At 42.2% G+C, this 114,910-nt stretch overlaps 1 protein-coding gene and 1 non-coding gene across 2 annotated transcripts; both read left to right on the top strand.

The window, feature by feature from the left end:
* The first annotated feature begins 4,377 nt into the window (after positions 1 to 4,377).
* On the top strand, positions 4,378 to 90,134 carry SRPX (sushi repeat containing protein X-linked). The gene is made up of 10 exons (XM_058658756.1): positions 4,378 to 4,483; positions 59,041 to 59,100; positions 64,263 to 64,454; positions 67,014 to 67,190; positions 76,823 to 76,949; positions 79,721 to 79,842; positions 80,528 to 80,707; positions 82,794 to 82,927; positions 85,837 to 85,958; positions 89,605 to 90,134. Exons 1-10 carry the CDS (start codon positions 4,378 to 4,380, stop codon positions 89,786 to 89,788), a joined length of 1,404 nt encoding a protein of 467 aa, XP_058514739.1. The 3' UTR covers positions 89,789 to 90,134.
* Positions 25,521 to 25,624, top strand: LOC118760597 (small nucleolar RNA U13). The gene has a single exon (XR_004996874.2). It is a non-coding gene; the product is annotated as a small nucleolar RNA U13 (small nucleolar RNA).
* Positions 90,135 to 114,910: the final 24,776 nt, after the last annotated feature.

Here is a 114,910-nt window from a genome sequence, read left to right on the forward strand (position 1 = left end):
CCATGTTGACTTGGGGCTACCCTAATACTCCTGCTAAGAGAGATTGTGCATCGTGCTGCTCCTCCAGCTGGCCTTGTGCCAGAGCCCTGTTGGTGCCATCAGAAGGTGTGGGGGAGGAAGCACAAGCTTACAATGAAATCTTACTCTCTTAATTCATCTGCATCTTTGGGTTGTGACCTCTGCAGTGCTTTCTGGATTTATTTTTTCTTTTATGTAGTGAGAGAGAAATATTCCTCAATGGGGAATAAGGCTCAGTAAACTGATTCTCCTTGTAAAAGCTCCTTTTGGATACTGCAAGCCTGAGAGTAGTTCAAATAATTGATCTTTCCCTCCTTAAACCAAAGCAGGGAGGTTCTTTCTTGGGTCTTCATCATGAAGAAAACCTGGTGGGGTACCTTGAGCTAGGGCCCACTAGAGTGTGGAGGATCCCCGTAAGGACTTCAACTTCTACGAGTCTTCTCACTGTTCTGTTAGACCACACTCAGCTCACAGCAGTTTTTCTAACTTTCCATTCAAGCGCCTGGTTCCCACCTGTGTTCTACTCTAGCTAAGCAAATTTCTGCTGCGACTCTTTGAGCTTGCCTGTCTTTCCAGATGCAGATCGTACCAATTTACCCTGCTACTCGATTCTCTGCTGGGTTCATGACAAGTCATGGAGTTTTCACTTGTGCCCAGCTCTTTCTTGTTGTAAAGGTAAGAACATGGCTTCCAAGAACGCAGCACCTGAAATGAAAAGCCGTTAATTTTGTTTATCTCTGCATTCTTATATTTCTTGAACTTCCTTATGACCTCTTATTCCTATTTTAGACAAAGCTTTTTCGTTTATCTTCTGCTGGAAAAAAAAATCCCGAAGAGATTATTTTAAAATCTCTCTCTTTTTAATAGTTTATTGGCGTAAGAGGCTGGTTTTCCTATGACTGTTTAGAGTAGAACTGTTCCCTTTCCCTTATGCTGCAGATTTTTCAACTGCTCCAATTTGTGTTTCATTCTGAGTATTTACCTTAGAAAGAGGAAAAATATCTTTAAGTCAAGGGTTTATAAACAGATATTATTTTTGGACTGTCCTTAGCTTCTTTGGTCTTGAACTTGAGAATTCTCACTTTAAACCTCTCAGGGCAACATTTGTAATGCACAACAGTGAGCACAAGCACCCCCTATCTTATACTACTCATCTGGCATTTATATAGCATGAGTCTGTTAGCCTCAAGCCAAATCCCCTTGTGCTTCTATTCTTCAGTTCCTGCAAAGTTTTATGTAGTCTGTAAGCCATTCAGGTGCATTATGTCAAAGACGTAACTATATTTGTAGCTGGGCTACTCAAAGTGTGGTCCCTGGACTAGTACTACTCTTGGAACTATTTGGTGCTGGTCCACAATGAGCTCAGGCCGATAGGGAGCATAATATTTCAGAAACTTGTCCAGAAATTTTATAGAATAAATGTATGTACAATCTAATGACAAAATCTGGGTTTACACTTTGGATGTCCTTGACTCACTTTCCATGATTTTTACAAAATTAAGGATCCAAGATGGATTGGAAATTCTAAAAAAATTAGTCCCTTGCACAGATAGTTTGTGATATACAGCCCTAAAATACCTCACTCCTCAGTGTCTCCTTGACTTTGACTTTACAGGCAAATCCATTTCTCAAGGACTAGTGAGCTGCAAACCATCCCCTTAAACTTCTATCCCTTTACTGTAAAAGAACAAGAAAAGAAAAGAACTGGTTTGAGAGAGTGGAAAAATGAGAAGGTCTGGAAATATGGGAAGGACACACGAAGGAAATTTTCCAAGAAGATCCCTCTCCTGTGTTGTGGGCTAAGGAGTTGATTAGTACTGTTAAGCTGAGCAGCTATAGGAAATGCACTTGCGGCTAAAAGCACCTGGTTTAATTGGACTCATCTGCATCCTATTGTTTGGTTAAAGGGCTTGGGGGGAAAGAGTATAAAAGGAGTAATAAAGAGAGGTTTCGGGGAGACTTCCACCATCACTGGTCTCCTGTCGGTGCTTCATCCTCAGACCCTCTCTGTGTCCACGTTACTGGCTCTGCTGGCCGGAGCACTCCTGCAGCCAAGGGGTTACTCTTTTAAGGCTTCCGACCAACACCCAGTTGCTGACTACAGGTATGTTTGGAACATTTTTCTTGCCCTCCTGTCATCAAGTCTTATGCCAGAAATGTCTTTTTCTAGTTCATTAACAGTAACATCAGGCAGGGAAAGAATGAGATCACAGCTGACTTACTAGTTTGCAGATTGACTGATTATTCACCAAGACACTGTGGATGAGCTGAGAACCTTTTCCACCCACCTTCCGTCTACCTCCATCCTTTCTATCTGAGAGATGCTTGGAAGAAGTAAATGAAAGCATAGTTTATCTGTGGTAGCAAAGAAACTCATAACAGCTAACATTTTTTGTGATTGAGCTGAAATCAGGTGATAGGAGAGCTCAGATGTTCCTTTTCAACCTGCCCATACCCTTGCTGTTGGTCTGGGTGAGGAAAGGAAGCCTGTGGCATAGGCTAACTTGCACCTGGAAGGTAAGGTCTACGTGAACCCTTGCTCAGGGGCCTAGAAAAGAGTTCTTAACTGGTGTGTGTATGTGGGGCATTCCTCTCCCTGGGGGACAAGTGACAAGGTCTAGAGACTTTTTTCTTTGGCTGTCTCCACTGGAGAGTGAGGAATTACTCCTGGTTCCTCCTGATGCATACAGGTTAGGGATACTGCCAAACAAAAAAACAAAAAGCCCCTTCCCAATGATGAATTATGCAGCCCCGCTGATTGACAAACTCCCATGTAGAATTTATCCCGTTTTAAAACTTGTACCACTGACCAAGGTGGAACAAAAATATGTATTTGGTCAAACTCTTGGTCACATCCCTAAAGATTCTGATTTCACTGGGCTGGTTTAGCGGCTGAAGTTGGCATTTTCATGAAGCTGGTGAGCTGTGTACGGACAGGATTAAGAACTATTTCCTGGAGAGACTGGTCTGATGGCAGCCACAGAAGAACCTGACTGATTCCATTTTCTTGTGGCTCAGAAATCGTTAAAGGGTGATTGGCTCCCTGAAGTGGGAGCAGCAGTGGAAAACTCGGAGTTGGAGAGGCATCCTCCAAAGCACCTGAGAGCTTAGGAAGGGCAGGGCAAGCCTAGGGCTTTTGTGACCACTGGAAAGTATCCTACCTCCTGGATAAACCAATCCCGAAGTCACCTGGATGTGTGCTACTAGGGCCATTAACCTAGCTCATAGTCCACACTCTGACAAAGAATAAGGTGCTCTTGGTCAGTGGCCCTGGCTCCTGCCAGTCACAGTGCTTCCACTTGTCTCTTCTTCCCTGGGACAGCAAAAAGTTGAGGCCTGCCTTACTGATTGACCAAAAAACAAAACAAAACAAAACATGAGAGAGTTTCTCAACTGCCTCAAAGAAAGCAGTTGTTTCCTGTGGGCAGCCTGGAGACCCTCACAATGATGTGAGGCTTCAGGAATGCCAAGTCCTAGCGTGCAGGTTCCAGCTGCACATGCTGTTCTATGGGTAGCTGGAACAGCCCAGGACAGAGGGAATCTGCAGAAACCTTACAGCTGGATCCTGTGGCTGTGAAATGGAGTGTGCTGTGCTTAGGCGCTCTCCCACCTGCTAAGCCTCAAGAGAGGCTCAACATCAAGCCCACCCCGCCCTCGCCACCATCCTGCAACACAGTAGCCATCCACCCCCTCACCCCCTGCAGTACTTGGTTCTACCGTTTGCAAGAGAAGCAAGCGAAAACCTTGGCGGGTGGACTCTGGCGCAGGCACACCTAAATTCGAAGACCTGCTTGGTCCATCACAGACAACCTGGGCACACTTCTAAGCATTGATTTCTGTTGGTGGAATGGGAATAGTAATTGGTAACTTGGGACGTGGTAGTGAGGCTGAAACCAGGAAATGTGGTTCTAGCATTCCAGCAGTGCTGGACACGTCTGAATCCCTTCGATAGTCCCCAGATGGCTTCGTGGGGGGGCGGGGGGCAATCTACAAATCGGTGGACGCACCAGTGTGTGTATTTGGATTGTGGAGGCATTCAAATGTTGCAGAGAAACATATTGTGGGATATTACCGGTTTGCTGGGGAACGTTCCCGGCTGGGGCAACTCGGTTTCCAGAAGAAACCCCGGCACTGGTGGGTGGGAGCCTCAAAGTGCGCCCTGTTCCGGGGGAGGCGGAGAGAGGAGGGCAGGCTCCGGGCGGGAGGACTGGAGGGGGAGAGGCGAGAGGAGGAGTTTTTGCAGCCCTGCCCTCACCGGCTTTTCGAGCAGCCCCTGGGGCTCCCTGCTCTCCTTGGTCTCCACCCGCCCCCGAGAAGTGCGCTGCGTTGCTCCGGAGCCCCGAGAAGCGCCAGCTCGCTATGGGGAGACCCGCACTGTGGCCTGCCCTGAGGCTGCCGCCGCCGCCACCACTGCTGCTGCTGCTCCTGCTGCTGCTGCGCGCCCCTCCGAGTTGCTGCTTCCCAGGTAGGAGCCCAAAGCAGGGCTGCAAACCTCGACTGGACCCTGCGCTCCAGACCCAGGCAGGCTTGAGGGCGCCCTTTGTTGGCTCCCAACTCGTCTTTTACAACCGGAGGGAAACAATGACGTGGAACAGGCTGGCGTCTGGGCACGTGCGGAAGACAGCTCACTGTCCCAGGGCCAGGCGGGCGTCCTGGTGGCGCCAGGAGCCCGAGCACCCTTTGCAGGATTCCAGACTTCCAGTCGAATCCATGCCGGCCTAGGAGGCTAGGGAGAGAAATGTTGGACATGAACTAGTTTCTTAACAAGCGGAGTGTTGCCTGGGGAGGTGGCAATTTGTCCTGGAAGGCGCCCTTACCCCCTCCCTGCCACTCGAAGTCCCAGGCCACCCCTTGAGGTGCAGGGCACCAGCCAAGGTAAAGTGATTCTGGGGACAGCACGGGCGGGGCCTCCTTCCCATTTCCCCCACCCCCCTGCTGAGAATTCCCAGAAAGTTTGGCGAGAGCTGCCAGATGAGAGTGGTGACATGTGGCATGCACTTGGTTAGCTCTAGGGCAAGAGGGAGACGCTCCACTGAGCAGGGGTGGGGAGCGGAGGGTGAGATGGGGGATCTATGCTGCTACTTACCGTTCGACGGCGTGATCTATGGCACTGACGGGGATCCAAGCATTTATGGGGGGAGGTCTCATGGTGCGGGCAGAATCCAATTTGAAAATGGCATTTGAAAATGTCCAGCTAACTTCTTCCTGGAGGCTTATGTTAGGCCAGAGCTTCAGGGGAGCAGGGCAATGTGCCATGCACCCCGTGTGCTTGTAATGGGGAGGAAATCCATGGGTGCGATTTAATTCAGTGTTAATGGGTGATGTGGACTATAAGGAGTCCAAATATTTGGCTTTGCGTTCAGCAACATCATGAGCTGTTTAAACCTGGGATCTGAGAAAGCAACTTTCAAGTTCTTGCAGGAGGGCTGGTGTGTGTGTGTGTGTGTGTGTGTGGCGCGTGTGTGGGTGGGATAGAGGGGACAGGAAATTCCCAGATAGCTTGCTTAGGAGATGCCTGCTGGAAATGCTCAGCTGAACGAATGGCTAGAATATTTGTGTAAACAAATCAACAGAAACAGTTGTGTTTTGAGCTGGCTCTTGTGAGTTTTGAGCTGGAGGAACGGTTTCAGCGAGGAGACGTTATCCTCAGTACCGGGCAACTGGCATTCCCATGGTGTGTGCTCACAGCCCCCACTGCCAGCCACTCTAGCAGGAGTTAGGTTGAAAGGAAGCAAGAGGAGGAAAAGGAAGTCTTGAAGCAGACAAGATGCTCCTTCATGAGAGCGAGGGCAACAGCTGAAAGACGAGAGGCAGCTTTTCAATCCAACAGAGAGGTGTCTGTGTGCAGGCGTCCTGGCATCTCGGCTGCCCGAGTCCCTTCAGCAGGAAAAACCTGCTGAACTCCATCCTGTCTCCTGCCCTGCTTCTGCCTCTCCTTTCTCAAAGTTTCCACTTTTCTAAGGTAGAACCTGCTGCCAGGGCCCAGCCACCCGCAGAATCATGGCCTTGCCAGTTCGGGTCCTCGCTAGTTTGCTTCCCCCAGGTTGTTCTGACTCCTGGCCACTATTGACTCCTAAGCTGGCTCTGTTTCGACCTCAGATGAACTAGGGCTGATTGTAGTGACTGGAGAAGCTCTCCTTTTGAGCGATACCTGCATCTTCCAATAGCCTCAGGAAGTGTGTTCCACTGAGCACTGTCAAATCCAGAGGAGGGGGGTTTCAGTCCAAGCCAGCACTTTCAGGTGACTGTGGAAGGAAAGTCTCTCGGCCCATGGGTCTGAAGGCAAATCATACCCAGTGTGTTCATTCTCAGCACCGGGAGGCAGATTTTAAAGGCCATTTCAGAGGCACTTTCTTTGGAAGTAGAAATGATGAAGGTAAGAGGCTTGCAGTTGCACTTTGTTCTGCTAGCGTGCTGTATCAGAGTGGCATTTCAAATCTCAGCTATTCCACTTCTGATACAGCTTCCTGCAATGTGCTGTGGAAAGCAGCTCAAGATGTCCCAAGTCCTTAAACCCCTTCCACACACATGGGAGACATAGCGAAGCTCTTGGCTTCAACCTGGCCCGTCCCCAGTCATGACAGCCATTTGGCAAGTGAATTGGCAAATGGAATCTATCACTTTCTCCTTCTCTGTGTTTTTCAGATATATAAATCTTTTAATTTTTTTAAAGAGCCCTTGAATCTGGAACATTTGAAAGAATAAGGGAACTTGGGACCTCATCAGCATCTCCATTTTCTATATAAGCTCGAATAAGCATCTTATAGCAACAGGAAATGTGTCAGCATGAGAGTAAATCAATCCCATCCCCACTTTGCCACTCCTAGATCGCTGGAGTCCTTCCCTCTTCGAATTGGATACAGCTTTGCTGGCCCTCGGATAGATTCTTTGCAGCCTAGCAAAAAATGCAATTTCTAGAAAGCCATATGAAGTAGATGGGAAATTTATAGCAAACTTGTCCATGTTTAATTGTGTGGATGTTTCTAAAGGGTACAAGTTTTGATTCTGCTGTTAAAAGAATTCCTGAAGCCTATCCACACCGGTTTTCTTCTGCCAACAAGGCTGAGAATGGAGCATGGGTGTGATGGCCACTAAGGAAAGCCTCATGAATCTTTCTATATGTGGGGGAAACTAGTACAGCAGTAGTTTTCATCAGTCAAGGTCTGTGAAAGCCAAACAAGATCACATCAACCGTAGAAGGGTTCTGGAATGCCACACTTGCAGATAAGTATTAGGAACTGAACACCTGGCTCAGGGTATACAATTAACTTCTCACCTGAAGCAGGCTAGAAATTCCTATTTGGACTTAAAACATATAATCAGCTGACAAAATCACTGCAACACAAAAAAAAGGAGATACGCTGGAGAGAGCAGAGCATTTGTGTCTGGCATTTGCTTCATCCATGACACTCCCAGTGCAGTGTCACTGATCTCAGACTTGCGCACTGAATGAGACGAGACCATGATGGAGGCACTACCTTAATAGTTCTCACCTTATCAGTGCTCCTCGCACAAACGCAGGTGTAGCCCTTCTCTGTCACATTATCACGATAGCATTCTCACTTGGAGTCCCTCATTCCAATTCCTTATTCTTTCTCTGGTCTTCTCAATTGATTCATTTTATATCCTCTTAGTTACACCACTCCTCTACTCATAACCTTAGAGCAACAGTTCCCTGTTCTCTCTTAAGTAGAAAGTTCTCAATTATTTTCAGGGTGTTACACTTTGCTTCCAGGTTAGTTGGGCCAGCCTTTCTTTACTGTTTCATAAAATCCAGCCAAAATAGACTACCTGTACTTAAACAATTTGAGTCACATTTTCCTCCTTGGCAGGTTCTTCTTGCACTTGGAATGCCTCCCCACATCACCAGCCACTTGTCTCTCCAAATTCTGCTGCTCATCTAGTGACAACCCCACTTTGATGAAATCTTTTCTCCTTCAAATGGGAAGCCTTATCTCTAACCACAGCTCTGCACAGCTTTCATGTTGTGTTTATTCCATGTGCCATATATTATAATTCTTGTTCACTGCTTGGATTTTGAGCCGTTGAGGGCAGAAGTCATGCTATGTCTGATTTGTTTCCCATGGAGCCTAGCAGAGTACCTTGTGCCATGCAAGTGTTTAACTGACCAGTTCCCTATAATGACAGTGATGGGTCATGTGACAGGGAAGGAGCTGAGTGAAACACGTGCACAGATCAGTACGGTTTTGTAACACCATGAATCTACGTACGTGGAAATGATGTCTAGCTGGCTGCAGAGGTTGCTTGTAAATGCATGAGCACCCTCCATTTAAGCAATAATCTCCCCTGTAGGATACGATGAGAGACTGCAGTCACAAGCTGTAGTTTGCACTTGTTTTTACTGGCTACTTGGCTCTGGGTCCTTCCTCAGGAGTCAAATGGTTTCTTCAATAAATGCAAATATGCATGCTACATCCATTCCCTTTGCAGAGAACACAACTAAAATTTGTACTTGAAAGTGAAGGGAGAGTTTTAAAAGAAGGTTTACTTTTGCCAGGCTATAGTATAGCATACTGAAGGATAAGCTATTTCTAGGGAGTTTTGAAAAAAGTCATGGAAAACGTGTATTTTGAAAAACAATGAGAAATAGATTTCAATTTTTCTATCCAAATACTTTGATTTCTTTTTCTCACATGCTTAAGTACTCTTATGTGCTTGGGGTAAAAGAATGAAGAAGGAATGTAATTATTTTTAAAGATTTATGTTGGGGCCTGGCACAGTGGCCTAGTAGCTAAAGTCCTCGCCTTGCACACACGGGGATCCCATATGGGTGCTGGTTCTAATCCTGGCAGCCTCGCTTCCCATCCAGCTCCCTGCTTGTGGCCTGGGAAAGCAGTAGAGGACTGCTCAAAGCCTTGGGATCCTGCATCCATGTGGGAGACCTGGAATAGGCTCCGGGCTCCTGGCTTCAGATCGGCTCAACTCTGGCCATTGCGGCCACTTGAAGTGAGTCATCGGACGGAAGATCTTCCTCTTTGTCTCTCCTCCTCTGTATATATGCCTTTCAAATAAAAATAAATTTTTGAAGAATGCAGAAATTAAATCTACATAAAAAATTTATGTTGAAGGGAGAGAGAGTGGGGGAGAGAGAGAATGTTCTATTTTCTGGTCCACTGCCCTAACAGCCACAATGGCCGAGGTTGTTCCAGGAGCCAGTAATTCCATCCAGTTTTCTCTTGTGAGTGGCAGGGACCCAAATACCTGGGCCATCCTCTGCTGCTTTCCTGGTTACACTAGCAAGGGACTGAGTCAGAAGTGAAACAGTGAGAATTCTAACCAGTGCCCTGACATCACAAGCAGTAGGTTCATCCACAACACCTAAACTCTGGTCTCAAAGTATGTAATTCTTTCTCTCTAGTCGGTTTAGGGCTTATGGGGGAAATAGACACAGAGCTATCTCAGTTGGCAAGTATTATAAAACAGATGGGTCAACGATGCCTGGGAGCACAGGGAGGAACCAGGACACTGAGCCTGGATGTTGAATAATGATGCTCAGAAATGATAATATTGCAAGGGTGATGCTAAATGTCCAAGGAAAACTGAAGGTGGAGAATCTGTGGGCTTTTCCAGGAACATTCTGGAAGAAAATGAAAGTCTATGGGAGTGTCCTTTTTCTGGGCAGAAGCTCCTATCAATTTAAAACCACTTCTCCCCGCATCATCTTCATGAATTTGGTGAGAAAGTAAGCACTTAATAGACACAAAAATCAACGTACAAAGCAAGACGAGATCAGCACAGGCAAGCTTTGAACCAGTATGCAGCTGGGCTCTCCATTTCTAGTCAGCTGAAAGTTTCTCAGTTCAGCTTATTTAAAAAGCAGAAGCAAATGTGTCATCATAGATGATGCTTCCCTTCGGGCTGGGCAGACAATTTGTCACACCATCCACATCACACATTGTCTGGGATCTTTGAGAATCTTTAGCCACCATTTGTAGATGAGTTATTTGACTGAAATAATCATGGCAGGGTGTCAAACTATTCTATTTTAAATATTTTTGTAGAATTTAACAAGCATTTCAAAGGTAATACTTCCCAAAGAAAAACTCAGGATACCAAAGTGAGGGAATTTGCAGTTCTCAGAACAAGAGATCCATTTGGACAGGCAACAAATCAGGGCATAGTTAATTGCTGAGGCAGCTGTTGGCTATCAAATCATCCCAGGACTCCACTGGAAGAGATTTAGAAATTTTAAGCACTTCTGGCAGCAGGATTTTCAGATAAATATTTAAGGAAAAAATCTGTGCAAGAGAAGTTATTAGTAGCACTGCTAAGCTCCTAACTTTGCCAGCTGATAATTGGTTGCACCTGGATGCTACAAGTATATGGTATACTCTGGCCTCAAACCTCTGGAGCACTCATTCCCGAACTGAATGATTCACTCACCCGTAATCCTTAGCTCATACTGGATGCCTCTGTGTGCATTGTTCTCCAAGGGGAAGATAAATGGATCTGGACATAATGACTTGGATTGTCCCATAGATTTGGGGTTGTAAATTGCGTAGACTTGTTTTAAAACTTTTGTATGAGTAATAGTCAGACCCAAACATACAGTTTGGAAAAAGACTTTTTATCTTATCCTTGAAATATCATTGCCATGATGGTTTTGTGATGCAGCGGCCTAAGCTGCTCTTGCACACCTTCATTCTGTATTGGAATGCTGGCTGTTCCACTTCCAATCTAGCTTCTCGCTAATGATCCGACAGGCAGCAGATGAGCATGCACGTGCTTGGGCTTCTGCCACCCATGCAGGACATCCGGATGGAGTTCTGGGCTCCTGATTTCAGCCTGGCCTAGCCCTGACTATTGCAGGCATTTGAAAAAGGAATCCTTGTATGAAAGAACTCTCCCTCTCCTGTCACTCCTTTTTTAAAGATTGTTTTACTATTTTCCATGAAACAATTTTGTAGGTATAAGGATTCCCTCATTTCTCCACCTTTTTTCATCTATTCAGCTTTTATATTATTACAGCAGTATGGTCTTCCAGCAACTGTTGCAAGCTCAATATTCTGTTACCCATGTACACCATGGTGTTACAGGTATAGACAAAGGCAGAAAATGTAGCATTGTATTGAGGCACTCCGCCTTTCAAATAGATGAAAAGAAGTAAACATTCTTAAAAAGGACTGGGGGCAGGCCAGGTCAGGCCAGGCTACAGCATCCAAAGGCAAAGGTCATGACAGGTGAGGGACAATGCCAAGCTGGGTCAGACCAACCATGGTTTGCGCAAGTTCTATGGCTGGGAACAGGCCTGGTTGGGGAGCTAAGGAGACGCCCTGGCTGGGTTGTGGTTCTCGCTGGTGAGTGCTGGGGCCGGAGTGGGAGCTGAGTTCTGGACTGGATATGCCTGCAGTGTCCCTCAGCACAAGTGTGGACTGGGGCTGGGCATGCTGGAATGGGCTAGACTCCAGCACCAACTGATGCTGGTGAGGACCATGATAGGTGTAAGATAGGCTAGACTAGATTTTTGCCCTTGCTGAACCAGGTGTGAGCTGTGTCTGCGTTTGGACCAGGCTGGGCTGGGCTGTAAGCCCCAGCAATAAAAACCAGAATGGGTTGAAGGCTATTCAGGAAAGACCACTGTTCCTGCTAGGACAAGAGGTACACTTAGCAGGGCTGGCCCACGGACCCATTGGTATGTGCGAGATCTGGCATTGGGAGAGGTTCTGATGGAGGAGCTTGGGAAACTTCTCTGTCAGGACACAGTCCCTGAAGGTGAGCATTAAGTACCATGATAGGGAGCAGCCCAGACCAGGTCCTGGAACAGTATTCAGCAACATTCATTTGGCATAGGTCAGGGACAAACCAAGCAGGGCCAGTTCAAATCACCCACCGGCAAATCCAAGCACTAGAATGGAGTGTGGGTTGGGCCAGGTTCAGTCATGACACATACCAGTACACATGTGGGCTGGGACTGGGTGCCAGCTGGGCTGGGCTAGGCTGTAGCCCCCACCAGCGTGAGCTAGAATTGGGGGTGGACTGGGCCTGGCCAGGCTACAACACCCACTGGCAAATGCCGAGGTGAGGTGGGCCATGCCAGACTGGGCTGCAGCAACCAACCAGCACACGTGAGACCCAGGGGAAGGGGCAAAACCAGTAGGGGGGCTGCATGGGGCTCCCATGCTGGACCACCACTTCAGATAGAGAGTGTGAGTTGGGATGGGGACAGACCAGACCGGGCAGGGCTGCAACACCTGTTAGTATCATGTGCGCTAGATCAAGGAAAAGCTAGGCTGGGCTGACTGTTCTTTCTGGTGCAAGCATAAGTCATAGTAACTGTGGGTTGATTGAGCTTTGCCCAGTATCAGCTACCAGATGCTGGCACTGGGGATTAATTCTGTCAAGTCAAACTGCAGAACCACTTGGATAGTGCATGTATGCTCCAGATGTAAGCCCATTAGGGAAACAGTGGGCACCTCCCTCTTGGGTTGCCACTCTAACTAGTGAGCATGAGAACCAGGACTAGGGACAGGAATGGCTACTCAGAGAATGGCCCTCACTGGCAGGTGTATGGGCTGGATACTAAGTTGGTTGTATTGAACTAGACTTCAATGCCCATTGACATATATGAGAGCTGAATGGGATGTGGGACAGACTGGACCAGTCTGCAGTACATACTGGCAAGCATGGGAGACAGGGCAGGGAGCAGGCCTGGTGGGGATTACTGTGGGTTGCTCTGACTAGGCTGCAGCTTTCACCAGATTGCGTGAGGGCTGAGGTGTGTGGTGAGCAGGATCAGGCTGGGCTCCAACACCCATTGGTTTGTGTAGAAGACAGGGCTGGAGGCAGAACTGACCCAGCAATTGCAACCACCAGCATATACATAGGCTGCATGGGGTGATGGACTGTGCCAGACTCTGTACTGGCAAGCACACACAAGACTCAGTTTTGGGATCACTTCAGATGAAGTTTCTTTGGGGATTTTACCCCAATTGAACTGCTGGACTCAGTACCCCAACCATGAAGAGAATGGCAGGTTCTGTGGTCTGACCATGGAGTGCATGTGTCAAATCTGAGCCTCTTCAGTGGCTCAGATGGAGCAGTGGACAGCATGTCCGGGTGCACATGGAAGACATGGCAGTACATTGGAGCCTGTAGAGGACACTTGGTACAATGACAGAGGACAGAACAAATTGATCAATTACCCAAGCCAAGTGTTAGCAGTGAAAAATCTGGGCAAGTAGAGACACTAATGTGGACTATGTCAGCCAGTGGATTCTGGAGAGATTTCATCATGCTTGGAATGGTGAGATTGGCAGTAATTCAGAACTGTTGAACTATCAAAACCACTTCAGCAGTACCCTCACAGCATGCCCCACATCGGGGACCCTGGGATGGTTGGGAGGCTGGGTGGGGCTTCTCCTTTTGTCTTCTCCCTTCCCCTAGATACAGAAAGGGAAAACCAGAATGTGGAAACAATGGTCTTACCCACTTTCTGTAGCCCCTGACCCTTTGCGTTCTAATCAACTATGTAAAGATCATCAAAATAATAACAATAAAATAGCTATACAGTACTATATTTTCCTACAGTGTGATAGATGTGACTTGGCTGTTGGCAATGCCATCCAGTTGTACTTATTGAGTGGCTCTTCAAAATTGGTTATCAAAAGATGGCCTAACAGAAAACCCTGCTCTGTCACTTACTGTGTGGGTGGCTTAGCTGAATGTCCTGGCCAGTTGCAGGGGTCCTAGAATGTTCCACAGCCGTGGTTAAGTTAGGGTCACAGAAGGAGAATTCAGCCAAGATTAGACAGATGCATTGTGGAGTGGGGAGGAAGCGGTGGTGTGACCACATGCCCCACCTTTTTAGAATCTGCCCAAGAATGCCTGTTCCTTATAGAAACACCAACAGATACTGACTCAGCTTTTCAGGCCAAGACTCCAATTCCTTTCAATACCCAATGTTGAAATTCTGATTCATTTAGACTTTTTTTCCTTCTATTTTTTATTTTATGATACAGTTCCATAGGACCTGGGATTTCCCCTACCCCCTCCCCAAATCCCCTACCCCAAACAGAGTTCCCCTGTGTAATTACAACAACATAGTTCCTCATAAACAGTCCTAAATCCATTATTGCTGGCATGGACAATGGCAGAGTCCAGCATTCCATTGTCAAGACACATCCAACAGTTTCACTGGAGTCAATCCTTGACCCAGAAGTAAAGATGCGCAGTGCACCCTATACTCATAGCTGGACATGTCAGTGTCCATTACAAAGACACTATAAATCCCCCCAGTGAAAAGCATTTGCTCAATGTATTCCTCAGTTAACTCAAGTTGGCAAAGGCATTTGCTCCTTTGCAGGAGATTCTTTAGCAATATCCATTGTGCCTTTGTCTCTTCTTTTGCTCTTGGTCATTGTGCTTCTGGTTAGCAGATTTTTCTCCTCAGGGTCTGTTTCTCAGCTGTGTTACCCACCATTCTCCAATTCAGTTTTCTTTTTTCTTTTTTTTTTTTTTTTAAGATTTATTTTATTTTCATTACAAAGTCAGATATACTGAGAGGAGGAGAGATAGAGAGGAAGTGGAGCTGCTGGGATTAGAACCAGCAGCCATATGGGATCAAGGCGAGGACCTTAGCCACTAGGCCACGCTGCCGAGCCCTCCAATTCAGTTTTCTTATTGTGGTTGGTACACGTCTCTTTTCAGTCACTTGTGCCGTTCCCTCCCGAGAGTTTCAGATCTGGGCTCTTATGTTAGACTTCCATCATGATCTCCACAGCCTCGGTTCCTGGCTCAGCACTCTACCTCCTGTGATCCTGTGCTTTTGTTGCACCATTGTCTGTACAATGTTTCTCCTACTCCCAGTTGGCACAGTTCCCACGATTAGCTATTTAGGACACCTGGTGTCTCCCTAGATTGTTGACAGTGTTGATCTTGCTCGTACCTGCTGGCCATTAGGTCTGAGGGCCACATGGACCTGTTTGGAGTTGTAAGATGCCAAAGTCAGTATTAATTTCAATGTGGGACCAATGCAATGCACTGAGCTCAGTGAATTCGGTACCAGCTCAGTGTGGGTGCAGCTCACTGTTGTCCCTCAAACCCTTTGTCACACTGTACAAAATGGCACTTGATGTGCCACTACTGGAGTTCTTGACCTGCTGACTGTTAGATCTGGGGGCTACCTGGACCCATTTTGGGTGGAACCTGTAGGATGCCACATTGCTGCAATTCAGTGACCCCAAAATGAGTTTGCTCCCAGATTAGTGCTTGCACAGTCCTGTCCCAGAGCGCCTCTCTACACAAGGTGTTTCCTGATTCCATTTGGCTGGGGTTGTGCTGTGAAATCCACCCTGTTCCCACACTACCTGTTTGGGATCTGCTGCTCTATCTCTGCTCCTGATCAAATCAAACAATGCAGCAGGACGGGCAATTTCTTGTCTGGGTTCACCTACTGAGCTCCCGGTAAACTCCCCTTCCCACCTGGTTCCAGGTGGAGTTCCGAACACCGGTGCAGTACAGATCACCACTGGCTGAGTGCTGCTGGACTTTCTGGTCACTGCAACACCACCCCATTGTTTTCCATTGCTTTTCTGTGTCGTTCCGACTCCAGGCACCCCTCTGCCATTGGTGTGTTCTCTCCTATCACCTGGAATATGCCCTCTTTGCTTCACCCTTGCTAATGTTTCTCCATCTGTTTAAATGCCTCACCCTACATCTCTATTTAGATTTCAACTCAACTTTCCAAGGGATAGGATCATATCATATCTCTATTAGCTATTCATGGATCCAGTGCCACAGCCACAGGAGCAGATGTAAGATCTTGTTCATTTTTCTATCCTTGTGATCTAGCAGAGGACTGAGAGGCAGTCTGCGGGTCTAGGTACTGATAGCTTCCTGAACGCTTGCCTCTAGCCAGTCTTGTGCCACTGGCTGTCTATCTCTAGCTCGGGCTCTCTCTGGATTCTCTCAGGAGTTTCTCTCATCCATTTTGCTGCCTGGACCATCTAATTCATGCAGCTGCAAAACTTGGATTAGGTAGACCCCCAGAATAATCACTGCCTGCTTTTCAGGGAATAGCCTGTGAGGCTTAGCAAGTTGAAGGGATTTATCTGGGGTCACACAGAAGTTAAAAGCAGTGCTGGAAGTGGAACTCACTCTACTGACTCTGGAATTCCCTGCACTGTATCACAAGCATGTATAGAATTTAGTTTTTGAGTGGTTACCATATGTTAGGCACCATGCCGGGCAGTACTGAGAAGCAGGCATGGGTGAACTGCATGAGGGCACTCGTCAAGTCCTTGGGCAGGATTTTGCTTAGCATTGCCATCTGTGGTGCTTGGCTTCCGTCCAGAATCATATGTGGGGGCTGTTTGCATGCTCCTCAGGAGTCCTAAGACACTGCTGCCACACTGCCAGTTCTGGTCCACCGTGGAAGATGCTGGGGTCCCAAATCTGTCCTTTCTACATCCCTCTGCATCTTTCCATTCTTTACCTGATTTGTGATGACATCTTTAACACATTTATTGAGGTATAATTCATATATCATACAACCTATCCATTTAAACTGTAAATTCAGTATTCATAGTATGTTCATCATCACAATCTTACAATATTTGCATTATTCCCCCAAAACATCCCATGTCCCTTAGCCATCACTCCCCATTCTCCCATCTACAATCCTAGGCAACCTCTAGCTTTCTTATTTTTCATTGCTTCTCAGCCTTTTGGCTAAGATTAAATGTAGTTTTCTTCTTTCTGTCTATAGGTTTTCATATTCTTGGCAATGCGCATGAATAAAATGGCTATACACGTAAAGTATAATACTTTTTCTTTTGTGTGTGGCTTCTTTCACTTTACAAGGTTTATGTGTAGCACATGTCATGTGATTCTTTTATATGGACACGCGCTGTCCCATTGTATGGTTATAGCACATTTTATCTGCTCATCTGTGGGCATTTGTATTTTGTTCACACTTTATGTCTGTTAGGGACAATGCAGCAGAGAGCATTTGTACATGTTTTTTTTTTCTGAAGATATATTATTTCTCTTGAATAGATACCTAGGAATGGAGCTGTTGGGTTGTATGGTAACTCTGTATTAAATCATTTGTAGTGCTACCAGAATATTTTCCAAAGTGACTGCACCCTTTTACTTGCCCACTAGCAGTATGTGCTGTTTACAACCTTTCTGCACCCACTTGTCTTTTTCATTAGGTGAAATCATATTATCACAGCACATTAACAACTTCTACTCAAGGGCTCAGTGGCAAAGCTGTGTCCGTTCTGCCAAGCATGGTAAGATACTAGCAAGGGTCAGCCAGTGGTGTCTTCCACCCTGGCACTGCTCACTGCAGGACCACTACAAGCATAAAAATCACCTTTAGGTGAATTAGGAAAAAGTATGCTGTCTGGGTACATGTAGTTCCCTGGCCTGGGGCTTGGTCACAGGACAGATTGGGGGCTGGTTAGGGAAAGTATAGAAGGAGGACTCAACCACTAGAGTGATGGGAGCCCACTTACTGTTTTGATGGGTATGACAGCGGGTGCTGCGGTACAGGAATCTTGCTGGTGAACAATATACGCAGCCCTGGATGTCAGCTCTAAATGGTAGAGAAGTGTAGGTCTCATATTCTTACAAAGCCCATGATTATTTAAAAGGAGAACAAAACAAAGTTGTGTTTGCATGTCAGCAGTATCCTTGCACCCTCAAGTTACCCGACATCAAGACAGAAATACGAAAGTTTGGATCCCAACCAAGACCAGCGAAATAGGCATCTTGATTTTTAACAAGAGCCTTTTAGGAGATTCTTAAACATGGTGAAATTTGAGAAGCATGGGTCTGATGACTGAGTCCTATCCTTTGACAAGACAGTGGCTTGCCTGTTTGTGACTGCCACATAGTGACTCACTGTCCTTCCCCCTTTCTTTCCATCACTGAATCCTCTGAATTCCTTCTCTAAGTCCTGGGCATTCCTGAGATAAGCATGTACAGTCTTTAGCTTTCTGCTCCCTTTTCTAACTCAAAACCAGACTCAACACTTTGAGGACCCTAAACTTAATCTCCTTCTAAGTCCTTCTAAGTCTTTCTGCCAGGAGTACAGTCCTTGCCAGGTCTAACCTTTACCAACAGCAAGCACATGCACAGTTCCGTGGCAACGTGGGCTCTGCATGGTTAGTTCCTCATGGGAGGTTGGTGTTGTGGCACAACCTGCAGTGTTGGTATCCCATGTCAGAGTTTCCTAAAGTGCCACCTGCTGTGTGTGTGCTTGAACTTCCTGCTAATGCACCTGAAAAGCAGTGGAAGAGACCAGGATGGAGTCCCAGGCTCCTGACTTTGGCCTGGCCCATACGTGTCCTCTGTGATCATTAATGGATTGAAGCAGTAGATGGAAGATCTCTTTCTATGTCTCCCTTCTGTCACTCTACCTTTCAAATAAATGTTTTTCTTTTAAAAAAAAAGATGTACCTTGTGTTCCAGCTTCTTATAGAATGCAGCCTGGTTTGGTAAAGGTTGCTCTGTCTCTCCAGCAAGACCTTGTTTTGGGGCTGAGAATTCCCAGAATTGACCAATCCCTAAGACATGGGAACTGCATATCTCTGTGCTACTGGAAATCAGTGCTACTAGAATTAAGGGTACAAAGAGGACCCCTAGGAGGATAGGTGAGTAAAACTGGTAGAAAAGCTCAGCTGAGCACACCCAGTCTCCCACAGTAAGTCCCCCCAATCTACAAACTGGGTAAGTCAGGAAGACCAACCTGTTCACAGCATTTAAAGGGGATCCTGTCGCCTTTTCAACGAGTTGTCTGGTTAAGTGGTTTACAGTGATATATGGGCAGGCTGAAGATTAAATAGGAAACTTCCTGGCCCCAGCTCTGAGTCTTGCGATGTGGTGGTTCTAGGGTAAGGACTAGTAGTATAGGGCAGGAGTTATTCTACATACTAAGTGTAAGCAAGCCAAGTGGACCCATTGCATGTTTTTTTTATTGATGGATCTAATGATGAATATAACTTTTTTTCAATGATTGAGAAAATAAAAAAAATTATGACACATGCAAATGATATAACATTCAAATTTAATGTCACTAGGTAGCAGTCATGTTCATCTGGGTATTGCCTATGTCTATTTGATGATACAGTGACAGAACTGAGTGGTTTTGACAGAGCAAAGCTGGAAAACTGTCCTTTAGGAATAAAGCTTATCAGCCCATATCCAGGTCTTCTCATTCAACATGTGGTTCAAGGACCTGCCTCCTCTGGGAGCTTTATAGAAATGTACATATCCTTAAATGCCATCTCAGACTTATGAAGTCAAAATGAACCTTTTTAATAGGAGTCTGTCTGTTCAGGACTGCTTGCAGCCTGCATGAGTCTCAACTCAGAATTCATTGTGAAAGTCTAGGTTAGCATACTGTAACTACTATTGTATATTGTGATGTTAATTTCTCTGATATATAGCTGGATATCTCATTCTTAAAATTTGAGTCTTGGTAACCACTGAGTATTTTAGACTCTGTAGAAACCACATCTCTCTTTTATTGTCACCAACTCTTGTCTAAGATCCAACTTCCCAATCCAAGATTGGAGGTGGATTGGCCTTTGCTACTTGCTGACAGACTTCCTTGGTATTGCCAGGATTTCTGGGTGACAGGCTTAGATGGCTCCAGATCTGATGCCCTGCCAAGATTCTGCTATGTACTCTGCTCCACAGCTTTCTCTAATCCCAACCCGAACCCTAATCTTAACCCCTTCCTGGAAGTACTGCTTCCTACGAGGTTCACAGATGTCCAATGAGCAGCAGGGTATGTTAAAGTTGGGGAATGACAGTGCTGTAGTTTATCTGCTCTGATACCCGATTGCCACTATGGAGGTGTTGAGGGTGGGCTCTTAAAGAGATGATCTGGTCATTAAGGGGAACCAATGCCTTTCTTACGAGAGTGAATTCTTGCTTTTGTTGGACTCTTACTTTTTAAGAGAATGGGTTATGTTCTATTTTATGCTTTTTGCTTATTTATCTGATAGGCAGAGCATCAGACAGGAAGAGACAGAGAGACAGATCTGGGCCAAGCTAGAAACCAGGAACTCCGCCATCCTGGTCTCCCACCTGAGTGGCAGAGGGCCAAATTCTTGGGCCATCTTCCCCTGAAGCTGGAAGAGAATGGAGCAGCCATGGCTTGAGCTGGCATTCTGATATGGGATACTGCCCTTGCAAGTGACAGCTTGACCTGCTCACCAGGATGCTGCCTTAGAGTGGGTTATTAGAGCAAAGCTACCCCTCTTATCCTGTCCTATTGGATATTCCCACTTGCCCTTCCCTTCCTTGTCATGAGTTGAAACAGTGAGGCCTTGAGCAGGTGTGGCCATCCAATCTTGGACTGCCCAACCTCTAGAAATCAGCCAAAATGAATTTTTTTTCATAAATTACCCAGTTTCAGGTTTTTGTTGACAGGAAGAGAAAATGGACAATGGCCCTGAATTAACTGTCTATTGTGGGACTGCAGGGTTCTGAGTGTGCTTAGGGACCATGTTACCCTCAGAGAAAATGGACACAGGGAATAGCAACATCTCAGAGTCTTAGAGTGAGCGATCCTCAGAGCAGCAGCAGGCTAGCAACACCTGGGAACTTATTTGATGCCTAAGTTTTTTTAAGATTTATTTTTATTACAAAGTCAGATATACAGAGAGGAGGAGAGAGGAAGATCATCCATCCGATGATTCACTTCCCAAGTGAGCGCAACGGGCTGGTGCTGTGCCGATCCGAAGCCAGGAACCAGGAACCTCCTCCGGGTCTCCCACATGGGTGCAGGATCCCAAAGCTTTGGGCTGTCCTGCTCTGCTTTCCCAGGCCACAAGCAGGGAGCTGGATGGGAAGTGGAGCTGCCGGGATTAGAACCGGCGAGGACTTTGGCTGCTAGGCCACGCTGCCGGGCCCTTGATGCCTAAGTTCTCAGGCCTCACCCAAGAGCTGGATCAGGAGCTCAGGTTGGGAGAAGTTGAGCCCAGCAGTCTGTTTGAATAGACTCTCCCAGGAATCCTGATGCATGCTCAAGTGTGAGAACCACCAGTGTGGATGTTTCCAAATTATCTTCTCAAAGCATCTCATTAATCCGATGTTTCACATTTGTACATCTGTTGTTTTTAGTAAGAGTTCTGCTTTTGGTTTCAGGACAGGACATTTGGGAACATGACATTGAATTTCCTGAAGCATTTACTTGTGGCAGTGACCACGGCAGGCTTGGTGGGAAGGAGAAAAATTTCAAAAACTTTAGATAGCATCATCTGTCCCACATCTGTCCCCCTAAGCAGTTATATGCATGCTTGGTGGGAAGACGTTGCCTCAAGTTGAATGCCACCAGCTTTTGGCTGTTGCAAACATGTGTTCCTTCAAACATGTTTTTGTGTAGTAGAATGTGAAGAAAGCTGGGAACAGCATGGGAAATATTTTGCCTCCTCTGTATACTGATTTCTTTCAGAATTCTCCTTTATTCTTCTGGGAAAAATCTTCATGCAAGTCCCAAGCCCCTATTTATTGGCCAGCCAAGTCCCGATGGCTTGGGCCTGTGTACTACCTGGCAGTGCGGGACCCTTGTGTTCCTGGAAGACGTCAGATTGGAGGATGCGCTGTATGTGTGACAATGACATCCTGTGCCCTCACTGAGTGCTTTTTTATAATTTGCTCTCAGTTTGGAATCTCATTTGGAAGCCCTAGTTACACTTGGGTTTGCAAGTGAGGCGAGGATACTTCCTCCATAGGTTGGCTGCTGAGAACAGATGGGAGTGAGGGATGGTAGAGCCAACCTGACCTGGAGTTTTCAGGAAAAAAATATAAGATGACTGACAAATTCCATTTCCCTTAGAAATGTTAATTGATATATGTTTATACTTATTTCTGGGGTACATTGCTATAATTTAATGTGTGTGCAATGTGTAATGATTAGGTCATGGTAACAAGTGCTTCCAGCCCCTTGAATATCGTTTATCTTGTTGGGATCCTGCAAAATCTTATCAAATTATTTTGGAATAATTATTTCCTTTGGGGGGCCAGAAGGTAGAATTATTTTTTTAAGATTTATTTATTTTTATTGCAAATACAGAGAAGGAGAGGCAGGGAGGTACATCTTTCATCTGATGATTCACTCCCCAAGTGGCTGCAACAGCTGGAGCTGAGTTGATCCGAAGCCAGGAGATGGGAACTTCTTCTGGGTCTCCCACATGGGTGCAGAAACCCAAGGCTTTGGGCCATCCTCCACTGCTTTCCTAGGCCACTAGCAGGGAGCTGCATGGGAAGTGGGGCCACCAGGATTAGAACTGGTGCCCATATGGGATCTTGGCACGTTCAAGGCGAGGTCTTTAGCCACTAGGCTGCTGTGCCAGGCCCCAGAATTCTTTTTTTTTTTTTTAAGATTTATTTTGTTTTTATTAGAAAGTCAGATATACAGACAGGAGGAGAAACAGAGAGGAAGATCTTCCATCTGATGATTCACTCCCCAACAGATCCGAAGCCAGGAGCTCGGAGCCTCTTCCGGGTCTCCCATGTGGGAGCAGGATTCCAAGGCTTTGGGCCATCCACAACTGCTTTCCCAGACCAAAGCAGGGAGCCAGATGGAAAGTAGGGCTGCTGGGATTAGAACTGGCACCTATATGGGATCCCTGCACATGCAAGGTGAGGACTTTAGCCACTAGGCTACCATGCTGGGCCCGAAAGGTAGACTTGTTATGTTGTACTTCACTTCTCTTGGCCCGGTGGTCTGAACTAACATGGAAGATTCTCTCTCCCCCTCACTCTCATAAAAATACAAACAATAAATACACAAAGTTTAAAAATGTAAATTAGCATTCTGATTTTGTCTGAGAGCTCATGTCTGTCAGGCCTCTTCTCAGAGATCACTTGTTCTACGGCCATCCCATTTTCCTAAAAGGAGCCCAACTTAAAATGGACATTTAAGAATAGCCTTCATGATGGAAGAGGTTACATTAGGGTGATATCTGGATGCAGAGAGGGAGTTAGGGTCCCAGGTAGAATGCAGCTCCCCGTGGTCCAGAGCGGGGACCCGCAGCAGTTACCTGGTAGGCAGCACCCGCTGTCTCTCCCTTCCAGTCCTTGACTGTGCTTCCTGGAATCTCTTCCCAAAGGAACTATTTGTACTTTGCCTTAGAGGCTGAACTGGGAGCACCTAACCAGACAGTGACTAAGCTGGAATGTAAGCCAGAATTTTGGTTTCTAATCCAAAATGCTTCCTACCGCTGAATCAGTCTGCTGAATATAGCCAGCTAGGTCAATGGCTGGGCTGTTGGGGAGATTTCTATGATTGAAACTCGGCGATTGTTTCACTTACCTTTTGCAGTGTAAGTAACCATTACGGAACTTACAATTAAAACCAGCAGCAACTGTGTATTTGCTCACGATTCTGCGGTTTGGGACCGGCTCAGGGTGACAGCTCATCTGTGCTTCACATAGTATTGACTCATGTTGCTCGTCTGGGGCTGGACTCAAGATGGCCCCAGTCCTGCGTGTGGCACTTCATCCTGGATGAATGGATTGACAGGTGCCTGGGCCTCTATGTCTTTGCAGTCGCCCATTGTTTAGGTCATCTCTAGTTTTCCATGTTGCAGTTTCCTCCAGCAGGGAAAGTTGATTGTTTTTAAAGCTTTACTTATTTTTATTTGAAAAGCAGAGTTTACAGAGAGGAGAGAAACATAGATTTCTTTACATGCAATTAGCTTCCCAGTGGATGAAATTCAAAACTGCCAGGACACCGAAGGCTTGGACGCAGAACTGTCACAGCAGCACTCGGCCCTGTTGTGCCAGTTAAAACAGATCACAAGGCAGGCCCACATGTGGACTTGTAAGGATAGCATTTGGATTTCAACTTTTTAAATATTTATTTTATTTTTATTTGAAAGTCAGATTAATAAAGAGAAAGAGAAGCAGAGAAAAAGACCTTCCTTCCTCTGGTTCACTCCCCAAATGGCTGCAACAGAGCTGAGCTGATCCGAAGCCAGGAACCAGGAACCTCTTACGGGTCTCCCACGCGGGTGCAGGGTCCCAAAGCTTTGGGCCATCCTCAACTGCTTTCCCAGGCCACAAGCAGGGAGCTGGATGGGAAGCGGGGCTGCTGGCATTACAACCGGCGCCCATACAAGATGCTGGCGCATGGAAGGGAAGGACTTTACCACTAGGCTACCGCACTGTGCCCAGACTCCACCTCTTAATCAGAGGAATGCCATGCATGTGCCAAATAGAAGGAATGCTTGACAGCTGACTTTGGAAGTCAACCACTACAGAGCTTATTTGAGTGGGCATTTGAGGGAAATGGCTTTAATTTTCTAGGAATTTAACTGGGTGTATTTTCATTAAATGCTAGACCCTAGCTTTGCTGTTCAAGTCTATTAGGCTATTTAGCAACAGAATTTGGCATGTTTAGGTTTACTGAGAGTCTGTAGAACTGAATAAATCTGTAGCTCCTGGAAAGTCTGAGGTTCATTTCTGAAAACATACTGGTATTAGCACTGCCTCCCTGTCTTCAAAAAGACAGTTTGAAGAGAATGAAGGCAGGCCACAGGCGGAGAACATATTTGCAAGTGAATATCTGATAAAGCACTTTTGTCCAGAACATATAGAGAACTCTCTAAATCCAATAACAGCAGAACAAGCAACTCAACTTTCAAAATAGGCAAAATATTTTTTTAAAGATTTGCTTATTTTTGTTTTAAAAGGCAGGTTCTCAGAGAAGGAGAGATGGAGACAAGGGCTTCCGTCTGCTGGTTCACTCCCTAAATGGTCGCGATGGCCGGAGCTGAGCTGATCTGAAGCCAGGCACCAGGAGTTTCTTCTAGGCCTCCTAATGGGTGCAGGGCCCCAAGGACTTAAGTCATTTTCCACAGCTTTCCCAGGCCATAAGCAGGGAGGTGGATGAGAAGTGGAGCAGCTGGGACACAAACTGGTTCCCATATGGGATGCTGGCACCAGAGTAGAGGATTAGCTTATTGAGCCACTGATGCTGGCCCCATAAATGGGCAAAATATTTGGACAAATAAGATAAATATGAGGATGTTCAACAGCATTCTCCATCTGTTAACTAATGAACTCAGCCAACTTCTGCTTGCATCTGCTAAATGTAAACAAAACCACCTGCTCTCCTAGCAAAGTGATTTATAATATACATTGCAAATATAGACATTATATAACTTCCCCAAACAACTTGCATGTATTTCTGCTCCTTGTAGTGGGCTGCCTAGCTATTTCCTCTGTGCCTCTCTCCTATGTGATACACCCACAGACTGCTAGCCATGACCATTAAGTAACCACTGGCCACTAACAATTTGAAGCAGATCATTTACTGTAAGCTTCAGTGGCCGTGGGTGTCTGCCACGATGTTTTCCTAAGCTAGTCTGGTTTGTAGGGCTTCCTACAAAATCACTCACTGCTTCCTTGTTCTGTCCGCAAGTGTCCTACTGTCCTTTCATTTCAAAGAACTTGCATCATTTGAGATTCATAACAAAGGACACCAGTGTTCCACAGTACTGTGAATATACAAGAGGTTCATCCTTTTGTGGTTCATAAGCATGATGATTGGGTTTACACATATCTGTGTGACATGTGCCTCCCTTCAACCTTGTTATGATGTCAGCACATTACCCATCTGACATGGAAAAAATATAGAAGAGGTTTATTTCAACATTCATTATTTTTCCAAGCTCATTCACCATCAGTGGTGAAATCTGAACTATATTATTGTGTATTATCATATTATTTTCCCCTACGACCTCATTTTAAATGTAGTGATGCATGCTTAATAAGAACCCTGATTATGTGAACAAAATATTTTCTTCTAGTTTCTAAATTTGGGAAAAGAGGCTTGAATGAGCAGCTTCAATATCTCAATTTCCATTTCTGGGAATACCAAAGGCCTCTCTTCATGCATTCAACATTCCTGAAATGCCTAGAGAAGTGAGAAGAACATTCAGGGACTTTAAAAAGCAGCTTTGTATTTGAGGTGTATTTGGTAAAAAAAAAAATAAAAAAATAAAAAAAACCCCTCCACTGAATGACCTTTGTATCTACCCTTTTTTTTGCAGACGACAATTGGTAGTTTTTGTGTGCAGATGTGATTCTGGGTCCTTTAATTCATTGATCCAGATCCCATCCCTTCACAAATACCAGCACCGTCTTGATTACTGTGGCTTTGCAATGTGTCTTAACATTGGGTAATGTGATACTTTCAACTGGTTCTTTTCCAAAAATATTTTGGCAATTAAATATAAATCTAAGCACGGGATGAGCATCCAGTGTAGTGATCAAGGAACTGCCTGGGACAGCCATATCCCATCCTGGACTGCCTGCATTGGAGTCGTCTTTCCGCTTCCATCTGTCTTCCTGCTAATTCGCAGCCTGGGAAGCAGCAGGTGATGATGAGGCTGGGTACTTGCCACTCACAAGAAAAGGTTGAGTTTGGGGCTCCTGGCTGTTGTGCGCGTTTTGGAAAGTGAATCAATCTCTCTCTCTCTCTCTCTCTCTCTCTCTCTCTCTCTCTCTCTCTCTCCCTCTCTCCCTCCTCCTTTGTTAACTCCTTCAACTTAAACAATAGATCTTTAAAAAATCTTGATAATCTGAAGATAATACAACATCTATTACTTAAGTCTATTATAATAGACCTCTATTTAGATCTTATTTGATGTTTATCAGCATTTTGTAGTTTTCAGTATGTTGATACAGTGTATGCTTTGTTAGCTTTAAAAATATTTCATTTTCTAATGATATTGTGAATACTTTTTTGAAAATTTCTCTCTCGGGCTTGGCAGCGTGGCCTAGTGGCTAAGGTCCTCGCCTTGATCCCATGTGGCCGCTGGTTCTAATCCCGAGAGCTCCACTTCCTCTCTGTTTCTCCTCCTCTCAGTATATCTGACTTTGTAATAAAAATAAATCTTTAAAAAAAAAAAAAGAAAGAAAATTTCTCTCTCATGGCTCATTGTTACAATGTAGAAATATAACTAATTTTTGTATTTTGATATCTTGTTAATATTAGGTGTTTTGAGAATTTTTAAAAAGTAGGTAAGCAGAGTTACAGAGGACAGAAAGATCTTCTATCTACTGGTTCACTCCCCAATTGGCCGTTCTGAAGCCAGGAGCAAGGGGCTTCCTCCGGCTCTCATATGTGAGTGTAGGGCCCTAAAGACTTAGGCCGGCGTCCTCTGTTCTCCTGGATCATAGATAGGGAGCTGGATTGTAAGTGGAGCAGCCTGGATTTGAACTGCTGCCTATATGGAATGGCAGTGTTGCAGGTAGAGGCTTAGGTTGCAAGACCACCACATTGGCCCCCATTTTGAGGAATTTTTATGGAATTTTTATATTTCACCTATGAATAAGAGCACATTTCTTCCTTTCAACTTGGCTGATATTCAGCCCTGAGTAGGTGTAGTGAGAGTGGAGCTCACTGTGTTGGTCCCAGTCTTAGAGGGAAAGCACTTCAGTCTTCTCCATCAAGTGTGATGTTCATTTTATGCCTTCTCTGAATCCCTTTGGTCAAGTTGAGGAAGTTCTCATCCTAGTTTGCTTCATGAATGTTGAATTTTTTCAAATGCACTTTATTTTTAAAACATTGATTCATTTAAAAAAATTTGAATGGCAAATTTACATGAAAGTAGGAGGGAAAAAAAGATGTTCCATCCAGTGGTTCACTCCCCAGACTGTTGGAGCTGCAACAGTCAGAGCTGAGCTGATTTGAAGGTTGGAACCAGGGCCTTCTCCAGTTCTTCCACGTGAGTGCAGGGTCCCAAGGACATAGGCCATGCTCTGCTGTCTTCCCAGATCATAAGCAGGAAGCTAGATTGGAAGTGGAACAGGTGGGATATGAACCAGCGCCCATGTGGGATGCTGGCACTATAGACAGAAGATTAACTCACAAGATATGACACTGGCCCCACAAATCCATTTTCTTTACAAAAGGATACAATTAGTTGTTCTTTAAGTTGTTAAAATGCTGGATTACATTGATTGTTTTTTAAAATATTAAGCCAGCTTTATAGTCACAGAATCAACTGTTTGGTGTTATATTCTTTTTATGTATTGTTTCATTAATATTGTCTTGAGGGCTTTTATATCTGTTCATGACAAATATTGTTCAGGAGTTTTATTTTCATGTAATACCTTTGATTTGTCATCAGAGTAAGACTGATTTTACAAAGTGAGTTGAAAAATCATCTCTCCACTTGTAGTGCATAGAAGAGAATTTGGGGGATTGGTGTTCTTTTTTTTTTTCTTTTTTGTTTTTGAAATGCACAAATTTACTGAGAAATGTTTTAACTGCAGAAACACTGAAATTGAAAGTGAACACTAATACCTGTATGGGCATTTAAAAATTTTTTTTTGTTACAATTCAGTTATTTCTTACTGGAAATGTTGGTGTATTTTCAATAAAATCCCCCGGGCCTTGAAATTTCTTTTTAGGAAGATTATCTATTTCATCTTTGGTGAGTTTTGGTAGTGATTTTTTTGAAAAATGACTTCTCTCTGCTTTTTTTCTTTTTGTCAGTCTTGCTATATTTGTTAATGATATGACTACTTTAAAGCATCAGCTTTTGGTTTGGTACATAGTTCTTTCATGTGTTCTCTGTGTTGATTCACTGATTTCCTGATTTTACCTTTCTTACTCCATTCTGCTTGCTTTGGCTTCATCTGAGTCGTCTTTAGTTTCTTAAAGTGGAATCTGAGAAAGTTTCCAGGGTTTTCCATATTTCTGATATGAGCACCTGATGCTGTAAGTTTTCCCTTGGATACAGCTTTAGCCTCATCCTGTCGCCTTCTTTCACCTCTCCTTCTTGACTGATACTGACTTGAACAGTGGATCACTGGGTCATAAGAGAATGGAGAACACAAATATAAAAGAAAACTATGGGATTTTCTCCATTTCATTTCAAACATTGCAATTCCCTTTCCCATTCCTGGAATTGGAGTCTAGTTCAGGGAGTACAGGAAGAAAAGTGGGAAAGTCACAATTCAGTATTATTTCAAATTTAATTATCCTCTTAACTCTGTATACAAATGTTCTCCTTTCAGTGTCCTCAAATAGCTGTCCAGTGCTTTGTTCAGTTTTGCTGAGCTATATTTGGCAGCAAAGATGGAATGGCATGTGATTCCTCTATCTTACCCAGAACTGGAATATTAGAACTTTTGTTTTTTTCTTTCTCTATTTTCTTTCTTTGCTTTATTCCTTCTTCTTAACTGTAGTGGCAAATATATTGTTAAATCTTGACAAAACGTTTGACTTACCTTTGTTGCTAATGGTAAGAAACCTTTTGCTTAAGATTTCATAAATATTGCAAGTTATAGAAATGGTCAGAATGCTGGTTGGTGGAAAGCAACTCCTGATTTCTAAAGATAATCTAGTAAGACGAGAGAAGGGAAATCACAATCTAAATTAGAGAATAGTGCCCCATAGTCCCTTTGAAAGGATGATACTGTACCTGTTATATTTGTTCACTTAATTAAGCCCAGTCCTTTTTCATGCGTTTTAAGTAATTCCACTAAAGCAATATTAATGGGGCCTGACACAATGGCTCAATTGTTAAATCCTCATTTTGCAAGCACTGGGATCTCACGGGCGCTGGTTTGGGTCCCAGCTATTCCACTTCCCATCCAGCTCCCTGCTTGTGGCCTGGGAAAGCAGTGGAAGATGGCCCAAAGCCTTAGGATTCTGCACCCACATTGGAGACCTGGAAGAAGCTCCTGTCTCTTGGCTTTGTATCAGCTCAGTTCCAGCCATTGTGGTCATTCAGGCAGTGAACAGATGATAAAGACTCCGTCTCCTTCTCTCCGTAGATCTGATATGCCTTTCCAACAAAGGTAAAAAAATCTCTTTTTGAAAAGAAATATTAATAATAAAAGGAACATAACCATGGAGAATGATAATGCATCAGATGCTATCTACTCTTGCTTTATGAGTTGGCTCATCTGAACAGTGAATGGACAATCCTCCCTGAGAAATAGAATTGTGGTATTGATAGAGACTTGGTAAAAGCTGATCTTTCATACGCATAGGGATACTGCTTAGCTTCTCAGCTAATTGCTCTTATTTTGACCTGTTGTGTCATAAAACAGTAAAATATCTTAAGGGAAATCATAGACTTTTATCCATATGGGAGCAACTAAGAGGGAGTGTATAGTATTTTCCCTGTGCATTCAGGTGACTGCACTTTCTACAGCTGACCCATGTACCACTAGAGTCATGAGAGCTTGCCCCAGCTCAGGTCTTGGCCTCAGCCTCCTACTCCATGCAAGCAATATTAAATCACAGTTTAACTAGCCTCATGTCCTTATTTTGAGCAGACATCTGAAATTGACTTCAGCTTCATTTCAGTAATAGCTGAGGCTTGGAAAACAGCATGTTTGTTAACATCTAAGTTCTGTTCCAAGCCTCCACAAATCAAATACCCAGTTTACTCAGCTCTTCTGAACTAACAGTGCTGACATAAATTCATGGGCTGATAAAATCCATCAGGAATATGAATTACAATTGAAGTTAAAATGGAGTCATACTGCTTTCAGTTAGACCTTGCAACCCTGGTATCTGAGACTTTACCCTTTCTCAAACCACTCTGTCTTTTTTTTTTTTTCAGTCCCATCTCCCTCCTCATCTATACTCTTTGCTCACATTCTGGAAATCAAGTCTTTCTGTCCAATCTATTTCTTGCATATTTTTTTCTTTATTATTGGAAAGCCGGATATACAGAGAGGAGAGACAGAGAGGAAGATCATCCATCCGATGATTCACTCCCCAAGTGAGCCGCAACGGGCCAGTGCGCACCGATCCGAAGCTGGGAACCAGGAACCTCTTCCTCTGGGTCTCCCACGCGGGTGCAGTGTCCCAATGCATTGGGCCGTCCTCGACTGCTTTCCCAGGCCCCAAGCAGGGAGCTGGATGGGAAGTGGAGCTGCCAGGATTAGAACCGGTGCCCATATGGGATCCTGGCACGTTCAAGACGAGGACTTTAGCCACTAGGCCACGCTGCCGAGCCCTATTTCTTGCATATTAAATGCCAAAATCGTCAAGAGAATACACCAGTTACATGTTTAAATAGGCAGAAAGGAAGACTGCTGGGAGTTGGTGCTGCTGGCCAAGGTCATGACTAGTTAGCAGCAGAGCTATGTGAAGATCCTTACCACCACAGTGTGATCTTACTCCCAGGCTTCTAGCAGGTCTCCGTGGTATTACCAAATTCTCACCTCGGAAGATCCTACACTGAGTTTTCAATCTACTCACAATTGTCAGTACTGCAGAAGCAAGTGAAACCAACCAACCAATCAACAACGACTAAAAACCCCTCATGATGTTAGAAGTTGGGGTATTGGTAGGAATGTGGTAATTTTTTTTTGTTCCAAGTACATGAATATGTTCGGTTTGTAACAATTCATTAAACTGTATGCCTCTTTAAAACAAATCCAAGCATTTATAAAATGAATACGAAAGAAGAGAAACTTTAGTGATGGACATACTGGGAAAAATGCCTAACAGGAGACCAGTAGCTTGTGTCACAATCCCTGATTTTTGCTTGGGCCTCAGGACTTAATGTTTTACTAATGCCATCAATTATGCAACAAGTCACCACTCTATCTTCCATCTTAAAAATTAATTTTCTTCTTAAGCCCTTTTATTCTTCTCTCCCGGGTGCTTTTGTTTCCTGGTGCCTCCATAATGTTGGTACCCTCAGTTTTGCAAAGTCCTTAAAAAGAGGTCTTTGCCACAGCCCAGAATTCACCAGAGTGATAATCGTGGAGTGATATCGGCTCTCATTCTGGAGTGTGGGCCTGTTTAATATTTGCTGTGTCTCTAACAATCCAGGGCACATCTGGATTCATAGTGGGCCTTTCATCTGCGCTTCAAGGCCCCCACTATATGTGTGATAAAGTCTAATATGTTTTCTAAATGGCAGCTCTGAAACCTTTTGTTTTCCTCTCTTTTACATTGGATTGGAGACCCATGAAAGTAGTATTCTCTAAGGCTTCTTTGCCCTGTCTCTCACTTTTATAGCTGGGCACAGCCCAAGTTCATACTTGACAGTGAACTGAAAGCCATAAATCCTTCCCTCCTCTGTGGGTGAGGAAGAAATGACTGTGTTCATCACTTTGCCTTTTGATTATTTCTCTTATTTCCAGAGTCTTGTTTCATTGCCCTTCCATTTCTCTGTCCTTGTTCCTCAAAGATTGCATTTCCATGGCATAAAAATTAATCTAGGGACTGTGTGCCAGCCATTATTTGGGATTTTAATTTCACAGAACCATATTTTAACCTTGGAAAAGGCCGTAGAACTCCACCCTAGTCCCCAGTGCAGTAATCTTGCCCCGCATCCCCCACCCCCAGCTTGCCTCTCTTGCCAGCATTCTCTAGCCTTGTGGGAACACACCCAGGTTTAGTAAACTTTGATGGTGTCTCAAGGCAGTTTTGGATTTCTAGAAAAATCCTGCTTCACATCCGGCTGAAAACAGCTCTGTTTAGCTTCCAGCCATTGTCCCTGTTTCTCAATTTTGGTCTCTTTCTACAAGCAGTCTTCACCAAGTTCATGGAGGAATGGATATTGGGTGTAGCAATTAAAAGGCCCCTTAGGATACCTGTATCCCGTGTTTGCACACTTGAGGTAAAGTCTTGACTCCACTTGCAATTCCAGCTTCCTGCTGATGCGCACTTCGGAGGCAGCAGGTGACAGCTCATGTATTGCGGTTCCTGCGTCCAGATTGATTTCCTGGACACTCCTGGCTTCAGTTGGACTCGACTCCAGCTGCTGTGGGCATTTGGGGGAGTGAACCAGTGGATGAAAGATCTCTTTCAGAGAATAAAATTTTTAAAGTTATGGAAGATTAGTATTATGAAAAATACACACGTTAAAGAAATCAGACATTCTATATGCTTTAGATATAGTTTCTTCAGACTATAAATCTAGTTTCCTTACTATTGTGCAATTCTTTAACAGTTTGTGTATTTGTTATGAAAGTTAGATCATATTGATCACCTTCTGGTTTTCTTTCTAGCATCTTCCAGTTTGTCCTCCTCACAGTATGGCTCCAAGTACTGCCCTAAATGACTTGATGTACTCCTGGGTGGTTGGTTTAATCTGCGATAGACCAGAATCTGAGGCTCAGCCTCTGTTCTCTCACAGGCCACTGTTGCTGTCTCTTTGTTAGAAGCTACTGCACCTGCTGATTCACAATGTGAGCTGCTCTCTGACAAGTGCGCCAGGGCGAGTCTCCCCATGCTGTGTGTACAGCTTAGTGTGGGAAGAGAGATACAAGTCCTCATGTTTATAATTTCTATTCAATTTCTCCTTGGAGATTTCAAACCAGCTACTTCCAATGATTAATTCATTTGTCATTTGTGCCTTTTTGTAGCCAGTACGCTAATGCCTTGTGTCACATCCCCTCTGCCCACTTCTACGTTCATGTGATACTGAGCTGGACAGCTTCTCTCCCAAGATGGTCACATATCTCAGATGCTTTGCCATCAGGTTTTCTCCCATGTGGTGGGAGTTGGCATGGCAGGATAATCTGTCAATTTTTTACTTCTCCAGCTCTGGGGCCAGCTCTGACCCAAAAACGGCAGGAGTCAGTGGATAAATACCTCTGCTTCAGTGTTTCTGGACTCTAGGCAAATATTCCTCAGCCGACTTCAATGCCTTCTCTTCTTTCTTTTCTTACTTTGCTTCATTGAATTATCTACTGATGGATGACCTACACCCAAGTTCTTGTCTTAGGATCTGCTTTTGTCAGAACACATCTTAGGGGGCCCTACCTTTGTTATCTTCAGCAATGGAATCATCTTAATTCTCCTTCACTCCTAGTACTACACAAAAAGCAACAGAACACCTCCTGAGATGGTGTCACCTCTTAGTGGGTTGTGGGTCTCATTTAGTGGGTCATGCTTGGCTTGTTTTCAAAGTAAACATAAAATGGAATGGGAGACATGAGAGACCATCACGCCTTAAGTATTCTGTAAAACTTATTTTCCAATCATATAACTGTACATATGTGCTGCGTTGCCAGATAAAGCTTGCTATTTTACTATTGTTTGTGATATTAAAAAGTTGAAACGTTACCGTTTCTTGCAAATACACTTAAGAAATCAAGATATTTTCCACAGAACTTAACGTAACCTGGATGTACCATATGGGAGGTGTTCTCTCAAGTAAACCAAAGAATGGAGATTACTTTGATCTGACCTGTCCTTTTTGAACCAATGTGGATTCTAAATTATCACCTTTCTAAAAAAATTCTGTTAATTTTTGGCAATAATACGTTTCACAATAAAGCTTATGTTAGAATTCTTTATTTTCATATCGTCAGTTTCCACATTGCATGGTTTCAGCAGTTTGAAAACTGCCTGTAGTTTTTTTAAATTTTTTATACATTTTATTATTCTTATTATTTTATAGTACAGTTTCAAATTCCCTTATCCCTCCCCAGTTCCCTCCCCCCCCAGTTCCTCTATATCATTACTAACATATAGTTCTTCATACTCAGTCATATGTCCATCATTGCGGGCCTAGACAATGGCAGAGAGTCCAGAATCCTATTGTCAAGATACAGTAAACAGTTTCATTGTAAGTCCATCTTTGTCTGGAAGTAGAAATGCATACCACACTACATCCTCACATCTGAATGTTAGTCTCCATTTCACAGCTACTGTCCATCCCCTTAAATGAAAAGTCATAATACAAAATCAACAATAGAAAGAAAAGAGGAAATTTACAATGCCCTGAAGTTAAATGACATGTTACTAGATATGGCAGTCTCCATTACACAACTACTGTACATCCCCTTAAATGAAAAGTCATGATACAAAATCAACAAATAGAAATTTACAATGCCTGAAGTTAAATGACATGTTACTAGATATGACAGTCTCCATTACACAGCTACTCTACATCCCCTTAAATGAAGAGCCACAAAACAAAATCAACAGGAAGAAAAAAGAAATTTACAACACCAAGAAGTTAAATAACATGCTATTAAATGACTAATGTGTAGCTGAAGAAATGAAAATCAAGAACCTTCTTGAAGAAAATGATGCTGTCGTATGATCTACGAGTCATTGAATGATTTAATTCGAAGGAAGTGTAACATATAAAGGAAAGCCAATTAAGCTCACAGGAGACCTCACACAGGAAACTCTACAGGCAAGAAGAGAATGGAGTGACATATTCCAGATTCTAAAAGAAAAAAATTGTCGGCTCAGGATAACATATCCAGCAAAGCTTTCTTTTGTCTTTGAAAATGAAATAAAATTCTTCCACAGTAAAGAAAAGCTAAAAGAATTTGCCTCTTCCAAACCTGCCCTACAAATGATACTTCAAGATGTTCTCTTGGCAGAGAGGAGGAATAGCACCTACCAAAACCAAAGGCAGATGGGAAGAACATCCCAGTAAAATGACAACAGAAGACTAAACCAATGAACAACTCACTGCTAAAATGACAGGACCAACATAACACCCATGTATATTAAACTCTGAATGTAAATGGCTTAAGCTTAATCAAACATCATAGAGTAGTACACTTGATTAAAAAACGAAACCCATCTGCTTATTGTCTGGAGGAGACACACTTCAACAAAGATTAGCGGAAACTATATCACATGGGTTTTGTTATTCTGTTAGTTTCATCTCTTCAAAACACTTCCTTCGGATTAAATCATTCAATGCCTGTAGTTTTGACACTGTTTTCTCATCTTTATTTAGTTATACTTTGGTTTTCATTTTGTTTGAAAGATGGACAGAAAGAGAGATAAGTATCTTTTATTTTTTATTCACTCTCTAGATGTACACAACAGCCAAGGCTAGGCCAAGCTGAGAGCAGGACCCCGGAACTCAATCCCAGTCTTCCATGTGGGTGGCAGAAGTCCAACTATTTGAGCCAGCACCTGATGCCTTTCACGGTACCCATTGTCGGGAAGCTGGAATCAGGAGTGGATTTAAGACACGCAGACAGGAATGCTAGTATGAGATGTGGCATTCCCAAGCAGCATCTACATGGTGTACCAAATACCCACTCCATGGTTTCCCTTCATTTTCAAGTAATAGTGAATAAAAGACTCCTTTCTTGCAGTCAGTCCCCAAGATTGCTAGCCTGTGGGTCCAAAAACTGGAGCTGAGCAAGCTGGGTTCACCCTGCTCTTGAGTTTCAAGCTCTCCTTCCTAGAGCACAGCTTTTTCTGTCATTAACACAAGAAAACTTTTAGGTGGAATTTAAGGCAGAAATTCAGACTGTCCTAGAGTTAAATGTTCTGAGCAGTTGGAGTAAGCTGGATATCTGTTCTAAACTGAGCTTTCCCTGGGACATTTGCAGTCCTGGAGGCTGGTACCTGTAGCACATTATCTCCCATGAGCTTTTTCAGACCTAAGACTCCTTTATTGGCAAAAACATGCCTTGCAGTTGGAGGCCCCAATGGCCATTCTTAAGAACTTGTAGGATAAACAGGTTCTTAATAATTGTGAGCAAATGAGAAATAGATCTAACAAACTCTTTGCTCCAGAGACATGTTCTGGTTTAGTTTATTTTTTAAATTAAACACTGAGTAGAAAAAAAGGAATATTTGTATAATACAGATAAGGTTCAAAGAACTACATCTCTTCACTTACTAATTGGTTTAATAAGACCATTACCAAAAATAGAATGAGTATTTCATTTGAATGTTGTTCTCCTAGATTCTAAGACTTTCCCTGCCTCTTTAGAGGTAATCACTATACTAAGCCTTCTGTCTCCCATTGCTCTGTCTTCATAGTGTTGCTCAATCTGGTTTTACTTTGAACAAATTACTTATGCATTTCTTTTGACTTTCATGTAAAGGGACTCATACTGAATGTGCTCTTGTATAACTTTCTTTTTTTTCACTCATTGCGAGTCTTGCAGTTTGTTCAAAATATTATGTGTGATTGTGGATTGTTCATCCAAATCATTCAAATATCCCAGAATTTATTGGTGCATTTAAGTTGCTGGCAGTTCTTAAGATACAATATTTTGAGGAAGATTCTTGTCCATTTCCCTGGAACAATGTGCAGAAATTTCACTAACACAGTTACAGATAAAATTGATAGATCAAAGTTCATGTGTATCTTTGGCTTTGCTTAATATCAAATTGTTTTCTAAAAGAGAATATGCCAATTCAAATTTCTATCAACCATGCGTAATTCTGTTGCTCAACAGCCTTGTCAACACTTGATAGTTTTTAAGATTTTTTTAAAAGCGTTTCAAATCTAATGGATGTAAAATGGCATCATGGTGGTTTTAATTAGTATTCATGGGATTTTAGTAATAATAGAATAGCAATAATATTATGCTTAAGAATTCTCTTTCTTTTTTTCCACTCAGGGTACAAAAGAACTTTTCTTTGTAGTCCTCATGATGACTTATTTTGAGTTCACTTCTGATCTACTGTGGGTGTGGGCTGTTTCTGTACTGTCGTTCTGGGAGCGGCAAGAGGCAGCACAAGGGTTTCTATAAAGCTGCTGCCCTTGAGTGGTCCTTGGGGTTTGTCTTCTATACGTAACCTAAATCTCCCCAGTCTCTAGAAATTAAGTCTTCGCGGGCCCGGTGGTGTGGCCTAGCGGCTAAAGTCCTCCCCTCGAACACCCCGGGATCCCATATGGGCGCCGGTTCTAATCCCGGCAGCTCTACTTCCCATCCAGCTCCCTGCTTGTGGCCTGGGAAAGCAGGTGAGGACGGCCCAATGCATTGGGACCCTGCACCCGCGTGGGAGACCCGGAGGAGGTTCCAGGTTCCCTGCTTCAGATCGGTGCGCACTGGCCCGTTGCGGCTCACTTGGGGAGTGAATCATTGGATGGAAGATCTTCCTCTCTGTCTCTCCTCCTCTGTGTATATCTGGCTGTAATAAAATGAATAAATCTTTAAAAAAAAAAATTAAGTCTTCGTTTTGGCACTTGGCTACCGGAGGAAAGGCGAGCCTTCATGTCTGCTTACCTGAGCAGTGTTCACTTTGCCATAGGTTTTGGCCTTTAAATTTGCAAGAAAGTAAGGAATATTCAAAGTGAAAAAGTCTTTTGTTGCTGTTCCTTTGTTTTAATCTTTTTTTTTTTTAAAGATTTATTTTATTTTTATTACAAAGTCAGATATACTGAGAGGAGGAGAGACAGAGAGGAAGTGGAGCTGCCGGGATTAGAACCAGCAGCCATATGGGATCAAGGCAAGGACCTTAGCCACTGGGCCACGCCGCCAAGCCCTGTTTTAATCTTTTAAAGAAATTCCATCTAGAAATATTAGTTGATTTTTTTTTTATGTGAGCACCTGCAATTAAATCCTCAAAATTTGACTTTGAAATTGATTCCTTTGTTAACCTATAGTTAGTTTAAATGCATATCATGGAATTGGGCCAGAACAATCTGATGACTGGATGAGTTGACAGGCACGTATAATTGCTCAAAATTCCCTCCTCAGATTCATAAGCCAGAAAATTCTTAGTTGAGATGCCTGGCTCATCACTTGAGATTTTACAATATAACAAAGTTTGTCACTTGCTATGTTCACCAAAACAGGAGTGGGGAAACCTGCCTTGGATGTTTCCAATTTGTTGCCTACTTCTATTTTTATGTTTATATTTATTTATATTTTATATTGTATGTTTCTATTTTTATATTTATATATTTACATTTTATATTTTAAATATTTAAAAAAATTTTTTGTTGGAAAGGTACAGAGAAAGAAAAATAGAGATCTTCCATCTGCTGGTTCACTCCTCTAATAGCCACAAGGGCCACAGCTGAGCCGATCTGAAGCAGAGAGCCAGGAGCTTCTTCCAGATCTCCCACCCGGGCACAGGGCCCAAGGACATAAGCCAATCTCTACTACTTCCCCAAACCACAAGCAGGAGCTGGATTGGAAGTGAAGCATCTGGGACATGAATAAGTGCCCACACAGCATGTCAGCACTGCAGGCAGAGGACTAGGTTGCTATGCCACAGCTCCAGCCCCAACCTGCTTCAATTTTTCAGTTGCAATTGTTCTGCATGTCATCAAAAACAAGGAAGTTCTAAGTAACATCATAACTTGTATTATATTTTTAAAATATTCAGGCATTAAATTTTCTGGTGCATCCTTAGCAATGAAGATTTCATACCAAGTGTAATTGTTGTGTAAAATTTAGATATAAAATGACAACACTAAGAAAACCATTCTCAGATCCAGATAACACAATTAGTGACCTTTTTGTAACGGATGCAAAATAATGTGCTTACCTTTTCTCTTTCTTTTTAAAAAGATTTATTATATACTTTTTTAAATTGGAAAGTCAGATTTACAGAGAGAAGGAGAGACAGGAAGATCTTCCATCGGATGTTTCACTTCCCAAGTGGCTGCAGCAGCCGGAGCTGTGGCAATCTGAAGCCAGGAGCCCAGAGCCGCCTCCGGGTCTCATGAGGGTGCAGGGTCCCAAGACTTTGGGCCATACTCAACTGCTTTCCCAGTCCACAAGCAGGGAGCTGGATGGGAAGCAGGGCTGCTGGGATTAGAACTTGCGCACATAGGAGATGCTGGCACATGCAAGGCGAGGATTTTAGCCACTAGGCTACCGAGCTGGGCCCACGTTCCCCCCTTCTTTTGTGGTAGATTTCATATAAATATATTGATGAAAGTAATTTATATAAATCACCCAGGTATGAGCCTTAGGTAGTGTATGTTTACCAAATAGTATAAAGGATCTTTGAAAAGCTCATGGGAAATAAGTATTTTGAAGAAACTATATATAAATTTCACAATTTTACAGCAAGATAAGCATTAATTTTTTTGTTTCAAGATGTGTTTTATTTATTTGAAAAAGTCACATAGAGGGAAAATAAAGAAAAAGCTCTTTCTTTCACTGGCTCATTCCAAATGGCCACAAGAGTCGAGGTTGAGTCAAGCTGAAGCCAGAAGCCTGGAACTGCTTGTGGGTCATCACCTGCCATTTTCCCAGGCATGTTAACAAAGAGATGGATTGGAAGTGGAGCAGCCAGGACTTTTAACAGAATATGGGGTGCTATCATTGAAAGTAGCAGCTTAATTTGTTGTATCATATTGGCCTCTAAACTTACTTAATTCCCTGAAGGTTTTGAAGCCCCCTACTCCTGTACAAGTAGAAAATTCATGTCTTCCTTGACCAACAAGGCTGAAAAAGGTGTGCTGCACAAAACTGCTCCTGTGTAGTGAAAGACTATGGTAATAGCTGCTGTTTTGGTTCATTGGCCTTTTATTTGACTGTTTCCTTTTTACCCCGAACCCGCACCTGCTCACTAGGTGGCTGGGAAATTGCTTTGAAAGACATGTCTTTGAATTCCCTTAAAGACATATGCTACATTTTTCATTGGCCCACCTGTTTCTCAGAACTGACCATATCATAGAAAATGGAGACTTCTACACCCCTAGAGTTCCCTCCCTGTGAACAGCTTTGCCTTCACTCTGAAGCTGTCCGATGACTTAAGGTGCTGCAGGAAGCACCAAGGGACCTCCTCACTGCTCCCTTGTCCCGTGAGGGATGGAGTGGCAAGGGCCAGTGTGCCTGCAGCCTCTGTTGTTGACCAGTTGCAACATCCTTGAGAGCAGGCGAAGAGGAAAATGGCAATCTGTTTACATCTGAAATTTCTGAGCTTCAAATTCTTGGTTCATCAGACTCTAAAAGAATCCATGACACACAAATTAATCCCTGTGTCGTATTAGCCTCTTTGTCAGGCTCTAGGCCAGCACATAGACTGATAGTAGTGGGCACAGAATGGACCAGAAGGTAGCAGACATGAGAGGGCATACATGGGCACCAAGTCATTCCCAGGTAGAGTTGGACTATGTTACAGCCTAAAGCAACTCTTGGGTACTTTCCGGGGGATCTGATCACCACTGATGTGATTTCCAAGGGAAATCTCATTTCAAGTTACAGGCAAAGGCTTTGCAAATGCACCATTGGTATACAGTCATCTGTAGGTATGAGGGCACCTGAATCTTTAATCCCCTTTTACCAGTGCCCCGATGTCCTGACAGTATTACACTTCAGCTTCTGCCCTTCACTGTGCCTCTCTGAGCAGAACACTGCATGTGGTGTTGAATAATGACCAGAAGCCTCTTGGTTCAATAGATTATCCATTCTTGCCAGTCCTGCTGCTTGAAGTTTTTCTCTTGAGGATTAGGAGTTCTGCAGAGTGAGAAGACAGCCATTTTGGGGATGTTGTGCATAATTAGTTAAGACATTCTGTAACTATCAGGATGGATACATGCCTTAGTTGATACATGTAACACAAACCACTCTGATTGTCCAGTTGCAATCCTTAGTTACATTGTATAATGTTATTTTCAAATTCTGAATTGCTAATTGAAGAAGGAAGCATATTTTACACTTAACATCATGATTTTCAGCTCCATTGACTTTACTGTAAATGTTTCATTCTGAGTAATATTAATACTCCATTGTATATACCTGCACCATTTTTTATCGCTTCAATCATTGTTGGATATCTAGATTGATTCCATGTCTTTGCTATTGTTTAAAAATGCTGCAATAAACACAGGGGTGCAAGTATTTCTCACAAGCTGAGTTCATTTTGTTTGGATATACACCCAGAAGTGGGATAATTGGTTGTTTGGTACATCTGTTTTTTGTTTTTTTGAGAAACCTCCATGCAGTTGTCCATAATGGCTGTGCTAATTTGCATTCATGTCGACAATGCATTAGGATTCTAGTTTCTCAAAATATTTGCCAGTATTTGTTATTTTGGTCATTTGGATAATAGCCAGACACACAAGGGCAAATACTGCCTGTTTTCTGTCACAAGTGGAAGTGCTTATATTTGATGTGAACACAAAAAGATCACCAGAGGCTTGGAAGAGCATGGGAGTTGGTTGTGGATTTCACACTGTGTGCCAGAATGAAGTGAGCTGAAAATAATGGTTCCTACTGTTCCATAGGAGAGTAGAGTAACTATTGACTGCAACCCAGGAAACAGAAGGGCTAATTTTTCATATGATTTTTTTAAAAGATTTATTTTTATTACAAAGTCAGATATACAGAGAGGAGGAGAGACAGAGAGGAAGACCCTTTCCAATGATTCACTCCCCAAGTGAGCCACAACGGCCGGTGCGTGCTGATCTGAAGCAGGGAACCTGGAACCTCTTCCGGGTCTCCCACATGGGTGCAGGGTCCCAATGCATTGGGTCGTCCTCGACTGCTTTCCCAGGCCACAAGCAGGGAGCTGGATGGGAAGTGGAGCTGCTGGGATTAGAACCGGCGCCCATATGGGATCCCGGGGCGTTCAAGCCGAGGACTTTAGCCGCTAGGCCACTGCGCTGGGCCCTTTCATATGATTTTTTAATGTTATATGTGCTGGAATACTACAGTATATGAGGCTGGCATTGTGGTGTAGCAAGTAATGCAATGGCTTGTGATGCTGGCATCCAATTAGGAACTTGTTCCTGTCCTAGCTGCTCTGTTTCCAGTCCAGCTCCCTGACAGTGGCCTGGGAAAGATGGCCTAGAGCTTGGGCTCCTGTCACTTATGTGGGAGACCCAGAAGAAGCTCCTGGTCCCTGGGGGAGTGAACCAGCAGATTGAAGATCTCTCTCTCTCAAACTGATTTTGAAGTAAATAAGTCTTTTCATAAAATGAATATTGCTGTGTATGCCATAAAATGCGCAGGCATTTTATGTTAATTAAAATTTTTAACATATATTAAGAAGAGGATGGCATTGTAGTGCGGCAGGTTAAGCCTTCACCGTAAGTGCATCTGTATCCGTATGCCTGCATCCCGTGTCGAGATCCAGTTTGAATGTCAGCTGTTCTACTTCTGATCCAGCTGCATGCTAACGTGCTTGAGAAGGCAGCGGTCAATGGCCCAAGGACTTTGCTCTTGCTACCCAGGCTGGAGAGTCCAGGCTCCTGCCTTCAACCTGGCCCAGCTCCAGCCTTTGTAGCCCTTTGGGGAGTGAACCAACAGATGCCAGAATCAGGATCTTACGCATGGCTGGCATGGGCCCAGGTACTTCAACCATCATCTGCTATTTTTTTCAGGCCACTAATCAGCTGCGTCAGAAGTGGAACAGCTGGGATAAAAATCAGTGCTCATATGGGGACACCTATGTCCCAGGTGATGGCTTAACCCATTGTGCAACTCTAAGCTCAATACTTTTAAAAAATTAATACAAATATTTTTAACAGTATAATCCAGAACACACACATACATGAATGCTACATATCATCAGACTAAGATTCCATCAGTTATCAGTCACCATTAATTTAGATATTACTAAAAAAGAAACTGAGGTCAATTAAACTATGCCATTTTGCTGATAAGTCAGCCTGAGTTCAGAGAACAAACATTTTAAAAAATGCGGTTATAATTTATGAAATATGGTATAGGTATATGTGTTATATAACTGAAGTAAAAGTTTCATGGAGCAATATGAACATTGCTATGTAAAAGATCAGTGCATTAATAAACTATGTGCAGTGTATTTTTAGCATTTTTCCTATTCCAATTAAATGTGTTTTATTAAAAAGAAAGTTGATCCTGCTAAATTTATGGAACAACTCATTAATGTGTTTTAAATCAGTTAGTTTTGAAATAGGGTATTAGTGGTGGTGCACTGAGACTGATTTCTTATCCCAAACCAGATGTCCTGCCATATGTTTTAAGCATTCACTTGATTAAAATGGGAATGGATGGTCTACTATTCAAGTCAGAACTCCTAACAGCACAGGCTAGGAAAAGGATCTTGAACTAGCTTCTGGAAAGGCAGTGGGTGGAGGTTATTGTTTTATGGCAAGGGTACACTACTGGAGCCGAGGAGTACTGAAATCAAGAATCCAAGTACTGGGTGATCTCTCTTTCTCTCTGTTTTTCAGTTTTGTTTCTGCTTTTCTCTGATTATTTCACCCTCCCAGATTGGCATTCTCTCTGAGACTTAACCTTTGCCATTGGCAACTCAACAGTTCACATTTTCCTTACATTACCACAAGGGAAAAAAAAAATCCTCCTAAGGATCTGATTTTCCCAGCTGGGTTCATGTGATCATTCCTGTGGCCAGGGAGAGGATAAACTCATTCATTCCCCAAGTGGGTGACATGGGGAATAATGCAGTTCTCTAAAAGGAGGCATACTGTTTCTCTGGGCCCATTATACTTTGAAAATGGCGACATCGGTGCTGGTGTTGTGGCACAGTGGGTTTTAGGCCACTACTTACATTGCTTTCATCACACATGGGCACCAGTTCATGTCCTGTTTGCTCTGTTTCAGATCTAGCTCCCTGCTAATGCGCCTGGTAGCACAATGGAAGATGACCTAAGTACTTACACCTGTGCCATCCATGTAGGAGACCCAAAAGAAGTTCCTGGTTCTTGGCTTCAGCCTGGCCCAGGCTTGCCTGTTGTGGCCATTTGGGGGTATGAACAAGTGGATAGAAGGTCTCTCTCTCTCCCTCTCTCTATCTGTTACTTTGCCTTAGATAAAGATAAATAAATCCTTAAAACAAAAATGAGTGCAGTAGCACTGGGCACTGTGTGCTGGAGTTCAGCCTCCCTCAACATTTGCTGCGCAAGACCTGCAGATTATCCTTGTAAAAACCAGAATTGCCCTCAGTTTAGTTCTAGCTTATTTCCCCCCCCCCCCACAGCTTGACTCTCCTGGTGAAGTTAACAGTACCTGATGTAGGTAATGCTGTGACAGTCACTTCAGAAACACTGAATGCAAAATGGAAGCTTTCAAGTAGAGAAGTTACTCAAAGTCGTCTACTTCCCACCACAAGCAGAGCTGGCTAAAGAAATCCTCCCATGGAAGACTTCAAGTAAAGTACAAGTTTGCAACCTTGAGTGCTGGTATTCTGTTCTCTGTCGGGAAACTAGAAAATGTTCCGGAAGGGAGAAACCTTAGGTTTCAGCTGGCCAGACCTTATGGACACTCTCATGATATTTCAGGGCTATTTTTCTAGAAGTATCTTCTTTTTTTTTTTTTTTCAAAGTATCTTCTGTTTCTCCCCACCATTTAATCTAGTGGATTGAAATATAAATATTCTTCAGCTGTCAATTAAAGGCTCGCTGCCTAACATTCTCAGGAAACGCTGCAGTGCTTTCATTCTATTTTCTTAGTACCTCTCTTCCCTGAATACGGTTATTCTCAGTTTTGCCATGATGTGCCAGAATTTTATAAATTACACTACTGGTTTGCTGCCAAAGACCATATCCCAGTCACAGCTTTATTTGGGCAGCTTTTCTGAACCATAAATACAGTATTTGTTTCTGTAAGTACAGCCTTCTCTGAGGCAGTTGGGTGTCTCATTTTGTTGCTGGTGGAACAGCTTTAGAAGATCAGTAAGGCAGTAGGTAGCATCTCGGAGGAAGACCCTTTCTGGAGGCCTCTTTGTGAGCATGAGCGGGTATCTGTTAGCTTCCCTAGGGCAATAAGAAAAGGAATTTCCAAAGATATTCCCCAAAGGGTTTAATATCTAGCTGGAAAGACAGAGCCTACACACATCTGGCAGTTACTTCTGAAAATCTAAATAGGAGGCCAATGCTGACTCAACAAGGGTAACCGAGAATATTAATGACATGGAATTTAAAGTAATGATTTTAAAAGACAAACAAGCAGGTGGGCTTTGAAATAGATTTTTTATTTTTTTATTTTTTTAAATTATTTATTATTTTTACTTCATTAATTACATTGTATTATGTGACACAGTTACATAGGTAATGGTTAGCACTCTGGATGCTGAAATAGATTTTTTAAATGAGGAATTCCAATTTTTTTGCTGACATACAATGAGGCCACACAAAATTGATACAATGCAAAATACCTTTATAAACATATTTGATCAGATTTATAGCATTTTGTGCATGTTAGAGGCTATGTCAGAAGATGAAAATTGCATGCCTAATTTTTAGTATTAGTATATGCACACAATAACAAACAAAGGTACCTGTTAGGTCTTCCATGAATTTATTGCAAAAATAGTGCAAACTACTGAAATCTAGTAAGTTATGAAAACAAACTCAAAAAAACCAGCTAAGCTTAAACACAATAGTTACCCAGCCTCACAGTGTTTAGCTTGCTTCATCAGTTTGTCATGTTCATCAAGATCATTTCCCAAGTACCCGTGTAGGGCAAGTGTAAAGAACAGGAGGGATGTCCCACTGGCATATATTTGGCATGGGTCAGGGGCAGACCAGGCTGAATCAGTTCATGTCTGCCAGGGTCCGTGCAGTAGGTGTGAATGACACAAAGGTGTGAAGAGAACAGCTCCCTGCATGGCAGGGCCCAGGGAGCTTCCAGCTGTTTGGCAGGGCCCGGCGGATTTCTCTCTGACCACCTTGATGCAGTCTCACCACCCTTTTGCATGGACACTCAAGCACCCCACTAAGAATCCTGTAATCTATTGAGGCATTGTTTGCCCCTGTGAGATGGCTTTGGCAAGTAATATCAGCTTGAGAGTTAATGTTACTGATAATGTCTTGGTGAGTGGGCCTTTAACTGCACACAGGAGTACAATCAAGCCCATGCTGTTTCCAGACACCTTATTGTGTACCTACCCATTGCCATAAAATCTGGCCCGGACATTTAGCATGCTTTCTGGGAAATGGCTTGATAAGAATTTTACAAACTAATAGAAATGATGGGAGTATGGGTTAAGACTGTCAGGACAAAAAATATAGCTACTGGGACCCTAAAAGCTATCTTGTTACTGGGACCCTAAAAGTTATTTTGTTACTGTGACCCTAAAGGCTATCCTGTTACTGGGACCCTAAAGGCTATCCTGCTAAGGCAAAAAATATAGTTACTGTGACCTTAAGGGTTAGCCTGTCCTTGCAACTCTTTAGAACATAGAAACTGTAGTTGCTTTAGCTGCTTTCATAATTTCTAACTAGAGGAAATATAGGCTGATTTCACTAACATCACAAAGATATACTTTTGATTATTGTTTGATCACTTATGAGGTTGTAGAACCTGCAGTTGTAGAGGAACTTAATGTTTGAAACCTTTTGTCTTAGATCTTTGTTTTTTCTCTTTTGATGTATTTCTCCCATTAAGTGATGGATAAGTTGTAGAATAAGAATTGTAGTAAGAGTGTATTACTGAATAAGATGTGTTGCCTACTGAGAAATTCTTGGCTGCAGTGTTGGAATGGATAATGCCCTGTCTTGAGGTGAAACAATTTGTAGAATTATCTTTGGAAACACTTACTTGTCCATTGTAGAATTGAAACTTAAATGGAGTAAACTTAGCTCATTGCTAATTACAATTCTTTCTGCCGCTATAACTCTTGCTTTACTTGTTCAGTTAACAAACTGTGTGAGCTTGCTGACCTAATGGCCTTTAGTGCCAATGGCCCGTAATCCCCATAGACCAAGACCCCAGACTTACTAACCCATACATAATTCAAGGTAGGGGCCTGGTTGTCACAGGTGGCGCCAAGGTTAGAGCCCAGACCTGAGGAGAGCGGATGAAGACTGGCAAACCAAGATAAGCAAGGAATGTGGGACCCTTCCTCAATCATTTCTCAAGAAGTTGTAAATTGTGCCCCCCTGAAGCTATGTCAAAATGCCCCTAAAAGAAAACCTTGTACGGCTTCTGTATAAATAAAGCGGACAGCTTTCTCGCAAGGTCCACAATCATCAAGGAATCCTAGTGGTCCGTCTCTCCTTTCTTTCTCTCTTCTTCTTTCTACGCCTATCTCACGCACCCTTCTCGAGCTCCGAACTCTCGGCTGGAGCTGGACTCCGGCACATGTCATACACTGGTAAATCCGAACACCAGAACAGAGTGTGGGTCGAGCCGGGACTGGTCACGACAAAACCAGTGCACATTATGGAACGCTTGGGTGAGGTTGCCTGTACTGGATATGAATGCAGCACCCAACCAGCACACGTGAGATCCAGGAAGGGAGGGGCAGAGCCAGCAGGGGGATTAAGGGGGTGGTTCCCTTGCTGGACAGCTACTCCCACTGGAGAGCTTGGGCTGGGATGGGGACAGACCAGACTAAGCAAGGCTGCAACACCTGTGTGCTGCACGTGGACTATATCAGGGAAAAGCCAGGCTAGGCGGATTATTCCTGCTGGTGCAAGCATAAATTAGAGTGGGTGAGGGATGTTTGAGCTTAGCCACAGCATCAACTGGCAGAAGCTGGCACTGGGGACTAATTCTGTCAAGTCAAATCACAGAACCACCCAAAGAGTGCATAAACCGGGACTGAGAGAGACCTGGGAGGGAAATAGTGGATTCCCCCCCCTCTTGGGTCACTACTCCCGCGGGAAGGCATGAAAACTTAGACGGGGGCTGGGGTGGCTAGACAGAGAGGCACTCAACAACATCTGTGAGGGCTGGAGAGTTGAGTTGGTTAGATAGAACTAAGCTTTAATACCCACTGACAAGTACAAGAGCCAAATAGGATGTGGGACAGACTGGACTAGTCTGCTATACATACTGGTAAACCAGGGTAGGGCGCGGGCCTGGTGGGGGTTATTGTGGGTCACCCTGACTAGGCTGCAGCTCTCACTGGTTGATGCAAGGGCCGAGTGTGTACTGGGCAGAGCCAGGCTGGACTGCAACACCCATTGGTTCCAGTGCAAGTCGGGACTGAAAACAGAACCAACCCAGCAATTGCAACCACCAGCTGATCGGGGTGACGGACTGTGCCGGGCCCTGTGCTTGCTAGAACATACAAGAATCTGGTCTGGGAATACCTCAAAGCTTCTTTGGAGATCTCCCCAATTGAACTGCTGGACTCAGAACCCTAGCCAAGAAAAGACAGAGGACAGAGCAAGTCAATGAACCACCTCAGCTATATGTTGGCAGCGAAATACTGGGCAAATGAAGACTCTATGATGGACTGTGTCAATCAGTGGACGACCTCATCGAGTGAAACTGGCAGCGATTCATAACTGGAGAACTATTAACACCACTTGAGCAAGGATCTCAGAGCATGCCCCACATCCGGGACTTAGGGTGGGTGGGAAACTGGGTGGGGTTTCTCTGTCAATATCCCCCTTTACCTCAGATACATGATGGAAACAATATGGACATAATACTATTACCCACTTCCCTATACCCCTTGAACCTTTTTTATTTACCATAATTAACTATGTAAAAATTGTCAACAAAAATACAATAAAAAAAAAGAAAAAAAAAACAGGAGGGATGGAGGACAGGGACAAGGACTGAGCGGAGAGGAAAGGCTTTTAGGTCTGAGGACCAAAGCAAGTATGTCAGGTTATAAAATTGCATAGAACTAGGTCAAAAGAATTCAATCCTTATTTTTTTGGTGTGACTGAGATTCATTTCCTAATTTGAACTGAGAATGCTGCCTTCTTCAGGTTTACATGTTACTCACTGAATGATACTGACTTCATGAGATCACACTGAGTACCTAAAAGAGGCAAAGGATATGAATGACTCTGACGAGTTTTAAAGTGATGCACCATGCTAATTACTTGTTAGCTGGAAAAAGATGTGGGTACAATAATTTGGATGTGGTTTTTCCAGAAGGGGTTGTTTGTCAGAAGCTGAGTTCCCAAAGTGGTGGTGTTGGGAGATTGGTATTTGAGAGAGAACCCAGTGAGAGGACCCTGGGAACACTGTCCTTATAGGGGATGAAGGGATCTCTCCTAAGATCCTCATTCTTCCAAGAGCGAATTGTTACAAAAGAATAAGTCTTCTTCCTTCTCATGTTCTAGCTTCTTGTCTTGCCATTTGCCATTTCTCTGTCATAGTTCTGCAATGCTACCATGTGCCATGTGGTGATAGAGTCAAGGGAAGCCCTAACCAGAGCCAGCATCTTTTTGCTTGGACTTTCAGCTTTCAAAACAGGGCTCAATAAACCTCTGTTACTTATAAAGTATACAACTTCAGGCATTTCATTATAGTATAAGAAAATGGACTAATACAGAGGGCAAGTTGATTTGACTATAGTTTTTCCAAAGATTAAAGATAAACTTGTCCAAAGGGAAAATAATTTGAAAACCTATATCATTCCCTGTTACACCATCACCCCACTTTACAGATGAGCAAGCTCAGACACACAGGAAAGAGAAATGGCTTCCCACTCAAGATCCTATAATTGCTGGTGGAGATGGACATCTAATTCTGGTGCTGTTCAAAATGTAAGAAAGGATGGCTATGAGAAGTTGAGGAAACTCAATACCTGTTTGGTGTTTCATGGGACATATTTGTGTCCTGGACAAATCAGAAAAGCAGACTACTATCACTAAACCCAGACCTTTTTTTAGATCTTCAAATGTCTTCAACTTGAAGAAACAAGGTGAACTAAAAAAAACACTTTACCTTTTCTTTGCATTTTTCAAGATTTTTATTCTTCTTGGAAAGGCAGATTTACAGAGAGAAGACGAGACAAAGATAAAAATCTTTCATCCACTGGTTCACTTTCCCAAGTAGTTGCAGTTGCCATAGCTAAGCTGATCTGAAGCCAGGAGACGGGTGCTTCTTCTGGGTTTCCCTGGCAGGTACAGGGTCCCAAGGCTTTGGGTCATCCTTCACTGATTTCCCAGGCCACAAGCAGGGATCTGGATGTGATGTGGACCAGCCGGGACACAAACTGGAACCAATATGGGTTCCCTGTGGTTCAAAAGCATGAATTTAGTCACTGAGCCATTGCACTGGGCCCAATTTTAGCTTTTCAAAGTGGTCTCAATCACTGTCATTCTTTTGACCAAGACTCACAGGAAGAACTATACTTTATTGGGAGCCACTGGTATAAGTGAGGGGCTTGGGATGATTATTGAGAAAAAAGGTAGATATGGGGAGCTGAGTTTCCAAGTTTAGCTTTCTGCTAATGCACACCTCAGGTGGAAGTGGTGATGACTGAAATGCTTGGATCCCTGTCGTCCATACGGGAGAGGAGATGGAGTGCTGGGCTCCTGACATTGGCCTATCCCAGCTCCTGCTGTTGAGTATTTGGGGAGAGAAACAGTGTATGGAAGGTTTCTCTCTCTCTCCTCTCTCCCTCTCCCATCTCTCACAATAAATAAATGAATGATCATTAATAGAGGTATGGCATCCCTTTGTATACATTCTGTTTATTAGAAGCAAGTTAGTGGGTCTATTTCACATTCAAAGTGAGGAGTTCCACAAGGATGTAAATTGGTATACAAAAATAATTGGGGACCATTTTAGAGACTGCATAGCACAGTCTACCATCCAATCATCACAGTCCACACAATTCATAACCCTTTTATATTCAAAATTCCTTTGCATCCCTGAAAGTCTCATTATAGTGGATTCCAGAATCTCATTAAAAGAGGTCCATGTGGGGCCCAGCATGGTACTTGACAGCTAAAATTCTTGTCTTGCATATGCCTGGATCCCACATGGGTGCCAGTTCTAATCCTGGCAGCCCCAATTCCCGTCCAGCTCCCTGCTAGTGGCCTGGGAAGACAGTCAAGGATGGCCAAAGACCTTGGTATCCTGCACCTGAGTGGAAGACCTGGAAGAGGATCCTGGCTCTGGATTGGCACATCTCCCGCTGTTGCAGCCACTTGGGGAGTGAATCAATGGACAGAAGATCTTCTTCTCTGTCTCTCCTCTTGCCTGTATATCTGACTTTTGTATAAAAATAAAAAAGAGGTCCATGTGAAGATGAGGCTCCTCCACATGTAGGTTCACAAAATTGAAGACAAATTATCTACACAAACACACACGCAGACACATACATTTCTACCTTATGTTGGGCTAGGCATCTGCATTATAAGGTAGAGTTGTATATATGCGTTATGTGTTTGTGTGACATGAAGGAACCACTGGTCCGTAGAGATTCTGAAATCCAACTGGTCACAATTTGATTGGTGTTAGTTCAGGTTTGAGAGTCTGGAAAGTATTCTCTGTGGCTCTCCTCTCTGCTTTCTAGGCTCTTGATTCTATGCTCAGATTTCCTGACAGAAGTATTGACATTTAGGTGCCTCTCTTTATTCTGCAATGTCTCAGTTCTGCCCAGTCAAGTTAATGATACTGCTGCATACATCACTATTTTAAGACATGTATAGATCTGTGACTCTTCTTGGATTCATTGCATTAAACAAAGCCACACCCACAAATTTAATCAATTCTACTGTTCTATACTGCTGGATTAATAGGCTTTTGCTTAGAAAGATATATTTTAAAGAGAGGAAGAGACAGAGATAGAATATTCCACCCATCTTTTAGTTTATTATCCATGTGGCCGCAATGGCTGGGACTGGGCCAGGCTAAAGCCAGGAACTTCATCCTGGTCTCTCTTGTGGATGGTAGTGGCCCCAATAGTTGAGCCATCTTCCACTGCCTTTCTCAGGCTATTATCATGGAACTGGATCAGAAGTGGAACAGCCAGAGTATGAACTGGTACGCATTTGGGATGCTAGCACTGCAGGTGGTGGCTTCATCTTCTATGCCCCAGTGCCAGTCCCCAGATTGACAGGACCTTGAGACGCACCCTTAATCTCTTCAAATGGCATTTTGTATGGCTGGAAATATTTTGAGGCACTATCTTGATTTAACAGAGATTTGCTTGCTTTTATCTTTATTTTTAAGATTTTATTTATTTTTATTGGAAAGTCAGAAATACAAAGGAGGAGAGATGGAGAGGAAGATCTTCCATCTGTTGATTCACTCCCCAAGTGACTTTAACAGCCAGAGCTGAGCTGATCCGAAGCCAGGAGCCAGGAACTTCTTCCAGGTCTCCCACACGGGTACAGGGTCCCAAGGCTTTGGGCCGTCCTCGACTGCTTTCCCGGGCCACAAGCAGGGAGCTGGATGGAAAGTGGAGCTGCCAGGATTAGAACCAATGCCCATATGGGATCCCAGAGCGTTCAAGGCGAGAAATTTAGCCACTAGGCCACTGCGCTGGGCCCTTGCCTTTATCTTTAAATCATGTTTTCCTGGCAATGCCCGCGATTTTGTCTTTGTTCAGAAGGTAGTAAAATGTCTTTTTCACTTTGCTACAGCTGCAGTATAATCCTGTTGGTAAATCATGTGCTAGCATCAAATCATTTGGGTCCCTATGACTTTTAAGAATACAAAATACAGTTTTTTGTAAGATTTGTTTTCTGCTTATTTGAAAGGGAGTAGAAAGAGAGGTGAGGTATCTTCCATCTGCTGGCTCACTTCCAAAATGCCCACAACAGCCAGGGCTGGGCCAGGCTGAAACCAGGAGTCTGGAGCTACAAATGGGTTTCCCCTGTGAGTGGCATCCTTGCCTGCTTTACCAAGAATATTAGCAGGAATCTGGGTTAGAAGCAGTGCAACAGGGACTCAAATCAGCACTCTGATATGGGATGCTAGCATTGCAGGTGGCAGCCTTGTTCAATCTGCCACAATGTAGGCTCCCAAATACCTTTTTTCAAAATTTCAAATTGCTACAGTATTGTCACAGACAAAATTTAGATATTGAACCTGTACAGATTAGGACAAAACCATCACAGGCTGGGCCTGGTGCAGTAGCACAGAAGGCTAGTTCTTTGCCCTATGATTGTCAGTGTCTCATGTGGGCACTGGTTCGTGTACTTGCTGCTCCACTTCCTATCCAGGTCCTCTGCTAATGATCTGGGAAAGCAGCAGAGTATGGCCCAAGTCCTTGGGAACCTGCCCCCACGTGGAAGACCCAGTTGAAGCTCCTGACTTCCAATTGGATCAGCTCTAGCTGTTATGGCCGTTTAATGAATGAATCAGCAGATGGGAGGTTTTTCTGTCTCTCCTTCTTTTGCAAAATCTTTCAAATAAAAATAAATACATCTTTTTTAAAAAGTCTGACTGACCTAGGAATCTAACACACAGTTGTTTAGAAACACAGCCCATTACAAACACATACTTTTGCCCTGAAATTTATTATTAAATATGGTGATTTGTGATAAAATTGCATTTGTGTTTAGAAAAATAATGAGAGGACAAACAAAACTTTCTGAAAAATATTAATGCAGAAATATCTTCAAAATAACTAAAAATTAAACCCAACCATCTTGGTTGAAAAGAGAACTAGCAAATTTGCCGATTGGGGTCATATATTACAATCAATAAAGAGATTTATAGTTTTAGCAAATTGGCTAAGTTTTCCATTAGTTGCAAAATGCTCTCCCCCTGCCCTAACTTATAATGAGAAATATTGTGGGATGGTGGAAGGAACTCTCTAATAGCCTTGCAAAATCTAGATTCACAGTGGAATTTCAGTACATATCACAGATATTATTCAGGAGTTACTTTGTTACCTCAGTGGTCTTTTAGAATGAATTGATGGGATTCAGCAGGCCAGAAAGATGTTTCTTCTGAATCTGGAGAGAGGAGTTGCTTATTGCTTTTTAGATGTGTGCATTGTAAGATGCTTCTTCAAAGAAAGCAGAAGTATAATTGGGATTGGGATTGGCTCCAGGTATGGCTGAGGGACAGAATTCTAAATGGCTCTGCGTTTCTGATTTCTGAGCCAACATAGAATTTGTATTTGTGTGGAAGACTCACCAAAGCATTCTTCCCAAAGAGTGATAATCTGAACCACATGCAGGCTGATTAATGGTTTGTTACAACAAAATTTCGATTAGTAGAATCCTAAAGGGACTGTCTGTTGTAAATAACGAGTTTACTAAGAGACCTCCCCTCCTCATTCTCTATAGTCTTATTATTATTTTTTTTGTTTGAAAGCTTTAGAAAACATTCCCTTTTGCTGCTTTAGTAAGTATAGTCTACTGAACTTAAACAAGTCTGTCTTTGATCTTTCTGCATTGTTGAGCATGTCTATTTTGTAGACTTGTCATAGTTTTTTTAGAAGCTGATGTAGAAGTTTTGAATATAAACAGGGAATTCCCTTGGAGTCCCAGCTAATACCTATTTATTTTCTTTCACTTCTTTATATTTCCTATCCATACTAGACAAGAGTGAGTTCATGAACTTGTACATCCATTTATGTATTCAGCTGCAAGTAACACGCAATTCTACTTACCAAAGGATATTTATTGTTGATCTAACAGGAGGGAAGATGCCTAAGGCTGATTTACACTGGTTAGGACATCGAAGACTTGAGGTTCTTTTACTCTGTTAACTCCACTGATTTGGCTGAAAAGTTTTATTCTTGAGATACCTTACTTTATGTATGGGTAAAAATTGCTGCAGCTTCAGCCATCCTGACTTGATAGCCTGAAGTGGCAAGTGTGAAAAAAAAAAAAAAAAAAAAACAAAGTCTTCTTGTACTTTTTCTGAAGGGGAAAGAATCTTTCCCTGAAGTCCACTCCCTCAAAATCAGATTGTTTTTTTGTCCTTATCATTGCCCAATACTGAGTTGCATGTCTATCTCTGGAATAGTTATTGGCAGAAGGAAATGAATGCTTTACTTAGAATCATTACGGCTCACCCTCTAGGGAGGAATATGTTACTGATGAACACAATCTGCTGATCTTTCAGTAAGAAGAAAGAGAAGGTGGATGCCAGACAAGCAATCAACAGCTTCGGCCACACAGATTTTCTTTAGTTTGCTTTTTTAGGACCAAGTCTCCCATGGAAGCCTGGTGATTGCAATGTTTTCCTATCAGTGATCCCAAAACTTACTATCTCATTTGTTTGAAAATGCAGGAGCAGAAGACAGTAAAACATAAAGTAGAAAGGGTATCATGGATGAGTTGGGCAGACTAGACATGAATCCTTGATTTGCCACTTACTAACTTCTTTACCCTGGCCAGACAGTGTAAGACTTTTGAGGCTTGGCATCCCTACTTGCAGATCTAAGATAATACTATTCACTTGCCATGGTTATTATGTAGATTAAATGAGATATTGCATAGAAATTGCCTCATAGTACCTATCATAGGCATCCAATGTGTGTTTTCCTTCCTTGCTTTTGTGGATTCAATAGCTCAGAAACTATCCTGCATTTAACTGAGGAGGTATCCCAATTAGGACATAGAATCAAATTTAGCCTTTAGTAGTTTTTTTTTCCTCTCTTCTTCTATCCATATAAAAGGATCCTTTTGCCATCTTCAAGAAACTTGTGAATAAGTGGAAGTGTGCACTCTGTCAGGATAATGTCAAATTAATAAAAGTGCTAAGACCATACACTCATTTCTAATTGGGCTGCTTAAATATCTGTCAGCATTTAATGTAGGAAACAGAATTCTGTCTTGGTATTTAAACAAAATGAATTTGATTTAAGAAATAAGATGTAAGAGCAGAAGGCCTGGAACAATGCAAAACAGAAAGTCTGTGTTAAGGTTAAATGACACCGCGTTTTCAATCCAGAAACTACTCCTAACACCTAGATTAGAAAAACTATTCATGTTATGACTACAGTGTTGCCGACATCACTTCCTCTCTATCCCACAAATCTGTTAAGGGGGCAGTAGTTATGGTAGCCCACTGTTGCCAACGTTGACATGCACTGACACCCACTTCCTGCATACACAACTGTGGAAAAAATGATTCCTTGGCTTTCATTTTCTAAATTTCTGCAGTAAGTACATTACAACAGAGGGATTAGGCTAGAAATTGTGCTTTTCAAGCTTTCAGTGTCTCAAACAGAGAAGCAAGCATATGGAAGATTCTGGAAATGAATATCATGAGGCTATGGTTAGCATAGCTCCTTCATACATATTTACACATATGATACTTTATTCTATGAAGAATCTAGGATAGAAAGCTTCTCATTTTATCTTTTTTTTCCTGAAAAATTAGTTTTTGTTTGAAAGGAAAATTTTACAGAGAGAGTAGAAGATACAGAGAAAAGGACCTTCCAGCTGCTGCTTCACTCCCCATATGGCTGCAATGGCAGAATCTGAGCTGATCTAAAACCAGGAGTCAGCAGCCAAGAGCTTCCTCTAGGTCTCCCACATAGGTGCAGAGGTCCAAGGACTTGGGCCATCCTCCACTGCTTTCCTAGGTCATCAGCATGGAGGTAGTTTAGAAATGGAGCAGCCAGGGCATGAACCAGTACCCAAATGGGAAGCTGACACTGCAGATGGAGGATTAGTTTGCTAATCTACTGCACCACCCTCCCTCCATCATATTTTCTTAAAATATCTTTTTGGGGTTTCCTTGTCTAACCTTTGGACAGTAGACCATATAAGTTGAACACTTTCTAATGCATACATAACAAAATGTCTTCCCTTAAAGACTGAAAGTCTAGTTTAGCTAGAATGTTATGCACAGGCACCAAGACATGAGTATTCTTGATAGCAGAGAGTGGACAGTGAACACTTGTGGACAGTGAAGCTGACACATTTGGGGGCGATGAGGTGGCTGGGGCTTGGGGCTGCCTTGCTCAGCATTCACAAGCCCACTGAGAACCATGACTGTTGGCTTGTTGGTCACTTTGTTTGATGTAGAAGTGGTCAGTCACACCCACAGGCCATCTTTGACCATGAGAAATACACTTTCAAGACAGCCCAAGGCAATTGCTTGTGCTTCCCCAGGATCTGCAGCAATGTCTGTCTGCTAACCTAGCCCAGGAGCCTAGTGTGGGGAATTACAGGCTCCCGAGGAGAGAAGCAACCTGTACTAAATAGCTTGGGATTTGTGCATTGATTACTGTTTATTCAAAGCGCATTTTCATGCTCATAGTGTCTCAGAGCCACTTGAAATGTTTTTCTAATAAAACCAGTTTTGAAGTGGATGATACTTCAAACAATTAACACATATTTATACTTTTCCTATTTTTTTTGAGGATTCCTCCCCCTCAGCTGTAGGAAGACTAGAGACAAGATGCTAGAGGCTGTGCCAATTGTCATCTGTGCATCTTGGAATGAAATGAGTAATCATTCATAATAACCATATATACTAACAAAGCAGATGACAGTTGAGGGGAAAAGATGTGTTTTAAGATGCATGTAAGTGTGTGATTATGTGCTATGTATATGTATTGAGGGGGAAGGGAGTTTTCCACTCCTGTGTCTGGTTCTTTTGCGTTTATATTTAATTCAGATGATTGAAGAGTCAGATACAGTTGTATTGTTTCCTTATAATAGACCCCCCAGAAATAGAATGCTGAACGTAAGGGACTTGAACATAGCCTTTGATTCAGGTTGTTGCATTGTTCAATTTTTGGCATGGAATAATGACTCATTTGTAATTTTGCACAGGTTTGGATAGCCAGAGACCAAGTGAAGAACTCTGTAACAGGGAAGAACAGACTTGGGCTTCTCTGGTGGGGGTTGGGGTCTTTTCCAAATGGACACAACACAGCCACAGCACAACCCCGCTTTCAACTTCTCTATCTCTCACCCAGAACACCAGTGCAGTGGAAACTGAGACCATCACTTTTCAGCTAATTCTGCATGGGGATTTGAATAATATCACATTGCAGAGTGTCCTTGTGTGTCATGGCTGCAGGTACCTGTAAATCAATGTGTGATCAAGGTAGTGCCAACTCGGGGATTAGGGACCAGACTATGAAGCTACGAGGCAAATCTGAGACCTGATGCTGTTTCAAAGTTTAAGGATCTGCTGATCTGTGGAATTCAAGATTTAATATTTTAAAAACAATTCAACTTCAACTTCCAAATACATTTAAAGAGGATATACAAAGTTTCTCTCTTAACGTGATTTTTAAGGGTATGAGGACTTATCTTAAAAATTCATTTTAGCCAGGACTTGATGAGATTTTTTTTAAAATCCACATTCAGATCTCTAGAATATCTGTTTCAACATTCAGGTCCTACAAATTCAAGCAGTTTTGCATTACTTTATTGATTAACCCTAAGACATTTCCTCCACGCAAATCCATTTTGCAAGATGAGCCAGTTTTCAGGTGCCATAAACACTTTCTGTGTCTGAGTCATATACATTTTACTGTGTTTACTGTTTATAGATTTTGGCATCTTGATCTCAGAGTGAAGTTGACTCTCTTTTCCCTATTCCCAAATTTCACGTGGCTTATGGTCATTCCAAAGCAGTCTGAGGCTCATTTTGATTGACTCTGGCAACCTCAGCCCAGCCAGGTTCACTCTGAGAGGTCCCCCATCCTTTCAAGAATGGGCATAGAAGCTTTTGCTCTTGGTTCTGCATTCTCATTGCGCCTCTTGCATGTACTATGCCAAACCAATGCTTTGAAGTACGCATCCCTATAATGTGGCTTTTCTTGCTGCAGTTTCTGTTTTGTTTTTATTGTAGGATCGGGAGACTCGCCGTTAGAAGATGATGAAGCCGGATATCCCCACACTAGATACAAAGGTGAATGCTTTGCTTACGTGCTAACAGGGACTTGCTAATGCCGGGAGAACTGTCTTTTTCACTCTATGGAGCAGACTATAATAAAGTGACCACACAACGCATTTGATTTCTAGCTGTCCATCAAAGAAAACATTTTAAAATAAATATACATATGCTCCCATTCAAAACAAAAAAGAAACAAAAAGAAAATCAAATAAAAGAGAAAGCATTTGGAAATCTCTGAAGTGCTATCCTTCAGCACCCCAATGGTCATTTTATTCTCATAAGTTTCTTTGCTGCCCTTACTTATGCAAAGGCAAGCTGTAGCAGATGAAGTGAAAATCAAGCTATGAGTTCTGCCTGATTCATACATTACAGCCACAGTTGTCCAGAGTGAACAGTCTAAGGCCACATCTGGACCAGAGCTGCTAATGTGCTGAGATGAACGGAGGATGAGAAAACTTGATTTTCATAAGCTTATTTCATCGTACTCTATCTGAGCCCACAATGACTCCTAAATGAACAGTGACGTGTGTTGTTCAATTGAAACTTAATGTGATGATAAGTAAGTCCATCTTTGATCGCTTCCCACAATCTCGCCTTCCACCTCCACCAGTAGGTGTAAAAATCCCAATCAAGAAACTTCTGTGCAGGCTCAGGTAAGTGTCCAGACATATTTCTGCTAGCCCAACAGTTCTCTGAAGCTTAGGGAGTCCTGGAAAAGACGAAGGTAAATTTAGATGCTTTTGTTCTTACTGTGTTTAAGATGTCTTGTTCTTACTGTGTTTAAACAGCTTGAAGCAAATTAGCTAATAAAAAGTTTGGTGGTGGCATTTTGTCCAGGAAATTTGTCCATATTCTTGCAGGAAAACACTGCTCTGCTCTGTTGTGATAGGTCTGTGTAGTAGGAAAATCTGTGTAGTACTGGGTAGCTTTTGGCTGTATCGTGTTCTCCAGTAATTTTTTACATAATTGAATCATCTTCCTAATGGTATGACTGATGCCTGGTGCCTACATCTGGATGTGTTCCCCAGCAGGGACCACATGTGAATGAAAGCACTCAATTGCTATCTATAGATCCTATCTTCTTAACTCCAGGAACTAATCAAGCAAAGCACAAACTTGTCAATCACACATTGAGGACGAGATGTTCTGATTTGTAAAAGTCCCTATTTCTTTCCTGAGTCTCTTGTTGGAAAATCTTTTTGTAGCTTGCATGTGCAGAGGTGACCTTTTATATCTACAGTAGGAGTGCCTAGTGTCCTCAGGTCACTGTTTTCAGCATTCATCCTCAACTCACAATATTGCAAGGTGGGAAGAAGACAAGATGGTTAAAATATGTGTTTTTTTCCATGCATGTCCAAGTAATCTCTTAGATTATTTTCACTATCAGTTAAGTTGCTTATCTATGGTTATTCCACAGTGTATATGTGTATCAAAGCATGTTGTATATCTGAAGTTTATGCGATTAAAAAGTGTTTACAATTTCTTAGTTTTAAAACTTAGGGGCCAACTGTTATTCACAATGGATTCATCTCTAGATTCATAGGAACCTGTATAGTGTCTGGCAGGGTCTACAGAGTATTCTTGAGTTAAATGAAATTAATTTTAAAATGGAAACTTTTCTACCATTTATTATGTTCCCAGTACATAGCAGGTATCATTTAGTATTCTTTTCCTTGGCATACCATGATATTTTCACAGTGAAGGAAGGGAGAAGACATATAGAGATAACTTGGGATTGTCCCCTGTTTATGGATGAAAGAAGCAGGGATTATGGATGGAAGGTGACTTGCTCAGAGTCATATAACTGGAAAATATTACCCTGAGTCTGACAGGTTTTTGGCTCATATCTGGAATTTTGCTAAGGGGCATCTCATTGGTCTGTTGCCTGAATCTTCCTATCCCAGGAACTTCAGTTTGTAGCAATGCCTTCCACATTGGCTCAAGGGGAAGGAAAAGAACTTTAGATTCCCTCTTAGTAAATGCTGTCTTAACTGAAGCAGCATAAATACTTCCTGTTTCTAAACCTTTATGGGAAGCATTTTGTTAATTCACTTTAACAAGTGTGCCCTTTAAATTCAAATTATCCCCTGACATTTTGATTACTATTACTGCAGAACTGTTTAACTGTCAAAATATCTTCTAAAGATTCGTCTTGGGAGGAAATCCAAAAGAATTTATTTTGAAACTAAATGAAGACAAGACCCCAGCCCGCCCCCCACATGCTGACAAACAGTGTTGCTTTTGGGTCTGTAGCCAGTGCTGCTAGGAGAATTAGAGATTTAGAATCTGAAGCTAAGTCTGCTAATTGCATGTAGCAGTACTTGCAGGTCATTCTCTAGCACACCTGTTTTTGTCTTAGGTATTTATATTTCTGGAGATAAGAGCCATAATCTATGCTAAGAATTATGAGAATGCTGCTTCAAACTAGTTCACTCTAAAATTTCCCTCCTATATATGTATGGCAAAATCCTGAAGCCAGAGTGTGATTTTATGTGAGAGATAAATAAGTGCAAAATTGGACATTCTTCTGTTTTGGAAGCTGGTGCAACTGTCATCAAAACCCAGAATGACAAAAGCATTTGCCTTCAGCTGGAGGGAAGAGGAAGAGGAAGGGGAAGTGAGGAGGAGGGCACAGGTGGGGAATGAATAGTGGACCAGAGAGGAGTGAGACAAAGTTTGTATCCTACAACTTGAAGGCTACAACGGATTTTGATAATCTTCTAACACTCCTGAATTTCTCCCCATATTTAAACAATTATTTAGGGTTACTAGGAAGAGATAGTTAGGATGTCTATCCAGCAGTCTTGAATCTCTGCCCAAATTTCCATATACCATAGTCCATGCCTCACTATGTTTTCAGCAAGCATGTCATGGCTGCCATATTCACTCACACCTCATTATCCCTTTGCTACCTTCAAGGAGAGGATGTTCATTTCCTCTCTGGAATGTGCTCAGTCCTCAGTCAGGGGTACCACAGTCCAGATAGTGAGGTGTTGGGGAGATAGGCAGTAAAGTGGATCCAACTGGCAAGAGCAGAGGAAGGCCAGAGATTGAAAAGTGCAGGAGCATTACAGTCTAGAATGGGGGCAAAGGAGACAGGAAAATTAGGAAAGAAAGCAGTGGGGCAGTTGGAAAGAAAGAGGTGAGAGGTGATAAAAATGAAGAGGTAAATTGATCTCCTCTGTTACAAAGGCAAAAACAGAGAGGAAGGGAGAGGAATATTCCTCTCCGAGACCCAGAAACCAGGAGGTTCCAATTCCCAGTTTCATCTTAGTATTGGGTATCTGTGGCTCTTTCCAGGATTTAAAGCCTATTGATTATAGAGAAATAGGTACAGCTTGGCAGTATTAAGCAAACACTTAAGTGTAATCTTGATTTTTCCTAGCCGCATAATCCATCTGGAGCCATCACCAAAGAACCAAATAAAGCACTTAAGACTGGCTCAAAGAATTTTACACTAAGAAGAAAATGGTGGAGATATGCATGTTCTTTCCTAGCTTACTCCGGGATCCAGATTTATCTCATTTCAAAGTGTAACTAAGGTTGAAGCACTGCTTGCAGTGCTAGCAGCTCATAAGAGAGCACCAGTGTTTGAGTCTTGATCTTTCTGCTTCAGACCCAGCTCCCTGCGCAAGCAACAGAAACGACCCAAGTACATGGGCAGCTGATATCCTTGTGTTAGGATACGATTTCTGGCTGTTGGCTTCAGCCTGACTGGGCATAATCTGTTGTGGCCATTTGGCAAATGAACCAGCAGATGGAAGATCTCTCTGTTGATTTGCCTTTCAAATAAATACATGCTAGTTTGAGTATTTAGAAGGTATGTATGTAAACCTAGGAGGAAGGAAACTTTTTTCTAGGAAGGGCTATGGGCCTGCTGTGAATTTCTATGCATATAGCTGGACTTAATCATCTCTACATGATGCTATCAGGCTATTATTTGTATTCAAATATCTAAGACATTGCAATTGAGTTCTGCTTTTAAGACCCATTCACTGTTACCTTCAAGTGTTTTATAAAGAAAGTATTAGAAAATGAAAGGGAAATGAAAGGAATAAAGGAAAAACTAGCAAAAAGGAATATGAAATCACACAATTGAAAAAAGTGAAGGCAGTTTGTTCACAAGATGTGAACATGACAGTTTTCATGACTGAGAACAGCCTCAGAAAAAAGTAAGAGTGTATCCTCCTTCATGACCACATGATGGCGGACTTGGCCCACTCACTGACGGCGCAGGTGCTGCGGTGGAAGTGGCTGCTGTTCAGGATTGCAGGAGTCGTCAGTGGTCTCCATCCCTTGTTGCAAATTGGTCAGTGGTTGCTATGGGAGCTTCCCCATCAGGGGGCTAACCATATCCTATTATATGGATTTCAGAGTGCTTTCCAAAGACACAGCAGGGGAAAGGCTCTGATTTATTCGTGCCGTCATAGATGTGTTCTGAGCAACTGCGAAGCCAACAACACCTTGCACCTATGCCATCTGGGGAGTCTGCCACTTTCCAAATAGTGAATGGTGGGGAGCATCTGAAAATGGAGGGGCTAATTCCCTATGGAGAGCAATTGTTCTATGACTTTAACCAGGATTGATACCTTCTTACAAGAAACCTGGAAAGTGAAGCTTCATTCAGATTACTGCGTTTTACAGAAAATATGAGCACATTTGAGAAGAAATCCGAGTTAAGCAGTTGACACTCACACTATGTAAGAATAGTTAGGGTTAGGGTTCACAATACTACCCGTTGTCTTCCAGAGAGTAATATATCTAAGGAAATACTAAAAGCAGCAGCAGCAACAACAAAAAGAGTAGCAATGAAACTCCATATTTGTTGAACAGTTGCTGTATTAGGCACTTTGCAAGGTGCTTGCTATGTGTTTTTATTTAGTGCTAACTCGTATGGTGGACTTATGGCATAAGTATAGGTGTCAGACTCAAGAACTTGAGTAACTTACTCAACATCACACAGCCATTTGCAGAAGAACTCAGATTCTTATTCTGTGTCTGACACCTACTCCATAATTTCCCAACTCAGACTTTTTACAAAATGGGCATGATGTGGCATTCCAAATCTCTGGAATGCAGCCAGTCTCTGGGACTGAGGGAGTAAGAATATGAATGCAAGGTATTTTCTGAAGGTATCACCTCTTCTTTCTTCCCTCCATTGTATCTGCTGTCTGTAGACACCCCTTGGTGCTCCCCTGTCAAGGTGAAGTATGGAGATGTATACTGCAGGGCCCCCCAAGGAGGATACTACAAAACAGCCTTGGGCTCCAGATGTGACATTCGCTGCCAGAAGGGCTATGAGCTGCATGGCTCTTCCCAGCTGGTCTGCCAGTCAAACAAGCGGTGGTCCGACAAAGTCATCTGCAAACGTGAGTAGCACAGCCTTATGTTGGGTTCTCGGAGACGATCAGGACCAAATTTCCGTTGTTCAGAGATCTAAATGTTGATGCAAAGAACATCTCTTGTGTGCAGAAGCCAGTGGGGTTTCCAAAGTGTGGTGGGAGTGTGAGGGCTCCTTTCAGAAAGAAGGTGTGATCAGCTAGAAGGGGGCAAAAATGAGATTTGTTTGGCAGCTAGGCAATGTCTGTTCAGGACGTGCTGCGTCCTGAAGATGTTCTGGGGGCTTAGAAACCAAAGCCCTGCACAGCTTCTGTGTGATGACTGCATTTCACAGAGCAGCATCAGAGAGGACAGGGCAGAGTGTGAACCTTAAACGAGGTTAAGACAGGTTTTACTGAAGGGTTCATAGCAGATGAAAGAAGCAACCCCGCCTACAAAATGAAACAGAATAAGCAGCACAAACAAATAAAACAAGTGCTCTACCAAGTAATGGGGTCCAGGGAGAAACAAGACAGTCACTGAAGGAAGGAACCTTTTTTCCATAAAAGGAAGTATGCCTGATGGATGGCCCAAAGCCTTGGGACCTTGCACCTATGTGGGAGACGAGGAAGGAGCTCCTGGCTCCTGGCTTCAGATGGGCTCAGCTCTGGCCATTGTGGCCACTTGGGGAGTGAACCAGCAGATGGAAAGGCCTTCTCTCTGTGTAAAATCTGCCCTTCAAATAAAAATAAATAACTAAAAATGGGCCTGGCATGATGGCTCAGTGGCTAAATCCTTGCCTTGCACATGCCAGGATCCCATATGGGTGTTGATTTAGGTCGCTGCTGCTTCATTTTCCATCCAGCTCCTTGCTTATCACCTGGGAAAGCAGTCAAGGATGGTCCAAAGCCTTGGGACCCTGTACCCACATGGGAGACCTGGAAGAAGTTCCTGATTCCTGGCTTCGGATTGGCTCAGCTCTGGCCATTGTGGCCATTTGGGGAGTGAACCAGCAAATGGAATATATTTTTCTCTGTCTCTCCATCTCTCTGTAAATCTGCTTTTCTAATAAAAATAAATCTGTTTTTAAAAAGATGCATGTGTTGCACATTGCAGGCCCTTGGTTCAGTTCCCACCTCCAGCTCCTGATTCCTGCTTCTGGTTAATTCAGATCCTGGGAGGCCACAGTGATGCCACAGTGAAGTAATTAAGTCCATGCCACCCATGTAGGAGACCCGGATTGAATTCCCGGCTCGCGTTCCCAGCTCATGGCAGTTATAATATGAACTAGTGAATAAAAGTATATGTTCTGTTTCTCTTGTGATCTCTGCCTCTCAAACAAGTAAATGGCACTTAAAAAAAAGAGAGAGAGAGAGCGCACATTTCAGGGACTTGCTTTTAGCCTCGCAGTAAGTCAGATCTCCTCTAGAAAACTGCAAGTGATCAGGCGCTGTCAAAACACATCATAGAGGCCTTTGTTTTTCCAAAACAGCCAGCACTTATGAAGCACCAATTCATTTGCCAGGTGCTTTGCACAACTCAGTTTTGCTGCAAAGACATGTGACGGCCATTACTTCAGCTTCATTGTCGGGGAAGGTGAGGCTTGGGACTACAGTCATGTGGTCCAGACTAGGCAACAGAATGACCGCAGTGGTGACCTTGTGTTCCATCCCAGTCTCCATGGTGCCCTCTTACCAGTTCTGTGTATCTAGTCGCTAGCTTCTCGGTGTTTTACTTTTGAACTTGTACTTTCCACTTTCTATAGTAGAAGGAAGTCTACCCCTTTGGAGAATTGTTCTCTTTTTTCTTACAGGGGAAAGCATCTCCTGTAGGCAGTCTGCAAAAGTCCTGTAGCTGACTGGTAAAGGATTATGAAGGCCCAGCTTCCTTTTCTGGGGATAAGATAGGCTGTGATCTGTCAGTGCTGCCCAGGCTACCCTGAGTGTGAAACCCCACTGTGGCTGGCTTGGCCTGGAATTAATTCATTGCTCCCACCTTGCATAGCTTCTTTCTCTCCCCTGCACTGCTCCTTGCCTCATTCATTTCCCCTGTCATGGTTGCTTAAGCCACTTGCGCACATATCCTTCTCAAGATCTGTTTCTGGAGAACACACCCAAAGACCGTGGCCTCGCTGGGATGCCAGTCTAAGCTTTCCATCTCTTCTGTGTGACATATAATACCCCATTGTTTCTGTGTTTTCACCTTTTAAAAAACCATTAATTTATTTACAGAGTGAGGAGCAGGGGAAAGAGAAAAAGAGAGACATATGACCACAATGTCCAGGGCTGGACGTGATCAAAGCCAGGAGCCTGGAATCCCATCTGGGTCTCCCACATGGGTACAGGACCCAAGCACTTGGGTCATCTTCCACTGTTTTTCCAGGCACGTGAGCAGGGAGCTGAATCAGAAGTGGAGCAGTTGGAACCTGAATCTTGCCTTTATGGGATGCTTTTTATCAGGCAGAGCTCTAACCTACTGTGCCATAATACCAGTGCCATTCACATGTTATAGTGAAGTTAACTTTTTACTTTGTTTTCATAGTTTCTGGACCCTGAGTTTCCATAGGTTTTAGCAACAACAAGAAATTTGATTTTTTTTTTCTTTTTCAGAAAAGCGATGTCCTACCCTTGCCATGCCAGCCAATGGAGGGTTCAAATGTGTAGACGGAGCCTACTTTAATTCCCGCTGTGAATATTACTGCTCACCAGGATACACACTGAAAGGGGAGAGGACAGTCACATGTCTGGACAGCAAGGCCTGGAGTGGCCAACCAGCCTCCTGTGTGGGTAAGAAAATGCCCCAGCCCTTTGACACCACTGACTTTGGAAGAGACGGTGGTATTGCTGTGGTGGGTTTTAAAGGCAGCCGAGATTGCACAGGGAAAGCAGAAGCACCCAGCTTGTTCTCAGGAGCTCTGTTCATTGCTCAGTCTCTCTCTGGCTCAGCTGGAGACCCCACCTCAGTCTCTATTTTAAGGCTGACATCTCTGACTGCTAATGGCTTCCCCTTGACTTTGAACTCTTTCTTGTCTTGCAATGGAGGCAGCTCTGACAGCTCCCAGCTACCACTTTATTTCAGGGCTCTGTTTTGTATCACTAAATGGAGTTATTGACATTTGCAGGGTCAGTCCTGCAGGAAGCATCCATGTGTCTTTCAGCTGACAGACCTAGTTCCTTTGTCCTTGACTCTAAAACTCAGCAAACATTTAATTAGCTAAGCGTGTAGGAGGCAGGGGATTTTATCTTACTCTGGGTCTGTCAGGCAGTGATTGGTTCACACAGTATGGTTCTGAGAGCAGAGCTGCAGTATCTCTTGGGAACTGTTTGGAAGGCATCATCACCTCCTTCCCACCTACCTGCTGAATCAGAAACTCTTGGGGTGGGGTGGGACCTGGTACTTTGCCTTTTGAGGGATTCCAAGGTACCCAAGTCCCGAGCCAGTGATCTCAGGCTTCTCACACATTCCTCTGTGCAGGACTCATCTGGAATTCTGGGTAAAGCTGTATATTCAGCATCTCTGGGCAGGGGTCTGAACTTCTTTTACATCATGTTCTATAGCAAGGTTTCTAAGCTCTGGCACGATACACATTCAGGGCCAGGTAATTCTTTCAATTTTTAATTTTCTTTTTAATATTGTTTATATAGTTGAGAAGGATGCATGCCCATGTGGACCTCCACTTAGGATGGGGAGGATCAGGCATGGAGGAACGTGGGAAGAACAAATGTTTCAGTTTTCATTTTTTTTCTCCTATGTTTGCAGGGGAGGGAGGGGGAAAGGCTGCTCCTTGCTAGCAAAATACATCTCTACCCAGGGATGGGGACAGTCATTTGATGACACCTTAGAGCCCTCCAATGTGGGGAGGAATGTTCTGAGGGTACCATTTGAGTGGTTTCGATAGTTGTGAGAAGTTTTGTTGCTACAGGGTTGAGAAAATCTTTCCAAGGTCTGTTGGCTGACAAAGTCCACCTTAGTACTTCCACAGACCCAGAAATATGCTGCAAAGCTTGGCCAGGAGAATTGTCCAAGCTGTTCTGCTTTCCATCCTCTGACGGGGCAGTTGGCATTCCTTGCTGGCCTACATGAGTGGACTGTCATGTCTCCCTTGTGCATCTGGACATGCTTTCTACTGCATAGGCCTCAGCAACTGAAGAGGCCCAGTACTGATACATGCACTCCAAGGGTGGGCCACATATCCTGTGATTTTTTTTCCTGTGGCCAGGATATTAGTCCAGCAGTCTAGCTGGGGAGTCCCCCAAGGATCCTCATGTGGGATGATGTCAGACTTGACTCTTGTTAGCACCAGCCAGTGCAGGGTCAGTTTCAGTCTGTCACCTGTGCCTGCCAATGCACATAGCAGTGAATGCAGCTGCCTGGTAAGTTCTACTCCCCAACCACATATCTCCCAAACACTGATGGGTGCTGTGACCCAGCCCAGCCAGCCTGCCACAGATCTGGTCCTTATGCATACCAGCAGGTGCCATGGCATAGTCAGACTGACCCCCAGCTACCCCCACTGGCCTGCCCCTATCCCTGGTTTGTGTGCATGGCAGTCTCTGCTGTGGCTTAACCCAGGGCCAGATAATCGCTCCCTGTAGGATGTTCAGCAGAATTCTCGGCTTTTATTCCACAGATGTCTGCACTTGCTGGCTTGCTCACCTTCCCTTCCATTACCCTCGCACCCCTTGTGACAACCAAAAATATTTTCAGATGTGATCAGTGATATTGGTGAGTTGGGGGAGGAAAAATGGACACCCCATTGAGAACCACTGGTTCAGCAGCCAATTGTCAACACCACTCCTGCAGCCAAGACAAAAATGAATGAAAACTCAGGCTGAGGCTTAGAAATCTGTGTTTTCACTAGTTCACCAGGGTATTCTAATTTGAGAGGAACTTTTAGCACCTTTATACTCAAAATAATATCCTGGACCCAACAACATCAGCAACCAAGAGGCAACATATTAAAGATGTAAGATCTTGGGATTCACCCCAAACTTCAGAAATCAAAATCCACAGTTAAATAAGATCCCCCAGGGGCTTGATATTGCTATTTGAATATTGAGAGGCATTTCTTAAGGGCAGTGGTTTTCCACATTTGTTGCCACTGCAATCTGAATCTTCAGGCATTGGGATATAGAGATAGATAGATATTTTGAATCTCCTCCAAGCGGTTCAAGAATCACTGTTTTGGGGGACCATTTACTTAAAAATTGTTTCAGCTGCCAGGACTTGCCCTTACAGAGCATTCTAGTATACTCACCATTTTGCAGATGATGCATTAGAAGTTAATTTCCTGCTTGCAGTTCCATAGAGCCAAACTGGAGCTACATCTCTAGGTTCTCAAACTTGAACTCTCCGAATCCAGGAATTGTTCTTATTGTAAGGTGCTAAGGCAGTAGATCATAGGGATCTGGCTCCTGCCCTACTTGCATTTGCCTATATTGACATTGAGCATGGAGCTCAGTCTGCTAATGTGCTTCTCCTCCAGGACCCCTTGACTGTTCAGTGTCTGGGGTAGATACTTCAATGACAAAGACTACAATCTGGGGCTACTCTCACGGGTAGATGGGAGGCAAAACCTCTGGGCTCAGGCTTAGGAGTGACTTCATGAGGGCACCATTGGCTACTGTTTTCCCATCAGCCATTGTCACTCTGCATGTGACTGGCAAATGAGCAATGGCCAAGGGACAAGACTGAAGATGTGACCAAAGACTCTTAGATATATCTGAGTCACCATACATTGTATTTGAATAACATAATTAATCCTGCATCACATGAAATGCAGGTTTACTCTGGGCTCTCTCTTCCAGTTTTAGATAGGTATTCATATCAGTTATCGGGAAACTAGAAAGGAACCATGCTGACTATTTCAAACAGGGTGGTGGTCGAGAATTTAATACTGGAAGCTGATAGCAAACCTTTAGGAAGAGCTGGAGGGACAACAACAAAAATAGTCCCAGTGTCCGTGATCCCACCCTGCCACTGACATTTCTGTAGCTGCCACATTAATGATGAGAAGTCAGGAGGCCTTGAAATCCTCATTGAAGTTGCTACCAAAAGCTTGAAAACTCCTGCCTCCTTATCTCTAAAGAGTGCCTCCCACCAGCAAACCTTTCTGGCACCCAGATGGTAAAGGGATCTTTATTAATTTTGAGACTTTCAGTCCTGGCAATAGAGGAGAAATTACAGAGCAACCACGAACCAACAGCAACTTTTGTGAAGTTTTAGACTTGTCTTAACTCAGGTAGTCCTCCTTGAAGAAAACATGACAGAGTGGTCCTGGTTAAGCAGTGTGGAATGACTCTTGTGCTGGGAGAGCACCCAAACATTCTTGTCCATCTTTCTGGATGTGGCCTAACACTCGATGGTCAAATTGGAACCTCAGAGATGCTCCCTGTGACTTGGTATGCACAGGTCAGCTCTGTAAAAGCAAAAACTAAACCAACATAGAATCTCTCCTCCCCCATATTGGAAGGGGCAGAGATGCTGGTGGGAGGAGAGGAGAAACTCACATTTGTTTCTGCTAAGCAAGCTTGGCAGAGCTCTCTAGGGATCATGCTGCTTAGATTTCCAAATTGTGTGCAACAATGGAAAGAAATTGCCGATGGCTTTCAGAAAACAGCAAGCATGCCTAAAGCTGCACCACATGGGCCTTACACATTCCTGGTCAGAGAGAGAAGGAACTATGAAATGAGCCCCTATTTCAAGGGATTTCTCTTAGAGTTTGTCAGAACAAGTTTCAGGCATATTTGGGGGGAGGGAAATCCTACATGTAATTAGGGGAGAGTGGCAAAAAGGGGTGCAGTGAGCTACAGGAGAGCTTGGAGCTTAATCTTTTGTTTATTTTTGATGGCAGAGAAACTGGAGTTTGTCCTTAGTGAATTTTATTCCAGGGGTATCATTTAATTCTTTTGGCTTTCGGTGTATTCAAGTAGTTTAATCGATGTCTTTGTGTGTTGGCTGGGTTAGGGGGACCTTGAACACAGCTCATAGTGTCAGCCTATTTTAGGAGCTGACACGTGGTGGCCAAGTAGTTCCCAGATTGCCACACAACCTTGACCAGAGTATCTTGGCTGGAGTTGTGCTGAGTGCTGAGAAAGTCATCCCGGTTCTCTTCTAGACCAAGAGGGAAAAGAGAACACCAGGCTTACTTTTCACTCTGAGGTGGTCAGTTCTGTGGTCTGGATAATTTGAAAGGATCATGAGTTAAAGTCAGTTCTCTTCTGCAGAACATACTCTGGCAGTTGAATCAAGTTCACAGTTATTACAGAAAAATATTGTAAATTACATGAGGATTGAGTATTAGGAGAGCTATAATGCTCATGATATATTTAAAAGACAAACCTTAGAATGTAACTGCCATTGTTTTTAGGAAGATAGTTTTTTCTTTCCTCCCAGTTTGTTGTTTTTGGGTATATTGGCACTTGCATAGAACAATGAGCAGTTGGAATTACAACAAGTCCTCATTTACAGAGCAGATTTTGGGTAGACACGCAATCTCTTTTTCAAAGCAACATTTTTCCCTAGGCCAAAAGAAGAAAAATATGAGGCTATTTTTAACACCATGGGCGATGAAAACCCAGCCAGTGTCTTTTGACATGCCAAGAGTACCCATTTAATTGCTTTAACAAAGGACAGTGTACTAACCAACTTGGGTGTTTGAAATTTCTCTCACATATCCTACAGAGTAGGGTAGATGGAGACTTAGTAACACAAAATGAAACTCTGGAGTGAAAAAATTCCCCAAGTCTTAAGATGTGCAAATCTTTCACATACTTTTCTTGCTTCCAAACTGTCTGACAACTGGGTTGATCCAATGACCCATAGGAAAGTTTGCTGGACAATACTGCATTATTCAGTTGATACAAACATCACTGGGGCTGCGAATAAAAAAGTCACTGCAATGTTGCAGATCTTCAATCATCTAAATTTCTCCTGGATTGACAAATACACATTCTTTTGCAAGCAATCAGGCAGCTAGTTTTAGCTTAAACACAACTTGGTGGATTGAAACAGAGATCAACTTTGTACCTGTCATTTTGTTGATGAAAACTGAATAAATTTTCAGCAGCCTCTGAATCCCCAACATAATGGATAAATGTATTACCCATGAATTTAGTTGGGTATTTCTGGTGAACGTAGTAACTGTTAGTGGTGGATTTCATCCCTTCCCTTCTTGCTTCTTTTGTTCATTCTGGAAAGTTCTCCAAGATCTTATATGGTGCCAAAGAAATGAAACCATTTCCCAGAGCATCCATGGGGATTGCATCCTAACTGGGGAAAGGGAGCAAGTGCAGGAGTTTTCTGTGGCCATGTTTGCTCTGTGTTCCTTGTTTAAGTCCCTATGATATAAATCCTTCCTTCCTCACCACCAACTTCAAATTATTTTTATTTGTATCAATGATCTATTGCTACACACAGACTAGCCCAAATTTAGTGGTTTCAGATAACTATATTATTGCTCAAATATTCTCTGGGTTGGAGATTTGGGCAAGACTCCTAAGATGGTTCTTCTTTGCTCTCTGTGGTAATGGCTGAGGTGAGTGGTGCTGAAAGAGCCAGGCTGCCCTCACATGTCTAGCACCATAGTTGGGGAAAATGTACTGACTGGTGTCTGACTGAATCTCTATCTAATTTCTCATTCTCACTCCTTTGACTTACCAGTCAAAATGGACTTCTTTAGAAAGCAACTGGTTTCCAAACTGATAAAAGCAGAATGTTCTAGACTTTTTATGTCTGGAACTGGCATTGAGTCACTTCCCTTAACATTTTCTTCTGACCTGTTGTCCAAAACATTGTTCTTTTGAACTTATTTCCACTACCTTTTAGTTAGCTACATTGAGGATTCACAAGCTCAATCGTTTGGTTTCTCAGATAAATAGTAGTTGATAAAGTGAAATGTATGTTTCTGTCTTTTTTTTTTGTATTTAGAGAGGAAAATAGAGCACAAAGAAGGGAGATGGTTTGTCTTATCTCCTTCCACCCCCACCCTGTGAATGGGACAGAGAGCAGAGGCCAAGATGTTTATGGAGTTTTTCAGGGTTTCCACACAATAGCTGGCTATGCAGGCATCCTGACTCAAGAGGAAATCATAATTATGTTTCTATAGTAACTTTGTTCAGTTCATTGATGGGAATTTATCATAACTTATAAAAAGATAGGGTAGCCATGGCTGGGGAATAATGGGCTTATGCCTCCTGGGTATCTCCCAAAGGGCAGGCCAGCTGATCTCATCAATTGAAAGAGAGGGGGCAGCTGCTCAAGGATGCATCAGAATCAAGTCCTGCTGGTGCTCTTCAAGGATTTCTGGGGAAGCTTGACAAGCAATCAATAAAGCATATGTGTGCAAAAAGGTTGGAGGGAAATGTGTGTATGCAGCAGGGAGCCATACAAATGCATTTCGCTTTTAAAACGTGATGGTCTCTTAAATAAATCCCCCCTCCCTTACTGCCACCCCCCAAAAAGTAGAAATTCCTCGTAGTTTATACATGGGAATGCTAACAACATTACTAAGTCTAACAGGTGGTTGTGGAGTCAGTGAAATAGTGCAGCGACAATACTCAGCAAGGGGTGGCCACACACAAGGGCTCAGTACGTAGGAGCTGTTATTTGCAGTGATTTCTTTCCCTTTTCTGCTTTAGAAGATCACTGTTTCTAAAGAACTGGGCCAGTTTGGACTCATCCTTTGGACTCATCCAGACTCAAGCAGGCTTTAGAAAAGCCTAAGACTCCCTACCCAGATAAAAGCCACTTTTGAATTTGTGTGCAGTCAGGATGTCTAGTTGATACAGCAAAATGAAAACTCTGACCTGTTATCCAAATGTTTGATTTACCTGACCCAGGCTGAGAGTGTTTTTACTTTAACAGGACCTGGTAACACAATGTCATTTTCCATTTAGATTATTTCCTCTCTGCCCCTACACTGCTTTCAAATTTTTCAGTATACAGTCTTTGTAAATTGTGATTACCAGCTATTTTTGACGGGTAGACAACTTACATTTTTGATTCACCCAAAACTGAAATGTCCATCTGAATCACAAAAGTATGTTTTATTCTGATCATAGTAAAAAAAATTTGAGCTTTTAAAAAATTAGCATCTAAAAATAGATATATCAAATTTGTTTAAAATATCTTCAATTTCATCATGTTTATACAATTTATTTTGTCATTTCTAAGAAGCAAATATTTTCACTTTAATATCACTGGAATTGTGAAGCATCTCCCAATTGACAGTGATTTGCATTCAATAAAATGTGACAGCTGTTCAATTTAGGATTAATGTATGAAGTCTGTAAGTTAACACTCCATTGAAGCATGATGTAGAACAAAAAGTTGAATATTTGAAGACCGTGTTTTTAAAACAAATTATTGATAATTTCTGACCCCAATGTGGTAGCCTAGTGGCTAAATCCTCACCTTGCATTCACTTGGACAGGAGAATAAGAATTTTATTTGGTGCATTTATTCTCTTGATGTTTGTGATTTGGAGCTGATGTTATGGTACAGTAGGTTTGGTCACTGACTGCAGTGCTGTCATGCCTTATGAAGGCCAATTCGGGTCCCTGCTGTCCCACTCTGGATTCTGCTCCCTGCTAATGCCAACTGAGAAAGTAGCAAATAATGGCCCAAAAGCTTGAGCCTCTGCACCCATGTGGGGGACCCGGATATTATCGAGTTCTGGGATCCTGGCTTTGGTCTAGCCTAGCTCCCAGCTATCCATTTGGAAAGTGAAACAGCGGATGAAAGATCACTCCTCCCTTTCTCCCTCTCTTTCTCTGGAACTCTCCCTTTCGAATAAATCATCTTTTTGGAAAAAAGATGTTTGTGACACTATGCTGAAAGGCCATTTATGGATGGGCACTGTGAGCACAAGCACAATGGGTTAAGCCACTAATTGGGATGCTTCTATCCCATATGGGGGTACTCCAGTAAAGTCTTGCCTCTGCTCCTAATCCAACTTCCTGCCAATGTGCCCATGCATCTCAAAGCAGCAGGTGATGATCCGTTACTTGACATAATGATGTTCACATGTAGTGTGAACATCACAGTCTGTAGTTCCAGGATCCTGGCTTCACCCAGGCCTAATTCCAGTAGTTGCAGGCATCTGTGGGGTATACCACCAGTTGGAAGATCTCTGTCTCTCTCATTTCTCTCTCTCCCTCTCTTTGTGTGCATGTGTCCCTCTCTATCACTTTGCATTTTAAAAAATAAACATTTAAAGGTAATACTAGGACACTGCATTTTCATTTCAATTTTAATAACATTTAAATAATTCTCTGTTGATATGTAAAACAATGCAAAACTGAATGCCACTATTTTATCCCTCTTTAAATAAATTCTATACCTGATCAGAATCATAAAATTGAATCTGTGAAGGTTTAAATTTACCCTTTTTATTTCACTTCAGCTAGGATAAGATGAAATGCAAGCCAGTGTAGAATTCACAAATCATCTATTTCTACTCATTTATCAATCCATCTTGACAGTAAGGAGGCAGAATTTCTACCAGATAGAGAAGCAGCTTGGGGAAAGTGTGGAGGGCTTTGAAGAGCTAGAATCAAAGTAAAAGTGTTGTTCCAGAACATAAAATCACAAGTTCAATGACAGGTGTATGAGACAGTGGACCCAGACAGATTATTGTCTGGTTTGAGATTCTGAGCAATATGCTAGGAAGAGATTGGCAGAGTTTGTTCCAGTGGTAAGCTGATTTATGATTCACACTGCCACTATTTGTGTGGTTTTAAGTAAAGCACTTAAGCTCTTTGAGCCTCAGTTTGAACACTATAAAATGAAAGTGGCAAAAAAAATATATATATAAAGTGGCTCCATTACACCTCTACAGCATTCGTTTTTATCTTGCATGGGGAAATGCCATTTCCTGTTATATTCCGTGTGTGGTGACTGTAAACTCTTTGAAAAGTCAGAGAAAATGATTCTCTTGTCTTTGTGCATCCCTGACCCATCACAGTTGGAATGAAGTCTCCAACAATAAAGCACCCATGGAAGATTCACTGCCTTGAGTTGGGTCACTGTAGCTTATCGTTCTTTGATATTTTTAGATGCTGTCTTTCCAGGAGGAGGGTCTTACAGAAGCTGAATGCCTTCTAGCTTCAGCTGGTAGGTGCCAGGGTATTATTTCAGTATGAAGAGTTTGGGAGTACATGGAAGAAGGAGCTGTACATATTACCCCATGGAACACCTAATAAGCCTGAGGGGACTGCAGCTTTAGTTCTACACATGAGTACTCCAGCAATCTTTAGAACTCTACAGCAGAGAAAGGGGTGGGGTGTGTGGGGCGGTGAGAAACAGGGCACACCAACTCTTCAACATTGGGGGTTACCTAGAGGTTTGAGTATGTCAAATGTTGGATGTTGAGCCCCAAACTTCTTGGTAATGGAGAATGTTTTGGTTATATTTTCAGACATGGAACCTCCTAGAATCAAATGCCCAAGTGTGAAGGAACGCATTGCTGAACCCAATAAGCTGACAGTCCGGGTATCCTGGGAGACCCCTGAAGGAAGAGACACAGCAGATGGCATTCTTACTGAGTAAGTGCAGCTTGGCAGCTAGAGTAGTGCTGTGTCCTCATGTAAGTGTTTGCTACCCAGCTTGGGGGTGTGTGTCCACACTCGTCCAGTTATGCTTCCACATGGTCCCCTGTCTAACACACTATGTACTTTATTGCCTGTCTCTCTTACTATATGTCCACAAGTGTATCACTAGTGCCCAGAACTGTGCCACCCATACAGCCTGCACTCAGTAGGAAAGAAGCTGGAATAAGGGGTGGTGGGAGCAATACCAGAGGGAGAACAGAGAGGAGAAAGCTAACTGGTGAATTCAGGCATGCAGTACCCCTGTTGCCTGCTGAGGTGGGGGCTCCTACTTAATGTCCCCAGGCATTATGAAGCCATCACATTCTCTGGGAAGCCTTAGCGTGTCTCCCAGCTGGGGCTAGGAGCTACCCACCAACCTTATGCTCTGGGAGTATGGTTCAGTGCCAAACTTCCTCACTCTTTTTTATGATTGCATCTGTTTATTTTAGGATTTCCAATTTCTCATTTGGCTTAACAATTATGACCAGATCAAACATGTACAGACGCTTATATAAAAAGATACAAGGTGACTTTTGTCTTTCTCCTCATCTCTGCCCTATTCTCCAGGACATTTGCAGTGGGTGTATACTAAAAAAGCTTTTATAAATGTGTGCTTCCCTTTGGAATTTCACCTGTATATTTTCTTCTAAATCTAGCATGTTGACCTGCAGTGCTGCAGCTACTGGGCTGGTCTTTTTGTTTTCTGAGACTACTATGTTATGTGAGGATGTTCACATCAGTGCCTTAAAGTGCATGCCCCCATTACACCTCCCTACTGAGTTTCCATCTGTGAACAAGAGGATACCTTTGGCTTATGCCCTGGGGAGCCATACAACATGGGAAGACTACTAACCTACTAACCCAGGTTAGTAACCCAAACTGTGCAAGCCAGAACACTTTTACACAACTATTCACAATAACAGAACATCTCCAACTGAAGAAGAAATTCTGTCATCCCTGGCAGGACATTTTGTTCCTCCATCTGACAATCTTGCCCAAGTGCACCATCTAGTTTAAATCATATTACTATTGGTGTTCCCCCTTGTAATTTCTCAAAGATAAGGTTGGCTACTAAGAAAAAAAATATTCACTGTCACACACATATGACACAAATCCCTGAGGAAGAACTTAGAGTGAGTAGGATTGAAAAGTAAATCATAGTTGACATAATCCAGGATTGGGTTTTCCTTTGGTGCTTCAGGATTTAGTACAATTTCTGGCCCAGCCCCTAGCACACAATAGGTTCTTGAATTTTTACAGCTTTGATTGTTAAAAACCTGCATAATACACTCAAAATATCAAATCACTAGATGATTCTATTTGTCTAAAAGCCTTGTGCAGATAGTCACTTTGGCATTTTTGTGGGTAACCTGCGCATTATGGTTAGAAATGTGACATTTGAAAAGGGCATCTTAGTAGTACCCTGCTGCTCTGTTAAGAGCTTGCAGAGTTCTCCACCTGGAGCCTGCAAAAACCTGGTCTGCAATGCCCTGGGGAGCTCGCTGCAGCAGGTTGAGGAGCTGAGAGAAGGTTACCTTGCCTGCTTGTCAGCCGTCAGTTGAGATCTTGGCTTCCATGGCACCTCTTCTCTACATCTTATCCAAGTTGCATAGTTGATTGCAGAAGGTATTAGTGTCAAGTTTTAGTGTCATGCTGTGAGACAAGTGCTCCCTATTAGTTTCTTGATTGGCTCCTCCTGACTGTTATTTGTATGTCACAGATGAATAGAGCCTCAGACAGTTAAGAAACCACTTGTGTTTAAAGCATGTATACTGGACTTCCCAAGTATCTAAAGCCAAACTTGACATATCTGTGCATGATGAGTTTTCTCCCACTTTCCCGAAGCCTCCCACTTCATGCCTTGTTAACAACTGCTGCTGTTAACTCATATGCGAGACTCTCCTTGGTGATGATGGGGATGCTTCCAAATGGCCAGTATCAGCAGATGTCCTCATCATTCCCGAGAAGGACAGAAGGAAGAGGAATTAGCAATATATTGAAAAACTAAGTCTGGCATTTGGTCATGCTCCATCTTTTGGTGTTATTATACAGCCCAAAAGAAAGATGCTAGAGTCACTCTAGCTGTGTGATCCTGGGTGACTCAGTTTTTTCACCTGTGAAATGGAGGTAATGCTACCTACCTAATAGGGTTGTTATGAGGGTGATTCGTAGAACCGTGCTGGAAACATGTAAAGTTTATGGAAATGGAAAGAACAATTATTATTATTTTATTGTTAGGATAATGAAGAAATAACAGAAGATTTGCTTGTTTTTTTATTCTGAAAAAGTCTCCACTGGCCCAGAGAGAAAAAAGCAGAGAAAGTTCTAGAATCTCCAATAGGCTCAAATTTCCATGACTCTTTGGACTGTACGTAGTCTTAATAGTAGGGAAACTCAGATTCCCCCAAGCCCCACAGCCCCTTGACCAAGAGTGGAATTGGAGGAAGACTGGCCTTGACCTCTCGGCCTCCCCTACACTCTTTTCTACCCTCTAGCAAGAAAAAAAATGTGAACTTCCCGGTCATCAGAACCTCCCATTTTCTGATCTGAAAATGCTCTTCTAAAACAGAAAAGCTCGGCAATTTCTTTTCTTTGTGAAATTCTCACTCTGATCAACAGGCTGCCTCTCAGAATCCCCACCTGCTATGCAGGGTCGGGGCTCAGCAACTGCCTGTCAGGTTGCAAAGGATCATCTCTGGTGTTTGTTTTGCTTTGCCTTTTCTCAGTGTTATTCTGAAAGGCCTGCCCCCAGGCTCACATTTTCCAGAAGGAGACCACAGGATCCAGTATACTGTCTATGACAGAGCTGAGAACAAGGGCACTTGCAAATTTCGAGTTAAAGTAAGAGGTAAGAGAGCTGCTTCTTGGCCTTTCCCCTCTCTTTAGTATAGCAAAGGGATGCAGGCCCACGAGCAAGAATTGTCTGGGCACCCATTTCTGTAGAGACCAGCTCATTGTTAGCCTCCAAGCCAACTGTCTCATCTTAATGGCAGAATTGCCCCGGACATGTCTGGGGAGGCTCAGTGCAGACTGACTATGAAAGAAGTTCCACGGGACTTATCAGAGTAGTCTCATCAGAGCCCACAGCAGGTTGGCCTGTTAGAATACTATCTGGTGACATTTCCATCCTTGAGCTGGGATGACCAGCTAAAGCCACATACCCAATTATAATCAGGGCAGTTGGGAGGCCCCTAATTTGGGCTGCATAGATCATGTTCTTGATGTTCCAGAACCTTTGGTCTGCCCCCTAAAACATGTTTTTAAGTGTTACTGTATTCCTCCTGATTTGAGCAGTAGTTATTATGCCTTCTTTCATTTTGCCCCTTTCTGGGTTTGGTCTCCTCATCTATAACACCAGCTGATCTCAGCGTTCTCATTGGGATGGACAGTGACTAAGGCTCCCCTACTGGCCATATAATCGTCCCTCTCCCTTCATTCATGGCAAGGCTGTTGCCTCTGAGTCTGTACTTTCTCTGGTTACTCTGTACAAAAGAGCTCAGCACTGAGACCCCTCTGGGCTTGTGTTCTTACAGTCAGACGCTGTGGCAAGCTCAATGCCCCAGAAAATGGCTACATGAAGTGCTCTAGTGATGGTGATAATTATGGGGCCACCTGTGAGTTCTCCTGCATCGGTGGTTATGAGCTCCAGGGGAGCCCTGCCCGTGTGTGTCAGTCCAACCTGGCGTGGTCTGGCACAGAGCCCAGCTGTGCAGGTATGTATGCAACAGTTTCTTAAGCCAGTAGAAGAACCCAAACACCCTCTGGTTCTGGGTTCTGGCATAAGGAAAGAAGGTGTTTTTTTTCCATGTGCATTGCTTGAAAGTTCATTGCCATCCCACATCATCTGAGTAAGTAAATCTACTGCATTTACCCACTCAGTCCCTGGAACCCTGGATCCCGGCTGCAACCCTTCTCCTTTGCCTCTGTCTGTCCTCTCATTTTCATTTCGTGGCCTCTATGGTAGAAGATGGAAATGGGAATCCAATGGCAGACCTAGACGACATTATGACTCAGCAAAGTCTGCTTCAGTTTTTCTGTCCCTCCCTTCTACAGATGTACGGGTTTTATTTACTAAGCCAGGACACTATTGTATGTAGTCAACACTAAATCATGCAGGTTTCGGGCATTTGTAATTTTTCCTGCTGCCTCAAGTGAAGAAAGTAAGTCCTTGCCTGCCTCCTGAGTTATTGTGAGGATTGAAGGAGGCAATTCATTGAATGGCAGAAGCCCTGCTACAGTGTAAGCACTCTGTACCTGCTAGCTGTTCTTACTGCTGAACAGAAGGCAGCTTGGGAAAGGAAAACAGTGTGCAACATAAACTCATTTGAAAATTTGGGACATGTAATTTATACTCTTCTCTCCTTTCCCTCATTTTTTCTGGTCCCTCTTTATCCTTTCTCTTTAATCCCAGATATCCAGAGTTAGATGGAAAAGAGCCAGACACCACATCAGTTAAGTGCAGGAGTTTCTTCAATGTCAGACACTAAGGCAGAAAGAACATGCTGCAGACTTCCCATCTAAGGATTTCATATCCCCTGGGAAGCCTGAACGTGGGGCCTAGTAAGATTCTGGGCCTGCGTGGTTCACTGCTGAAGCTACTGGCTGTGTGGCTATTGAACACATGAAATGAGGCGAGTCTGAATTGAGATGGTCTAAAAGTACAAAGAAAATACACACCAATGTCAGACTCATAGTACAAAAATATAGAATATTTCAATTTTTATACTGATTACATCTTGAAATTATATATGCTACACTGAATCAAAGTTACTTTTGCATAATTCTTTGTATTTTTAATGCAATTACTAGAGAAGTTAAAATTACATACTGGCTTCTGTTTGGTTTATTGACCAGGGCTGGTCTATATGTTCAGCCGGAGCTGAACCATTCTGAAGCCAAGAGCCAGGAGCTTCTTTTGGGTCTCCCATGTGGGTGCAGGGACCCAAGGACTTGAGCTGTCCTCCATTGCTTTTCCAAACCATAAGCATGGAGCTGGAAGGGAACAGCAGCAGCCTGAATACAAACGGGCACTCATATGAAGTACTAGCATGGCAGACGGAGGCTCAGGTTTCTTTACCATTGTGCCAGACCCAAGCAGTAACTTTTTTTTTTTTCACAATCCACTCTTTTGATTTCTTTCCTTGCCTTTTTCACTTCCTGAGGTAGACAGATGTCTGCATCTTAATCCCTAGAACCTGTAACTATGTTGCCTTAAATAGCAGAGAGGACTTTGTTGATATGACTAGGTTAAGGATTTGGATGTGGGATATGTCTTGGACTATCCAATGGGTCCAAAATAATTGTGTTATTATAGCAGGGTGAGAAAAAGAGGATGGGAGAGGATGGAGAGAAGAGAGATTTGGAGATTTCTACACTGCTGGCTCTGAAGATGGAGAAAGGGATTAGGGACCGAGGAATCAAAGTGACCCCTATCTGTTGAAAAAGGCAAGGGAATAGATTCTTCTCTAGAGCATCTTCAGGGAATACAGTCCTGTCAATAGCTTGGTTTTATCCCGATGAATCACGTTAGGATTTCTGACCTCCAGGGCCAAAGAGAACAAATTTGTGTATTATGCTAAGCCACTAAGTTGTGATGACTTTTTAGGCAACAAGAGAAAAGCAATATTCCTCCTCACTCCCTACAGGTGTTTCATGGGATCACCTCCCAAATAAACTACTCACACTGCAGTAATATCTGAAGGCCTACTTCTTAGGTATTTTGTGGTGTATGCCCTCACAGGCTGCATTGGGCCAAATAAGTACAGGGTGTTTGACCCATGTGGCCATTTTTATTTCCAGCCATGAACGTCAATGTGGGCGTTAGAACAGCAGCTGCGCTTCTGGATCAGTTTTATGAGAAGAGAAGACTTCTCATTGTATCTACACCCACAGCCCGGAACCTCCTCTACCGGCTGCAGCTGGGAATGCTACAGGTAATGATTGACCCTGAAGCAGGGTCAAGGTGGGAGGGAGTCCTGCTACAGGAAGGGCCTGGACGTTTCACTAAAAGCGAAGGACAGATTCATTGCTTAATCCATTTATTGTGAGTTTCAGAAACAAGCACTTTAGAGCTACCACCATTCATTTCTGGTGCCTGGACCTAACCTGATTAACATTGACTCCTCAGAGCAAACCCAATCGTTTTCCAACTAACAAGGTCTGTCTGCTTTCACTAATACACTTAATTGACATGCTGTCCAGACCCAGCCAAAGAACAATTATCTTTGCCGAACCTGTCTAGGATATGCCTGGGCTCCAGGCAATCAATCAATCGTCTGCCCAAAAGGCTGGCCCAAGGGATGGGGGTTATCCAGGAGCCTCCTGGCTCAAAATCCTTCTCCAAGGAATTTCCCTGCCTCATAGAGCTCCTCAGAGATTCACAGCCACCTTTAAGAACAGTGATTTTCAAAGTGTGGCCCATGATCCAGCCACATTAGCTGCACTTGGCAACTTGTCAGAACCCCCTCCCCGGGGTGGGAGGCTGCACCACCAGCCACCTGCAACACAAACATCCCTTATGGGATCAGTTTGTGTCCCTGCTGCTCAAGTTATGATCCAGCTCCTTGCTAATGTGCCTTGCAACGCATCAGAGGATGACCCAAATGCTTAGGCCTTTGTACCCAAGTGGGAGACCCAGATGCTGCTCCTGGCTTTGGCCTGGCCCAGCCTTGGTTGTTGTGTTCATCTGGGGAGTGAGTGAACCAGTGGATGGGGGATCTCTCTTTTCTGCCTCTCTCCCTCTCTGCAATTGCCTTTCAAGTAAATTTTAAAAATCTTAAAACACACACACACATGCATACACATAAAAATGACACTGTGACACAGCTGGTTTATTTGCAGTTTGTAACACCAGTATATTAGCTCAAGTCTCAGTTGCTGCATTTTCAGTCCAGCTCCCTGCTAACGTGCCTAGGAAGGCAGTGGAAGATAGTTCACATTTTTGGGTCCCTGCCACCTACATGGAAGGCCTGGAAGCCACTCCTGGCTCCTGGCCCAGAACTGAAAAAGCTCTTGGCTTCTACGTGTCCCAGACCTGGCTATTGTGGCTATTCAGGGATCAAACCAAAAGATGGAAGTTCGTTCGTTCTCTCTCTCTCTGCCTTTCAAATAAGAGAAATGCACATTCTCAGATCCCTTGCAGAGTAACTATGTCAGAATCTGCATTTTAATAATTTTAGCAAGAACCCAGGTGATTCCTAAGCTCTTGAAATCTTTACAGGCATTTTTCAAGGCAGTGTGCTTTTCTCGGCTGTGTACATTTTGTAGCTACTAAGTGAGGCAACCATTCTGATGGGGGTAGGGGGCGGGGGACTAGGAACATTAAGGATCAAGGTAGAAGTTACTTGCCTTTTTCCTGAAGCTGTATTGCAGTAAGAGCGGCCTATCTGAATGGTAGAGAGACAGAAGTGCGCTGTGTCCTGGACACAATTCTGCACAACAAATATTTTTAATTGTTTGATCCATTCATTAAATAGAATAGGGCTAAATGTTTTAAACAGTCTTAGTTTAATCACTGGCTACAATTTAGTTCTTATGACAGCATTACTGCGATGAATAATGTCTTTCTTCAAACTTCCCAATCTACTTGAATGTCAGCCCTTGCATTCCAAAGAGCCATATTAAAAATTTAGCTCCCTGGATGGTGACTAAATTCATTATATTTTTACCAAATGCCTGCTACTTTATCCCCTCCTCTTATGTTCTTTTCCTCCAGATAGGGGTTTGCTCATCAGAAAACACAAGCTTATATCTATCTGTTTTGATAGAAATTGGCATTGCAAGCCATATTTCATGATTAGACATTTCCTGGTTTATTATTACGTGGGAAAGTGAATAAGCAAGCTCAACAACTATTTTTAAAATTTGGTAAGCTATGGCTCATGGGGCCAACTCGGTGCATTGCTAGTTTCTGTAAGTTAAATTTGCTCGCACATGTGTCCGCACATGCATTCAGTAAATGTTGCTCCCCCCGCCACCTCTTGCCCTCATCTATCGTATTCCTTCAGGAATATTTGTTAATCAATGAAAGAGATCAGATAGTTAGTATTGATAGGTGTATATGTCACCTCCTCCCATGAGCATCCTTATGCATGTACTTTAGTCAGAGCCTTCAAAGAAATGTTGGATTGATGCAGACATTTCAGTTGGAATAATAGAAAAAAAAACCCACTAACTTTTCTAACCAATTCTGTCACCCTATATAGGAATGTTTCCATGGAATTGTAAAAATCACTTGATGTTTCAATAATTCAGTAATTTTTAAATCTATTTTCCAAATTAACTAGGGAAATTTCTTATTCCCATATGGCCATCACTACTCCTGAAGAGAGCTCCTGGCATATGGTTGACTGGGCCACACTCCCGAGACCTTTGCCAAGGGTCAGCTCAGAGGATTGGAATTTTTGTTTTTACCTGGTTTGGGTTTGGGGGGGGGGTCATAGGGTAGAGGGATTTGGTGAAACAAGGACGAAGAAGGAGAGTCTCTGGAAATACTCTTTCATTGCAAAGTGAAGGTAGAATTATCTTGGGTGGTCTTGGACAGTTTTAGGAAATTTGACTCATGCAAGGTCACACCCAGTGTGGAAACTCATAGTCTGCCATTTTGCTCAGATTTCCAAAGTCCCATTGCCAAGACATTTCTGAGTGTTCTTTGTGTTCTTCTAGGAAGGCATTCAGTTTTATGGCTGCTGGTTTAACCCTAATATCATAACTGTTTTCAGGACAATTTGGAGTGGGTAATAGCAGACCATTGCTGACCCTGAGTTAATAGTTGGGCATGAAAGTCTCCTTTAGCCATGCTAATGCATCTGCTGTTGTGTCCCCCGCCAACCCCTCGACCCAGCAATCCCAGTGCGGCCTGGATCTTAGACACGTCACTGTGGTGGAACTGGTGGGAGTGTTCCCAACCCTCATCGGCAGGATAGGAACGAAGATTATGCCTCCAGCCTTGGCACTACAGCTCAGGTAGGACAGAGGGCTAGCCTGCCATCTGACCCCCTCGGAATGCACTTGATTATAACCCTGCAAATTGGCATACTGTTGCTGCTGGCCCAAAGCAATCATGCAGTAAATAATTACCAGAGTTCTCTTCCTTTCCCCTCCAGCCAAGGGGTGTGTGTGTGTGTGTGTGTGTGTGTGTGTTGTGTGTACCCTGATAGGAGATGGAGGTATCTTGACCTACATCTTAACCACTAGGCCAGATGCTTATCCCAGCTTTTGAATTTTTTTCTTTTAATCTCATGGTATTTTTCATCCAGCACCCTTGCAGAACAGAACGGATTTTTGAGGCCAGTACTAGATCTTTCTGATATTTGCTACTCTACTACTAAGCACAGTGCCTGGCACCATGATGGTGTCAAGTGGCATAAATTGCTCCAAGTTTTACTGGAGCAATTTTGCTGTTTCCAGCAGTGACAGTAGCCTTTGAAGATATATTTGTGATGTTGAGAACCGAAAGGTAAAATCTGATAATTCAAGATAGAGGATTGTGCTGCTATCTGAAAATTTATCATGATAATCTTAATAGTTCCCATATACCCTGAGTCAATGATTATCTTTCAATTTAAGCTTATTTTAAAAATCTCTTGCATAATTTGCTGAATATTCCTCTTTGAAATATATACATATATGAACATATATGAACATATATATATGAACATATACATATATGTATATATATTTTTATAAAATCTTGACATTTTTATTTTAAACTGGCTGAGCTTGAAAAACAGAAAAATCTGATTCAACAAATACAACTTACATCATTCAGGCTATGTATGTGGAGCCTGCACAGACTCTGTAGCAAGGCTGAGAATGATTAAAACAAGTGAGTTGCTGAAATAATAAACCCATGGAGGACTTGTTATAATACAAGTTGCTAAGCTTTCTATTAACCTGTAGTAATTGTGTATATTTCTGAGATAGACTGTGATATTTCAATACATGTACACAGATTTTAAAATGCTTAAGATTGTAACTACTTTGATTACATAATCAAAAACATATTGCAGAATCACATTGTACTCCACAAAAATGAACAACATGTATTATATTACAATGCATGCATTGTGTTGCTGGATTGCATGCCTGAAATTTCTGAGTTAGTAGGTATAAGGTGTGGCCTTATTTGAGAATTTGCATTTCAAATAAATGCTCAGAGAACCATGCTGTGAGAACCACTGTCTAGTGTTTTACCAAAGGAATCAGAGATTTGGAAAATTTCAGCAAGCAACCTTGAAGAAGAGGGTGACTTCTTTGTGCAGGTAGGTGTCATCAGCGATGCCCGATCGGGTGCATCGCCTAATGGCTTTGGTGTCAGGCCACATGCTCCCTTCATCAGAAATACACATGAGGAGAAGGAACTTGGCAGACATTATGTTTGCTTTCCTCTTGAATTCCACCCTAGGGTGTTGTGTAGAGAAAAGAGGATAATTTAGAAAATGAATGGAAAGCAGGAGAGAAGAGATGGAGAAGCAGGATGCTTGGATAATCTAAAATGTGCTTGTCTCAAAGACTTTTCAAGTAGCACTGAGGCCATGGCAAAGCCATTGGATGGAGTTGAGAGGGGAGGCTGAGTGCCTGGTGTCACAAGGTCACTGCCTACCTCCTTTCCTGCCCTCATTTCCTTTAGAGCTAGACCGATGGGCTGATCATGTTCCCTAGAGGAATTTTCTGATTGCAAGCAATGGGATAGGAATCAAAAAAAGTCATAATTTTTCTATCCACATCAATCTTTGCACCTATAGAGTTCTTTGGAAGATTCTCCAGGAAGAACTACTTCCAAAGTGATGACAGGCATTGGTGTAACTGCGACATCTACCAGCTGCACTCGCATTGACATTTTGAGGGATGTCTGCTCCTCCATGTCCGAGACTCGCGTGCCCTTTGGCCCCAGTCCAATGCGCATGTTGCTGACCTGCAGCTCTGACCACACCTTTTGCCCCTTGTGATTTTCCCTCTTTTTATTCTATGTCAATCAAAGCATAGGGCTCACCTGAGCAACCTGTGTGCTAACGCTTGGTGGCACTATGGAGGTATTCCATTCCTAACTTTATAAGCACTATAAATTGGATGTTCCAGTTTCTCAGTGGTCACTCCTCTCACACTGGCTCCTGCCACTACATTGCTGGACCCTTTTCTTATTCCAGACCTTACTTCCCTATTGCTCTGTTTCCTAGAACCACTCCTCTCCCCTTGTTAAAACTTCCCCTCAAAGGTTCAATAACTCCCCTCATAAGGATTCAGAGCCCCTTAGATCTCTGTTCCCACCTGAGTGACTGATTTTCACTTTACCTACTTACAGGCCCACATTCACCTGTTCCAAGACTCATTAATGCACATCACTGTGTCATCCATTCCTAAGCACCCCTCTTTGCACTGCGGGAAGCCTGGTGGAGCCAGGCATAGTAATGTTGCTTTGCTTTTATTTCTGATGAATTGCCAATTTAGCTTCCTACTGGGATAAAAATATAAATTATAGCCTTCTGCCTTGAATTTTCTTGTTAAAGGGGAGAAGAAAGTACCATTAGTTTGCATTTTATGTAAGGATTTTTTTAAACCTTTATCCATTTGTATGACAAGGAAAGTACTTCACTTTAAATCCAGGTGGCAGTGCCTCATTTACAGTCTTAAGCTATTAAAACTAAAAATGGCACCTGGAGAAGAGACTGAGCGGGCTCATAATTTCACTGGGCTCCGTTCATTTCTTTGTTTGCAGTCTATGGCTTTTCTCATGTAAGCATGTTTGCATTAATAAAGCAAACCACAGACTAAATTCTAGTGTAGTAGAAAAGAAACAAAACTAGCATTGAAAATCACTTTAAAGTTATGTTTTTGAAATTATTTGGGATACAAATTGTGATTATCTGAGTCAGTATCACTAGGGGTATAGACCAAGCACAATTCCTGCTGTCTTTGCAGTTCTGAGTTGGTCACTGAATAGGCCATAACTGGTGGGAAAGTTATTCCAATCAGCCTTACGTGGCCTAGGATTTCACTTTGGTACTACTGACATTTGGGGCTGGAAAGTGTTTGTTGAGGAGGGTTTCCTGGGCACAATAGGCTGTTTAGCAGCATCCCCAGCTTCTACCCACTAAATGCCAGTAGCATCTCTGTCATTGTGACAACCAAAAATATCTCCAGATATGACCCAGTGTTCTGGAATCACCCTTGTTGGTATACGGTTATGAGAAACTAGTCTGCAAACTTGGGTTGACTCCAATTTAATGCTCCAAGTCTGCTCACGTTGTGTGTGTATGCCTTGCAACACCTGCTGGCTAGGAGGTCACTGCAGGCTCTGTACTCGGTCACCTCAGTCTAAAGCAATGTCTCTCAACTTAGTGGGTGCACACCAGCTTTCTGGAGAGCTTGCTACTAATGCAGATATATGTTTGATAGTTTCGATGAGCATCTTTTGCAGCACGTTGCTTTGTGTTGCTGTCAGTCCAAGGATCACCCTTTTGAGTTGCAAGGACTTGAATGAACTTTCAGGTCTTCATGTTAGGAAGCTGATCCGCTGATCCATCACACCTGGGCTCTCACTGCTCTTGCAAAACTCTCAGGAATCAGGGTTTGACACAGTCTTCTCCTTTTTTTTTTTTGCCTGCCCCAGGTTGTTACTACGAATCCCACTCTATTCCTTCAGTGTGGTGCTAGTGGATAAGCACGGGATGGACAAAGAGCGCTATGTCTCTCTGGTGACACCTGTGACCCTCTTCAACCTGATTGATACTTTCCCGCTGAGAAAAGAGGAGATGGTCCTGCAAGCCGAAATGGGCCAGACCTGTAATGCCTGATACGATGTTTCTCTCTTGGTGGGCCCTTTGCTCTTTTTACATGGTACCATGTGCAGGGGAAGGCCTAGAAAATATCCTCGATGTACAGATTTTTATTTGTAATTTTTAAAGTCTATTTTATTATGAGCTTTCTTTGCACTTAACAGCACAATGCTTTTTGTACTTCAAAGTGTTTGAGAAATGCTGATGAATATATCTACTCAAATTCCCTTCACTTTAACATGTCTGGTTCATTTTATAGAAAAATTAGAAATCAAAATCATACATATGCTTCCAATATACTCATTGTGAAACATAACTCCTCTTTTTATATAAAGCTTTATTAATAAAAATATTTTGGAGCAAATTTCCTGAGACTCACTTTATTTTGTTTTTCAAAGATTTATTTTTATTGGAATGGCAGATTAACAGAGAGAAGGAGAGACAGAGATCTTTCATTTCCTGGCTCACTCCCCAAATGTCCACAACAGTTCATGGCTGAACTGAAATGAAGCCAGGAGCCTCTCTGAGTCTCTCACACGGGTGCAGAGTCCCAAGGCTTTGGGCCATCCTCTGTTGCCTTTCCCAGGCCACAAGCAGGGAGCTGGATGGGAAGTGGGGCAGCTAAGACACAAACTGGCACGCATCTGGCACGCATATGGGATACCAGCTGAGCATTAGCCAACTGAGATAATGTGCTGGTCCTCAGTCTTACTTTGTTTATCAAGCACTAGTTATGCTTGCTCGTGGGTGGTGGTCTGTGGTTTTAGAACTAGGACACACACACACACACACACACACACATATATAATTGGAAAGGTGGAATTACAAAGAGATCTTCTATCCACTGATAGACTCCTCCAAATGGTTATAATGGCCAGAGCTGAACCGATTTAAACAGGAACATCTTGTGGATCTCCCTCACAGAGTCCCATCCTCTACTGTTTTCCCAGGCTGCAAGCAGGGAGCCAGATGGGAAGTGGAGCGGCAGAAAAACGAACCAGCGCCCATATGGAATCCCAGTGGTTAGCAAGGTGAGGACTAAGCCACTGAGCCATTGTGTCCTTTGGGCCAAGGACCAAGGTTCTTTGCAGGGTTTTAAGAAGGAAAACATGTGATTAGACTTGTCAGGAGGTCCACTGAGTTGGGAGAGTGCTGAGTTGTCCGTCAGCAGATGAGCCAATTGAAATAACAATTCAAAAATGAAATAGCCAAGCCATTCACTTGCAGCAATGGGGTAAAGAGATTAGCACGAGAAAAGGGCCTTCTCTTCTGTTTTCCTCCAGCAAGCAGCATACTCACCGGTGGAGTCATGGAGACCAGTGTAGAAGCGGGGGTCCTCTGGGGTTGAAAGAGTTCCAAACAGAAGCACCGGGGGTTTTAGGGTCCCCTGGAGATTGACAGAGGGCTAGGGCACTAAGTCAGAGCTAACAAGCATTTTCCAGTTTGCCCCCATCTTTCCCAGAAACAAGGTGCGCTCAGCAGAGACACCTGCCCCGCCCCAGCCATCCGATAAAGAGTCCTAGAAACGAAGGCTCCTGCACCAAAACTGTAGCCACTCAAGAAGGCCAAGGCCTTCCTGATCTGAAGCTTCTGCACTTGCACATTCAGTCAGAAGGAAAACATTCTGATAGAAAGGTCCATCTATACTGAATATGTACGGACTGTTTAATATTTCTTTAATGGTAGATATGGACATAGCATGGTGAGCGTAGTGTTAAGTCATCTGGAGATGATTTCACATAGTTGGATGTGCACATTATATGAAATACTATGCCCTTTTACAGTGAGGGGGTGAGGGGGGCACTTGAACAGCTACAGATGTTGGTATCCAAGGGGGTCCTGAAACAAATACTTCAAGACTATGTGAGAGAGCATGTTTGACCAGGCAGTTTTCCTCATGGGGCCTGTGTCTGTAATAGTTACATTTTAACCTGGAGACAGACACCCCAGTTTCTCCATTTTAGATCAGTTGCTCACAATCTATTCATGAGTGAAGTGACTGTATTTATATGGAAAACCCAATTTTCAACATGTGAAAGTCTAAAACACAACACAGATTTGACAGTTTTTTCTTCCCATGGGGGAGGGTTAGGCATAGTGATTGTTAAACTCTAAATAGGTTTACACTCTATTTTAAAATAAGATACCAGAAGCCACTATTGGACACCTATCTTTTTTTAGATGTATTAGATAAAGATCAGTGGTATGGCTTGGAGAGGAATGTCACACAGTGACTAGGTCAGAAGTCATAGAAGGCTCAGGAGATCAGTTAGTTGTCACTATGAAATCAGCATATACCCACCCCTGTTGAAGCTCTGGTCTTTGACAAGCCAGCCTGTGGCCTCTGATGGAGCGCCTGAAAGGTCTGTGCCTTGAAGAGGAGCTCACATTTAACGAACTGCTCACATTATTTCAAAACAGTCTTCCAGTTGTCTTGGGGATGTTACGGACCCTTTGCCCAAAAAGATACAAAGACTATTTGAAGCTTACTAGATACGTTGTGTTATTTAAAAATGTATAACTTACACTACAATTTGGGAACATTTCTAAAAATCAATAATTTTTCATTGAAAATCTCAGTTCCATTGGAAACCAAGTTCTGTTTGCTCACAGTGATACAGCAGAAATCTCTCGTGTGGGGTGTGCATTTAGGGAAGAGATTGGCAATTAAATGGGCTGAAAACCATCTCCACTGTAATCAGCAGCAGCTGACATCTCAATTTGACTCTCCTCACTTCCGTTGGGACTGTGGAATTTGCCCCTGCTCCCAGCTTGCACATGCTTGGTTCAGTGACCAATCAGCAATTTAGACAGCTTAAAAATAGAATCTGGGTCTCCATCTCTGGACCTTCTTTCTGAGATTCTGTCCTCACTTTGCCTTGGCTGCAGTTACTCTTATTACCCTTTTTCTCTGCTCTAGCTCTTTTAAAAAAATATATAGATTTATATGTTTATTAGAAAAACAGAGGGGTGAGGGAGAAAGAGTAAATTAAGAATGGAGGGAGAGGGAAGGGAAAAAGAAGGGAGGAAGAAGAGGGAGAATGGTAGGGAGGGAGGGAGGGAGAGGGAGAGAGAGAGAGAGAGAGAGAGAGAGAGAGAGAACGAACTTCCATTTGCTGGTTCATTTCCCAAATGGCCACAATGGACTGATCTGAAGCCAGAAGCCAGGAGCTTCTTCTAGATCTACTACATGGGTGGCAGGTAACCAAACACTTGGACCATCTTCTGTTGCTTTTTCCAGGCTATTAGCAGGGAGCTTGATTAGAAATGGATCAAGTGGGATGGCTCAATTGGCTAATCCTCTACCTGCAAGTGCTAAAATCGCTGATGGCTGCTGGTTTGTGAACTATTTGCTTTACCTCCCATTCAGCTCCTTGCTTGTGGCCTGGAAAAGCAGAGGAGGATGGCCCAAGTCTCTGGGATCCTGAACCCATGTGGGAGACCCAGAATAAACTCCTGACTTCCAGCTCCTGGCTTCTAGCTTTGGATCAGTTCAACTCTGCTATTGCAGCCACTGGGGAGTGAACCAGTAGATGGAAGACTGATCTCTGTCTCTCCTTTTTTGTAAATCTGCCTTTTCAATGAAAACATTTTAAAAAATTGAAATGGAGCAGCTGGTCACAGCCTGCACCCTTATGGGTTGTTGGCACTGCAGGTAGTAGCTTCACCCACTAAGGTGTAGCACTGCACATATCCCTATCTCTACCCTACTCTAGATCTTACAACCACTAATACTGGTTTTCTATAGTCATGTAAGCCCCTCTAACTCCCATCTCTAGCATGTTGTACTCTGAAAGCCACCCATAGGCAAAATCCCCTCCAAAATTGATTATGCCTCGAGTTGATGCATCTTTTCTAAGTGATGTTTGCTTTCCAGTATCCGTTTTTCCAGTTACTCTTCAATGTCCTCAGATAGATTTAAATGTGTTATAAGAAAGCTAGTTAAGAATGAAGCAGAAATGGAAGGAAACTAAGTAACTCTCACAGAACTGCAGATTTTACCTCCACAAGCCCTCAACCCTTGCGCTTGAGTTTAGCGAGTTGCTGAAAGAATGAAGGCACAGAAAGGAATGGAGGCCATTCAAAGCACATCCAAGAAAGCAGGAATGTCAAGGGTATGGATAATTGTATTAGTTATCTATTCCTGCATTAAAAATCACCCCAAATCACAGGGAATAACTGAACAGCAAACATTTTCTGTTACAATCTTGGTGGGTAAGGGATCTGGAGCAGCTGAATTGAGCCATCCTTCTTTGGAGTCTCTCATTCGGTTTCAGTCATATGCTTCCCAGGACTGCTGTCACTGGAAGGCTTGACTTAGGCTGGAGATTTCAGGGCAGTGGTTGCCCAGCGTCATGTCTGGCTAGTTGGTGTTTGCTGGAAGAAGTTTTTGTTCTTCCCTACATGGGCATCTCCACAGTGTGTTGGGTGAGTATTCTGGTAACATGACAGTTGATTTCTTCCAAGTGGAAGTGATCCAACAGAGAACAAGGATGAAATGATAATATGTTTTGCAACAACCTCAGAAGACAGTTACTTCCATAGTATCCTATCAGTCACACAAATCCACCCTATTAAGTGTGGAAAAGGACTATGCAAGGGCATGGATACAAACAGGGACAGATTACTGGGAGTCATTTTGAAGGTTAGCTTTCTCACCTTGCCACAGTTGATGTCACTTTCTTATCTAGGGTCATCAGATCTTAGTAACAAACATGGAGTAGTGGCAAATATAATTCTAGCTTCCTAAATTGATAGACAAATTCCTGATATTATAGCTTCTTTGTAGCACCCTTGGCAGCTTTGGGTGGTCTAGAGAATCACTCCTGAAAGTTCAAAATCTGTTTCTTCAGTATTGCACCCCCAGATAAGGAGAAAAAAAAACCCCTTTATCATTAAACTATCTTAAGTAGATTCTACGTCTACTCTCTGCAATTAAGTCCCACATGACACAAGTGGCAAAATGAAAATGGAAAAGTGAATTTTTTTTACATTTTTACATTTTCATTCTTTGTAATTTTAGAGACATTCAAGTACCTCTTGAAGAAATATAAGCCATGATGAAAACCAGCAGAATTGATCATTTCTATTTAGCAAGGCTTAGCTCCCTAGGTAGGAGAAAATAGATGGTAAAGAAGAGAGAGGGCGTTTTGGAGGACTATTCTTGTGGTGGATGGTTGTGGTATCTAAAAGTGAACAAGTTGATGTGGTACCGAGAAAATGGATAATATGGAGATCCACATGAAACAGGATCAGACTGAAAAGAAACGATATATTGAAAGAATGCTGAGAAGGGTAAGTGTTCCCATTGTTGATTAAGAGTGACTATATTCAGTAAGAAGACAAGAGAATTGGGGAGATAGCAAGAAAACATCAACATTATGATGTTAGAGAGTTGAGCACAATGGTCATATTGATGATGATATTTCTCAGGACAATGGTGAGAGTTGAGGCAGAGGCAATAAGTAAGTCAAGTACACAGGCATTTATCAGTTGGAGGAGAGAACTGGTGTAGATAGTTGATGATAGCCATGACTCAGGATTTTTGCTTAGATTGGCAAATGATCAATCAGAAGGGGCAGAGGTAAAGTGGGAACATGTTCACATTGCCTCTTAATCAAGAGACATTAAAGCGTTGAAGAAAGAGCAACATCCTCTAAAGCAAGTGGTAGAACGGAAAACCAGAATTTACTCAGGAATGCTTTGAAAGGATGCTAAATAGATGGGATGGTTAATTCACTATGAAATGTATGTATAAAGCACTAGTTCAGTGGCATCACAGAAAAGCCTGGGAAAATTCAGATAAGGAACATTCAAAGTAGTATAAAAATTAGAGGACAACAGACTAATGAGGCAACTGCAGAGAGAGCATATGCCTGCAACTAGAGGATTATAGACACCAGAAACACAGAGGAACTTGACAGTTTGACATTTCCATTTTCAGAGAGCAATTATTTTAATGCCAGTAATGACCTTCATGATCATTACTGTGTAACTTGTTTTAGATCCCAAGGAAGAGGAGTTGTGCCCAGTCCCCTTCTAAAGCCAGAATTAACCTTGCGGTCAGGGCTGAGTCAGACTATTCCAACTATGGGGACCTAACACAGGTTACATAGACATCATGATGAATACCACAAGAAACCAGGGTTTCTTAGAAAATAATTGTTTCAACATGTGGGGCAGGAAAGTTCAAAGGGAACTTCAGAAATCTTGCTGCCAGAAGGTAAGGATTTTGGGGGGCAGTGAACTAATATAAGAAGTAATATAAATACTAAAGATATCCCATTCATCTGTTGATGGATGCTTAGGTTGATTCCATAACTTGGCTATTATAAATAACGGTGCAATGAACATGGAGGTGCATATATCTCTTTCATATAGTGATTTCATTTCTTTAGGACAAAGGCTGCCTATAAATCACAAAAATGAGAAAAGGGACTAATACTGTGGCACATTGTGTTAAGCTGTTCTTTGTGACATTGCTATCCATTATCCAGTCCCAGCTACTCCACATTAGATTAGCTTCCTGCTAATGTGCCTGGGAAGATAGTGGAGGATGGACCAGGAATGTGAGTTCTTACCACCCATGTAGAAAACGCAGATGGAATTCCTTGCTCCTGACTTCATTCTGGTTCAGCCTTATCAATGACAGGTACTTAGGGAGTGAACTGGTGGATGGAAAATCGATCCACCCACACTTTTTTTCTGTTTCTCTGCCATATAAATAAATAAACTATTCTTAAATGAGTGAAAGACTTGATGAGACTGTTCATGAAGAAGATAAATGGATAAGCACAAGAAAAGGCAGTCAATATCTTTCATCATCAAAGAAATTAAAAGTCACAATAAAATATCACAAGGCTGGTTAAAATCTAAGACATAAGTATTTTCTGGAAGTAGAGCAACTGGCATACACTGATGATATAAGTTTAAAGTAGGGTACTACTATGCAAAAACTATGTTGTAAAAACTACTTTGGTAGTTTCTCATGAATTTAAACACATAAATTCCCTATGCTCCAATAATTCTAGTCTTAGGCATTTACTCAAGGGAAGAAAAAACACATATACAAAAATGCGAATGAATAATGTGGTATGATAGAGTAATGTTGAAGGCACAGGCATAGGCAAAGACTTCTTTGAAAATATACAAAAAGCATAGGTAGTCAAAGTGAAAATAAACAAGTGGGACTACATCAAACTAAAAAACCTTTTTACAGCAAAGGAAATGATCAACAAAGTGAACAGACAACCGACAAAATGGGAGAGAAATCTGCACACTACACAACAGATATGGGACTAATATTCAGGATTTACTAACAGCTTCTAAAACTCAACCACAGCAAAAACAAACAACCCTGTGAAGAAATGGGAAAAGGAAATGAAGAGACATTTTTGAAAAGTTAAATTCAAGTGGCTAATAGACATGAGAAAATGCTCAGACTCCCTAGCTGTCAGGGAAATACAAATGAAAACCACACTGAGGTTCCAGTTTACCCCAATGACAATGTCCTACATTCCGAGCTCTACTAACAATACCTGCTGGCATGGATGTGGGGAAAGATTCCCTATTTCACTGTTGGTGGGAGTATAGGCTACTACAACCACTATGGAAGTCAGTATGGAGAGTGCTAAAGAACTGAAACTCGATCTACCATATGGCCCAGCTATTCCATTCCTGGGGATATATCCAAAGGAAATGAAATCAGCATGTGGGTATTTGATGAGAGCCATCCAAACCACCCACGTGAGAGAACATTTCATGAAGCTCATGTGGGGAAACAAAGTTTTCAGAATGCTACACAGCTGGAGGAAGAGGAAGACGTACTGTTCAAAGTCCTGGTGGTGGCTCTGCTATCTCCACTGCAGATGCCAGCATGGTCTTGCTAATATTATTTCTAAAATGGGAAGAGAAAGAATCTCAATTCGATTTAACAGCAGAGCATCTTATTATTATACTTAACTTCCTGCTGGTAACAACTATATTTGCATAAGATATATAGAAAGAAAAGTTGTTCAAATTTACTAAAGTTCAACCAAAAAGTGGCAGAGATTGGAAGAGCTATGACCCTGAAAGAACAGTATGGAAGCACAATGGGGAGAATCTACTGTATTTGATATTTCACCCAAAGACTCTGTTCCCTTTGCTTAATGCCCTTGCTGAAATTCAGGGGATGAAGTTCAGGCTGTCAGAACTCCTGGAAACTGAGGAAGATATCAGTAAAAGGAAAAAACCCAGGGAGGTGGGGGAATCCCAAATATGCTCTTCAGGTCCTTAGCTGACTCTGGAACTTTGCAATCCAGGAGGTCCAGAGAGAAATGGGAGCTTCATGGTGAACTCAACAGCTGAATAATACTGGGAAACAGTCTGGAGGCCATGTCCTGTAAAAGTTCACTGAGTAGCCTGATCTCCCACTGAAAATCCAGAAGGAGCACTCCTAACAAGTAAAGACCTGGGCAGGCATTGTGGTACAGTGGGTTTAGCTGCCACTTGGGAAATCCGCATCTTATTATGGGAGTGATGATTTGAGTCCCGGCTGCTCCACTTTTCACTTACTTCCTATTAAATGCATAGTTGGAGGCAGCAGATGATGGCTTATATACTTGGATCCCTGCTACCATGTGGGAGACTCAGATGGAATTCTTGATTCCTGGCTTCAGCCTGGCCCAGCCCTGGCTGTTGTGGGCATTTGGGAAATGAGCTGGCAGGTGAAAGATCTCTCTCCCTCTCTCTTTCCCTCTCCCTCTCTGATACTTTGCTTTTCAACTATGTGAAAATGTATGAATAAACTAACATTTTTCAAAGTAAATACCAAGCCTGATGCTTAAGCTAAGGCACTCTAATATGGAATGTGGGTGTTCCAAATGGTATCTTAACCACTGTCAAATGCCCACCTTTATACATGATTTTTGTAACTAACGCATTGATCACTTTGTTACAAATAAATTTTGTTATAAAATGTGAGAAAATTAGTTAACATCATTATCAGTCCTATCAGAAAACTGTACACATAATTAGGAAGCTGCCATGCTCACAATAGTAGGCACATGTTTTTCTAAATTTTAATATTTGTATCAAAGCTCCAATTTTATCATTGGTAACAAATACCATTAATTGTTTTACCTGAAATAATAGACTGTTTATGTGAATTTTTAGGAAAAAACTGCCAAATTCTCAAGCCTAAATAGCCATAGCTTATCTATGTTTTGTTTTTTAAAATAAAATTGATACAAAATGTATATGCATATAATATGCAAATAATTAAAATACGTATTTGTTTTATTAAGGCAGAGTTACAGAGAAAGAAAGGACAGACTTGTTTCATGAAAGGCATTCTTCAATAAAACTGGCCTCCTACTGTGTGTGAAAGTAAAGAAATATGCCGTCTTTACCCTTGCTAAAGAAATAATGTTTTACATAGTGAAACGAGCAAACAACAAAAATAGATCTGACCTTTCTGATTCCCTCGAAAATGTATTCGGATGTCCAGCAAAGGTTCTGTAGAACAGACCAAACATTATGTTGACTTAAAGTGAACACTGAGGAAACAAAAAAGTGAACACTGAGCTTATCCATAGTGGCTCTGAGTGGAAGAGAAACTTTCCCTCAAATTTGATGCTATAGTTCCTGTTTTGTGCAGCTATATTTAGTTTGATAAGATTTATATCCCTAGTTTAATCAGAACTTAATAGCAGGGGTGAGTGATGTTTTTGGTTCATGAAGAAGCCAAATGTTATGGTTTGCTCTTAATTTGAGTATTGGTCATGAGTATAAGCAGAGTGATAAAACTCCATCTGTACAGTTATGTGCATTTCTTATTATGCACATTCATATTCTAATAAAATCCTAAAAATTATAAAGATATAAAATACCAAATTTAAACATCCAAATATTGATACTAAACTCACATTATTTCATTTAAGCTTCCTAAGAAATTACATATATTTCTTCTTCTACCAGATTTACCTGCTTTTTGTTTTAAATGGACACAAACAGTCAATCTTCAGCTGCCTTCCTTGGTGCATTACTGGAAAAGCGGATTGGAATCAAAGTAAGCTGGAAAATGGATTTTGCACTGATATAGAACACAAGCATCACAATCAGCAGCTTCCCCCATCGTTTCACAAAGCTGACCCCTTGATTTTTAATACCATCAAAATTGAGACTTACATAACAAAAGATGGGACACTGAGAGTTTCATATATAGCTGTGCCCTAGTGTTACCACAATAAGGGAGTTGTCTCTGCCAGCAACACCTACAACTACCTCACCTTGGGGTCTACAGCCTTGGATGCACATTAGAACTACTGAAACAACTGGGTAGGCACAATGAATCAACTGGTTAATCTTCCACCTCTAAGAGCAGTATTTCCTATGGGCATTGGTTCATGTCCTGGGTGCTCCACTTCCCATCCAGCTGCTTATTGACTGGGAAATAAATGGAGGATGACCCAAGTCCCTGGGTACCTGCACCCAGGTGGGAGACCTGAAAGAAGCTCCTGGCTCCTGGCTTTGGATGCACTCAACTCCAGCCATTGCAGCCTTTTGGTTAGTGAATCAGCAGATGGAAGATCTTTCTGTCTCTCCTTCTCTCCGTAAATCTGATCTGCCTTTCCAATAAAAATAAATAAAATCTTAAAGAACTACTGGGACAACCTTAAAAAATACTAATGCCTTGGTGCATTCCCCAGATTATGGTGTCATTGATCTGGATGTAGACAGGACATGGGGGATTTTGAAAGCTTCCAAGAATGGTTGATGTACAGCTATGGTTGAAAATCACTGTTATGGGGCTGGCACGGTGGTGTAGCAAGCTAATCCTCTGCCTACAAGCATCAGCATCCTACATGTGCACCTGTTCATGTCCTGACTACTCCACTTTCTATTCAGCTCTCTGTTTATGGTCTGGGAAAGCAGTGGAGGATGGCCCAAAGCCTTGGACCCTGTACCCACACTGGAGTTTGGGAAGATCTTCTGGCTCCTGGTTTCTGGCTTCTGTCTTCTGGGCTTCTGGGGGGGGGGGTGAATCAGTGGATGGAAGAACACTCTGTTTCTCCTTTTTTCTCTGTAAAATCTGCCCTTGCAATAAAAATAAATAAATAAAAAAAGAAAAAAAAAGAAAAGAAACCATTGTTATGAGTGAGATGATCCAAAAGTTAGAATGTAATCCCTTCCTCTTGGAAAAATATCTGCCATTGGTTCTCTGTCTTAGCCAGTGTTTGGTGTTTCCATTACAAATGTAGAATTATAGTTTATTCATTTAAAATACAGTGCTTATTTCTCCTTGGGAAAAAGGCACAGAGATGGTGCAGAATAGCATCAGTTTTACTGGTGAATGTACAGCATTTAGATGTATTTCTGCTACTACGGTGTCATTTCTGAAGATGATCAGCAGCTATAAAGGAAATGTTTCCTTGTTTGCTCTGTGGCTGCTTCAGAGTGTGGAGAAAATTGTATTCCAGTCTGTGCACTGGGTCTTTTTCGTATTCTTGCTCTCTTTCCCTCTCCCTGAAATGCAGATTTCTACACAAGATGGTGTTGTACTTGGACAGCAGTCTAACAAATGCAGACTAACAGATTGATTTAGAAAGGAAGCTGTCATCAGTCTGGCCACAGGTCAATGTTGCTTTCTTGAGTATCTTCTAATCTATCCCTTAGTTTAATGGAATTCCATTCAACCCTTGGGCAGGCTTTTTAAAGAATTTATTATTATTATTGAGAAAGAGAAAGATCTTTCATCTGTTGGTTCACTCCCCAAGTGTCTGCAAAGGCTGGAGCTGAGTCAATCTGAAGCCAGGAGCCAGAAACTTCTTTCTGGTCTCTCATGCAGGTACAGGTCCTCAGTCCTCAAAAACTCAGACCATCCTCTGCTGCTTTCCCAGTCCATAAGCAGGGAACTGAAAGGGAAGTGGAGCAGCTGGGATATGAACTGCTACCCATATGGGATGCCAGTGCTCGCAGGTAGGGGATTATCCATTTGAGCCACTATGCCAGCCCCATGGGTGGGCTGTTAATTGGGTTTCTGATGTCCTCTAAAACTAAGCATGGATCACTAGGCTTGAAGAGAGGACCCACTTCAGATTTGGCAGATCAGAAAGATCCTTCCATCTCCTGGATGTAAGGAACATCCGGGTCAGGGCTAAGCCAAATCCAGGAGCTGGGAACTCCATTTGGGGTCCTGCATGGATGACAGGGATGATAGGGGCCCAAGTACTTTGGGCACTGCCTTCCTTAGGAGGGAGCTGGATGGAAAAAGAAACAGCTGGGACTTGAACTTGTACTGCAGTATGAGATGTTGGTGTTGCAAGTGGCAGCATAATCTGATAGGCAACAACACCATCAGAGCTCAGTTTTTTCCCCCTCTGGATTTATCCCATTTCATGAGAAATGGAATGACTAAGGAGCCTTTTAATTTGTCTGCTCTTTGGTGATGATGAGGAATCCTGGGCAAGGCCATGATCAACATGGTCATGAGAAGGCTCAAGCCTGAGAAAGAGCATTAAAGTATTCTGGCAGAAGTTTTTAGAAAGAAGCTGAGTTAAATTTTGATTCTTGAAGTTCATTTTGAACAATGAGTAATCTATCACACTAATACACCATATTTGCCTATGAGATGAGCTGCACTGCGAATAATGACTCATCGGTTTATTCATTCAGCAGGAACTTCCTACCCAAATATCATAGTTCATTGCTTCCAAGGTGCTCACAAGTTCACATTTTAATGTCTGTAAAGTAGGAAATGTGTTACAATTAGTGACGTGCTTTTTAGTGAATGTCTTGATGAGAAACAGATGAGATTCAAATGGGATTGAGGAGGACATATTGAGAATGGGTCTTTATCTTAGTGTGGGCATGGTCAAAGGAACTCGGATGACAGTGCTGAAGCACTTCCAAGGTGGTTGCAACAGAAAACATTTGCCACCTTGGGCTTGAGGAGCAAGAGGAGGAGGCCCCTAGGTTCAATTTTGAGAGAGACCACAGAGGAAGAACTGTGGCAGAGTAGCACAGCCTTTTACAACCTCTAGTCCAGTGAGTGCGCATGTGGAAAATAAGTATCCTGACATTCCTCTCCTCTTGTCCTTTGATCCTCTGCTATTGGCTGCATGTGTTTAAACCTAATAGACACCCAGAAGACAAATAAAAAAATTGGGCCATTTAGAGAGAGTGTCTGGAGAGGCAAAAAACAGAACACCCGGTGCAGCTCATTCCTCTTACCCCGAGTACTAACTTTGCTTTTATCTGAAAAACACAAACAAAACTAAACAAAACCCTCATGTCTCCCATACAAGAGACAAAGAAGTTTTCCATAATCTCTTTCAGAAGTCAGCAAACTAGAATTCACAGGCTGGCCATCTGTTTTTGCAACTGAGGTTTTAGTTGGAGCATAGCCACCCACATTCTATTACGTATTGTTTAGGGCTGCTTTTGTGCTCCAGTGGCACAGATGAGCAGTGGAGACAAAGATCATATGGCCTCTGGAGCCTGACCTAGTTATGATTTAGCCCTTTAGGAAGAATTTTGACCAGGATCACGGCAGAGTGATCTTGGTTCTGTCACATTCCCATCCAAAACTCAGTTCTTTAGCTACCACCAATTCTCCTCATATGAGAGTTGAAAGAAATGGAAAATCAACATGCAACTTTGGTGCTTCAGCCTCATTTTGGGGGGCTGTTCATGCAACCTGATTTGATAATCATTTAAATTCTCTTTTATGCTCTCATCAGCACTTTTGGATCCTGGATCCTGGAGCTTGATCTAACTCTTCATCCCTGTTGGATAAGCTTCACAGTGGCTTACTGGCTTCCTCAATTTCCTATTGGGCAGGATTATTGGTCAAAGAAGTGGCCACTGCTCAGCACGGAGAGTCAGGGGAATAGTTGTATTATTTCACTTTCTGTTCACTCTTCAATCGCCTGTTGATACCTTTCTCCATCCAAACTCAACCAAAATCCAGAAAGATAGCCCCATTGAATTCATTAAAATTTACTTCAGATATAGAACACTGTGAAGAATGGTGGAGAGAAAATAGGCAAAGATGGGTGTAGCATAATCAGAGTAACATCTTACAATAATTGGCACCATTTGTTTCATGCTTCCTGGTGTGAGACAGCACCAAAAAATTCATGGAAAAACAGAAGTAAAAGATAATGTGCATTTTTCATGAACTTTTTAAAGCCCCCTCATGCCTAAAATAATGTAAAATTGCAATCAACTGTGCCAAAGAGTGAATAAATTCCTGAATGTGTCACATCACAAAGCTTTAGAGTCAGAGGAGACTTTGAGTATCATTTAATTCAAGTCTCCCACTTTGCACATGAGAATACCGAGGCTCAGAAAGAGAAACATATTGCAGAAAAATAAAAAAAAAAACCCACAGCAAGTAGCATAGCTGGAAGGAGCTAGGTCTGTTAAACATGAACCAAATGCTGTTTATATCCTCTTTAATGGCTGGGTTAAAAAAAACTTTCCTCCTTAGGCCTCTCATTTTTCACTGGTTTGAGCCAAGTTGATATTTAAAGGCTTTTCTCTATAATTGGTTATAACCAGCAACAAAAACGCCAAATCTTGACAAAAAAAAATACAAGATTTCAGAAATTGTTTGATTGGCATAGAGTAATAAAGCATTCAGAACTCCATTTCCTCAGATTTAGAGGGGACCACAGGTAGATTACTTACCATACTCTGTGGGATGGAAGAGGCATCCAAAATCTTAAAGATACAGGTCCTTTCATTCCTAGGAATGTGAAATAAGGTCAATGGCTTCAGCATAGTCACAGAACACACACAGAGAGACACACAGAGACACAAATCATTTATTTTTAAAGGGAGAAATCAAAGTTGAAGAATGACAGGGGTTCGAGGAAAAGATTTGCAAATGGGATACCTTAGACCAGTGTTCACATCAACCACAAATAATGGAAAATTATCTTAATATTAAGTAGCAAGAACAATTCTTTCACTCTCTACACAAATTATTCTCAAAGTTCATTATTCTTGGAACCAAACAAGGATCTTACTATAAGTATTTGGATTAGTGGGAGGGGAGTGGGACCCCACATTTATGAATGTCCAGCAAGTTTCCAGATAATATTAGTGTTGTTAACTCACAAATGACACGTTGAGAAGCAAATAGCCCGCATGTGAGAAGAACACTATTTCCACCTGGGTTGGAGTTTGGTGAAATGCAAATAAAATGATCATAGGGGACTGAACCGGGGAGTTCCATGTGGGATAGATCTCTATTACATGCTGTTTGTAATTCAGGAAAGTTATGTAAACTCTCTGAGCCCATCAGATATTTCTTTGTCTTTTGTCTGTGATCATAAAGAAGTCTGAATTATGCCATTGTAAAACTTAAAAGAAAAATAAGGAAATAGAGAGGGCAGGAGTAAGTGAGGGAGGATAGGATAGGAAGTATCCTTATATTCTTAGAACTCGGTATATGAAATACGTGACATTTGTTTCCTTTTTTTAAAAAAATTAAAACATAGGTAACTTGACACCTAAACACGTTCAAAAATGTCTCTTCTGATTCCTTCCCTCGTCGGCATCCATGGTTATTGAGGGGAGGGCAGAGGGAGTAATGATGTCAGAGTTCAGACTGATAGGAAGATAAGTGAGAAAAAAATGAAGAGTCAGTAGCTGAGTACCAAGCAGAATTGTTCAACATCATTCATTAATAACAGAAACCAGACCTTCATCCAATCTGTGTGTGTCAATTTAGTTAATGTGGTTGTCTACACTGACAATTAAGTATAGAAACAGGAAGAATAGGTGGTATATAATCCATCTTTCAGTCCATACAATCCATCTTCAAGAACTCAGGAATAACTGAAGATAGTACATGTTTGACACATTGGGAAAGTGAAATTACTCAAAAAGGTATTTCCATTTACAGTACATGCAGGGAAGCAGGAAGCCTTGATTTGGGGTGTGTGTCCTATACAACAGCTTGTAGCAAGCACGTTAAACATTTAAGTTTTACTACTAATTTTCACTACAGATGGTAAAATGAGTAACTATGAACTGTTACCTGTAGCCATCAACAATTAGCAAAACCAACGCAGATGTCCCGTTATCGCCTGCTGTTAAAAATAACTGTTGCTTCCTCAGAGTTCTTCTTTTTCTTTTTCTACCTAAAAAGAATGTTATATTGTATACTTACAGTTTTGAAAAGCACAGATCTTGTGTTGTGTTAATACCACAACAGAAAAAGGAAATGAGCTTAAAGCCACAATGAGAAACCTTAAAGTGCATACATGAATCAAAGCAGCCAGTCTGCAAAGGCAACATACAGTATATGCTTTTAACTGGATGGAAAGAGTCAGAAGACAAGTGGTTTTCAGGTTTGAGGCACAGGGGAATTTTAGGGCATTGAAGCTATTCTGCATGGTAATATCATTACACATATATACGCTATCATGCCTTTGTTGAAACCAAAAGAAATATATACCACAAATAATGAACTCTAATTTGAACTATGGTCTTAAGCTAACAACAATATAGCAATACCAGTTCATCAATTATAATAAATGAATTACATCAGTGCAAGCCCTTAATAATAGGAGAAATTTGGTTTGAGGGATGTGAACTCTTTAATTTCTGCTTCATTTTCCTGTAAACCAAATACTGCTCTGAGAAATAAAGTCTTTTAATTTAAAATCAATTTGGGCGGGCCTGGTGGCACTGTAGGTTAGCTCACTGCTTGGGATGTTTACATCCTGCATCTCAATACATGGTCTTAGTTCAGGTTACTCTATGCTGCTCATCCAGTTTCCTGCTAATGCCCCTGGGAGGCAGCAGATGATAGCCTAGGTATTTGGGAGACAGAGATTCCTGGCTTTGGCCTGGTCTAGCCCCAGCTGTTGCGGGCATTGGGGAATGAGCCAGGGGATGGAAGATGTCTCTGTCTTTCTATTTCTCTCACTTCCTCATTCTGCTTTTCAAATAAATAACATATAAGTAAATCTTTAAGTAAACAAACATGCAAGACAAATTTATATAAGAACATGAATTCAGGAGAGTAAATTGGCAGCTAAATCAGGCAGCTGCTATGAGCAAGTCATCACTGAATATGTGAGTGATGACATGTAGGTGACCCGGCCTACAGACTAGGCTAGGAAAATAACCCTGTTACTTTTTTTTTTTTTTTCAAAAGGACAGCCCCATTCCAGGGAGTCTTCGATATTCTTACCTTTTTTTTCAAAGTGCATCATCTTTCTCTAGCCTATTAAGTCCCTTGTTTGGTTTTAAGGTACCAGACAAAAACCCAATCTGTTTTTTGACTACTATGCTCAATTCAGAAATGGAGACATAATCATTTTCATAGGCGGGAGAATACTCAAACTGATGATATGGTGTACTTCTCAGATGCTTATTAAATATTTACATGTGTATTTTAAGTTTCACCCACCTGGTAGAAGAGATATAAAACAAATCTCCAGTGAATGTAAACTCCCCTTTACCCTATAACCTAGCAGTTCGTGTGTGGCTAAGACTTGCATGGTGTGTTTAGTAAAAACAAAACCCCACCCTCCAACTAGACCTTCCCTTAGAAGGCAACTTATCAACCATTAATTCTCTGGTATTGGATCCTGATTTCATTTATCTACTCAAGCAGACATTATTTTTTCTTGTTCACACCACATCCTTCATGAGGGTTTCCACCTTGCTGGTTCTTGGAATGTTTAATATCCCTTATAATTGGCACCCTGGGAAGCTACTAGGGCAACATACCCCTCAAACTGGCTCCATGAATTCGGACTTTACAAACAATAAACTCTTAATGGACCTTGGTTGTGAGATAACAGGAACAAGATGAAAATGAGTAATAATACCTTCATATACCCGCATGGCGAAAAGCATTAAAGGCATCTCATAAGGTTTTAACAGGCACCCAATGATTCCAAGGGGCAATGTAAGAATATATTTGGAAATTAAAGGTGAAAAATTAGCCAAAGTTTTTGCAGAAAGAGCAGGAACATTTCCTCACATCAACTGAAAGCCAATGATGGCTCTTCATAAATACCCATGTATGGTTGGCCTTTAGTCTAGTGGTTAAGAAGCTGGCTGCGATGCCTGGGTGCTGTGTCAGAGTGTCTGGGTTCTGGTCTATGTCCCATTCTAGGTTCCTCCTAATGCACATCCTTGGAGGCGGCAAGTGATGACCCAAGGACTTGGGTCCCTGCCATCTCTGTGGGAGACCTGGATTGTGTTCCTGGCTCCCATTTCTGACCTGGTCTAGCTGGGGTTACTGTGGGCATTTGAAGAGTGAGACAGAAGATGAAAGATAATGTATCTCAAATAAACATGCATAAATTTGAGAAAATATCTATGAGTAGTGACAGAAAAATTGATTGACAACCTCCAATCATTGTGTGGTTCAACTATAAATTATTGTCATGACTGCTCTGTGATGGTATGGCTCCCTTCCTAGTTTCCAAACGAGAATGACTGAAAAATCAGCTTTACCATTGGGATTCATCAATTCCTGTGGATTTATATAAAGGAATCTAAACTTTCTAAAGACAAAAAGAACCAGTGGCTAAAGAGAAAAACATTCTTGGCCTAAGCAATTGGATGCCTTTCCAAAAGTAAGTGTATCTAATACTAAGGATATTAAAATATTTGATTTAAAACACATATCTACTTCACTGTTCACTTATAGAGGTATTTTTTCCAGCAAATACCAATGATTAAAGCTTAAAAAAACCCTTTTCCTTTTGTTGTTAGAATGAAGTATTTGATTTTACATGCTGTAAGTTTTCTCAGTAAAGAATGCAGAAACAAGCCTCCTCATGTGCTGAAATATTAGAGAAAAAATATAATTTTGTATCCTGAGCATCTTGCCATTTACTGGTCATACTATCTATACATTCTATTTTTTATTTCCCTTTTACAAACATGAAAGTACTCTTCCAAAAGAATAGTTGGATGATTTATACTGAGATAAATGAAATACAATTGGCAGTCTTTGAAAACAGTGTTCATTACTCATGGTGACAAGAGTAGTTTGTGTTTCCAAGGAATTTGTTTGACAGAAAGGTGAATTTCATTGTGTAGATAAAAAAGCATGACTGTGAGCCACCGTCTTAAGGAAGGCAATATTTCATCTCCTTGACATGGGGGATAGAGAACTGACCATATAAAGAGATGGCTGTTACACTGGAAGGGAGTGCTTGTAGGCTCCATATCTTTTGACAAAGAAATAAATCCTGGCATGAGTTTCCTCTCCATCAAATCAGACATTTTTTGGTAATATTCGTTATCTAATCAGATGAACCATCAAATCCTAGTTTAAGAATAAATTTATTACCATCACCTACAATGGGTAACCTGGCACAAAGTAAGGAATTTTTTTGGCATGTGTATTTGTTATTAACTGGAGACCATTCAGTTGTATTCAAGATAGTTAAGATCCAACCAATGGGCCCAGCATGGTAGTCTAGAGCCTAAAGTCTTCGCCTCACCTTGCATGCACCTGGATTCCATATGGGCACCAGTTTGTGTCCCAGGCGCCTCACTTCACCTCCAGCTGCCTGTTTGTGGCCTGGGAAAGCAGTAGTGGATGGCCCGAAGCCTTGGGACCCTGCACCCACGTGGGAAATGCTGAAGAGGCTCCTGGCTCTGGATTGGCTCAGCTCAGCTCCAGCCACTGCGGCCACTTGGGGAGTGAATCAGCAGATGGGAGATCTTCCTCTCTGTATATCTAACTTCCTAAGAAAAATAAGAGGTTATGAACAACAGAAGGTTATAACTAGTTCACTAATGATGATCCTCTATTTTGTGGTGACTTAAAATTTACAAACATAGCTATAAATACATATTATATATGTGTGTATATATATACACACATGTATACGCATATGTCACACATAATTATATTAAATATATATTACATAATATATGTGTGTATATGTGTATATATACACATATTAAGTGATACATTGCATCATTTAATATCTTCAGTTACTGCAAGATAATTCAATGAATTTTACTTTACAAATATACAAAACACCTTGACTAAGTTGGATGGTTGGTTAGGGGTCAAGACTTGAGTTAATATTTTTCAAGTACAAGTTTAAGTTATGTCTACCTCATCACAGTTTCCTTGCAATTGTAATCCAAAATGGGACTACAAGTCCAAGGATCCACTATGACAATTAGTCTGAAAGATGTAATTTTGATCAACCGTCCCCATTGCAGTGACTCACTTGTATAAAATCACCCAAGAGGATTGATTAAAATGAGGGGAATTTCTGGACATTTGTGTTAATAGGCTTGGAGCAATGTTCTGGAATCAAAGCATTAAACCATACTCCAAAAGACAAAGATGATTCATGATAATCTTTCACAGGGCACAATTTCCCTGGCTATTGTTCAAATCTTTCCAGATACAATTTTTGTTAATATCATTATTATAAAAATTTGTTCTACCATTTCTTTAGTTTCAGAGGCAAGAGGGAAGCCATTCTGCTAACTTCTGGAGGTAACATTCTGTTTAATGTAAAATATATCCATAGAAAATGATGACCACAGCCTAAAATGCTATATGTTCTCACTCTTAAGTGCTTCTAGGACTTGATATGTGCATCTACTTTATTTCTAAAAGTAGGGTTTGTCCTTGTTCCATCCATGGATATCTCCTATAAAATATAAACTACAGAATAGCAACTTGTGATGGGACCAGTATTATTGTGAATCAGGGGGTTCGATTCATTCAAGAGTTACTTAAATAGTTAATAATAATTTCTCACATATGTATGTATGTATCTTAAGGAAAAGGAAACCAAGAATAAGGAACTCCATCAAGATGTCTTTGTTTTTTTCTGGTGTTCCCAGGACCTAGAAAACCTACAGCCTGATAAGTAAATCTAGTTGACAGTAATGATAGAAATGAAAATCAGAGATGAGTAACTGACTCTTCTGTACCCTGAAAGTGTTAGTTACATTCTGTCTGGAGAAAGTCAGACTATCAAGCTTGTGTATGTCTCTTTACAATTTGTTTGAGTTGTTAAAGAGTTGAGTTATTGAGAATGGCCCAGGCAAGGATGAGAAGCAGATATGTTGGACTGGAGACCACATTTAGTTTTGTCTATGCCTAGAGAATGTTGTTATTATATAGTTACAGAAAAGTTGTTTTGGAAGTTTATTTTATTTGTTAAAATTTTATTTTTATTCATTTGAAAGGGGGTGGAGAGAGAGAAAGAGAGAGAGAGAGAGAGAGAGAGAGAGAGAGAGAGAGAGAGAGAGAGAGAAAGTAAATCTTCCACCCTCTGGTTCACCCCTTAAATGCCTGCAACAGCCAGAGCTGGGGAAGAAGCCAGGAGCCAGGAACTCCATTTGAAACTTTCATGTGAGTTGCAGGAATGAAGTACTTGGGCCATCATCTGTTGCTTTCTAGGACATTAAGAGGAACCTGGACTGGAGGTGAAGGTGGGACTCCATTTCAAGCACTCCAACAGGAGATACAACTCCCCAAGAGGCAACTTAGCCCACTGTGTCACAATTCCTATTCCATATTTTATTTTACTTTTTGGGAAATCACAATTATGTATATCAATGGGATATACTGTGGTGTTTCTAAATACATACATATTATGGAATCATCCAATAATGCAGGTTAGTATATCAATCACTTCAAATATTTGTCCTGTGTTTGTGCCAATAAAAATTTAAGTCCTTTAAGCTATTTAAAATATGCAATCTTTTCTTATTTATCACCACCATGGGGTGCAATTACATCTTTGAAAAGACCAGGCAGCATGTCCTGAGATTTTTCTTGATCTGTCTGTATCCCAGTTTCCTTACCTGTAAATTTGGGGTTATGAATGGTGAACTCTAAAGATTCCTACTGGCCTAACATTCTATAATCTTATAGTTTTCTCTCATTTTCACTAATGCAACAAATATTTTGGATTACTTATTCTGAACTAAAAACCAGGATGTAGCTATGAAAAAAATAAACATTGTACGTCCTTACAAATCTTACCTTTTAGAGATAAGGCAGGGAGGGAACAGACCCAAACATCAAATGACTCATTACATGACTAATTCATTATAATTGTGATGTGTCCAGTGAGGAAGCAAGAGAGGCAGGCTGCTGTGACCTAGTTTATCATGAGGTGGTCAGGGGCACTTCCCTGAGGATACAGCATTTAAGACGTGGGTGATTAATGGAACTCATATGAGGAGATGGATCAACAAGATGCGTGGCAAATGCTATGAGATGAGATGAAGCTTGGCACATCTGAAAAGTAGAAAAATGCAGTGTGGTTAAAGCCAAGGGGCAGGGAAGGCCAGGCCTAGCACAAGCTGAGGAGGCCAGGAGCATGAATCCATACTTTATACTCTATACAGTGAAATCCATGCAGGGTTTTAAAGATCATTTTAGAGATGGACAGATTTATAATGATAAGCAAGTATTGTCGAATGCTAACAGTAGAAGTTGAATGGACTTAGTAAAAGGGTGTCTGCTACAAAATTCTTTGACCTTTTCTGTATGTTTAATAGTTTTGCTAACTTTTTGGATAAATCAATCTGGTTACAGTATGAAAAAAATAACTTGAGGCAGGACAGGGGTGACTGCAGAGATAGAAGCTGGAAGATTGCTGCAAGAGTTGTACAGATGGGTGATGGTGGCTGGGAACAGGTGTTGCCATGCAGATGGGCAAAATTGGACAGTCTGGAGATACTGAGGAGGCAGAATCAATATGATTTTCTTATTTATTTTGTCTCAGATGTAAAGGAGGGGCGGAAATCAAGGATCATTACCAAGTGTCTGATTATTGTAATTTGGTGGATCATGGTGCTGGGTGTGGAGGACACACTGCAGCAGTAAGGAATGGATAGGGAGAGGGTGTAACAAAGAGGTCAGTTTTTGAATATGTTGAAAACATAAACTATCCTACTTGAGATGTCATATATGTGGTTTCATCTGGGTTGCCACAAGTCAAATAAAAGTCCATATATTATCTCCAAGAAAAAAAGGTTATATTTAGGAATAAAATGAATAAGACACATGCATAGACTAAGGTAGTAGGGGCTTATTGGAGAAATAAGACATTATGCAAACTGTCTTAGAAGCATGTTCATTGGCACCATATGGTCTTTTGGTTGTTTAGCACGTTGTGATTGGTGATTGGTGACAGTTGCTAGAAAATGTCTGTCTTAATGTCATAGAATGCTATTTCCTTCTATTGGACTTGTAAGACAGTCTCTGGAACAAGTGTCTATGACAACAATATTTAGCTGGGTGATGCAGGGATGAGTCCAATTCACACTGTCAGTTTTTATAGCGTGTGGGGCTGAAAGGAAGGGTTTGAACTGAGAATGTGAATTTAGAGTTTCTAAATGTGTCAAAAAAACCATGAGAGTGGTTATATTATATTATATTTATATAATGTGTGAGGTTATACAAAATGAGAAGAAATAAAAGCATGAGGATGGGAGAATCCAGTTTTCAACACTTGTGCAGAGAAAGTAAAGACAGAAAAGAAGCAACAAGGAAGATGAAAAATACGGAGTATGTGATTTAGACGGGACTTTGTTGATGGGCTTTTTGGCTGTTTCCAGTCTGCTGAAATAAACATCCTTGTGTGTGTGCAAATTTTTAAACACATACCTCTATCTCTAGAGGATACATTTCAAATTTCAAAGTTTTTCTCTTAAGAAAATATTTCTTAACTATATTTAAGGTGACATTCGATGGGATTGGTTAAACTAACAGATATATCCTTATTAGTATAAAACCCTGTAGCCGTAAAAAGAGTGAGGATGTCAATATGTGCTGATATGGAAGTAGAAAGAGAGGATCATTTACTTTTCACAATTTTGAGTTTTTTAAATTGTATGTCATTCAAATGTACAAGAAGTTTCAAAAGGTTTATGGGAAAATGAAACTAACAAGATAATGTGAATTTTCTATGAGCTTTTAGAAATTTCTTCATATTACCTATATTTAAAAGTAATATTTTATACATCTATGACCCAATATGTAGGAACCTAAAGATGAACTTGACTGTTATTTCCAAGAGCAATACCATCAGGGTTCTGACAGACTTTTATATACCTAGGCTTTGCCTTACCTAAAGGGAAGATAGGGTGGAAAGTATCATTATGCATTTAAAACAATATATATGAAGTACAGGATAGTTTTAGGCTTTATAGAAATTTTTAAAGGGAAAAAAACGTAGCCAATGGATTTTATGAAACCATAACACAGAGCACTGTTTTAGATGAAGCAAAGATATGAACTGATAAAGTAATACTCTTCCTAAAGTTAAATTATACATTTTAGAATTTATTATTTTACCACATTAATTAATAAATAAATGCACTTTGTTGTATCTACTACAGGGATGTCTCCAGAATTCATCATCACTACCCGCTCATTTTGCCTAAAATGATAGCCACACTCACCAAACTAGTAACTTCAGTTTTCTAGAATTTATCTATTTTTGAGCAATGTTGGAAATGGATTGCTTATTTTCCTACTTAGGATAATGTCAAACAATTTCTTGGGTCATTTTTTAAAATTCAAGAAGAAATTTCAAAATATAGTACAGACAGAATAAATCTGAAAATGATTTTAAAATCTCTTGCTGCTAAAAATAAATTTCTATACTTTTAAGAATTTTATATGAATTCAAGAGAAAAAAATGAGCTAGGGTCCAGAATGACTCCAGAACATATTTGTTAAGTAAGTATATACTAAAATACTATATTTTCCTTCCTTAGTATGAGCCCTTTTATCTCCCTTGATAAGCACAGCATCATGGAAAAGATGAGAGTGAAAAGCAGTCTTGTCTAAGATTTAAGTCCATATTCAGTTAGTATCAGTGTGATCTGGGGCAAGTCACCTCAGCTCTCTGTGTTTTGAAACCTGCAAAATGAGGAATCAGGCCTGAGGTGTCCTTCTAGCTTTAACCACATTTGCATTCAAGTTTGATGGCCAAAGTAATTCCAAGTGACACGGAACTACTGGTCCTAATTCTTCACTTATTTCTCTATCCTCAACTCCTATCTTGGCTTCACTGTGTGCAAAACACTACTTCTCTGCCTCTTGATTTTATGCTTGGCCATTTGGATTTCTTTGACTTACGGGCTGTCAACAGATAACACAGGCAGGGAGTCTAAATG

This window comes from Ochotona princeps, chromosome X (assembly GCF_030435755.1).
Source record: "Ochotona princeps isolate mOchPri1 chromosome X, mOchPri1.hap1, whole genome shotgun sequence".
NCBI classification, from domain to species: Eukaryota; Metazoa; Chordata; class Mammalia; order Lagomorpha; family Ochotonidae; genus Ochotona; species Ochotona princeps.

Bases quoted from the DNA above. Each gene is read 5' to 3' on its own strand.
- SRPX (XM_058658756.1), top strand. From the start codon at position 4,378: ATGGGGAGACCCGCACTGTGGCCTGCCCTGAGGCTGCCGCCGCCGCCA. The intron at 79,843-80,527 runs GTAAGAGAGCTG...GTGTTCTTACAG, and splicing joins ATTTCGAGTTAAAGTAAGAG to TCAGACGCTGTGGCAAGCTC. The intron at 82,928-85,836 runs GTAATGATTGAC...CCCTCGACCCAG, and splicing joins TGCAGCTGGGAATGCTACAG to CAATCCCAGTGCGGCCTGGA.